This window comes from Lithobates pipiens, unplaced genomic scaffold (assembly GCF_037356315.1).
Source record: "Lithobates pipiens isolate NorthernLeopardFrog02 unplaced genomic scaffold, aLitPip1_a1.2 Scaffold_25, whole genome shotgun sequence".
Taxonomy (NCBI): domain Eukaryota; kingdom Metazoa; phylum Chordata; class Amphibia; order Anura; family Ranidae; genus Lithobates; species Lithobates pipiens.
Window position 1 is genome coordinate 97,955,115 of NW_027507787.1, and position 122,462 is coordinate 98,077,576.

Genomic DNA, 122,462 nt, shown 5'->3' on the forward strand with positions numbered 1-122,462 from the left:
CTGTATCCAAATAAAATTGATGCATTTGATCACCTTTACGGTTTTTATTTTTTGCACTATAAACAAAAAAGGCCAACAATTTTGAAAAAAAATAATAATAATAAGAATAATAATATATTTCTCATTTCTGCAATAAAACATATCCAATAAAAAAAATTTAATAAAAAAAAAATGTCTTCATCAATTTAGGCCAATATGTATACTACATGTTTTTGGTATAAAAACACCCACAGCATATGCAGTATTGATTGGTTGCACAAAAGTTATAGCGTCTACAAACTATGGGATATTTTTATGGATTTGTATTCATTTTTTACTAGCAATGGCAGTAATCATATAGTGGGACTGCTACACTGCGACGGACAAATCAGATGCTAAGTGACTCTTTTTTGGGGACCAGAGACACTAAGGCCGCGTACACACGCGGGGACTGTTCGCCCAACTTTGTCCGCTGAACAGTGTTTCGGCAAACAGTCCGCTCGTGTGTGGGCTTTCAGCGGACAGTTTCAGCGAACAGTCCGCTGAACAAGGTTTTTCGGAAATTCCGAAAAACTGTCCGCTGAAACCTTGTTTCAGCGAACAGTCCCCTCGTGTGTAGGCTTGTTCGTCAAACTAAGTTCCGCGCATGCTCAGAAAGGATTTACACGCCGAAAGTTATAATGCAGTGTATAGGACGTCGTATTTTTCGTCCCGTCGTACGTGCCGTTCACGTCATCGCGCACGGTTTCAGCAAACTGTTCGTCCGTCGTGTGTGGCCATGTCCGTCCATGCTAATTTTGAGCGGACTGTTTGCCGAAACTGTTTGACGGACAAAGTTGGGCGAACAGTCCCCGCGTGTGTACGCGGCCTAATACAGTGATTAGTACTAAAAAATATGCACTGTCATGGAAGGGGTTAACATTAGGGGTGATCAAGGGTTAAATGTGTCCCTAGGGAGTACTTCCTAATGGTGTGGGGAGTGCTTTAACTGTGGGAAGACAGAGATCCGTGAAACACAGGATCTCTATCTTCCCTATTAACAGAACGGTGACCTGCCTTGTTTACTCAGGAACAATCGGCAGGTCCCGATAGAACTTCGGGTCTGCCTGACGCATGCGTGCCCCAGAAGTGTAGAATCACATACTTGTACATTAATCTGTGCACAGGACCTGCAGTTTATGTACATGGGGAGGTTGGCAAGAAGTTAGAGAGGAACTGTAGTCTTTTTATTAAGGTCCACTTTATTAAAACCCTATCCTGAGAGCACATATAACATATATAAAACCTGTGTCTTGCATGAAACACTTTATGCCTCACGTCAAATCTTGACCAAACTGGACACATCGTAGGCCATGAAGCAAGAGATAATTTCCTCAGAGCTGTTAATCTTATCCACTGGGCCTGCACTTGCTTGGAGCCTAGGCCATACCTCATTTTATCTAGACAGAAAAAGTAATTGCGTGGACTGGTTTTGCCTTAGGGTGGTTTTGGAGGCTCTGACATATGTTAGCTTGGATCATGGCTTTGTACTTGGCCCAAGTGCCCAAGTCAAGGTTAACGGTATATTCTCTCCTAGGTTCCCGATCAGGAATGGCATGAGACAGGGATATCCTTTTTCACTCCTTTTTGCACTGATCTTAGAACCATTGCTATGCTCTGTACTGGGGAATCCAGATATCAGAGGGCTGAGGGGGTAATCAATAAAATACCCAAAAATGAATAAAAAAAACGATTTAAAAAGGCAATGTAAATAAGGGGATTAGCGATGAAATCCAGTGTCCTAAACAGATCCAGCAGGTGAAGGGTGGAAATGGAAAATGTAGATGCACATAGGAAAAACCAGCTTCCCCAAGTCCTCCATGTGAGACACCACCAAAGGTAATAAGATGGCACCTATTCAAGCAGTGTTGGTCTCTAAACTAATTGAAAGGGCAGCAGCGCAATAGGTAAAACGGTTTCCCAGGTATATCTATGAACGTGCTGTAGGTCCTGGTAGATTCCGCAACACAGCCTCACACAGGTACTTTAACATATAAATAAAGACCATAGCGTGATACTGTCTAAACAATTTATTAAGTAGAAAAAACAGAGTACACTCACATGGTCATTTAAAAATGAGCATGTAGTCATATAATACTGCAGCAATTGCCAGAAACTAGTATAACGAGCGGGCGTAGGAACATGGTAGTGCCACATCTGGTCCCACCCAATACTGAACACAAGCTGTCAGCTTATGCAGATGTTGTGATGTTTCATGTCACAGACCCCCTGATCTCGTTGCCTAACTTGGTGCGGGAACTTCTGCATTTTGGGGCACTTTCAAAATTTATCTGAAATTTTACCTATTGCGCTTCCCTCCCTTTGGCAGCTTTTCCCTTTACCTGGGCCACATCCTCTGAAATATTTTGGCAGTCATCTCATTGGTCACTTTGAAACTTTGTATAATAGTAATTTCCCTACATTATTAGCCACATTTAGGAGGGACTTCTCAATGTGGACTAAACCTGCCTTTACCTGGCTAGGGCGGGTAAGCATCACAAAGATGAATGTCCTCCCCGGGTTCTCTTCTACCAACAGATGGTGCCTGTGCTCCTGCCCAGGGAACTCTACTAAGATGTCCCCGCAAGACCCAAAATACCCCTAAAACAACTCCCATAGCACGGCTGTCTCCTGCCAATCGGTCAATATGGTGTCCCAGATGGAGGACATCTGGGGCTGAGGGAGCAGAACAACTTTGATGCCCTAATGCAGGTTATCACCACCTGCCAGACTACTCTGATGGGGAAAATTGAAAACATGCAACTGGATAGCAATCTAATCCAAAGGGATACATAGTTAGTCAGGTTGAAAAAAGACAAGTCCACCCAGTTCAACCACAAAAAAAAAAAATATATATATATATATACATACACACACATATATACACACACACATATAATATACCAGCCCATATACCCAATTCTATACCCACAGTTGATCCAGAGGAAGGCAAAAAACCCCAGCAGAGCATGATCCAATTTGCTAAAGCAGGGGAAAAAATTCCTTCCTGATCCCCCGAGAGGCAATCGGATTTTCCTCGGATCAACTTTACCTATAAATGTTAGTACCCAGTTATATTATGTACACTTAGGAAATAATCCAGGCCTTTCTTAACCACTTGAGACCCGCGCTATAGCCGAATGACGGCTACAGCGCGGATCTCCTTTTCCGGGACTACGTCTATTGACGTAGTCCCGTGCACAAGCGGCCCCCCTCAGGGGGCGCGCGCAGCGCGCTCTGTGATCGGCGAGTCTACGAGACTCGCCTGATCACCGATCCGTGCAAGGGGTCGATCCCGACCCCTTATCACGTGATCAGCTGTCAGCCAATGACAGCTGATCATGTGATATAACGGAGCCGGTAATCGGCTATTATAAAAAAAAAAGCCGATCACCGGCGGCCGTGATCGGGACATCAGTCCCGATCACGGCCAGCCCTGCTAGTGCCCACCTGCCCCCTGCCAGTGCCCACCTGCCCCCTGCTTTGCCTGCCTGAATAAAAAATGTGTCCCCCCCCTGTCAGTGCCACCCAGCAGTGCCCACAGTGCCACCCCGCAGTGCCCACAGTGGCACCCAGCAGTGCCACCCAGCAGTGCCCACAGTGCCACCCAGCAGTGCCCACAGTCTGCCTCAACAAAGGTGCTGCACCCCAGTGCCACATATCCGTGCCCAGCAGTGCCACCTATCAGAGCCACCTATCAGTGCCCATCAGTCCCATCTATCAGTGGTACCTATCAGTGCCCCTTAGTGCCACCCATCCGTGCCACCCATCTGTGCCACCCATCCGTGCCATCTTATCTGTGCCCGTCTTTGCCCATCAGTGCCGCCTTATCTGTGCCCATCGGTGCCGCCTTATCTGTGCCTATTAGTGCCGCCTTAACTATGCCTATCAGTGCCCACCAGTGCAGCCTATCAGTGCCCACCAGTGCAGCCTATCAGTGCCCACCAGTGCAGCCTATCAGTGCCGCCTCATCAGCGCACTTCAATGAAGGAGAAAAATGACCTGTTTGCAAAATTTTATAACAAACTATTAAACATGATTTTTTTTTTTTTTTGCATCTTTTTTTGTTTGTTTAGCAAAAAGTAAAACTCCCAGCTGTGATTAAATACCACCAAAAGAAAGCTCTATTTGTGGGAAAAAAATGATAAAAATTTCATTTGGGTACAGTGTTGTATGCCCGCGCAATTGTCATTCAAAGTGCATCAGCGCTGAAAGCTGAAAATTGGTCTGGGACTGAGGGGGGTTTAAGTGCCCAGTAAGCAAGTGGTTAAAGCAATCCACTGAGCTGGCCATAACCACCTCTGCGGGGAGTCTATTCCACATTTTCACAGCTCTTACTGTGAAGAAACCTTTCCGTATTTGGAGATGAAATCTCTTTTCCTCTAGACGTAAAGAGTGCCCCCTTGTCCTCTTTGTTGACTGTAAAGTGAATAACTCGACACCAAGTTCCCTATATGGACCCCTTATATATTTGTACATGTTGATCATATCCCCCCTTAATCTCCTCTTATCAAGAGTGAATAAATTCAGTTCCGCTAATATTTCCTCATAGCTGAGTTCCTCCATGCCTCTTATCAGTTTGGTTGCCCTTCTCTGCACTTTCTCCAGTTCACCGATATCCTTTTTGAGAACTGGTGCCCAAAACTGAACTGCATATTCCAGATGAGGTCTTACTAATGATTTGAACAGGGGCAAAATGATATCTCTCTCTCTGGAGTACATACCTCTCTTAATACAGGAAAGGACTTTGCTCGCTTTGGAAACCGCAGCTTGGCATTGCATACTATTATTGAGCTTATGATCTACCAAAACCCCCAGATCCTTCTCCACTATGGATTCCCCCAGTTTTACTCCCCCTAGCATGTATGATGCATGCATATTCTTAGCCCCCAAGTGCATAACTTTAAATTTCTCAACATTAAACCTCATCTGCCACATAGTCGCCCAATTAGACAGAGCATTGAGGTCGGCTTGTAAATTGGAGACATCCTGTAAGGACGTTATTCCACTGCATAGCTTAGTGTCATCTGCAAACGCGGAAATGTTACTTTTGATCCCTGACCCAATATCATTTATAAAGATATTAAAAAGTAAGGGTCCCAACACTGAACCTTGGGGTACACCACTGATAACCTTAGACCATTCAGAGTAAGAATCATTAACCACTACTCTCTGAATTCTGTCTTTTTGCCAGTTTTTTATCCATTTACAAACTGATATTTGCAAACCTGTAGACTCTACCTTACACATGAGCCATGTGTGCTGAACTGTATCGAACGCTTTTGCAAAATCCAAATATATCACGTCCACCGCCACCCCTCTGTCCAAGGTTTTACTTACCACCTCATAAAAAGAAAATCAGGTTAGTCTGACAACTTCTGTCTTTCATGAATCCATGCTGTCTGTTGCTCAAAATATTTTTTTCCTGCAAGAACTCGTCTATGTGGTCTTTTATTAATCCCCCCAGTATCTTCCCAACTATAGAAGTTAAACTAACAGGTCTATAGTTACTTGGTAAAGACTTTGTTCCCTTTTTAAATATAGGCACCACATTGGCCCTGCGCCAATCCAGTGGTACTATTCCTGTCGTTAATGAGTCCCTAAAAATTAGATACAATGGATTTGAAGTTACAGAGCTCAATTCTTTTAGGATCCGTGGGTGGATACCATCAGGTCCAGGTGCTTTATCCACCTTTATTCTGTCCAAATATTTCTGGACCATATCACTTTTGAGCCATTGTAGATTTGGGGCTGCTTCAGTACCACCCCCATTATGGACATGAGCTCTCCCATGCTCCTTTGTATACACAGAGCTGAAGAAAGTATTTAATAAGTTGTCCTTCTCTTTGTTCCCAGTCACCCACTCCAGATTATTTTGCAAAGGGCCTACATGCTCAGACTTAACCTTTTTACTATTAATATATTTGAATAATTTTTTGGGGTTTGTCCTACTATCTTTTGCAATCTGTCTTTCATTTTGAATTTTTGCATCCTTGATTTCCTTTTTACATATTCTGTTATATTCCTTGTAACATTTAAATGACACTAGCGTTCCTTCATTTTTATATTTTTTAAACGCTCTTTTTTTATAGTTTATAGCTTTTTTAACTTTGGCCATGAGCCACATCGGTTTTATTTTTAACCTTTTAAACTTATTGCCCATGGGAATATACTTTGCCGTGAGATCACAAACAGTCTTTTTGAAGAATTCCCATTTCTGTTCTGTGCCCATTGGGGCCAATATTCTCTCCCAGTCTAAGTCCTGGAGAGCAGCCCTCATCCTTGGAAAATTTGCTCTCTTGAAATTAAGTGTTTTTATCTTTCCCGTATGCGATTTTTGCTTACAGCTAACATCAAATGAAATCATGTTATGGTCACTGCTACCCAGATGTTCCTTTATCTGAACATTAGTAATACGTTCTGCATGGTTTGAGATTACCAGGTCCAACAGAGCATCATTCCTAGTTGGGGCCTCAATAAACTGGACCATAAAATTGTCCTGTAATAGGTTTACAAATTTTTTGCCCTTTAACTGTCCCAGCAGTGCCATTACCCCAGTCAATTTCTGGGTAGTTAAAATCCCCCATTATTATCACTGTCCCAGCCCTTGCAGCCCTTTCTATCTGTGCAAGGAGCTGAGTCTCCACCTCCTCATTAACATTGGGTGGTCTATAACAAACTCCAATGATTAACTTTGAACTACGCACATCTGTATGCAGTTCCACCCATAATGCCTCAGACTCATCACACTCTTCGTCCACCAGGTCCTCTTTCTCACTCGCTTTGAGATCACTTCTCACATACAGACAGACCCCTCCACTTTTCCTTTTTACTCTGTCTTTCCGAAAGAGTGCATAGCCAGGAATATTAATAGCCCGGTCATGTGAGGAATGAAGCCAAGTTTCAGCAATACCAATTACATCATAGCTCTCCTGATGCACCAGAGCTTCCAACTCGCCTATTTTGCTTGGCAGACTTCTGGCATTGGTGAACAAACATTTGAATGTATTAATATATTTTGACCGGTCACATACTATCCTCTTGGGTGTTCCAAGAGTACAACTAGGACTTGCTACTATATTTACCTTGGGTTTATATGCTTTGGTTACCCACCCACTAATGCCCCTAATATTACCCTCTGGAATATGTTCCACGCTGACTGACTATCTCTATCTCTTTTTTTGCACTAATTCTTCTTTATTAAAAAATTTTTAAACACAGATTAACAATAGTTTTCACAGTTCACAAGAATATTCATTTCATACATAAGAAATACAAAGGCGAAACTGTACACAACCCACAAGTTGCCACAGGCTCGCCTTACAGTTTTTCCCCTACCCCCCACCCAACCCACCCCCCCCCTTCGAACACACACTGCCGCTACCAGCTGCCCCAATCATGGTTGGCTGGTTGGAGGTTGAAGGACGCCGGTCGATACAGAGAGGAAAAAAAAAGAGAGAAGAGAGAGAGAGAGAAAAAATAAAAAAAAAATAAAAAAAAGAAAAGAAGAAAGGAACAAGAGGCGGACAAGAGGCACCCCCTTAAGGAGGTCCACCAGGGGGGCAAGAAAGGCCCCCCGCCCTAAGCCAGCCAGGCCGATACTAGGGCCACCCCTCAGCAGGCTCGCCCAGGGGGTAGCCCATGTCGATCAGCCAAGGTTTCCATAGTGCCCCGAATTTTTTTAGATTGTTTTGTTTTATAAACATTGCTCTTTCACACCAAATTGTGGAGTTAATTGCATTAACCCAATGTTCAAATACAGGGGGATTTTTAGCTTGCCAATTTATTGCTATCAGCCGTCTAGCCTGGTACAAGCACCTTAATACGGACATCTTAGTTGGAGGGGAGATTCTGCCCTCCTCCAAAATCCCCAGTAAGCAAGTCCTGGTCCTGGCCTATACAGTTTTGGGCATTTCCATACCATATGATAGAGATCCCCCGATGCCCCACATCTGGGGCTGTCGTCTCTAGGTTTTCTACCCATTTTCCACATCTTGTGGGGGGTGTAGTATGCCCTATATATAAGGAGCAAATGGGACACTCGCTGTGATGGAGATATAGATACCAAACTCCCCTGTTCGAGGATCTTATCCCATTGCTCCTGGGTTATCGGCCCCACATCCCCTATCCACCCCCTCCTACTCTTGTCAGGGCCCTCTCCCTTCAGGATCCTTTCCCTAATCTTTATGTATAGCCTAGAAATCTGGCCTTTTGCTTGCCTTCGATCCATAAGTCCCTGGAGCAAGGGGATTTCAGTCCTCTCAATAGTGAGTGACCCATATTGAGCTTGATTTCCATGTCTCAGCTGTAAATATTTATAAAATGACTTGTTGGAGATACCAAATTCCTGTCTAAGGTCTTCAAAGGATTTCATAACATTCCCTTCATATAGTTGCACCAGCTTGTTAATCCCTTGCCTTTCCCATTCTAAAGATCTATCTATATTGTTAAATTCACCCAGGTTTCCATTGTGCCATAGAGGAGTATAAACGGTCACTCCCACATATCCCATGGATTGCTTTACTATCTGCCACACCTTCCTCATTAATGCGTTGGTAGGGCATCTATAAGCAAATGAATTGGCCTCCAAGACCTCAGCCAGTGACTTATGGGGTGCCCCAACTATCATCAATTTATGATTTGGGGACCCTCCCTCCTGGAGCCCTGCCCCAGCTAAATGCTGGAGTTGGGCAGCCAGGAAATATGATCTCAAATGGGGTATGGCCATTCCTCCCCCCGCGACGGGGAGCTGCATCGTCTGCAGCCCAATCCGAGCATGCCTCTTCTTCCAGATTAGATCCCGGAAGAGCGATTCAATTTTTTTGAACCACTTCTGGTTGATTCAAGTTGGAGAGTTGTGTAAAATGTATAATATTTGTGGCTGCCAGATCATTTTAATTAAATTGCAGCGCCCCGCCACGGAGAGAGGAAGGCCACACCAACTATTGACTTTCTGTTTTAATTTCATCAATAATGGTGCTAGATTTTCATTGACATACTGATTTACTTCCCCAGAGATCCAAACACCCAAATACTTCAACCTGGGCACCACCTCTAAGCCTGCAATTATGGGTGGCAGTTGGTCACCGGGTCTAGTCAATGGCAGGAGAGCTGATTTGCTCCAGTTAATCACCAGGCCAGATTGTTGCCCAAACTCCCCCATCATCTGCACAACCCTATTTAGAGTAGAGTTCATGTCCCCAATAAAAAACAAAACATCATCTGCGAATAAGGCGATTTTGTCTTCCCCTACTCCGCGTCGGAATCCCTGGATGTCCGGGCATGATCTTGCCAGGACAACCATGGGGTTCCATGGCCAATACGAACAAAAGGGGAGACAACGGGCACCCCTGTCTTGTTCCCCTCTCCAGCTGGAACACTTCAGAGAATTCAGTTCCCAGCTTAATTTTTGCCCTGGGGTTATTATAAAGTAGTTTTATCCATTGGGTAAATAGAGGGCCGAAGCCAAACCTCTCCAACACTCCCCATAGGTAGCCCCATTCCAGGCTATCAAAAGCCTTAGTAGCGTCTAGGGCTAGAATAGCTCCCGGCCCATCGTTATCCCTGGGTGTTTGAATATTAAGAAAAACTCTTCTGATGTTAGTACTGGTTGCCCTACCCAAAATAAAACCCGACTGGTCTGGATGTATTAATTTATGGATGTATTTATTTAGGTGGGTCGCTAGGGCCTTGGCTAGTATTTTAATGTCAGTACACAACAAGGATATTGGCCGATATGATGAGACTTCCTGTTGGTCCTTCCCCTCCTTGAGTATTAGGGTGATGTTGGCCTCCAGCATCGAGGCGGGAAGTTCACCCACCTCCAATGCGTGGTTCAACGTCTCCAAGAGTTCCGGCAATAGCACTTCACCATAGCGCTTGTAGATTTCTAATGGTAACCCATCTGGGCCTGGAGATTTATAGTTGGGTATTTCAGCCACTGCATTTTTTAGTTCCTCCAGCGTGAGTGGTAGTTCGAGGCTCATTTTATCCTGTTCTGATAGTGATGGAATTGTTGTTTGATGTAAGAAATCAGTAGCTAGGCTGCCATGGCCTCGTGTAACTGATTTATATAAATTGTTATAATAATCATGAAGTACCTTCATGATCGCAGGGGGGCTGGAAACGAGATCGCCATTTGGCGTCTTAATCACCTGGGCTATTGTAGGGAAGCTGTTAGTTTGGACCAAAAGGGAGAGGGTTCGACCCACCCTCTCCCCTTCGCCAAAATAATGCTGGCGTTGAAATATATGCCTATTCTCTGCTTTTTTTAAAAGTGCCATTTTATAAACTTGTTGACTATCCAGCCATACCTTCTGCCTACTGGGTGATGGGGCTTCTATATATGCTCTCTCTGCCTGAGTAACATTATTTGTTATTACCATCTCCTGTTCTCGAGTTTTCTTCTTGATTATTGCAATTTGCTGTATTAGTATGCCTCTAATATAGGCTTTTAGGGAGTCCCAGACTATTCCGGGTGTAGCTGTACCCTTATTGATTTGGAGAAATTCCCTGATCTTGTCCAGAGGAGGGCTTGGGCTACCAATTAACTCCAGCCAACCGGGGTTTATCCTCCACTCCCCTGGGCCAGTTCTATCTCCCGTACTCACAGTAATGGACAAGGGGGAATGATCTGAGATCCCCCTTGCGCCGTATTCTACATCCTGCACCAACCCTGACGCCTCCTTATTCCCGAGAACCATATCAATTCTTGATAAAGTATAGTAAGTACTAGAGAAGCAGGAATACTGTCTCTCATAGGGGTATCGCATTCGCCATAGATCGCTCAGTCCTATTTCTGATAAGAATCCCTGCAGTCGCCCTGTTCTGGCCCCATCAGGGTTAGGGAATCTATCTAGGCTCCTATCTAGTGTTTCGTTGAAGTCGCCTAGTACTATCCACGGGACTCCTGGTTTGTCCAAGCTAAACGCCAGCAATTTATACATAACCTCCAGTTTAAAAGGAGGGGGTATATAAATGTTGGCTAGAATATAGTATTGCCTGCCAATCAAACCATATAGGAAAACAAATCTACCCTCCTCATCAATAGAGGACTCCTTGCATAGGAAGTCCGTACCCCTCCTAACAAAAACACTCACTCCCCTTGAATATGATGTATGGAAGGAGTGGTAGTATGCCTGGAATTTCCGGTTGTTTAACTGCGGGGCTGTACTAGGGGTTAAGTGCGTCTCCTGAAAAAAGAGCAAGCCAGGGCCTCCCCTCTCGGTTTCCAACATAACTGCAGCTCTCTTTTTTAAGTCTCCCAAACCGCTCACATTCCATGAGATGATACTCACTCTGCTCATAGACATTGATGGTTGCTAAATCGGCTGAGGATAGGAGGAGGGGGAGAAGGGAAACCCATCCTCCCTCGATAGGCCTCCCCGCCCCGCCTCCCCCACGCACCCCCGCGTCCACCATTCCTCCCATACCCACAGTGTGTGTTCGAAGTCGAAGCTCCCCCCATCCCCTCTGCGCACCCACCCAGCGCTGCCCATCTGGGCATCCCCTAGGGGTCTCTATTGTGGCCCACATACTCCAAAATACCCAAGCTCTCTACTCCCCCCTCCCCCCGTTAGCCCAGCCTCCCAAGGTCTGGGATCAATATCTAAATGTCGTAGCCTTTTATGGCTTCAATTAATTCCCCCCTCGATCACAAGGAGGAGAAAATAGGAACAACAACAAAAAAAAATAAAAAAGAGAAGAAAAAAAAAAAAAGGGAGGGGAGGGGGAAGGTAGGAAGAAGGGAGAAAAAATAAAATGGGGGGGGGGGCGCTGTCAATCAGAAGCCCATCCTTAACAACTTATATTTAGGTCATGCAATGTAGCCTCTTATTTCATGTCTATCATTCTGGGCCAGGTATTCACACCTGCCTAGCCTGTCTATTTAACCCCCACCTACCTGGCCTGTCTATTTATCCCCCACCTCATACGTGAGTTTATAACAACAAAAATAAATAAATAAATAAATTTATGACTTTTATACCGTGGTCATGTCATGCTAAAGTCCCCATCTCCCCCTATCCCATAATAAGTGCTCGTGCCTGACGTAACATACATTGTCAGTTGACTTCGCTATTTGTGGATTCAGGCTATCTAGTAGTTCATTTTTTTTTTCAAAAAAAAGAAAAGCGTATATACCGTTATTGTGTCATGCTATAATCTCCCTGTCTCATAGTAAGTGCTCATACGTGGCATAGCATACATTGTCAATTGACTTGCAACTATTTGTGAGATCAAACTTTCTAAAAAGTGTAAAAAAAAAATAAATAAATAAAAAAGGAGGGGGAAGGGGAAAGGCCCCCCAGGGCACCCAATCATTGTGTCCCTAGGAAGCATAGACAGTCATAGTGACGTCTACATACCCTTCCCCCTCCCTCCCCGCACTAAGTAACTATCAATAGCACAGCACACCCCAGCCTAGATTCAAATGCTCAATATTTCTGGTCATGGTTCCCAAAAAAGAAAAAAAAAAAAAAAGAAAAAAAAAAAAAGAAAAAAAAAAAAAAGGGAAACCCCCTCCACAACCCCCCCTCTTCGCCCTCCCCAAGGGCAGAGCACTACTAGATAATTCTACAGTCCCTTTCTGCTCCTCCAGCCAATTTGCGGTTTCCATTGGAGAATTAAAAAACAGGGTTGAGCCCAGGGCAGACACTCGCAGACGAGCGGGGTACAGCAATGCATAGGTTATCTTATGTTTTTGCAAGGTACGTTTTATGGGGATAAACTCAGCTCTCTGTTTCTGCAAGTTAAATGAAAAATCTGGATAGAATGATACTCTGGTCCCTTTATAGAAAATGTCCCCTAGTTCTCGAATTCTTCGCATTAAAGTCATTCGATCGTTGTAGTTAACAAATTTCAAGATCAGTGGCCTACAGCGTTCCCCTGTTGGCCGAGATCCAGGGGGGACTCTGTGGGCCCTTTCGATGGAAAAAAGGGGTGAGGAAGGGGTGTCTTCCAATAGCTTCTTAAACCAGTTCTCCAAAAAAAGTAATAGGATTGGGGCCCTCGCTTCCCTCTGGCAGGCCGATTAAACGCACATTGTTCCTGCGATTTTCTATTGTCCATATCGTCTAATTTTGATGCCTGTATAGTAATTTGTTTCTCAAGTCCTATTATTTTTCGTTGTAGGGGAAGGAGCTCATCCTCCACCGTACTTAGTCTTCCCTCGAGTGCGGTCGTTCTACCGACAGTATTGCTCAACAGTTGGCTCATAGAGTGTAGTTCATTTTTGATATTGCTTAGTTGATTTTCAATACCTGTAATGAAGTCCTTACATTCGTTAACTGCCTGCAGTATCTCTCGCAGCGTGGGTTCACTAGTCCCCATCTCAGGGGGTACCGGCAGATCCGCAACGCTATGTGAGATCTTGCCCTCACCAGGAGGTAGGTTGTTCGCTCTGCTTTCTAAAGCTGGAGTAACAGGGTTAGAAGCCGAGTAACTAGTACTTCTCCTATCTCCAGTCGAACCCTGCGATTTTGTTTGCCCTGCTAGAAGGTGGTGGCCTTTCCTGCCGGGGGAGGTGGCATGGGCAAATCTTTCAAGTTTTGCTGCCGCGGAGGCTTGATTTAATTTCTCCTTGGCTGCTCTTGTTTTATGATTCCCCTCCCCATATGGTACATCCTCCGTGGCTCTTTTGCTAAGCATAATAATATCGATGTAATATCGGCAGGATCGCCAGTGCAAGAATGTAATAATATATAGCATTAAACCGGGGTATGCAACAACAGCTCTGTAGTCAGTGCGGCAGCCTGGTCAATGTAGTAAAGCGTCTTTAACTTGAGGCTCCAATATATCGGCCCCTGGGGGGGTGAAAAAAAAAAAACGTTTCACCAAAGCAGGGGGTACAGAATCGTTTTCCTGCACTTGAGTATTTAGCAATGTCTGTGCTCCCCCACCTCCACCTCACCCCCCTGGGTTACCGTTCGCCTGGGCTGATGCACCAGGCTATTCTGTGTCCAGACGCTCCGCTGGTCCTGTCCAAGGCTATCGTAATTTTATACAGGTAGAAGGTTCATCACTCGAGCCATATCATACTGTAGGGGCTTGCACAAACATTTTCCCTGTCCAGCGTTGTTAAGAGCAGCCACGCTCGTCGGAATCTCCTGTCGGCTCGAGCCAGCCCTCTTTCGGCTTGTCCTCGGGCAGTTTCGGAGTCTCGCGACAGCCCGAGGCAGCAGCGGGGACTCCTTCGGGTACCTTCGGCTGTCTCCGGAACCGTAGGCAATAGCTGCCGCTATCTCCCCAGATTCTATGAGACTCGAAGAAAAGCTGGGGCAGCGGCGTTTGGGTAGCGAAAAGGCTGGTTACACAAGCGGCATACTTTTCCCAATCAAGGGAGGCGGGAGGCGGTACGGGTAGAGAGCCCAGGCATTCTCGTCCTACTCTCGTTCACACTCACACACCTCCATTCCGGCCACACCCCCTATCCTCGTCCACCATCTTTACTCTCGACTATCTCTATCTCTAAACCCTCCCCCCCATCGCCTAGTTTAAAAACCCCTCTAACTTTTTGGCCATCCTTAATCCCAGCTGATCTGCACCCTCCTCATTTAGGTGCAGTCCGTCCCTTCTATAGTACCGGTTATCGACTGAGAAGTCGTCCCAGTCCTCCAGGAACCAAAAACCCTCCTTACTACACCAGCTTTTGAGTCACTTGTTTACTTCCCTAATCTCCCTCTTCCTTTCTGGTGTGGCTCGATGTACTGGTAGTATTCCTGAGAATACTACCTTGGAGGTCCTTTTCCTCAATTTAGCTCCCAAGTCCCTAAAAAGCGCCCGGCAAACATACAGTTCGGCACTTCAGGTTGTTGTTACAGATTGGCCTCTCTGTCCTCCTAAGAATTGAGTCCCCTACCACCAGAATGTGTCTTCCCTTTCCCTTCCCTCCCCTCTTCCCTTCCCTTCCCTTTCCTCTTCCTCCCTCAGCTCCAGCAGTGCTGGTCCCTGACTGGGATCACCAATGTCACTCAATGGAGCGTACTTATTGGGATGCTCCAGCCCTGGATCGGCCTCCCTGGCACTTGCCCCTCTACCCTTCCTGACTGTCACCCATCTACTCTCTGCTAGTGCCTGCACCTCTTTGTCTCCACCCACCTCTGTGCTGGCCCCTGCCATGTACGTTCCCTGCTCTCATTTAGGGTGGAGGGTCCTCTCAGTGCTGACAGTTGCTTCCCCAGATTCAGAACCTGGGCTTCCAGGGAAACAATGTGCTTACATTTTTCACAGCAGTATTCACCCTCGATCAGATGATCAAGGAACGCATACATGCCGCAAGATGTACACCGAGTCGCCTCTCCACACCCGCCAGTCATCGTACCTATTAATTTAATGAGGATTAGAGATTATACCCAGTCCAAATTACCTAACAACTAGCTTCCTGACACTAATACTCAACAAGACAGTACACAGGTACTCACAGACCAGCATGCACCCACAATACACAAGTACTAACGATACACACACACACTAAATCATTCACTTATGACCTTGGCCTCTCCGATAACACACATAGGTCCTGCAGGTATCGACAAGGAGTCTATGTCGCAGCCATCGACAGAACAAAATCCACTTACCGCAGCTCCTTCGGGAGAATCACGAACGGCACCTATTTTTCATGCCAATACATTCCCAATGTGCATCAACGATTGCACCTACTCCCATGCGGGCCACTAACCAGCCTTTAAAATGATCTGCCCCGGTCCTACTGAGGATGTGGATCGGGACAGATTTGACATTATAAACCTTTGCTCATATGCACTAACTGAGCAGGAACATAGGGTCCTAGAATTGGGCTTCACATTCTGCCCAGATGAAAATGCAGATCATTTTGAACTCATTAAAGACCTGCATTTATTCGCCAGGAGGCTTATGTATAAGGTCCTGTATGACAAAGATTCAATCAGTACTCCCAGCAGTGGACCGCAAAAAAACAGTCATGGAGGAGGTTACTTTTGAGGATCTACGAGCATTGCAAGATCTGATGGATTTATGGGATGAGAGTAACCCTGAGGAGGAGGGTTAGGTGCATCAACCGTCTGGATCCGGTACCGCATGTACCCTTTCTGATGGTCTGGTTCCCTGCTGCACCCCCCCCCCCCCCATGGACTCTCCCCCCAGCCGTCATTTCAGACCAACCCAAAACCTACAAACCCAAGTCGAGGTCCTTCCCGGTGTCACAGGGGAATTCCAATATATGGGCCTTTGTAATTAAGGTAGCTAAAGAGATAGAAAAAACAAATTGGTCCCCTGGACCTCAATCGAATCTCCCCAACGACCTAAAGAAAGCCCTAAGTACCCTCAATTCCAATAAAAACACATAGTTAAACCATCAGACAAAGGTGGAAACCTGGTTATAATGGATGTAGATCAGTATGAACAGATGTGTTTAAAGATCATACGTAATGCTAACTGGTACAGATCTGTTCCACAGTCACATGTGAATTATTACATGCAACTGTATTTCATTTCATTCATTCCAGCTCCTAGAGGCGATTCAGTTCGCATTGTGCGCTATACAAGTATTTCATTTCATTTACAAGAACATCATTTATCAAGCATACAATTGTGGTATTATAAACCAGGATACCTTTAAATTTCTGAATATAACGGATTTCAAAACTCCAACTTTCTACGCACTGCTGAAGGTGCATAAAAGCCTGCTAAATCCCCCGGACGCCCAATTATTTCAGGGTGTGGTTCCCTGACGGAGAAGGCAAGTCAATAGATGAATATCTCTATCCACATGTGAAGGGATTATTTTCTTATGTCAAGGATACAATTGAGCTTCTGAAAACACTAGACAGTTTGACGTTACTACAGAATTGCTGGCTGGTAGCCATAGAGGCTTTGTACAACTCTATACCACATACCCATGGTGTGGAGGTTGTGCGGGGCTTCTTAAATGAACATGAATTGTATTCAAGAAAATATAACAACTTTATTGCGGAATTACTCAAATTCATATTGACACATAATATCTTTAGGTTTAAAGGTTCCCACTACCTCCAGGTGCAGGGTGTTGCAATGGGGGCCAAATGTGCGCCCTCATATGCAAACCTGCACCTGGGGGGGTGGGAACGAGATTTATTCTCAGATGAAGCCAGGTCAATGGACATCAGCCAGATTGTATCCTGGCATCGATACATAGATGATGTTTTCATGATTTGGGCAGGATCAAAAGAGGGTCTGATCTTATTTTTGGAGAGTTTACAAACAAACAAATATAATTAAAAATTTACCTACACCTTTGACCAGAAGAGAATCACTTTTTTGGATGTTGAGATTTATGCCAATGAAATGGGAACATTAAGCTCCACTCTATACAGGAAACCCTCAGTGGGGAACAGTTTACTACATGCTAGGAGCTCACACCCACAAAAATTGATTGACAGTATTCCTTACAGCCAGTTTTTAAGATTGAAACAAAACTGTACCGAATATAGTGACTTTCAAAAAAAGGCCAACTCCCTGAGAGATCGTTTATTAATTAGGGGCTACAGTAAAAATTGCCTCAAAAAGGCATATAACCACGTGAAAGATCAGGATAGATCAACGGTGTTATATAAACCCAGACAGATTAACTCATCAGCAACAACTAGGATTATTACAAAATATAATCGACAACATGCAAAAGTGAGGAATATATATAACAAATTTTGGCACCTGTTAACAGCGGATGATAGAATTTTAAAATTCATTAAACCCTACCCTGAGGGGGCGTGGCTTGGCTATGGCGCGGTAGGGACGTGCTTCCAGGGAGCTCCGTGCTGGGACCGGGCTGACCACCGCATACAGCCGGCAAATCCACGGACCAGCGTATGTCAGCAGCAGACCCCGCTCCTGGGAGACCGACCGCCCGCAGACAGATAGACATCGCGGCATATTTCCTCCGCACTCCGCCCGCTTCGCTACAGGCCGCAGCCGCCAACATGGCGCCGCCGCGCTCTTCCGTGGCGTCCGCAACTCAAGCTAAAAAGAAGGGGACACAGCAGACGCAGCTGGGACAGCGCTCCCCGGAGCTGAGCGCGGACTCGCCGATCCCCTCCCCGGACATCCCGAGCTCCGACGGACTGTGTGTGGTGCCCGGCTCCTCTTCACAGGGGCAACCCCCAGCGGAGGCCTGGAAAGAGCTTATGGCCCTTCTCCCCACAAAGCAGGACATCGCTGAATCTACAGCCACAATAGTGAGTACCCTGTCTAGAGAGATCAATGACCTGAAGCAACACATAGACTCTGTTGATACCAGAGTGACTGCGGTGGAGAATGTCACAGGCTCCCTTTAGGCTAGGGTGCTTGCACTGGAGAACACTCAGCTGTCCCACACGCGGCGACTGGTCTCCCTGCAGCTATCCATGGACGACGGGGAGAACCGAAGCCGACGGAACAATGTGAAAATCCGTGGTCTCACAGAGGCTACCATGGGCAGGGACTTAAAAGCGACGGTGACAGCCATTTTGAATGCGTTTCGCGACAAACCCCCGACGGAGGAGCTGGAGTTGGACCGGGTCCATCGCGTGCAGGGCCCCAGGGGCGGAGACCCTGCAGCCCCGAGGGATGTGCTAGCCAGAGTACATTTTTACTCCATAAAAGAGGATATCCTGCGGCAGGCCTGGACGAAAGGTCAGATAGACTTTGATGGTGCCACAGTGCAAGTGTTTCCGGACCTGTCCCGTACCACACTGCGGATGCGAGGTGCATTGCGTCCGCTTTTGGACGCCATCAGGAGTGCAGGGGCCACATACAAATGGGGCCATCCCTTCCATCTGATTATGCTTAAGGACAATGCCTCTTACATCTTGCGATGGCCAGAGCAACTCCCGGACTTGTTTGCTTTCCTGGGGGTGCCCGAGACTCCCGTTCCGAACTGGCTGGACTGTCTACCCCTGTCAGATAACCCCCTGATGTTGCCATCCAGACCCCAGAGGATCAGTAGAAGACGCCGTCGTTCCGGATCTCGGCAGGAACCCCGGGCCGACTTTGCCTCCCCCGAACCTTGACCCACCCCGGCTGGAGGAAGCTACTCGGGATAGGTGAACTTTACATGCCTCCCATCTAGGGCAGGTGTTCTGTTTCCATGTATGAGACTTGTTCCGGTTCTTGGGGGGGAAATGGGGACTCTTTTGAATAATGTGTGTTCGGGCTATTTCTGGGGTTTGGGCTAATGGCTGGTGGCCTAGGGTACTCTGTCGGGCCTTTGCCTGACGAGGTTGAGAGGAGACCTCTCGGTGTACTATGCGGGAATGGTGCTCCCCGTCCTGTCCCCACTGGTGACATTTTGTGTGTTCAACTTGAACTGATGCGTGCGACAGGTTGCTTGGTCGCCAGGGGGGAAGCAGGACCGGGGACCGCCCACTTGCCCGGGGACAAGCTGAGGACAGGATTAATAGCGGGCTGCTTTGTCTTTTCTTTTTGAACTGACCCCCGTTCTCCTGGGAGCAGGGTATGGCAGACAGGAGTGGTAACGTGGAGAGACAGCGGGGTAGGGGGTGGTCACGCGGGTAGGTGAAGGTGGTGGTTCCCCATGAGCGGAATTGTTTTGGTTAATGTTGGTTTATGGTTTTATTTAATGTGTATTTGTTTAACTTGGTGGTTCGGCCTGGCCCGCACATCTCCCAACTTCTTGACTGAGCCAGCCTTTCACGTTCCACTACTAGGTTGCGCTAACTTGCGCATGCACGATAGAGGTTTAGTAAGGCGCCGGTGCTGTGGCGCTTGCCTCTGCACTTCTTTGGTGCCAACCTCTCTCACTATTTTCTTTTTCCTTCTTTACTTGCACTTCGTCTCCTCTCTTTCCCCTCTCTTACCCCCCCCCCTTTTTTTTTTTCTCTCCTTCCCTGTCTTCTACCTAACTCCGCCCCCATCCTTGACACAATACCATGTCCGCAGCGGCACATTCCACAGCGGGTGGACCTCCACAGGGGGTCAAATTCATCCTCCTTAAATGTCCGGGGTCTCTCCACCCCCGAGAAGAGGTCCAGGCTCCTCTCCGATCTTAAAAAATCCAACACCCAGATTGCGTTTCTACAGGAGACATACTTTAGGCAGCAGGCGGTCCCCAGGCTTGGTAACCGCGGCTTTCCCACAGTGTATCATGCTCCCTCCCCCATTGCTAAATCTAAAGGGGTCAGTATTTTAATAGCGAAATCAGTCCCGTGGACCTTATTGGAGACGAGAGCAGATCCGCAGGGTCGTTACTTACTGGTCAAGGGTAGGCTCAGGAACACTATTATCACTATGTTGAATGTATACTTCCCAAACACGGGCCACTTAGATTTCATGAGAACCTTGACCCCAATACTCTTGGAAGTGGGCGAGGGGGTTCTTCTGATGGGAGGTGACTTTAATTATGCGCAGGAACCACTCCTGGACGTGTCGAGAGGAGCATCCCACCTCACATACCCCTGCCTTAAAAATCTCAAGGCGGAGTTGCATGGCCTGAACTTGGTCGATCCCTGGAGGGTCCTGAATCCGGAGGGGAAGGACTTTACATACTTTTCCCCAGTTCACCATACTTACTCCAGGATCGACTTCTTTCAACTCCAACACAGGGACCTCCCCAGGGTGACTTCGGCTCAAACTGACCACATCTCTTTTTCTGACCATGCCCCAATCCACCTGACGCTGACGTGGGACTTGGACGCCCGCTCTCCACCCATGTGGAGGCTAAATGAATCCCTCCTACAGGACGCCGAGGTCCGGAAGGAGGTGCTCAGACTTTACTTTAGGGACAATGTAGATCCAGCCCTCAGCCCCTCGTGTGTCTGGGAGGCCCATAAGTGCGTGGTGAGGGGGACGTTGATCCGAATCAGGTCGCGGCGGAAGCGAGAGAGGGACGGACAGATAGAATCGCTGGTGCGGGAGGTGCGCTCGCTCGAACTCCTTCATAAAAGGTCCCTTGCGGCATCTCACCTGGAGGCACTAGTTGGCGTCAGGGGGAGGCTGCGGGACCTGCTATATCAGAAGACTGTCCATCGCTTTGCCTGGGCGAAGCGCTCGTTCTTAATTCTCAAATAAGCCTGGAGCGATGCTAGCGAGGGCCTTGCGGGGTCCGAGACAGCGCACCTTCATTCCATTTATCACCACTAGACAGGGCACCAAAGCCAACACATCAATAGAAATAGCACAGGAATTCCTTCGTTACTACCATCAACTCTTCAACCTCCAACCGGGGGCTAGCGCGGAGATCATAGCGTCTAAGAAAGCGGTGGCGGGGGAATACATCAGGGCTTCCGCTATGCCTACTCTGCCCGTGGAGGTCCGCGACGCTCTGGAAACGGACATTACAGCTGAGGAGTTCCAGGTGGCTCTTGCCCAAATGGAACCACGGAAGGCACCGGGGCCTGATGGCTTCACCTTGACATACTACCGTACTTACACAGAACTACTGATAAGGCACTTCCTTAAAGCATTTAATATGGTGAAGGCAGGGGGTGACCTACAAGCTGACTCACTGCAGGCATTCATATCCCTAATACCCAAGGAGGGGAAAGACCTATCACAGTGCGGGAATTTCCACCCCATTGCACTTTTAAATGTGGACCTGAAACTTTTGCTAAGATCCTCTCGAACAGATTAGTGCCGCACATCCCTAGCTTGATACACCTTGATTAAGTGGGGTTTGTCCCCATGCGGGAGGCACGGGATAATACGACCCGAGTTCTTAATCTGATTTATGCTGCCCGTGGAGAGGGGAGGCCCTTCCTCCTTCTCTCCACGGATGCAGAAAAGGCATTTGACAGGGTGGCCTGGCCTTTTTTACAGGCCACCCTGGCACATGTGGGCCTAGGCCCCAACATGCGGAGTTGGATCTCGGCGTTGTATTCTAAGCCTACGGCAGCGGTACGGGTGAATGACTGGCGCTCTGACTACTTTGCGATCTCTAACGGGACACGGCAGGGTGCCCCGTCCCCTTTAATTTTTATCCTGACACTGGAACCTTTTATGTGTCATGTGCGCAAAGACCTGAACATAAGGGGCCTCCGGAAGTCTTCAGGTATTCTAAAGTTAATTATGTTCTCCGGATGGAGGAACTGACCGCCACCCTTTACAATACTGAGGAAAAGTTCTGTGAGAAGTGGAGACCCTGGAGGTACTTCATTGGCACTCAGACATACCTGCGCGAGGTTGCAACTGCGACCGACCTGGCGCCCGCCTGATGCCTATGTTGGCGCGTTAATCTGGGAAGTTGGAAGCGGGCCCTTGGCCATCTTCCATGGATGGAACTAGAGTCCCCCTGTGGGGTCCCTTCTGATGCCTACACCTACCCCTCTCCCTCCCCCCTCTTTTTTTTCTCTTCTCCTCTCTCTCTTTCCCTTTCCTCCTCTGCTACTCTGTATCTATCTCTTCTTTCTTGGCCCGCCGAGCCACGGCCATGTGGGCCCACGGTGCTGGTACGGACCTGCATGGACCGACTAGCTATGGAACAGCCGATCTATAATGTTACTCTCTGGAGGGGGGCGTCACTAGGATGCTGGAGACCCCCTGGTAGCTAGCTCTTTTGCCAAAGATAGCACGGTACGTCCATGCAGATCAGCATATGTGTACATTGTATAGGCGACTAAACATTTTCAACATACGATTTCATATCTTTTACTGCTTGTACGTTGAACTGAAGTGTATGACCGAGCCAAATTGTTGTGTTTTTCAGAATGTATTGTTTACTCTGTACAACTGGCTCTAAAACTCAAACGAATTAAAAAAAAAAAAAAAAAAACCCTACCCTGAAATTACGTTCAAACGGTCGCGATACATTAGGGACACCTTGGTGAGTAGCCATTACAAGAAATTCGATACATCCAAAAAAGTGATACCAGGCACATATCCATGTGGTAAGTGCAACTTTTGTCCCTATATTATGGAAGGGAGGGATATTTTACTTCCCAATCAGAACACTTGGACACCGAAATACAGAACCAATTGTCAAACAATTGGCTCTGTATATTTGATGAAACGTGTATGTGGAGCATTTTACGTGGGGAAGACTAAGCGTCCTCTGTTTTGTAGGATAAGGGATCATGTATCCCTAAACGCAGGATGGAAACACCTATAAAAGTCGACACGTAGGGCTATACCACAATTTCCATCTTAAATCCATTGGATTTTTTAGCCTTGAACACATACCTCAACATGAGGGAGGGATATTGATATCAGACTTTTACAGTTAGAAACCCGATGGTTATATTTGTTGGAAGCTCTGGGAGTTTCCTGTTGTGCCCTGATCTTGGGCATCCGGTGTTGTCACGGGACAGTTTGGTCATGCCTGCTCCTGATTTCCTGTTATGGGCCCACATAATCAACACGTGTGTATGGTGGGGGAGCGTGGGTGGACCATGTGGGTTATCTGGTGACCCCCCCGAGCGGAGAAGAGGATGTGGATTTACCCACATGATGAAAAATTATGTTTGATTGTTTTCTTTTATGTATAATATTTGCCGAATAATTTTGGATATTGTTTTTCAGATATTTCTATATGGCAATCAAGAAATGCATTAGTGACATCCGAGTTGGCCACGGGAACTAGTATTGGACTCCTCGTTGGCGTAATCTCCTACTGTTTTTATAAAAAGGTTTTGGGGGTTTTTTTCTTTGGTTTTTTTTGCACTCCTTGGGGGGTGCAAGGCTGTATGGGGGTCCCCGTATGGACACCCAAGGGTGCACAGCTGTTTGGACTTATGAGTCCTTCTCGCCTTGTGCCGACCTTGAGGCCCCCTTTGGTCACGGCTTCCAGGTTTGCCTGTCGATGCATCACCCTGTTTATTTTACACCATGACATTTGACTGTCAGCAGGGTATGTTATTGTAGCTGTGCTGACAGGAAGTGACTACTTTCTGTTTCCTGGTTTCAGTCCGTGCCCTGGGGGCCTCCCCAGAGTGTCTGCTTTGAGGCCATTGGAGGCATGTTGTCACATGCCCCTTTTTGGCTTCAATGGGGAGAGATATAAAAGCTGCACAGTTTGTGTGCAGCTGGAGCTCAGGTTCAGCATGGAGGACAGCACATTGTAAGACACAGCTTTATGGTCAGAACGGGTGATATATTGTCCAGCTTGGTCTGGACATTGCACAAATAGCAAGCAGTAATGATTAAATGGTTTCCCTTTTTTTTTTTTTTTTTGTAGTGGAACCATCTATTGAGAACATACCTCAGTTTGTATCATGGAGAAACAATGGTTTAGCTTTTTTCCCTCTTTCATGTGAGAACACACACCAACTGATTTTTCAGGTGTGCGTGTCAAGACGTTATACCTTATTAAGAGGCGAGATATGCTCTCTCTGATTTTAATTCCTCTGTTTCCAGATAAGATTATGAAAATTATACAGAGGTATTTTTGTGAATATACTTTGTAATTTCTCTTTTTTATCTCCCTTTCTTTTTAATTTTTAGGTGTGCTGTGTGTTATTTGCCTGGCCTCCATGTGCTTGAGCTCCCAATAGTGATACTAGATATATTTAGCGTAAATTTAGGAATTAAAAGGGGTGAGTCTGGGGTCCGTTTATATTTAGTCCACTGACTTGTTCTCCCGTTTTATATACATAAATAATTTGTCAAACTCCAAGTGGTAGAATTTGACTATTAAGGACTATAACTACATATGTTGTATCTTAGGTACTATTATTCAATATCCGCTATGATTAAAATTTACATCAAGTCATCCCCCCTACGGGTGACCCAACACTGCCGCGTTTGACCACGGAGTGCAAAATATGTTTGTCGGATGACATTTTTGGTTGACTACCTGTAAGTGCTCACCCCTGGGTGGGTTGTGTGTTTTTTGGGGGGGGGGGTTAAGGGGAGGGATTTTGGATAGGGATGGGATAGACGTCCCCATGGGGTTTCATGTGGCCACCTCAGATTGATCTAATGCTGTTTATTAGCATGTGTATTTTATTGATTTGTATTTTTTTTCCTTTTCTATACACCAAAGGTTGAGAATCTATATCAGAATTTATCTAAAAGTGACTTCTGAACAACTTCGGCCATTTTCCTGATGAAGCCATTTTTGGCGAAACATGTAGAAGTTTTTAGACGCAGTATTTTAAGTATGGAATTGCAGCATTTAACGGTGTCGCTAATAGGGATTCTATGTATATACCTATGACTCTGAATATATGTCTGTATCCATTTTATTGGAGTGTTGTGTATAAAGAGAAGTTTTTTGTACTTTTATAATAACACGTTGCAGTGTATATCTGAAATATGTACCTTTAAAATCCCCTATCCAGTACTCTACTTTTTTGTATAGGTCACATTAAAAAGGTGGAAAAAGTCCTGAACACACATACACTGCCAAATAAAGATGATGGGGAGAGGTAAACGAGGGATAGGACAGAACACAGCTTTTGGGGGGAGGCACAGGGGACACCCAACACTGGGAGGGCACTGTTGTGGGAGGAAGACACTGCTATGGAGGGAGGGACAGACAGAGTACACTACAGTGTGGGGGGGGATGTGAAGGAGGGGACAAAGGACATTGCTTTAGGGAAGGCACAGCACACTGCTATTGTGGCGGCCAAAGGTTATGTTAAGGGGGGGCAAGAAAACTTGTATGCGGGAGGGGGAAGACACTAACGAATGGGGAGGGCAGAGGACACTAGTATGGGTAGAGGGGGCACAATGCTGTGCGTTTAAATGCAGGCTTGATGGTTAGGATTTTCCCCCTCCCCTTTACCAAGGGATCTTTGTTTTCTTCCCTGTTGTCCAGATACATTTCAACCTCTGAAAGTTTGCCTAGCCCTGATGTGTGGGCAGGCTGATTGTACTCAAATCGAACGACTTGGTTACAACCAGCATGTTGGATTTTTTTTCACATATAGTTACAGCCAGCTAAATCTGCTAGCAGTAATCATTGTATTCTGCCAGTCGGGAATGCTCCCGGCACCCCCCCGCTGGCACAATAAAATACTTATAATTCAGTAGAATATTAAAAAATAAATTAAAAAATAAAAGGGGAAACAGTATGTGTAGCGCACTACTCCCTTGGGAGCTGCAAAGTTATTAGTTACCTATATGTTAACGGGCTCCATTCTTCCTTCCCATGCAAAGTTCCACAAACACCAGTCTTTATATTCTCTGCATATACTCTGCACCCACTACACCCATGAATTGGGTGTAGTGGATGCAGAAATAAAAAAAAAACTATATGATGAAAATCAGTCCATTACCGTTGAGGCACTTTTTGCTGATCGCGAGAGTGCACTAAAAACCAATCTAGAACAATACATCACTGACCTCTTAAAAACGAAAGAAAACAAGTTTATGAGGGACAAATTAGCCTACGACAATCACCAAGCTTACAATTGGACACCTCGCACTAAGCTGAAGAAAAATTCTTTCTCCAAAAGATCCTCCGACCTAAGAACTGCGGTATCCGAATTTTCGGATTCAGATCTTCTCATTCATCTGTCTCTATTTCTGTCTCTATTAATCCACAGGTAATGGATTAATCAGGCACTTTTCGGCAACACGCGTCTCACAATCGCACTAACGGCACTGGCAAAGAACCGAGTGGTAAGCAAAAGCTCTCCCCGAATCACAATCGTACACCTATGAATACCCGAGCCGCACACGCAAAATCAACTGGCAATGCCAAAACACACGTTCAAACGGACACCTTTTCACATGGCGGCACACCCGACTCGGCGCTGCCTGCGAACCCCGCCCGAGGGGAACTTGGGCCGGGCCGGGCCGCGGCCAACGCCAAGTCGAGTTTTCGCACAGCTCCAATTTTCACACAAACTGTACACGATTCCAAAAAAGACACGATAGGCACCATCCCCAAACAATTCAAAACCAATTTGAAATAATTAACTTCTCTTCAATTTTACTCACGGAAGCCCACATTTCGGTTTTACAACTTGGCTCAACTTTCTGCCCTACTCAGATCATTGACAAATTCGAATTGGTTAAAGATCTTAACCTTTTTGCCCGAAAATTAACCTTCCATGTCCTATATGATCAGTCTCGACCATCGATTCAGTCTCCACAACAGCAAGATATGCCCCCACCCACGTCAGGGCTAAGTCTTAAAGATATTAAGGCTATGGAGGAGTTGATGGAATTGTGGGTTGAGGGTCATATCGATGAAACAGACTTAGAGGAGGCCGACCGTCTGTCTCAAGACGTATCTGGACCCTACCGATCTGCCCACCCATCTCTATTCCCAAGGAGTATAGGCCAAAATCAACCAAATTTCCAGCCTTACAAGGCAATCCCAACATATGGGCCTTCACCCAGCAAGTGACCAATGAAATTTGTCAAACAGACTGGCTGAGTTCAAATAAATCCAACTTATCTGCCCAACAAAAGGCAGCTTTGGCTGCATTACAAAATGAAACTCGTATTATCATTAAGCCTTCAGACAAAGGGGGTAATTTGGTTGTAATGGACACGGCCCAGTATGAACTGATGGTCAATAGGATATTACAAAATAAAGAATGGTATAAAAAAATTCCGGAAAGCCATGTGAATTACACCACTACCCAGTATAGGAAACTTATTGGATCAACCTATCACCAGGGACTTATAAGTAAAAGAAAAACCTGGGAATATCTTAAGTTCCGCCGTTTTTTTTTTTTTTGTTTTTTTTTAAAAGCCAGCAGCTACAAATACTGCAGCTGCTGACTTTTAAAATAAGGACACTTACCCGCCCAGCGCGCCCGCGATGTCGGCACCCGAAGCCGATCTCTCGATCGTCTCTCGGGTGCTGCCGCCCCCATCTTGGGTATGGGAATCAGGAAGTGGAGCCTTTCGGCTTCATTTCCCGGTTCCCTACTGCGCATGCGCGAGTCGCGCTGCGCAATAAGGATGGTCCCGCTGCCTCTGGGATCCGTGTGTTTCCCAGCAGGCAGCGGGGGACTTTCGGAAAGGGGCGTAATCTACGCCCCTTTCCGCAGATAGCTATGCCGGAAGTGGGTGCAGATACCTGTACTGTACAGGTACCTGCCCCCCCCCTCCCCCCTGAAAGGTGCCAATTGTGGCGCCGGAGGGGGGGGGGGGGTTGGATTCCAATGAGCGGAAGGTCCACTTTAGGGTGGACCTCCGCTTTAATGTAGCTGACCCTAAAACGCCTACCCTATATGCCTTACCTAAAATTCACAAACATGCATTAGACCCTCCTTGTCGCCCATATTATCTGGCAACGGCTGTCTCACTGAACCAGCCAGTGCCCTAATAGATGACTTTCTTCATCCTTTTGTAGAAGGTCTCACCTCTTACCTGCAAGATACCAGGGATCTATTGAGAGTGTTGGATGGAATGTGCATTCCTGAAAATTCTTGGCTCATCACCCTCGATGTGGAGGCCCTCTACAACTCCATACCCCACGATTTGGGGTTGGGAGTTGTGGAGGGTTTCCTTTCCGAGGCTGGCGAAGCACAAACCAATTATAATCAATTCATTTTGAAATTACTCTCTTTCATCTTAAACAACAATATCTTCATTTTTGGGCGCTCCCCCCACCTCCAGGTACAAGGTGTAGCTATGGGGACCAAATGTGCCCCCTCTTATGCTAACCTCTACCTGGGGGGGTGGGAGCGTCACATTTTTCACTGTGAAGATCTAGCTGGATATCTCTGCCTCATCCCGGTCTGGAGGAGATATATAGACGACATCTTTCTCATCTGGACTGGGACTGAGGCAGAGCTATCCACATTTATGGAACTGCGTAAACTAAAATTTACGATGGAAAAGAGTCGGTCTAGTTTAACCTTTCTAGACATTCAAATTTATGTAAACCCTAAGGGTGAGATCGGATCTACCCTCTTTAGAAAACCATTGGCAGCCAACACTGTTTTGCATGCCTCCAGTTCGCATCCCGAACCACTAGTGGCCAGCATTCCATATGGCCAATATCTCCGCCTTAAGAGAAACTGCAGCAGTGAAGCCGATTTCGAATGTGAGAAGTTACAAATACGCCTACGACATTGCGGCTACAGTAACAAATGCTTAAAAAGATCCTACCTAAGGGCCAAAAAACAGACTAGATTTTCTCTTTTGCACGGTCAAAAACCCCCCAAATCAAATGAAGGGGTTAAATTACTCGTTATTGTGCCCAACACTCTCAGATACGAAGCATCTTGAGTAAATATTGGTACCTTTTGACAGGTGACCCCAAAGTCTTCAAATTTTGAAAAAATTACCCAGAGATAACCATTCAAGAAGTCTCGATCGATTAAAGATACCTTGGTTAAAAGCCACTATGTCCCTCCAACCCCTACAACTTTCAAATCAAAACGTGGGTCCAGACCATGTCATAAATGTAATTTCTGTAGACATATCTTTGCGTCGGATTCAATCTTATTGCCAAACAAGCGACTTTACAAACCAAAGTTTTTAGTTACCTGCTTATCTGTGGGAATTGTATATATCATGACCTGTGAATGTGGCGCCTACTATGTGGGAAAGACTAAGCGGCCATTCTTTCACCGCATCAGGGACCATGTCTCCCTGGTGCGAGGAAAGAAGATGGAAACTCCGATTAGTCGCCACATGGGATTATTTCATAACTTTGATGACAGCAAAATGCACTTTTTTGCGTTAGAACACGTTGCGCCAGGAGACAGAGGGGGCAATTATAATCAAGTTCTATTGCAGCGTGAGGCTCGCTGGATCTTTGACCTCAAGGCCACTGACCCACCTGGCCTGAATGAGGCTTTTAGTTTCAAACCTTTTCTCTGAGATTTATAACTTTCTATTATATTACACATCTGGGTTAAATCTACTGATTTATTTATATATATATATATATATATATATATATATATATATATATATATATATATATATATATTTTTGTGCGTGTTGTAAATCTCCCCTAACTCGTCAGCACTCCAGTGACTATACTAAATATTGGAACTAAATATTTAAATTTTGAACATTTTTAACCTTATTCCTTGTATATTTCATACAGAGCAAACATGTCGCCTTTAAATTGGATCTGTACGGGCGCCCGGGGGACACCAGTGTTCTGCTGGCTCTGTTAATCAGATCTTTGACCCGTGTGCCCCCTAATTTTTGGGTATATGGCTCCCATGGATGACTCGTTTGAGTTTTCATTACGGCCCCATTTTTGTTTAATTTCGTTTAATTTCATTATGTTCGCTGAGCCTTTGAATTACAAGCCTTTATTGATCTCCTAGCTAAAGTGTAGCTGTTTGTGATCGTCAGGCCAATTTCCCTTATGTCAGTCAAAATATATACAATATCATCTAATTTGACCCATATACGCTGACGCTAAAGTCCTAGTTGCGGGGATCCCCTCGCATGGCATGATTGCTGTCATGTACAATGTGTTTACTCACTGCCAGACAAGCCTGTCAGACATAGACTAATGTCAGGATTTTCTAAAATGGCCGCGACGGCGCTCTCACGCGACTTGCGTCATGCCAATATGTCTATTCACTGCCAGACAAGCCTGTCAGATATAGCCTACTGTCAGGATTTTCCAAAATGGACGCGATGGCGTTCTCATGCGACCTACGTCATGCACAACGCGGTGACGCGGCTCACGCATGCGCACTAACAAACTCTGCTCCGAGGCAAGATGGGCAGCCCTCCCCCTTTTTTCCGCCGGACGTCAGAAGCCGCCGAGCTGTAGAGGCTTATAATTCCCCTTCTCAATCAGTTGCCTCTTGGCAATTGACAAGACCAGACGTCTATAACACCTCCTGTACCTATATCCAGGAACTCTTCTTACCGTAAAAGGTAGGCTAATCTATATACAAACCTTTATTTACTCTCATCTAGAACAAAAATTCGGTTTTCTCTTTTCTCCACAATTGCCTAAGCCAAACCCTTTGGGGATCCCTGCATGGCATTTCTCTTTTTCAGTCATTATATGAACCCCTAACAACTTTTCGTTCTTGGATGATCCTGACACACAATTTAATGCTAACCTTCTCAGGTAACTCATACTGATTCCGTTGCCTATTCCATTTTCCCATTTATTTATTTATTCTACCTATAAAATTTCAGTTGAATTTATCTGGCTTTCATTTCTGGTCAGATACTATCTATTTAACTATTATTCTTCTCTGCAGACCCAAATGGCGATACGCTCTCTGTTTCTTGGTCATGAGCCACTATAGGCTTATACCCAAATCCAATTGATTTTCCAATGATATCACATGAATTTAGCATCGATACAGGGAGTCCTGGCGATTTTGGTGAGATCTCATCATGTACTTTGTACTATATCCAATCTATAACCGCAACTGAACCTAAATATGCATTTACTGAACACTGACATTATCTTATCTATAGACCAATTTATGCCTTAATTTGTACTTTTGAAACGTTTATCTTATCTAATTGTAGTAATTAACTAAACATTTATTGTATACCTTTATCATTTTAGTGTTAATTATTGGCTGCTTAAATTTCCTGAAGCAGCTCAAATTGAGCGAAACATGTTGAAAATCGCAGCTTTTTTCTTTCCCTGCATGGACAAAGTTGGGTAATCCTGGAGTGCTTTTCCACGCTGTAATGTGCAAAACTACTTTTAGGAATGTAACAAAGTTATGTTATTGTTTCTGTATAATATGAATAAAATTATACCCTTTTATCCATTTTGTTAATTCTGTGATTTGATACCCTAAAAGTCCCTGGGGTTGGTGATTCCCCTGCCCCTCTTTTGGCCCCCCCTCCCTTTTCTCTCTACATAATTACTGGGACGTGGTATCCTCAATAATTTGATTCCTTTTCTCTCAAAATTTTCTCTACCACCAGTCTTTATATTCTGTAAAGCTTTATTCTTGAACTTGAGTGGACGTTACAATTGTGTAGAGGATACGAGTTGACTTGATTCTGGTTCCCGACTCTGATCCTGCGTACTTCCCTTTTGTGAACTGACCAGCATTACTCTGAATAATGCTGTGGGTTGTAAATTCCAAAGTCCCAAGGCCTCACCGCCTAATTCTTTGACTCTTGCAATCAGCTCAATGTCAGTTCTGGAAAGTGTCTCTCACTAGGTCCTTGGACACATAGCAAGTTTCACTCCCATCGACAGTGATGTTTCCCACAGAAGGTCGATACCAGTTTCCTCCATCCGCTTTACATCTACTTCCTCCTCCGCATGGGCTGGTGCATCCCCGGCTGGGACACCCGGTTTCTCCTTCGGAGTACATAGCAACTTCTGTTTGGGTTATCCAGCACTGGGGTCTCTGAACCCCCAGGCCTTCAAGCCTGCTCCTGCCGCACTCTACATCTTGGGTTCTCTCCTCCTTCTCTTCCTGGTAAGCATGTGGCCCCCAGCTTACATGCAAGTCCTGCCCCTGACAACATTAATCAACGATTGGTCCACAGCTCTCCACATAAACTGCCTGCCACTCCCAAATCCTGCTTCCCTTCCAGAACATTTCCACTGCAAGGCTGAGAGGACTTCCTTGAGCCAGAGTGTAGGTGGCCACACCCCCTCTATTCTAGCACTCCCTCTCCCAAATAAACAAGCAGGCCTAAAAAGTGCAAGGCCCTGGCCAAATTTACCCATCACTATTTACAAAAAAACGATTAACTTCTTGCCGCCCGCCCACTGTCATGATGGCAGAGCGGTGCAGCTCTGGTTCTGGGCTGCCGTCATATGATGTTGCTAGGACACGGTGCGACCCCGATCTGTGGAGTCCTCAGCTCTTTAAACGTGATCGGCTGTGTCCAATTCGGTCACATGTAAAAAAAAAAAAAAAAAAAAGGAAGTGCCGGTAATCGGCGCTCCTCGCCTCACACTGTCAGTATGTGGCGAGGAGAGCCGATCAGCGGCATCTCCTCACGGCGGAACATTTAGGAATGTAATCAGGGCACTGATCATCAGTGCCGTGATTACAAGAGTAAAAAAAAAAAAAAAAGTGCCCACCAATGCCAATGATCAGTGCCCACCTGTGGCAGGAATCAGTGCCCACCACTGCCCAAAAGTGCCAATCAGTGCCCATTAGCGATGCCAGTCAATGCTGGCAATCAATGCCGCCCATCAATATCCATCAGCGCCACCTCAGTGAAGGCGAAAAATGACTTGTTACAAAATTTGCCAACAGGAAAAGAAAGTGAAAAATGTTTTTCAAAATTTTTGGTCTTTTTTTGTAAAAAATAAAAAACCCAGCAGTGATTAAAAACCACCAAAAGAAAGCTCTATTTGTGTGAAGACAATGATAAAAAAAAAAATTTTGGTATAGTGTAGCATGACCGCGCAATTGTCATTCAAAGTGCGACAGCACTGAAAGCTGAAAAATGAAAAATGAACTGGGCAGGAAGGGGCTGAAAGTGCACTGTAGGCAAGTGGTTAAGCACCCACCTAAATGGGGTGGGCGCTACATATGTAAACCTAAAATCAAAAATTGCCAATATACATTCCTCTGTCCAACAATTATATTGCTGGCTTTTATTTATTTTTTTAGAAGCTTAAAGCAGACTAAATACCTACCAGTCCCCTCTGTTATGTCCCAACTACACTAACAATAGAAACAAATGCATGATAGTGTTATGGAGTTAGATGACTTGGTGATCACATAACTTGGAGACACACTGATAAATTGTAAATAAAGTAAATCAGTACTAAGAGTAAAAACCCCAGAAATTTTGGAAGGGTCAGTGTGAAAGAAGTGATAACAAGAGACAACAGACAGCAAAAAGAACATAACGGGGGCGAACCCTTCCTTATTCTATGCAAAACAAAAAAGGCAGTCTTAGGCAGGTTGTCCTCTGCAATGTTAAAATAAGTGCTCACTAGTAAAAATACTTTACTTCAGTTACTCAATGCCACATGGAATAACAAAGCATTACAAAGTCTGGCTGATGCAGAAGTAACAATATATTTCTTTATTGCGACAGTGGCAAGATATCACAGAAATGATTACTGAAAGATAATAATGCTTACATAGGAAAAAAAGAAAACCTAAATTACACATGAGTTTGTGAACATTACATTCTATAAAATCATATTAAGTCATAAAGATATTTTGTGAAACTGAAAAAGGATGAGAGCATAAACTGTCAAAGCGGACACAAGGCTAATGTCTCCGCTACTGAGTCACAAACAAACCACAAGAGATAAAAGGGAATTATTGCCCAATACAAGCCGCAGGCTATTAAGGAGAATCTGTCAGTTCCCATTCAGGACCAGGTCCCCAATTATGTGAAACCTGTCCCGGGCCAATGATTGGCCACTCAGGCTCAAACTCTGCATCCTAGGAGGAATGAAAGGTCAAATGCTGCCCCATACCTAGAAGCAAAGACTTCCAATGAAGGGACATAGAAAGAAGGGAATGTGCTAAGATGAGTGTCAGGGGTGGAAGGTCTGGCTAGAAAAAATAGAATGGGAAAGGTGACAGGTTCTATTTAAGACACTTTAAAAAGGAAAACATACTGAGATCTACTTGTTCCCTGGCTGTCATGCTAATCCAGTGGCTTCTATATTTTCACTGAGCCAGGACAAGGATGCTGATTAGGGGTCTTGAATTCACTCTGACTTTTCTGACTTGATTGTTCCAGGTCAGCAACTTAAAGCTGTAAAAGCCAAAAACAGCCAGGCAACTAGCATTACTGAAAGGTGGCCAGCAATGACAGCTTGCCCATTTCTCTCAGCACAGGATTTAGATTATCTTTGCATTTTGTAGCTTTAGGAAGCTGAAATAAGCCTGTGTAAAATATAGATCACACCATCGTCCTCAAGCAATAATAATGTCTTGGGTAGGGTTTGGTGACAGCAGAGGATCATCATTCTCTTCAACTTTCTGTGAGACAAAAAAAAAAAAATAATACACATGATGTCTGTTAAATATTATCATTATAAAAATACAGAATTATATTTTGTATCAACAGTCCCTGCTCTGCCACAAACCTTTCAAAAGTCACTGCAGACGTTTCCACTGACAGCCTGGTTTTAGCATTTTTAATTACACAATTGAGTAGCTAGGCTAGTGGCCCTATAAGATGGTACACTGCTTCCCTATTGGCTAAATCAGTATACAGACATTACCAACTATCAAAAGTGTAACTGCAACTTTGCTGCATCTTCATTGTGGCTTTCCCTGCCTCTCAACATGATTGCAGAGTCGTTTGTCAAATCTCCAGAGCTGGACCCACATGTGCACTCCTATGGAATACAAACTCTTCATAAAACCGAGGGGAGTGTGCTCAATGCACGTGTGGGCCTGGCTCAGAAGGTATTGATAAGTGGCAGTTTGTTCTCAGTGAAATCTAACTGAATATGGGACATGGGACATGAAAGAACAAGATTGAAAAGGGATGCAAGGTGTTGTAGAATCTCATATTAGCGAATGTATTTCATATTATACATATTGATTTGCATAATTATATAGTAGTGGTTTTATCATTATTCAATAAGTAAAGCAACAATTATTAATCTTTAATAATGTATATAGGTGTTTTCCATAGATTTAGAAAGATTTAATTTTTAAATGTTGAACTTTAGATGACCTCTCTGCTTCTGATGTTTTTTATAAGATATTTTACTGGGTGAAAGTTCATTAGGATAGTTTATAAATTCACTAATTAGAAGAAGAGAGAACTTTTGACAGAAGTGAAATATAGCTGACAAGTTTAGCACAGTCAAAAGATAAGAAAAACAGGTGGAATACAGGGAAAGTGATGTACAGAACATTAAATTAAGTTGGACAGGGTCAAACAAAGGTCTGCTTGAACCCTCATTAAGGCTGGGTTCACACTGCTGCGGTGACGAGATCGGATGTGATTCGCACCGCACTGCAGTGCAAATCACATCCGATGTCTTGTGCGATGCAAGTTCAGCCATACAGATAGTATGGCTGAATTCGCATCACATCCGGCCCAAACTCGCACAGGACCCTTTTTTTGGTCCGCAGCAGAATCGGATTGCATGGGTGTTCACACCATGCGATCCGATTCCTATCAGAGTTTGCAGATCGCATTGCGATATGCGAACTGATCTGGGGGTGTCATTAACGTTTCACTGACACTCCCAGCAGTTCGCATAGGGCAGTGTGAACTGCCGCCGGGAGGCATGCGATGAGGGAACCCACAGCGGATTTGCAGCGTTCCCGCATCGCAGCAGTGTGAACCCAGCCTAAAAATTGTACTTCAAAAGCCAGGGCAAGCTACACTTCAATAATACCTGAGAAGGCTGGGGACCTACATACTAGCTCAAGTACTTTTTTATGTCTATGGAGGTTTATTTTTTTACTTTAAAAGTAGTGTTGGTCTGTAAATGGCCATCTCAAATCTGGACCTGCCATTTTAATATCTGCTTGACTCTAGCAGTAACCCATTAGTATGTCACTACTTACCTCACATTTGCAGGCTTTGAAAAACACCTTCAGTCTGTAGATCAGAGTTATAGCGGAAACACAGATGCCCCAGATCATCATCAGCAAGGACATAATGACCAAGCCTAACAGCAAGTTCTGTGCAAAAGAAGAAAGCCATCAAACCAACTGTTAAGACATTCAGTCATTCCTCAATTACAGGAACTGTATTCAATTACTGCCTGAGAAAAAAAAAAACTGTTTAAAACACTAGTAAACTAGTATTACTTCAAATTTTTTTCAGATAAAATGGAAAGTGACCACTTCTGTTCATATTCCAGATTCACAAAAAGAGGAGAGATCTCCCCAGCTGGGACACAGACAGCTTAAAGACCAAACATAGGCTCTCACCCTTCCATAATTTATCAAAAACCTAAAAAAGTTTTTTTGATTTACTAAAACTAGAGTGCAAAATCTGGTGCAGCTCAACATAAAAACCAATCAGCTTCCAGGTGTTTTTTTTTGGTCAAAGTTTAAGGGCCGGTTCACACAGCGAGGCGATGCGAGGCGACACGGCTCGCTCCCGCAAGTCGCCCCCGTTCTGTACAATGGAACCGTTCTGAGAGGAGCGACTCGAGTCGCTCCGACTCAGAAAAAAAGGTTCCTGTACTACTTCGGGGGCGACTTGCATTGACTTCTATACAGAAGTCCTCTGCAAGTCGCCGCTGAGGTCCCCGCAGGTCGCGGCGAGGCAAGGCAAGTCGGAGACGCCTCGCCTCGCTGTGTGAACCGGCCCTAAGTGAACAACCTGGAGTTAGACGCAGATGATTGGCTGCCATGCACAGCTGCAGCAAATTTTAGCAAATCAACCCCTTTGTGTTCAAAGAAATCCTAGGCAGACACTATTGTGGCAGTTGCACAGAGCTCTTGTGCTTTCAACCCCTACTACTAAGGTCAGGTTCACACTGGTACGACAAATGCTCCGACATTGGGAGCTCATGTCGCATGAAGTGTGGGAAAAAAATAAAAAATAAAAATCAAAGTTTCCCTATGAGAGCCATCTTAACTGGTCCGACACAAGTCAGTCCAACTTTGAAAAGGCTCCCTGCACCACTTTGGTCCGACTTTGATACTACTGCAGCCCATTGCGTATCACCTGATCTGACTTTGGCATGCAACTTGTGCTCTGATGATCTTGAAGGGGAACTTCCCACCAAATTTATATATATAAAAAAAATATATATAAAACCACACCCCATGTGTTCCTCCTCCAAGAACATACCAGGTCCTTCAGTCTGGTAGGGATTTTAAGGGGAGCTTCCCCCCCCCCCCCGATCCATACCAGACCCTTATCCGAGCACACAGCTCGGCAGGTCAGGAAAAGTGTAAAAAAAAAAAAAAGGGTCAAAAATGAAAAAAAAAAAACAGGTTTTTAAAGTAATTTATTAAGACAGCTCTGGCGTCTTCAGATTTCTTCTCCACTCTGCTGACATCTTATCAGTAGTGGCACATGGTGCACCTAACAGAGGGAGAGAGCATTGAGTCAACATCGGAAGAAGAACAGAAGAGGGAGAAGAAGCAGAGAGGGCTAGAAGACATCAGCGGAGAAGACCTGGCAGAGGCAGTAGCTGTCAGCAGAGGAGGCAGGAAAGGGGAGAAGAAATCGTAAGAGCCGACCGGAGCTGTCTTAATAAAGGACTTTAAAAACCTGTGTACTGTGTTTTATTTTTGACACTTTTTCATTCACATAAGACGGGGACCTCCTTGTTAAAGGGGGCTTATAGATTCAGATAAGCCCCTCTGCAAACCCAGACAACAAATGGCCAGGGTTGTCAGGAAGAGGTACTTGTCCCCATCACCATGGGGGCAAGGTGCCTTGGGGAGAGGGGGGGGGTGCGCAAGTTTGTCCCCACCCCCTTTCCTGACCTGCCGGGCTGTGTGCTCGGATAAGGGTCTGGTATGGATTTCGGGGGGGGGGGGGGGCAGCGTGGGTGTTCCCCTTAAAATCCATACCAGACCGAAGGGCCTGGTATGTAGTTGGAGGGGGAACCCATGCCAGTTTTTTTTTTTTTTTTTTTTTTATAAACATGTGGAGTGGAGTGGAGTCCCCCCTCCCAAAATCCATACCAGACCAGACCCTTATCCGATCACACAGCCCGGCAGGAAAGGGGGTGGGGACGAGCAAGCAATCTGGAGTTCCACCACAAATTGCCTGCATTGTCCGGATCAACGTCGGATCCCCGTTCATTGAAGTTGGACGGATGTCAAGTCGCAGGGCAAAGTCGGAGCCAATTGTATGGCTGTAGTGTGCGACCCGGCCTAAGGCATATGCCTTCTAACAGCAATAAGGTTCACCGCCATTAGGAGACTCATTGGGAGATAAAACATCTTTCATCCCATGCACAGTTCAAGCAGAAGCAGACAGGGTTGCACCTTGTATTCTTGAAATCCATTCTTGCATCTCTGCAAATTCCAGTCAGTGTCGTAGTCATAGCTGTTGTCTCTGTAGTATGGAGCTGTAGTTCCGTAGTAATAGCGGTTTGGTTTTCGGCGAAGGTTATCACACAGATCAGCCATGTTGTTCCTCCAGGAGAAGCTACTGAGGTCATTGGCAGCAAAGACTAAGCCAGTGATAGACACTGCCAAGCAGCCCAACAGAGAAATGAAGGAAAGGGCCATCTAGGTGACAAAAAAAAAAAAAAAAAAAAAAAAAAAAAAAAAAGATTTATATAAATACATACACAGCTGTGCTCATAAGTTTATATACCCTGGCAGAATTTATGATTTTTTTGGCCAGAATATGAAAACTCACTCTTGTTTGGCTGAAGGCATTTATTATCATTCATGTTTACACTTTTAAAATCATAATGACAATGCAACCTACCCAAATGACCCTGATCAAAAAAAGTTTAGATACCTGATGATTATGGCCTGAAAACATGCACAAAAGTTGACACAAAGGGATTTAAATGGCTATTAAAAAGGCAACCATCCTCTGTGATCTGTTTGCTTGTAAATAGTGCGTATTAACCACTTCAGCCCGGACCATTTTGCTGGTCAGACCAGACCACTTTTTGCGATTTGGCACTGCGTCGCTTTAACTGACAATTGCGTGGTCGTGCGACGTGGCTCCCAAACAAAATTAACGTATTTTTTCCCACAAATAAAGCTTTTTTGGTGGTATTTGATCACCCCTGCGGTTTTTATTTTTTGCGCTATAAACAAAACTAGAGAGACAATTTTGAAAAAAAAAACAAAAACAAAACAAACGCATTATTGTTATAAATATCCCCCAAAAATATAAAACATTTTTTCCCCTCAGTTTAGGCCAATACGTATTCTACATATTTTTGGTTAAAAGAAAAAAAAAAAATAATAAAAAAAAACACGTAATAAGCGATTGATTGGTTTGCGCAAAAGTTATAGCGTTTACAAAATAGGGTTAGTTTTATGGCATTTTTATTAATAACCCAAATTGGTGGATATTTGGTCTTTGTGAAAGTTAGAGTCTACAAGCTGTGGTGCAAATCATACAAAATTGATCACACCTGATGTACTGGTGGCCCATCTCATTTCATGCGATCCGAACAAGCGAGGAAAGTACAAATACCCCCCAAATGACCCCTTTTTTGAAAGTAGACATTCCAAGGTATTTAGTAAGAGGAATGGTGAGCTTTTTGATGTTGTAATTTTTTTCCCACAATTCTTTGCAAAAAAGAAGATTTTTTATTTTATTTTTTTTCCACAAAATTGTCATAGGTTATTTCTCTCACTTGGCATGTGTATACCACAAATACCCCAAAATAAATTCTGCTACTCCTCCCGAGTATTACGATACCACCTGTGTGGGATTTTTCCACAGCCTGGCCACGTAGAGAGGCCCAACAATGCAGGGAGCGCCATCACGTGTTCTAGGAGCATAAATTACACATCTAACTTGTTGACTACATATTACACTTTTGAAGGCCCTGGAGCACCAGGACAATGGCAGATGGCACTGACGTGACACTGGGGGCAGATGGCACGTTATTTTCTTTTTTTATATTTTTTTTTCCACTAACCGCTGCATCTCAGCGGTTCATCTCTCCCTCCTCACACGCTGTCTGAGTGAGGAGGGAGAGTCGGCAATGAGAGGATCTCATATGTTTACATATGAGATCATCTCTCATTGGACACCGATCGTAAATGGCTGCTGTGATTGGCCATTTACAGCGATGTGTGACTGGCTGTGTCCAAGGGGCACGGCCAGCACAGAACTTCCCCGATGCGCGCCCGTGGTGGCGCGCAGAGGGGAAGTAAACAGGACGTTCAGGGACGCCCTCCCAGCAGTTAGCGTCTGCGCTGTAGCCGTCCTTTGGCTATAGTGCAGGCGCAAAGTGGTTAAATAAAAAAACTCCTGTTGCCCTGCACACATATGCAAACGCACACCCAGGGTGCACACGCATATGTAGACTGTGGTCACAACACCCGTGTGACATCTGAGCGTGAGATTGCAATAATTCTAGCACAAGATCTCCTGGTTAACTCTAAACCAGGGATATGCAATTAGCGGACCTCCAGCTGTTGCAGAACTTCAAATCCCATGAGGCATTGCAAGACTGACTGCCACAAGCAGGACACCCAGAGGCAGAGGCATGATGGAACTTTTAGTTTTGTAACATCTGCAGGTCCGCTAATTGATGATCCCTGCTCTAAACTGATGAACTGTAAAACGTTTAAGCGTCACCTATGGCAATTTTTTTGGCACCATTTTTGGCACTATCACAGGTGAATGCAGTTTTAAAACTTGGCATGTTGGGTATTTACTTGACGCAACCTAATCTTTTATATTTTACCAAAATATACCGTAAAATTATTTTCTCTGAAGTTCATTGATGGACGCAGCTCCAGTAATCTTGACCGTAGGGTTATTACGCCACCTTCAGGAGAGGACTAGGCAGAACATGTTAAACATGTGAAACAACAGAATTGTACAGTTTCGCCCAGGGGTCCCTCTGGTAACCCCCTCGACCTGCTTCCTGCCGCTCAGTATGTCAACAAGCAGGAGGGTGCTGCGTCAGTCAATGAACTTCAGAGCAAAGGATTTTATGGCGAGTACAAAAATCCTATTTTCGCTTTCGTTCATTGACTGACACAGCTCCAGTAATCTTGACCGTAGGGACGTCCCCAAACAGTGTCATAATGAGGGGTGGGAAGAGCAACGTAACTTCACCCACAACCAGAGGTGCTCCCTATCCCTAGGGGAGTCACCAACCGCATCAGAACTTGCGGTCAACATATGCAGCAGAGTGCATTAACAGGAAAAAAACTAAAAAACTTAGAAGAAAGTGCAAAATTGCAACATTACACAGCGGCCTGCAAAACTTTGTGGCCAAAGCAGGCAAGATAAGATGTGCTTACATCAACTTTGTAAAAGTGTGAGCGGACGGCCAAGTCACCGCCTTACACACTTGAGCGACTGACGCTTCATGTCGAAAAGCCCAAGAGGTCCCAATTGCCCTGGTGGAATGGGCTGTGACAGGAAAGGGAGGGGGGCACCTGCCCCTTCAAAGCGTAAGCCTGGACCACGATACCGCCAGTCCTTTTTCATACCAGCTACAGAAAACAGATTCAGACTTCCGAAAGGGAGCTGTGGCAGACAGATATACCTTTAGAGCTCGGACCACGTCCAGGGAATGGAGGGCCACCTCCTTAGGATGTGTCAGTTTAGGACACAGATGTTAATGATTTCATTGAGGTGAAAAGCCGAAACCACCTTTGTGGTTAGCTAGATAGAGTGACTTGCAAGACAATGCCACCAGTTAAAAAACCCTCCTGGCCAATGTAATGGCCACTAGAAAGACCACTTTCTGAGAGTGTGTCAACAAACGGATTTCCCTGATGTTGGGTGGGCCACATCCTCTCCCTTTTGATCAAAACCAACAGCTCCCCCGCTGCGATCCAGGTGATCAAGGCTCCAAATGGGGGATCTCATTTCAAGTCCGCCAGAAATTAAGTACTTGGTAACTACTATCAAACTTTACATAAATTGTCTACAATGGAGGGCAAGTTAACAGAGGCTGATTTTCTACATAAAAATGACAATTCCAACTGTATCCGAACATGATCAAATAGATCTTGAGGCACCATTGACATTAGAAGAGTTAAAAAGTGCAGTAGCCGGAATGCCCATTTAAAAAGCCCCAGGCCCGGATGGGTTGCCAATAGAAGTCTATAAGCGTTATGGTGAAGTGCTACTGCCGGAGCTTTTGGAAACATTGAAGTGGGCATTGGATGCAGGTAAACTCCCTACTTCGACGCTTGAAGCTAACATTTTGATCCACAAAGAGGGGAAAGACCAGCAGGAGGTTTCCTCGTATCATCCAATCTCCTTGTTATGTTCTGACGTTAAAATTCTAGCTAAAGTCTTGGCGACCCGCTTAAATATATACATAAATTAATACATCCAGACAAGTCAGGCTTTATCCGGGCAGATCAACCAGCACCAATATTAGAAGAGTTTTTCTAAATATCCAAATTCCAACTGACAACGATCGCTCCAGGGCTATATTAGCCTTGGATGCCACTAAAGCCTTTGATAGTTTGGACTGGGATTATTTATGGGGAGTGCTGGAGTGATTTGGCTTTGGCCCTGTATTTGTTAGATGGGTAAAATTACTCTATACTCTAACGAGCCCAGGGCAAAAGTCAAAGTGGGTACGGTATTCTCTGAAATATTTCAGAACCCCTGGCTATCGTGACGAGGTCACGCCCGGACATCCAGGGGTTTCCGGTGCAGGTCAGGGGGGGGGGGAAGACAAATCGTGCTGTTCGCGGATGATGTCTTGTTCTTTATTGGGGATATAAACTCCACCCTAAATAAGGTGATACATGTGATTGGGGAGTTTGGACAACAATCCGGGCTAGTAATCAATTGGAAGTCAGCCCTACTACCATTGACTAGAATTGGGGGCCCAACCATTCCCTATAATTGCAGGCCTGGATGTGTTAAACAAGTTGAAATATCTAGGCGTCTGGATCTCCGGTGAAGTAAATCACTATGTTAGTGAGAACTTAATACCATTACTTGTGAAATTGAAACAAAAAGTGGATATCTGGTGTTGCCTCCCCCTTTCCGTGGCAGGACGCTGCAATTAAAATGATCTGGCTCCCACAAATATTATATATCCTTCATAACTTTCCAACTTGGATTAACCAGAAATGGTTTAAGAAGCTCGAATCGTTATTTCGGGACTAATGTGGAAGAAGAGCCCAGCTCGGATCGGCTTGCAAACTTTGCAGCTTCATGTTAGGAGAGGAGGAGTGGCAATTCCACACCCGAGTTCATACTTTTTGTCAGCTTAACTCCAGCACCTGGTTGGGGGGGGGGGGTCCATGGGAGTGAGACCCAGTAATAAAATGGTGATTGAGAATGCACCCTATAATTTACTAGTTGAGGTATTGGAGGCAAACTCATTTGCCCATAAGTTCCACTAGTAACTTAATGAGCAAAGTGTAGCCCATGAGCGATTTTGTTACCTGCCACACAGGAGTGACCGATTATACCCCCCTATGGTACAATAAGAATTTAGCTGAAATAAGTAGCATAGAAAGACCTCTGGAATGGGAAATCCAGGTAATTAGCAGGCTGATGCAACTATATGAAGTAAAGCTCATGAAATTTGAAGATCTTAGGCAGGAATTCAATATCTCAAGTAGGGCGTTTTACAAATATTTACAGATCAGGCATGGAATTCAAGCACAATTTAGGTCCCTAATTATTGAAAGGGTTAAAACTCCCTTCCTCCAAGGAATTGTTGTTGAACGTGTTCAGGTGAAAGGCTTGATCTCCAAATTAAAATGCCAAGCTAGAGGATAAATTCCTAAGTGGTAAAGGACCGGAGAAGAGCAGAGAGGGATGGGTCAGAGATGTAAGGCTGCACCCAGGAACAATGGGGGAAGATTTTAGAACAAGGGAGTCTGGTTTCAATATCCCCCTCACAGAGGGTGTCCCACCTGTTCCTCATCTATAGAGCATATTACACCCCCCAAAAAATGTGGCAGTTTGGCAGGGTACCTAGGGATGAACCCCAGATGCAAAGCCCCTGGGGACCTTCTCCATATCCTATGGAAATGTCCAAAGATTTATAGATCTTGGATTGAAATAGTCCAGAGGATAAATAGAACTTTCAAGATTACATTGAAGCCGGAGGTCAAGACCTGTCTTTTAGGTATTCTGGAGGAGGGTAGATTGCCTTCCTTGACAAGGATTGCAGTATTAAGATGTTTGTACCAGGCTAGGCGTATGATAGCACTGAACTGGCAGGCCAAGAACCCTCCTTCCTCGGAGGCATGGGCTGAAGTCATCAACTCTACAATTTGGTGCGAGAGGGTAACATATTAAACAAAACAATTTAAAGAAGTTTCGGGACCTATGGAGCCCTTGGTTGAATGAGATGGGCGGTCCATTGTGGGTGGTGAGGGGCGAGCGTCTCCCCCCCCCCCCCTTCTCGGTCGGGCCCCCCAGGTATACCACCCAGCAGGGTCGGCGACTCCTTCCCCCTCCCCCCCCTCCCATTGCCGTTGTCTCCTCACTCCCAACCAATCGAGGAACATCTAGTTTGGAGCCAATTGGTACAAGCGGTGTGCATTTGGACGGGTGGGATAGGATGGGATTTGGGGTAAGATAAGGGTAGTTTATAAAAAACTTGAATTTTGTATGAAGCTTTGTTTTTTGTATTTTGTTTGCAATGGTGGGTTTTAAGAGCTGTGCGATGATACGTTAACCTGTTTGAAAAAAAAAAAAAAAAAGATTTCCATGAGGTTCTCAAACTGTGGTTTCTGAAGCGTCAACACCAGGTTCAGATCCCATGGAGGTAAGGGTGGACACACCGGGGGTACATGCAGGACCCCTTGTACAAAGGTGCTCACCAGAGAGTGAGACGCCAGCAGGGGTCATTGGAAAAAGACAGCCAAGGCCGATATCTATCCCTTGATGGTGCTTAAGGCCAGTCTTTGGTCCACTCCTCGCTGTAGGAACAGCAGGATCCTGGAAACTGAATAGGTGCACGGACCCACCCAATCGCCACACACATGGAGAAATACCATTGTACGTGGAAGGCTTATATCTTCAGAGAAGATTTTCATGCCCTCAACATAGTGAAAAATCATGGAGTCAGACAGACCTTGGTTCCTTAGCACCTGGCTTTCAACAGCCATGCCGTTAAAGCCAGCGACGGTAAAGCAGGATGGAGAATCTGACCTTGTGACAGGAGGTCTTCTCGCATCGGTAACCGCCAAGGAGCACCCGCCACCAGGCGTACTAGGTCGGGGTACCAAGGACGCCAAGGCCAATCTGGGGCAATCAGTATCACTGGAATCCCCTGGTCCCCACTCTGCGGAGCAGGCATGGTAAGTTTTAGCGGAGGAAAAGCGTAAATCAGCCGGTACTTCTCCCATGGAGTCACAAACGCGTCTGACGTGTCCGCCCAGGGATCTCTTGTCCTGGACATGAACCCCCGCACCTTTTGATTGAGCCAAGAGGCCAGGAGATCCACATCTGGTGTGCCCCACCACAGGCAAAGAAGCCTGAACACCTGATGCAGTGACCACTCTCCTGGGTCCAGCATCGGGCGACTTAGACCGCTTTCCATTTTTGTACTCCCGGGATGTATATGGCCGACAGGGCCGGTAGGTGCCGCTCTGCCCACCAAAGGATGTGAGCAACCTCCCATGCTGCAGCCGAGCTTCTTATTCCTCCTTGATGGTTGGCATATGCCACCTCTGTGGCATTGTCTGACTGGATCCTGATCGGACGCCCTTGTAGACTCATTGACCATGGAGAGGCATAGCCTGATCGCTCGAAGTTCAAGCACATTGATTGGCAACTGGAATTCCTCCCTCGACCAGAGGACCTGGGTCTATTGTACTCTTATCACTCCACCCCAGCCAGTCAGGCTGGCGTCCGTTGTGATCACTGTCCAATGCAGAGGTAGGAACGATTTCCCGGACCGAAGGGGCGGAGATCTCAGTCACCAGATAAGAGAATCTCTAACTGGCTCACCTGAATCCTACAATCCAGGGATAACAGTGATTTGTCACATTTTGCCAATATCTCCTTCTGCAAGACTGGTATGAAATTGGGTGTACGGTACCACCTCGAAGGAGGCCACCATGAGGCCCAGGACTCACATGCAGAAGCTCAGTGATGACCATCTGTGGTTCATCAACAGCTTCACCATGGCTCTGAGAGTCTGCAGTTTGTCTGAAGGGAGAAACACTCACTTCCACGGAGTCCAGCAGTAAGCCTAGGTACTCCAGGTGTTGAGGCAGCACAAATTTCTGCAGGGTTTGCATGGTGATAGCCACATCTTCCCTTAATTCTGAGGCGGAAGCTGCTCTCAGAAGGAGATTGTCTAGGTAACCCACGATTGCGATCCCACGTTGTCGCAACAATGCCAAAATTGGAGCCAACACCTTGGTAAAGACTCGGGGTGCTGAAGCCAAGCCAAAGGGGAGAGCTACAAACTGATAGTGGTCTTCCCCCACTGAAAAATCATAGAAAAATCTGATGCCTGAGGCATATGGAAGTGCATGTCCTGGATGTTCAAAGACGCCAGGGAGTCCCCCTGATGAAGTGCAGTGACTACGGAGTGAACAGATTCCATTCTGAACTTCTGTACTTTCACAAAGCAATTGAGGGCTTTTAGGTCCAAGATTGGACGTACCCCTTCCTTTTTGGGGACTACCGATTGGAATAGAATCTCTGAAACCTTTCCATTTCTGGAACAGGCACTATCACCCTGCAGCTTAGCAGGTCCCTTACTGCCCCAAACAGGGCCTCCCAGCAAGTAAGGAGAAAGGGTATGCTGGAGGGGAAAAATCAGTTTGGTAGCCAAGAGAGAAACTCAATCTTGTAGCCTGATGAAATCAGATCGCAGACCCATTGGTCAGACAGCCGAGAGGCCCACCGGGCTGCAAACTCCCGAAGGCGACCCCCCCCACCCGAGTGATGGGCGGGGGCAAACCTTCATGCGGTAGCACTTTTGCTCACTGGCTTGCGAGTCCAGGGATGCTTCTGTCCCTCAGTAGTGGCCCTATCGGACTGGGAGCATTTTGCTGAAGTCCCGGGCGGTCAAAAAAAAAAAGCCTCTTGAGCGGAAAATGAGGGCCCTTGCCTGCGGCGTGGCTCCTTACTCTTCCTGGACTGTGGGAGCAAAGTGCTCTTCCCACCTGTGACATTCTTAATGTCATCCAGCGAGGCTCCAAATAACTGCTCACCAAGGAAGGTTAAATCCATCAAGGCTTTTTTAGATGCCTGGTCCGCAGACCAGCATTTCAACCAAATCAGGTGCCGCAGCACCACTGCTGAAACTGACGCTCTGGAGAGAAAGGGAAGTGTATCCAGGGCTGTGTCACAGACGTACTTAAGGCAGTGCACTAACTTGTCTGCTAGTTCCACACAGACAGGAGAGGCCGGCTGCTTCTCCAATTCACAGTGCAATAGTTTTGCCCACTCAGTAAATGTCTGACACCAATGCTGTGGCCAGTACTGGTCGTATTGCTGACCCCACTACCGTAAACATTGACCGGCCACTGCCTCGTCCTTCCTGTCGGAAGGGTCCTTAAAATGCAGGAGTCCCTTCTACCGGGATTGTGGTTGCTTTATTTAACTTGGATACTGGGGGGTCCACGACCGCGGGAGCCAACCATTTTTTAAAGAAGGCTCTCCCCAAAAGGGGTAATGCACCGCCATTCTTTTTGGGACTGAAAAAGTCTGTTGTGGGCTTCCCCATTCCTTTTATATGAACTTATCGAAATAAGTCAGATACAGAAACACCTTAGGTGTACAGGCTGACTTACGGGACCCAAAAGGGACCGCTACCTCAGCAGAGGGGGAGTCATCCTCACTGTCCAATTGGTCCTGCGCAGCGTCCTCTGACACATCAGAGCAGGTGCCGCCAGTCACTGAGTCAGACCTCCTCGGGGCCCTTTTTTTACCACCTTTGCGCACACCACCTCCACCCTGGCAACAAACTTTTCAAAGCATCCAAAGGCACTGCACTGTTTGCAGATGAGTCGGTTTCAATTGCAGGGAGGTCTGGGGAAGAAACACCAGTTTCTGATGCCATGCTGACCCACCCTGTCTGTCACCCTTGGGTACATAGCACAAAGCACTCAGTCCCACCCTTCTCCTAGCTGCTGCAGACTGAGGGGCCCCCACCGCAGGACTCGCCACCCTGACCGAGCGCTGCTACAGGTGCCTGTGTCCAGAGCAAAAAAAAAAAAAAAAGTGCTGTTCTGAGGTACAGGAACCAGTGCCGAGGAGAAAAAAACACGCTGAGGCTACAAAAAAAATAAAAAATAAAATAAAAATGGGCACCAGCCACCCTGTATAGAAGAAAATCAAAGTGAAAATGGCCACCGACTGACCATGCTTCTCACAGACTCACAGAAGATGGCCGACAAAACTGTACACAGTGAATGTACACAGATAATGGTGGCAGACAGCGCTATGGCAGCAGCATATGCAGAGCCCACAGACACCAGCAGAGAGATCACAGACAGCCCAGGGACACAAACACCTGGAAATGGTGGCAGACAAGACCGACATGCCTTTCTTTGGACCAGCCACCGAAACGAACAGGGAGTCTGACTTCCAGAAGGGAGCCGTGGCAGACAAATGCACCCTCAGAGCCCAAACCACATCCAGGGAATGACATGTGGATAACCAGATAGGGCAACTTGCAGCACAAGGCCACCAGTTCTGAAACCCTCCTGGCCGATGCGATGGTCACTAGAAAGACCACTTTCTGGGAAAAGAGTCAGAGGGATATTTTCAAATGGTGGTTTTTACAGCGCCAACACCACCAGATTCAGATCCCACGGGGGCAACGGTGGACGCACCGGAGGAACTACATGCCGGACCCCTTGGACAAAAGTGCTCACTAGAGAGAGACGCCAGGGGGTCTCTGAAAAAAATACAGCCAAAGCTGAGATTTGTCCCTTAATGGTCCTCAAGGCCAATTTCTGGTCTACTCCTTGCTGAAGAAACAGCAGGATCCTGGATATAGAAAAGGAGGCACCTTTTGATTGAGCCGAGAGGCCAGAAGATCCACGTCTGGTGTGCCCCACCTTAGGTACAATAGCCTGAACACCTCCGGATGCAATGCCCATTCTCCTGGGTCCAGCATCTGGTGATTTAAATAGTCAGCCTGCCAGTTCACTCTCGGGATGTAAATGGCCGACAAGGCCGGTACATGTCGCTCTGCCCACCAAAGTATGTGAGCGATAAAGACTCGGGGGGCTGATGCCAAACCAAAAAAGGGAGAGCCACAAACTGGTAGTGAGCTTCCCCGACTGCAAATCGCAGAAACTTCTGACGCCGGAGGCATATGGGTAGGTGCAGGTACGCATCCTGGATGTCAGGGAGTCCTTGATGGAGTGCAGCTACTACTGAACAAACTGATTCCATTCTAAACCTCTGTACGTTTACAAAGTAATTGAGGGCTTTTAGATCCAAGATTGTAGTCCCCAAGAAGGAAGGGGTACATCCAAACAGATTGGAGTAGAACCCCTGGAAACGTTCCGATTCCGGAACAGGTACTATCACCCCGCGATTCAGCAGGTCCCTTACTGCCCCCAAGAGGGCCTCCCGGCAAGTCGGGAGTACTGGTATGCTGGGAGAGGAAGAATCTCTTTTGCGGCCAAGAGAGGAACACTATCTTGTAGCCAGAGGAAATCAGATCGCAGACCCACTAGTCAGACAGCAGAGAGGCCCATCGGGCTGCAAGCTCCCAAAGGCGACCCCCCCCCCACCCGTGCTGCGGGTGGGGGCAAACCTTCATGCGGTGGCACTCTTGCTTCCAGTTCCAGGGACGCTTTGGTCCTTCAGAGGTCGTCCTGTCGGGCTGGGGATGTTTGGTGGAAGCTTAGGGCGGACGAAAAAACGTTTGAGCAGAAAATGAGGGCATTGCCTACGGCGTGGCTCCTTAGCCTTCCTGGCCTGTGGGAGTAGAGTACTCTTACCACCTGTGGCATTTTTAATGTCATTCAAAAAGGCTCCAAGGAAGTGAAGATCCGTCAGGGCTTTTTTGGATGCCTGGTCAGCAGACCAGCATTTTAACCAAATCAGGCACCTCAGCACCACTGTTGACACTGAAGCCCTGGATAACAGAGGGAGGGTATCCAGGGCCATGTCAAAAACGTACTTAAGGCCTTGAACTAGTTGGTCTGCTAGTTCCACGCAGACAGGAGAAGCCTGTTGCTCTCCCAATTTGCGGTGCAACAGTTTCACACTGCGTGTCTGCGACACAAGTGCGGATGCCAGTACTGGTCGCATGGTTGACCCCACAACCATAAAAAAAAAAAAAAAAAAAAAAAAAAAAAAGATAAAAAAGGAACGAGCCACTGCCTCAGCCTTCCTGTCCATTGGATCCTTAAATGCAGGAGTCCCCTCTACCGGGATCGCGGTTACTTTGTTTAACATGGATACTGCGGACGACCCCATTCCTTGTAAATTAACTTGTCAAAATAAGTCAGATGCGGGAACACCTTAGGTGAATGGGCTGGCTTACGGGACCCAAAAGGGACCGCTACATTATCTGCTGGCTCCTCAATCTTCAGGGTACCATGCACAGCTGTGATAAGTGCACCGACAAGTGATTTGTCACGCACGGACCCGGACGGGACTCATCCTCACTGTGCGAACAGTCCTGGTCAGCGTCAGCTGACACGTCAGAACAGGGGTCACCAGCCTCAGCAGGCCCCCCCCCAGTCTGCTTTAGAGCTCTCCCCAGAGGACTGGGGGGGGGTGCAGGGGCCACTTTTTAGCACCTTTGCGCCCATGCACCGCCTCCATCTTGGCAACGAACAAATTGAGGACTGCTGAGAAAGCGTCCAGGGGCACTGCACATTCTGCAGGCGAACCGGTTGCAATTGTCTGGATTTCAGGGGAAGAAACACCAGTTTCCGAAGCCATGCTGATCCTACCCTGTCTGCCACCTGATGGGGACTTAGGACAGTGATGGTCCCACCCTCCTAACTGTTGCTGGCTGAGGGGCTCTTTCCCTCAGGACTCACCACCCTGACTGGTTCTGCGCTGTCCAGCAAGTCGTGCCCGTGTTCCTTGTCAGCTCCCAGGTGCAAAGGAAAACCCACGGTCACCCAGAGCTGCTGCTTATGGCGCTGAAACCAATCTGCAATTTGCTCAGGCTCAAATAAAATGGCCGCCAAGCATCCAGTATAAGGACATAAAACACAGAGAAAACGGCCGCCGGACTACAGGAAAGCATTCTGCTCCTAGAGCCTGCCCAAAAAACATGCTCAGGCTTCAAGAAAATGTCTGCCGGGCATCCAGTATAAAGGACAAAACCACAGGAAAAATGGCCGCCAAGCTACAGGCGAGCATGCTGCTCCTTGCCCTCACCTAAGATGGGCGCTGAACACTGAATACCGTGATGGACAGTGACAGAAAATGGCGGTGAACAGCGCTGCAGGGATCACAGACACAGCCTCAGACACTTCCAGGGAGAGAAAAAAAAAAAAAAAAAACACACCAGGGCACAGCCAGCCAGCTGCTAGTGCTGCATGGCAGGCTGGGGGGTTGTTACCTAAGGGACCGCGTCCCTTGGGCGGAACTAAAAGTTCTGTGTTTTTCATAACATGTTATGCCTAGTCTTCTCCTAAAGGTGGCACAACAACCCAATGGCTAAGAGAGGAGCTGTGTCAGTCGGTGAATACAAGAGAAACCCCCCTACCCCCTCAAATTACCCCATTTTGTAAAGTAGACACCCCAAGCTATTTGCTGAGAGGCATGGCGAGTATTTTGCAGCTCTCATTTGTTTTTGAAAATGAATTTTTCTTTTTTTGAAAAAAAAAAAAAAAAAAAAAAAAAAAAAAAAAAAAAAAACTTTGCGACAAAAAGAGGTCTGCAAAATACTCACCATAGCTCTCGTTATACTTCTACTTTCCAAAATTGGTTCATTTGGGGGGTTTGTGCCATCTGGACATCGAGGCCTCCAAAACTGATAGGCAGTTAGGAGTGAAATCAAAAATTTACACCCTTCAAAAGACTGAAGGTGGTGCTTGGTTTTAAAGGTCCTATACGCAGCTAGGCTCCCACGTGGTATCTCCGTACTCAGAAGCAACAGATTGTATTTTGGGGTGTAATTTCACATATGCCCATGGCATGTTTGAGCAATATATCATTTAGTGACAACTTTGTGCAAAAAAACAAAAACGCATTATTCCCACAACTTGTGTCACAATATAAAATACGCGACATGTCTCTCAGCAAATAGCTTGGGGTGTCTACTTTCCAAAATGGGGTCATAACGGTCCTGGCATTTTATGCACAACATTTAGAAGCTTATGTCACACATTACCCACTCTAACCACTTGTTCACATGAGAAAAAAAAATGTTTGCAAGAAAATTACTTTGAACCCCCAAACATACATATATATTTTTTTTTTTAAAGCAGAGGCCCTACAGATTAAAATGGTGGGCGTTTCATTTTTCCCACACAGGATTTGCGCAGTGATTTTCAAATGTTTTCTTCATCTTATTTTTGAATTGTTCCTTTTTTTAATAATTTTTATTATCTCAGGGAATATAAATATCCCACATGATAGCAATAGGTAGTGACAGGTACTCGTTTTGAAAAAATTGGGGTCTATTAGACCCTAGATCTCTCCTCTGCCCTCAAAGCATCTGACTACACCAAGATCAGTCTGATAAAATGGTTTCCCGATGGCAGTTTACATCTGGCGAAACTTAAGTCATGAAATGCTCGTAGCTTCCGGTTTCTTACGCCATAGAGATGATTGGAGTCGTTCTGGTCTTTCATCAGCTCTATGGTCAGCTGGCCAAACCACCGGCTGCATTCTCCTCAGGTTCCCTGTTGAGACCGGAGAGCCAGAGAAAACCATGGAAGATAGTTTGGGGGGGGGGCCCAACTAGGATTGCTTTTACATGAAAGCAAACCGCTGGCTGAAAAGGAATGATACCAAGATGATACCCATCATTCTGGTATAACCAAAGTCCAGCAACATACTTGTTGGGCATATATTGTAGTTTTTTTTCATGCAGCCTGTGGGCTGAACGAAAAAAAAAAAAAAAAAAAAAAAAAAAAAAAACCTCCCTTCAGCCACCCATTTTTAATGATGGGCATACATGCACCATTTTGTTTTTAACTGTGGTGGTGAAATCACCTCCTACAGCGCTGGGAGCAAACGCTGTTGCTGTCAAGATAAATAAATCCACGCTGCAGCTGAATGGCGTACCTGAAAACAAAAAAATGGTTAACAATAAAACACAGTAAACAGTAAAGTATATAAAAAAAAAATTACATACGTTAAAAAGAAACATGATAAAACATTGCAGAATCGAATACAGTTAAAAAAAAGCAGAATAGAGAATAAAGCTAGTTTTTTTTTTTTTTTTAACTGTTGTAACTGTAACTTCCAGGTTTGGGTCTCTCAAAATGCGAGGGCATCTGTAACCTGAGCGAATACTCAACTAGTGTATAGTAGTGTTCAAAACATTTACCAATCCAAAGACCAGGATTGTCAGGACAGGAGTAACAATAGAGGGTGTCACACCCATGTCCGCGCTTGCTGCAGACACAACAACTTTGGGGGGCTCGTTGGGTAGGGGTACTTGGAGGACATACGGAAAACACCAGTCGCTGTAAAAATTTGGACTGTCGTGTCTGCATGAAGGGAGGCAAGAACGAAAACATTCTTATTATCCCTGCACTTCACAGCAAGCAAATTACTACACTTGAAGCAGGCTCACTTCCCCAGCCTAAGATGGGAATCTACAAGCCTCTGGGGTAAGCCCCAGCGATTAGGTCGCACAGTGCCTTATGCGCCAATCTGATGAGGAAACAAGTGACTAAAAAAAAAAGTGTCACGCTCGTTTCATAATAGTCCACATACAAATGGTACCCCTTTCCGAATAAGGGTGACGCCAAGTCTCACAATCTTGCCAGCACCCCCCATGTAATCTGGGCAGTTTGGCGGCTCTACGCGACTCTTTTCCCTCGTAAACCATAAAACTACATGTATAGACTGTGGCCCTGTCACAGAACTTATACATCTTGACCTCGTATCTGGCACGCTTGCTGGGAAGATACGGTTTGAAAGACAAGCGGCCAGAAAACTTGATCAGGGACTCAACGCAGACAACTTGATGGGGAATAAATAAGTCTGCAAACTTTGGTTGAAGTGGTTTAGGAGGGGCCGAATTTTTTTAGAGCCGATCGTATCCAGGGTCTCCATGAGGACAACAGTTCATTGTTCAAATGCATCACACCGTAAGATCTGCTCGTATCGTGCCCTGGTTATGGAGGCAGAGAACACAGGCATATGGTGAATTGGGTCAGTGGACCAATATGACTGCAACTTACTTTGTAGTTATGCCCATAAGGAGGGATAGGCCTAGAAAGGTCTTAAATGCAGAAACCGTAATTGCAAACCAATCTCTGGCAAGGGAGGACTGGGGGTTAGCAGCGATGTATTGACCAGCATACAAATTCGTTTGGTCCACAATAGATCTATAGAGATCTTAGGTGTAAAACAGCAAATAAAAATCAAGTGACGTAAAATCAACTGTTTCCATTGGGATTGGGAAATGCAGCTAGAAGGGCACTATGGGCTCGACGGCCTGTCTTTGGCGGCAGCGGGACACTACTTGTGCTAGCCACCTCACCAGCTTGAACTACACTTATGGGATGCGCCACGTCCCCACATGTTACTGCAGTGCTGGTTTGACTACAACCAGGGTGTACTAGGCCGCTGGCACTTGCCAGTTCACAAGGATGAGTGGCACTAGTACTTCTCAGCTCCATACAAGAGCTCTGCGGTTCTTGCGCCTCAACAGAAGATCGGGGTCTGGTACGCCCAACCTTGGCAGGGACCACAACTCCGTTGTCAGACCTATCTGTCATGGAGCCGATGTAGTCTACAGGATCGTATTCTGAGTCTGAATCTGACAGATAAGCGACTCTCCTCACAATCTGTTATACTCAGAAACATGTAGGCGTCTTCACTGGTGTACCTTCGATTTGCCATTTTGGGCTCTAAATTTACTGGACTCAAAAAGGTAAAAAGCTTCTAACTGTTATCGACTGATTCGTACGTTACCAAAACAAACTTAGCGATTGCAGGGATCAGGCCTGACTCTGCAGTTATGAGTGTCGTGTTTTGTAAGCGACAGTGATCGATACCGCACTTGGGCGGGCTGGGCGGAGGGGCAAAACGCAGGTGCTAGCAGGTATCTGGGCTGATCTTGCCAACACCTACGATTTTGGGAACCCTAAACTGCTGGAGACGCTAGTATAGATCTGATCAGATCTTGATCCTTTCAGATACTATACCACTAAGCGAGGTGTATGCTGCGTGCGTGGGTGTTAGCGGTACTGGCACTAACCTGACGCTGCGGGTGAATAACGTACCCATACACCTTACTCAGCCTGCCCGTACCATTCTGCCGCAGTATATCTGTGTGAGGCGGTCGGCAAGTGGCTAAAAGAGGCACATCTAAGTATGCAGGCATCTGGGGTTAAGCTGTCTGCATGGACCATCCTCCGCACCACCGGCTCTCACCGCTGTCAATCTGCAATCCTGACCGGGAAGACTACCCTGTAGTAGAGTGATTTGAAGGGGAAGCTTGAAATGCTCATGGAGCGCAGCGTGGAAGGAATGACATTAATGGCGGGAGCTTTACCCCGGATGCCTGCATACTTAGATGTGCCCATTTTAATCAACCATGCAAGGTGCTAAATGTTGCACCTTAAATGTAACAATATTGCTACGCTTCTTTTATACTCTTATTTGTGATGTGACACTACTTGTATATCAAGACATCACTTGTTTATTAAGTAAATTTATAAAAAAAATTTTTTTTTTTGCTTCTCTTGCAAAACACTCAGACCAAGTTACTCTCAATCCAAGGTTTTACTGTACAATGTTCTGGGGGGGTTCAAGTGATTTTTACATGTGTGCCAAAATGAAAAATTTGCTCTAGTGCTGAATTGGTTAAATTGCACACAGACATCCGTGTCGGAATATTGTTTACATTTGGAGCATGATTTTAATATGGACTAGGGCTGCAACCAATGATTAGTTTCATAAATGATTAGTTGGCTGATTGTTTTGATCAGTTAATAACCTTCAAAAAATAAATTGTGGTGTAAAATTTAGTTAATATGTAAAGTTTTAAAAAAAAAAGGCAATTTATTCTTAAAGATCTCTATGCAGTGGTAAATATAAATAACCAACTATATGGTTAGGGAACAAAATACCTAATCCACTGAGAATAACAGACAGAAGAGATACTTGTATATACTACTATTAAAAAAGGTTGAATCTGGTAAATATCAGACTCAAATTTTTTTGTTTGATAAAGTCTTCCTTCAGGGAAAAAAAATAAAAAAAAATAAATAAAAGTAATTTTAAGAACGACAATAAAAAAAAATTGTAAGGGAGAAGGGAAAAGGGAAAGGGGAAAAGGAGAAACCTTCACACAAAAGACCTCAAGGAAAAGCGTTGGTTCTATTGGACTTTTTAGGCAAAAATAAAAAAATATATTCAAAAAGGTTATTTAATTAAAAAAAAAAAAAAAAAACTAAAATTTAGAACAAAGACAAAAAGGGGATTTGTAAAGACATATCAAGTACTACTTAATATCCTGTCAAGATTAGTACAGTCTACACATAATTCATATATATCCAAAAGTTAACAGCTTATACATTAATACAGGAAGTGAGACAGGATATCAGGTATAGAACTAAAACTTAGATCTGTTCTGGCGCTCTACATGTTTTGCGTTTTTGAGTAACGCTTCCTCAGGAGCTTTAACAATTTAGTTTCTTCATGGGTACACCCCAAGAGAAATGTGCCGGAAGGGAGGGAGAGGGAAGATAAAAAAGGAAGTGTTTTTCCGAATAGATAAAGCGACCAATTTTCACTTCAGGGAACCACTTTGATCTATACAAGAGGCTGCGATTTAGCATAGAGGCTTCAGGTACTGTGTAGTGTGAAGTGGCCAAGAAAACACAGGAAGGGGTTCTGGTGCCCCGTATTCTTTAGATTTAAGTGGTAACTTCTAGCGGTATCTTAAGGCAAATAAAGTAAAGACAGGCTCTCCCAAAATGGTCCAAGGTAAAAAGGGGATCCTTGTAACCCCTATAGTGTTTCGCCTGGTGCAGGAGTGGGACCGCCGTTTGTTTGACTCTTTAGTGTATCCGCAGATACCACCCTGTGATAGATACACACCCCTATTTAATTTTAAGAACGATCGCTCGATTTTTAAACCGTTAGTGGGGTCAATTTGACATTCATTTTAAACCACAGTGATGGGAAAATTTGGAAATTGAAAATTCCTTTGACCAAGAAGTTTTCTGACAGCGTATGTACTAATTGATCAGCCAGTAGCATAATGGGGTTAAAAAAATAAAAATGAGCCCTTTATAGTACAAAAATATAATCACTACTGTAATTACTACTTTCACTGTTCTACAGTAAAAAAAATTAACCCCTTCCAGTAGTGATTATCTTTTTTGTACTATAAAGGGCTAATTTTATTATTTTTAACCCCTTTAGGTTACTAAACATCTTAGGCCTGGTTCACATCTATGTGTTTATTGGTGCTTTTTGCAGAAACGCACTACAGTTCATTTACATGGTTTCCTATGGAACACGTTCATATCTCTGCTTTTGTCAGCCGCTGCAATTTGTAAAGGGTCAGGGACTTTTAACGCAAAACGGTGCTTTTTTGGTTCAATATACTTCAATGGAGAAGCTGCCATCCCGCCAATACCGCCACCGGTTAGTGCCACCTATAGGTGCCATTTGTCATCAGTGCCCCCTGTCAGTGTCACGTGTCATCAGTGCCACGTATAAGTGCAATCTGTCATCAGTGCCACGTGTCATTGTCCTGATGCTCCAGGGCCTTCAAAAGTGTAATAGGTAGTCAACAAGTTAGATGTGCAATTTATGCTCCTAGAACACCTGATGGCGCTCCCTGCATGTTGGGTCTCTCTATGTGGCCAGGCTGTGAAAAAGTCCCACACATGTGGTATTGTAATACTCAGGAGGAGTAGCAGAATTTTTTGGGGGTGTCATTTGTGGTATACACATGCCATGTGAGAGAAATAACCTATTACAATGACAATTTTGTGGAAAAAAAATAAATAAAAAAAATGAAAAATCTTAATTTTGCAAAGAATTGTGGGGGAAAAAAAATGACAACATCAAAAAGCTCACCATGCCTCTTACTAAATACCTTGGAATGTCTACTTTCCAAAAAGGGGTCATTTGGGGGGTATTTGTACTTTCCTGACTTGTTCGGGTCACAAGAAGTGAGATAGGCCACTAGTACATCAGATGTGATCAATTTTGTGCAATTCGCACCACAGCTTGTAGACTCTCTAACTTTCACAAATACCAAATAATATCCACTAATTTGGGTTATTTTTACCAAAGATATGTAGCAGTATAAATTGTGGCCAAGATTTATGAAGAAAAATTCATAATTTGCATAATTCTGTCACAGAAATATGCGTTTTTTTTCAAAAATTTTCGGTCTTTTTTCATTAATAGCGCAAAAAATAAAAACCCCAGAGGTGATCAAATACCACCAAAAGAAAGCTCTATTTGTGGGAAAAAAAAAAAAATGACCAAAAAATTCATTTGGGTAGTGTTGCATGACTGAGTAATTGTCATTCAAAGTGTGAGAGCACCGAAAGCTGAAAATTGGTCTGGGCAGGAAGGGTGTTTAAGTGCCCAGTAAGTGGTTAACCGATTTAATTAAACAATAAATCGGCCAACTAATCGATTATGAAAATAGTTGCAGCCCTACTCTGTACACACCTATGTTAGCTTTTGATCAGTTTCTGCAGTGCGTTTTGAATTTGCACACGTGATTTCTGCGATTTGCATTTTTACATTTTATTTGGCCAATTTGTTGTTGGGCAGATTAAAAAACACAAATTTCTGCAAAACCGCATTACATGCTTTTCTGCAGCTTCTCCATTGAAGTATACTGAACCGAAAAAAAGCACCGTTCTGCGTAAGGTCCTTGACCCTTTCCAAATATACAGCCGCTAAAACAGATCTGTACGTGTCCCATAGGAAACCATGTAAATTAACTGTAGTGAGTTTCTGCAAAAGGCACAAAAAAAAAAAAAAACAAACAAACAACCCATAGCTGTGAACCAGGTCTAAGACATTTAGTAACATAATGGGGTTAAAAACAAACACCAACCACCCCCCCCCCCTCCCCCCCAAAAAAAAAAAAAAAAAAAAAAACACCAACAAAAACCAAAACACTTAAATTAGCCCTTTATAGTACACAAAAAAATAAATGAAAATCACTACTATAAGGGGGTTTCTTTTTTTACTGTAGAACTGAAATATTTACAGTAGCGATTTGTTCTTTATACTATAAAGGGCTCATTTTAGTTATTTTTAACCCCATTGTGTTACTGGCCGATTCATAGACTATGAAAATAGTAATCTATTAATTTCATAATAGATACATTGATGAATACTTATTTCAACCCTAATATGGACATATATGTGGTTTATAACAGCACTGATCAACATGGTAACCAGGGAAAACCCAACGATTGCACTTACCCATAATGCATTGGGATATTTGTAAGCCAAAACATTCAGTGCGCCAGCAACAAGGAACTGTTAGGAGACAAATATGGCGTTTTAATAATAGTAATAGACCTACAACCATCTACAGGTATATTTAAGAATACAGACAAGCCAAGACCAGAAAAACCATGAGCACCCCAAATAGGTCTCCCCTGTGTGTACCAAACACAACCCAAACACCTGAGTGCTTCAGTGTTTTTGCCAAATGTAGAGCAAAATCTTTACGTGTCCGCGTAAGGGGTTTTCTGCTGCATTGGTAAAACAGCCACACGACAAAAAAAAAAGGTTACCTATAACACCAGCCCCAGAACTGCACACACTTGCCCTCCTTCCACTCTTCCTCTGGTGATGTGGAAAGGAAGCCCAATGTAAGCTCCTTGTCACTCTAGTTGGAGCTTACACAAAGCCTATGATTTTCTCCCCTAATGTGTATGATGGCACTAGGCAAAAAAAAAAAAAAAAACAAAAAAAAAAAAAAAAAAAAAAAAAAAAACCATCGCCAAGCACCGGTGTTTTCACCACGTACAAGGAAAGTGAGAGTACCATCTTGCAGCTTACTAGACATTAGCTGCATTTGTCTTTTCAGGCTTTCCCTCCTTTCACCTGGAAATTCTGTGAACATCCTGTCCCTTTGTGGCTATACTAATTTCTCCACTGTATCTATGGAGGGAGTCATGTACTGTATGACTTCAAACAGGTCTCCCTTTGTTCAACTATGTTACATGCAGGTCGATAGGACTAGTAATTTACACAAGAAATTAGGATTGTTTGTGCATTTTCAGCTTATTGGTAGTGACAAGGATACAGCAATTTTGGCAATATTTGTACACTTGCTGAAAAATGTTCTTAGCGAGAAAAATGAAAAGGAATGTAACCACCACACCTAAGGACTGGTAAGCTGCAATAATTTGCCTTTTTTGGTTAAGAAATGTTGCAAAAGACCTTAAAAGAGTAAAATACTGGTTACTGGCAGCACCTTGGTGAATTAGACTGCTGCACTCTCACACCAACCACAGTTAGCGTCTGAAAAACCATATTCCATGTCCTCCTGCACACTGCTCCAATTATCCTCTAGACCAGGGGTCTCCAAAGTACAGCTTGCTAGGACATTTTTAGTGGCTCGCAGCTAGAGTCAGACTCGCTGCAGGGACGGTCTCTCTGCCAAAGCTTTGTCAAGTTTGCGAAACCTGTGATAGGATTGTAGGGGAAAAAGACTTCTGGAAAAGGATGAATAAAGCAGAAACTGTCCCTTAAAGGGGAACTTGTGACCAGAGGCTGGTCAAGGCCAGACTGAATAACGACCACAAGTGACCCCAGGGTTCAGTCATTTACATAGCGCCGACAATTTACCCAACACTTTACATATGTATATACTGTACATTCATATTAGTCCCTGCCCTCAAGAAGCATACATACAATCTAAGGTTCCTCATGCATTTATACACACGCCATTTTAGACAGGAATCAATTAACCTACCAGCAGGTCTTTGAAGTGTGGGAGGAAAGTACTTGGAGGCGTTAACTTTCACTGCCAGTGGCCAGCAATGTGTAGGAGGGTTAGAGATCATTGCCACTGACCCACAATGTGGGGGGGATTAAAAGTGCTGATATCATTGCTGGGGGTTATTACTGCACTCACTGACACCGATGCTTGTGGTTATTTTATTCAAACTTCAGTGTGCATTGCATACACTGCAAGAAATTCCACAGGACCAACAATTTTGGGTGTTTAGGTACAAAAATGCACTGCTATTGTGTGGCCCTGAAGAGGTCCTCTAAATTTCAAGTTGACCACTACTGGTCTACAAACTTCAAATTAAATTTTCTAGCACATTAACACAAAACAAAGCTGAAATTGTTTTGAGAGAGCAGGGGTCATCAAAAAGACAGGTTCCTGGTTTGTGTTCATTTGTAGCAGTAGTCTGGCAAATAAACCATGTCAGCAATAGTTGGCTGCAGGGCTAGACCCACAAAAGCAAATGAGGCCTTAAAAAAAAAAAAAAAAAAAAAAAAAATAATATATAAATATATATATATATATATATATATATATATATATATATATATATATATATATATATATATATATATATATATATATATATATATATATATATATACACACACACACTTCCTGTCGCATCATGGCAGCATACACTCTGGGTTGTGACTCCGCCCCCACAACCTGATAGGACCACATAGCTATAAGATGAAGATACGCCCCCCGCCCCGGTATTCTCTTATTTTTCCTCACCTGTTGGGACCGCACGGATCATCACCCTCTTACCGCTTTGCCCCAGCCAGGTTCTAGCCTCTCCTGGGTGGAAGTCCTTACCGGTACAGCCTCTAAAGGAAGCTAAATGGAAGGAACCCCACTCTGGTGATCTCAGGGGTATGAATACTTTTTCTCTGCAAACAGAGCATTGCCTCTATAGCCGTTGAAAGTAAGCCTTAAACAGGCTGAAGGCATATAATAAAAAGATTGGTCTTTAAGCCTTAAACAGGCTTAGTACCTGCGGTGGTCTCCGGTTTCCTCTTCCTCCCCCTCCCTGGTGTCACTCTGTCTGCAACCTGACAGCATACTCTCTGCCTTCAGTATCTGTCACCTTAGGTTGTCTGGTGCCTTTACCCCAGTGTTGCCTTTCTGCCATATTTTACTTTTCCTTAGCTCTCTAGTCCCACAGCAACATCACCACTCTTCCTGGTCACACTGCCGCTTTGCACATGCTCACTGTGCACTTTGGGCAGCCTGTGTATGTCTATCTATGTCTTTTCCCGTTTCCAAGATGGCGCCGGCGGCCGCATGGCACTACTGAGCATGTGCGGGCAGGACATGACCCCAGCTCCAATTTTAAAAGGGGAAGATGCCTTTTTAACGCAGATGTCTTTTTTTGCCTGTTTTTTGTGCTCAGCTGAATTTCATGACTGCTGCATTTCTGTTTTTTTCTACCCCAGTGTTGCCTCTCTGGCAAGTATCTCCCCTGTATTTTTCTTCTCTCTCTCTCTCTATTCCCCTCTTGTTTCTGTTATGGCTTTATCTTCCTTACCCTTTTTGCGTTACCTGTGTCTTCAGGCTTCCTCTGTTTCCCTATCCATGGAGACCACTGCTCCAGCAGATCACCACCAGAATAGGTAAGAGGGGAGGAGTTTGGTAAGTAGAGAAGATCGAAAAAGAGAGCAGGATGCACTAGCGCTACCTAAATGGTTAGCCCCATCAGGTCCACAAGATCATCTCACAGAGATTCCTCGCATAGAAGAAGCCGCTCTGGCCATAGGCGGAGCCATTCGGGTGGAGGAAGTCGCTCAGGGAAAGGGAGTCGCAGAAGGAGTCGCTCCAGGTCTTGTTCAAGGCGCAGCCATTCCCGCCGAAGAAGATCCCCTGACCGGAGACGCCATTCACCAGCACGTCACTCCCATCCTTATGAAAATACCTGCTGGGTATGCGGGGCCATAGCCCTTCCAGATATTTTGGCATGCCGCCGGTGCTTTTAAGAAGCCACCAGAGAGAAAGGGCAAGAACACAGAGAGCTCACAGAGTCTTCTGCCCCACGTGTCGCTCCCGACACGGAGTTATCTCCACGGGGTGCTTCGCTGGCTCCCCCAAGTACTTCCAGAGAGCATGATTCTCCTTCAGATGAGGAAGAACTAGAGGCTTCAGCGGGCTTTGACTTCTCCCTAATAGAGCCTTTTGTGAGTTCAGTGAAGGGGGCCATTAGCTGGGAGGAACCCCAGGAGGCCCAACCCAAAAAGGAGAGAATATTTCCTGAACCTGATGAGAGAACCCGAAGCCTTCCCCTTCATTGATGAGTTGGAGGAACTTATCAGAGACGAGTGGCAGAGACCCGAGAAGAAAGCAAGTCTTAATCGGCTTGCCAAACTATATCCTCTAAAGGAGGCTAAAATTAAATCTCGTGTCCCCGCCAGTGGTGGATGCATCCCTCATGCGTGTGGCCAGACACGTTACGCTCCCTATCGAGGACGCTGTGTCATTCAAGGATGTCCTGGATAGGAAGATCGATACTGATCTCAAAAGAGCTTACTTAGCAGCAGGAGGCGTATGCAGGCCAGCAGTGGTTCTTGCAGCTGTGGGTAAGGCTATTGCCAGTTGGTCAGCAAGCACAGAAAAGCTTGTATCCAAGGCGCTGATCAGGACCAGATAGTTAGGGCCCTGCAAGAACTAAGCCTTGCAGGGTATTTTGTGGCAGAGGCATCTGTGGATGCTATTAAGTCCGCATCCAGGGCTATATTGTCCTCGGTAATGGCCAGACGGGCTCTCTGGCTCAAACCCTGGGCGGCAGATCCTGCTTCCAAGTCCAATTGGTGCTGCATCCCGTATGATGGTGAGAACCTTTTCGGCGCAAAATTGGACTCTGCTATTTCTAAGGTCACTGCCGGAAAATCAGGGCTTATCCCCTCGGATAGAAAGCCAAAGCTTCAGGAGGCCTCCTCCCTTTAAGCGTAACCTCCCGGACAGGTACAGGGATGCCAAGTCCTACAGGCCTGGTAGGGAGTACAGAAGGAACTGGAAGGCCCCTCAAACGTCCTTCCTGACGTCCCAGAAGCCCAGGACCCCAGCATCTGACCAGAAGTCCTGTTGAAGGTGCGTCCGCCCAGCCAGCAGTGGTGGGGGCCAGACTCTCAAAGTTCACGCTGGTCTGGGGGGAAACAATAAGCATTAACCACCGTTCGCGTCGGGCACAGATGGTCATTCAGGTGACTTCCCCCGGGGGACCATTTTTGCCCAACAAACCTCCCGTCATCCCGGCAAAAGAGGTTAGCCTTGACCCGATACGTTCAGGATCTGCTCCAAAAGGAAGCAATTACCGAGGTGCCCCTATCCCAAAGAGGTCGGGGGTTCTATTCCCCTCTATTTCTAGTAAAAAAGAAATCAGGGGACCTACGTCCGGTCCTGGATCTAAACGTAAACCGCTCTATCCAGGTAGAAGCATTCAAAATGGAGAGCCTACAGTCTATCCTCCAGGCCATAAATCTGGGGGACTGGATGCTCTCCATAGATCTACAGGGCGCCTACCTCCATATCCCTATCCATTCAGAACTCCAAAAGTACCTCAGTTTTTCACTAAACCACAGACACTTTCAGTTCTGAAGTATTCCGTTTGGAATTTCTGCGGCTCCCAGGACCTTTACAAAGGTCCTTCTTCCCGTTATCGCGCATCTGAGGGAGAGGGGGCTGCGAGTCCACCATTATCTGGACGATATTCTCCTCCTCTCAGACAGCCGGGAGTCACTGTTACAGCATCGAAAGATCCTCGTCTCCACTCTGCAGAATCTGGGATGGCTCAAACTGGGGGAAGAGCCAGACTTGGCCCACCCAGAGAATGATCTTCTTAGGAGCCCAGTTGAATACAGTGCAGCTGCCTCTGGAGAAGTCTTCCCTGTTGGTCCGGAAGGTGAAGAAGGCCATTCTAGCAAGATCCCTGTCGGCCAGAGTATGCCTCAGCCTTCTAGGCTCCCTATCAGCGACAATTCCTATGGTCCGTTGGGCTCAGTGGCACACCAGACCTCTGCAGAACTCCTTCCTACATCAGTGGGATGGTTCATCCATGACGCAGACGATCCGGATCTCGGAGACAGTCAGGCGCTCATTGCGTTGTGGTCCCCACAACTTAAACAATTGCAAACACATAGTCATCCCTCCTCAGGAGGTAGTGACCACAGATGCCAGTCTAGAAGGTTTGGGAGCCCACTACCAGTCCCATGCAGCGCAGGGCCGTTGGCCTTTCGAAGTACGGGACTCGGTATCGAACGTGCTGCAGATGAGGGCGGCCCTCCAGGCTTTCCTGGCCTTCAGCTCCCTTTTAAGGGGGAAGCAGGTCCTCTTAAGGATGGACAACAAGGTTGCTGTTGCCTACATAAACAGACAGGGGGGGACCAGGAGTCCCTCCATGATGCGGGAAGTTCTCCCTGTGATTGAATGGGCACAGTTGAACCTGTCAGACCTGAGGGCGACTTACATCCAGGGGTTCGAGAACATCTTAGCCGACACGCTCAGCAGGGAGTTCGCCTTCAACAAAGAGTGGTCCCTGAGCTCTCAGGCCTTCTCCCTCATCTGCCAGACCTGGGGTCAACCAGACATAGACCTTGCTGCGACTCCGGCAAACTCCAAATGCCGAAGGTTCCTGTCGAGGTTTCGCTTTCACTTAGCGGAGGGGACAGATTGCCTCCAGCATCCCTGGAACTTCCATCTCGGGTATATCTGCCCTCCGACTCCCCTGATGCGAGATTTCTCTTAAGGCTCAAGAGATCAACGGCATTGGTGATAGCGGTGATTCCTTTTTGGCCCAGGAGGCCATGGTTCACCACCCTCCTACAACTGAGCACGGCAGACCCTCTTGCTCTTCCCTGTCAGCCGACTTGCTCTCCCAGGGCCAGCTACTACATCCAGATTCGGGGAAGCTGTACTTGATGGCTTGGGGGCTGAGAGGGCTAGGTATCTATGTCAGGGCTGCTCCCAGAAGGTAGCCGATACCCTGCTCCAGGCCAGAAAACCTACCACCAACTGCACCTACCGCAGGGTCTGGGAGAAGTTTGTTGCCTTCTCTCAGGACCTTGGCCGGGATCTGTACTCACTTTCGGTTCCTCTGATCCTAGAGTTCCTGCAATCAGGCTTAGACAAAGGTCTTAGCTCTGGTACTCTGAAAGTTCAGGTGTCAGCTCTATCCGCCCTGACAGGGGTTAAATGGGCTCACGATCCCCTTGTTATGCAATTTCAGAAGACCCGTCTTAAACTAAGACCACCTAGGAAGCCTTCCTTTCCAACATGGGACCCATCAGTCATCTTAGAGGTACTATCCAAAGAACCCTGTTTTCCGCTGGAAAACATCTCCCTCTGGCACCTGACACTAAAAGTCACCTTTCCTGGTCACAATCACATCAGCGAAGAGAGTTTCAGAGATGCAAGCATTACTGATTAAGGAGCCGTATCTGATCATTCATCCGGACAGGGTAGTTCTAAGGCCCTTGGATAACTTTATCCCAAAGGTGGCATCCTCTTCACTTCAACCAGGAAATCAACTTGCCAGCTCTTAACACAGACCAGGGTGACCCTCATCCTCTGGATGTAAGGGGCAAAATCATAAAATATCTTTCCCTGTCCAAATCCTTTAAAAGATCGGAGAACCTCTTCATCGTTCCCTATGGCCTTAGGAGAGGTCAAGCAGCTTCGGCCCGAACCATTGCCTCCTGGTTGGTGAAGGCCTACTTTCTGAGTGAGTCGCAAATTCCTGAAGACCTTAGGGCTCATTCCACCAGAGCAGTGGCCACCTCCTGGGCAGCGTATTGTAGGGTCTCAGTGGAAACCATCTGCAGAGCGGCCACTTGGTCCTCCAGGAACACCTTTATCTCTCACTATAAGGTGGACTCAGCTCAGCTATCAACAGTAGAATTGGGAAAGTCCAATATTCAAGCCAACTCTTCTATTCCTTGCTAATAAACGTTTACCTTTGCATCTCCCACCCAGTCTGTGAGTTAATCTCCAGAGTGTATGCTGCCATGATGCGACAGGAAAATGGAAAATTGTATACTTACCTTTCCGTAATTTTCCTTTCCTGTCGCATCTTCATGGCAGCATACAATATCCCACCCACAAAGGTGATTCATATATACAGAGAATACCGGGGCGGGGGGGCGTATCTTCATCTTATAGCTATGTGGTCCTATCAGATTGTGGGGGGGGGGAGTCACAACCCAGAGTGTATGCTGCCATGAAGATGCGACAGGAAAGGAAAATTACAGAAAGGGGTAAGTGTGTATATATATATATATATATATATATATATATATATATATATATATATATATATATATATATATATATATTCCACCTTTAACAGAATAATAAAATGCAGTTTGCAAGAACCCACAAAGCATTTCACCCTCTAAGTGGATAGCGTGTGAAATGCCAGGCTCCAGCAGACTCTTCCTCCAGCTTCCTGTTCACACACAGGCATGTTCTTTCAGTTGAACTGGGCACAGTGTAGCGATCACCGCACTTGTATTCCACTGAGACCTACGTCTGTCTTGCATTATAGCAGGTGGGACTTGTAATTGATTCATTCACAGATGTCTGAATGATGACTTGGCCTTCATAGAGGACATAACCCAAAGGGATCTGCAAAGTACCAAAAAGGGCCACAGGTAGGAAATTAGGTTTACAGACTGGGTTCACATGTGGCATGCAACAGCTTTTTAGCCATTTCCGTTAAACACCATTTTTTTTTTTTCTCCCCAGTATTGTTTCTTGATATCTATTGTGCACATTACACTTACCGGAAATCCTACCCAGAAGTGTGTCCCAGCAAAGGTGAGATCAAGTTCTGGACGAATCACAGCCAAAATGATAGCCAGCATGACACTGATGAAACCAAAGGTCATAAAAGAGACCTGCAACAAGTGACAAAATAAAATTAGATTTGTTAACAAAAGTTGCAGACAAATGCATCAATAATATCAGGCATTAGATTACTTCATATGGTCGTGCCGGTTCACAAACGTCTCTTTCTGAAAGAATTAGAATTTTCCAGTGGAGGCCTAATACATGAAGGTGAAATAACGGGATTTTTTTCACTTGCATGTAAAAACTGGAGTTAGTACTTACCGGTAACTCCTTTTCCGGTGGTCTTCCAGGACAGCCCTTGAGAGATGGAGCTCCTCCCATCGACACAGGAAACACATTGCCACAGTTCAAAAGGCGGTCCCTGGTCAGTCAGTCAGTCAGTCACCAAGAACCGAAGGATGGAACTGAAAAACAAACCATAACAGGTAACAACATTAGTACATCACTATAATCAAATAAAGGGTGGGATCGTGCTGTCCTGGAAGACCACCGGAAAAGGAGTTACCGGTAAGTACTAACTCCAGTTTTCCCAAGTGTTCTTCCAGGACAGCCCTTGAGAGGATCCCCAAGTACTTACCAGATTAGGGGGGGGGGGGGGGACCACGGCCTGGAGGACTTTCCTCCCAAAGGCCTGATCCTGACTAGACATTAAGTCTAGCCGGTAATGCCTTGTAAAGGTGGAAAAGTATGACCATGTGGCTGCTTTACATACCTGCTCCGGGGTGGCACCAGCTCTTTATGCCCAGGATGCAGACAACACTCTTGTTGAATGAGCTTTAACACCCTCAGGAGGATCTCTATTCAAGGCCTTATACCCCTCTGCTATAGCTAGCCTAATCCATCTAGCTATGGTTACCTTTGAAGCTTTTTGCCCCCTACGCTGCCCAGAAAAAAGGGAGTCAGATTCTGAAAGGATTTGTCACTTTAAGATATTCTAGAATACACCTCCTCACATCCAATAAATGAAAACGTTCTTTCTCATTTGCTGCATTTTGACAAAATGAGGGGAGAACAATATCTTGGGACCTATGAAAGCTAGAAGCTACTTTTGGTAAGAACCCAGGGTCTGTTTTTAGTATGACTCTGTCTTCTAGGATCTGTAGAAAAGGTTCCCTGATGGAAAGGGCTTGGATTTCACTGACCCTACAGGCTGAAGTGATTGCCACCAGGAGTACTGTCTTAAATGTAATAAGCCTTAGGGAGGCCTCTGAGATAGGCTCAAAGGGTGACCCCAAGAAAGCTTTTAGTACAACTGCTAAATCCCAGGATGGGACTTTGCTGACTCTAACCGGCTTACGTCTAGCGATTGCCTTACAGAATCTAGCGACAAAAGGATTTTCCTGTAAGCGTTCATCTAGGTACACACTTAAGGCAGCTATCTGAACCTTAATAGTACTTAGGGTTAATCCTTTGTTCACACCTTCCTGTAAAAACTGTAGAATATTAGCCGTATTTATGTCACGGCTATTCAATTTTTTTCCAGACTTTTTTGTAAATAGCCCTTGTGACTGGTTTGCGACTCTGTAGTAAGGTCGCAATTACCTCATCTGTCAGGCCCTTACTCCTTAAGATTTCCTCCTCAGTAACCACGCTGAAAGCTTCAGTGTGGCCACCTGTGGATGATAAAGAGGTTCCTGCGACAGGAGGTCCTGTCTGCAGGGAAGCCTTAGAGGCGGACAGTCTGTTAATTGTAGCAACGTTGTGAACCATGGTCTCCTGGGCCAGAATGGTGCTACTAGAATCAAACAGGTTTTTTCCGTGAAGGAATCTTGCTAGGACCCTCGGAATGAGATGAAGAGGGGGAAATGCATAAGCCAGACTGAAAGTCCATGGAGTTTGCAAGGCATCTACAGCCAGGGGCTGATCTCCTGGGTTTAGCGAGCAAAAATTGGGAACCTTTGCATTCTCTTTGCTCGCAAAAAGGTCTACTTCTGGTTTTCCCCAGTGAGTTATGAGATTGAATGTCTCTGGGTGTAAGGACCACTCTTGGTTCGAAACTTTTTGTCGACTCAAGAAGTCCGCCGTGCTGTTCAGCTCCCCTTTCAGGTGAACTGCAGAAATGGATTCCAGATTGGCTTCTGCCCACTGAAAAATGCGTCTGGCTACCAACATCAAACGAGGACTTCTGGTACCTCCTTGTTTGTTTATGTATGCTACAGCAGTCATATTGTCTGAACAGACTTGTAGATGGTGACCCTGTATTGTGGGGTGAAAGGCTAAAACAGCTCTTAGGATCGCTGTTAGCTCCTTCCAATTGGAAGAGAAACATTTCTCTTCCGGGGTCCACTTGTCCTGGACCCAGCTTGAGCCGAGGTGGGCTCCCCAGCTGCTCGCATCCGTTGTCAGTGTTGAAGTGATAGGAAGGACCCAATGAACCCCTTTAGGTTCTCCCTGTCCTTCCACCACCAGAGGGAGCGTTTTATCTTTGAGGGGATCGATACCTCCTCCAGATCTCTGCCCTTTAAATTGTTCCAACAGAAATCCCTGAAGGTCTCTTTGGTGGAACCTGGCCCATTGTACGGCTGGAATGGCTGCCGTCATAAGACCCAAGACCGACATTACTTCCCTCACCGTACATTTGGGGCTGCATTGAAGAAAAGATGTTCTCTGCCACAGATTCAAAATCTTTTCTTCCGGCAGTATAATTTTCTGATCTACAGACTTGATCCAGTAACCCAAATACAGGATCTCCTGTGTTGGGGTTGTCTTGGATTTCTCCTGATTGACAATCCACCCTAATCGACTCCGGCTGAGTTGAGTCAACTCCAGATCCTGAGAAAGTCAACTCTGAGTGTGCTGTTAGGAGCAGGTCGTCTAGATAGGGAATAATTGAGACTGATTGAAGCCTCAGTGGAACTAAAGCCTCTCCGAGAACCTTGGAAAAGATTCTCGGGGAGGATGACAGACCGAAGGGGAGCGCTCTGCACTGAAAGTGGTAAACTTTTGTGTCTATCTGCACTGCCATCCGAAGGAATTTCTGGCATTCCTCCCTTATTGGAATATGCAGATAAGCATCCCTTAGATCCAGGGTGGCCATAAATATCTCTTTCTGGAGAAGGTTCTTTATGGAATAAATGGACTCCATCCGAAATCTCTTTAACGGATGGAGCGATTCAGTGGTCGGAGGTTCATAAATTAGTCTGAACCTCCCTGACGGCTTTTTTACCACGAAAATGTGCGAGTAAAAACCTTCTCCTTGTTCCTGAATAGGGACTGGTGTCAAAACCTCTTGATCCACCATTTCCCCCATCAGTAAAGGTAAGGCCCTGGCCTTTTCTGAGTGACTTGGGAGCTTTGTCACCAAAAACTGAGGGAGGGCTGCTGTGGAATTCCAGCGCATGACCCCTTTTTATTATATTTAAGGCAAACTCGTTCGAGGTTGTCTCTTCCCATTGTGGAAGAAATTTGCTTAATCTTCCTCCCACAGGAACCCTGACGTCACTGGGGTTTGGGATCCTGATTGGGGTGGCTAAACAGTATGCCCCTTTCCCTTTATGTCCCGACCAATGTTTTTTGGGGGTTGAACTCTGATTTAGAGGGTTCTTTAAAGGGACGAAAAAATTCTTTGGAAATTTTTCTTTTTTGCGGGAAAGGTTTTCTTTTTATCCGCCGTCCTTTCTAAGGCAGAATCGAATTCAGGCCCGAAGACTAAGTCTCCTGTAAAAGGGACGCTGCACAGGCAGGTTTTAGACGCCGTGTCTCCCCCCCCCCCCCCAAGTTTTCATCCATACTGACCTCCTTGCTGCCACTGAAAGTGCTGCTGACTTAGCCGTACATTTTACGGAGTCCGTGGAGGCGTCAGAGATGAAACTGGTGGCCTTAAAAAGCATAGGGAAGGATTTCATAAGCTCCCCCCTAGGAGTGCCTGCTTTTAAATGTTCCTGTAGTTGCAACAACCAGAACTCCAGGTTTCTAGCTACACAAGTGGCTAGAGCTGGTTTTAAGCCTGCCATAGAGGCATCCCAGGCCCTCTTTAAGACAATGTCTGTTCTCCTGTCCATGGGATCTTTCAGGTGACCCATATCCTCAAAGGCCAGATCAGCCTGCTTTGAGACTTTGGACAGAGGGGCGTCTAGTTTAGGATTTTTATTCCAGACCGCCTCTGGGGTCTCATCAAAAGGGAACCTTCTCTTAAGGGATTTAGGAAAGAACCTTTTTATCTGGTTCAGACCACTCCTTAAGGACAAGGTCAGAAAGCACCTTATGTATAGGGAAAACCCTTGCTTTCTTTTTCCCCAGAGCCTCATAAATTTGATCATGTCTGGATAACCGAGTTTCTTCCTCCTCAATTTCCAGTGTATCATAGATAGCACCCATTAGCTCATCAACTTCCTCAAGAGACAATCTATACTTTGAGGCTTTAGATGTTGCTTGCTCCTCTTCCTGATCAGAGTCTGTGTCAGAGGAATCGGGGCTAATCAACGTGGGGCTAGGCTCCCTGACCATACGGGGCTCCCCTGAGCTGGGTGTTGTAAGGCATGGTGAGGAGGAGATTGCAGTTGTTTTACTCGTGGAGGCAGCTGACCCTACGTCAGTGATTAACTCCCGGAGGGATTTAAAGGTTGACGCCATTTCCTCTTTAAAAGGAGCCCAAAAATGTTGCTAAGGGGGAATCTGCCTCAGATTTAAGCAAGCTTGCAATGCATTGCTTGCATAGGGCTTTGTTAGAGCCAGAGGACAACCTATTCCCACAATTAGGGCACTTTTTGTGGCCTGCCTTGTCTTTCTTTGGTAGCCCTTTAGCCTGAAAATAAGAAGACAAAGAATTTTTTAGCGTCAGCTCCATGTCCCTCCTTAGAATCACCCAACTGCATACATCCTTAACTGAGTTAACCACCACCGTGGGGCACTACAGAACCCAGCCTACAAACACCACCACTCCACCAGAGTAATAGCATGCCCAGCAGCCTACCTGGGATTGGCTGGTGCCTGTCTCTGCCGGAGAGTCCTGGGGAATAGCCTCCATGGTCCCCTCTGCCGCTCCGGATCCTGCCGCTAGTCCGGTATTGCTGGACGCTGGTCGGGACTGTACAGGCACAGCGCTGGCTCTCCCTCTCCTCCTTGTACCCTAGAGACCCGGAACCGGAAGTCTCGGCACACAGTGATGACGCGGTTCCGCCGGAAATGACGCTCGGCGTCTCCGACCCCACCGCAACAAGGAGCAGAGATGGAAGGTTCCACTCACCGCTCCTGGGGGAAACCGGCGTCATTCTGCCCCTGGCCACCTCGGCACTGGAAGGAGGAGGGTAACGGGTCTGCTCCGGTTCAGCTGGACGGTACCCGAGCCACAAAAAAAGGGTATGGACCCAACTGCAGCCAAAAAACAGGACCCGGTCCCTTATGGCTTACAGGTTCTCAGGCAGCCCCTGAGAGGGGCCTCCAGGTTCCTGGCAACATGTTCAGACGGAGGAAACACAAATGACTGACCAGGGACCGCCTTTTGAACTATGGCAATGTGTTTCCTGTGTCGATGGGAGGAGCTCCATCTCTCAAGGGCTGTCCTGGAAGAACACTTGGGAAATCTCCTTCTTGGAGTACATCACAGGGCACAGGAGAGTTACAATAAAAGGGGAGTGGGAATAGGACTCAAGTGTCCTTGCCTTCAATGAAGCAAAAGGAACAAATTGATTCAACATGATTAACTTTATTAGAAAAAACAGGATTTTTAAAACAGCTTACCTGTAAAATCCTTTTCTTTGATGTACATCAGGGGACACAGCCATAGTAGTTACTATGTGGGTTATAGGTCAACTAATAGGTGATGGACACTGGCACGCCCCAAAGACAAGAAGTGCACTCCCTATATAACCTCTCCCATTACCGGGAGTACCTCAGTTTTGTAGCCAAGCAATACAAGTGTATACCAAGAAGGGAGGGACCTCTGTGTCCCCTGATGTACATCAAAGGAAAGGATTTTACAGGCAAGCTGTTACCAGGTAAATCCCGTTTTATCTTCATACACCAGGGGACACAAAGCCATAGTAGTTACTATGTGGGATGTCCCATAGCAATGGCAACTGAAGGGAGGGAGACAACAAAAAAAGTAGGACAAAAAAGGAGGCTAGAGGACTCATACTGCAGCTTGCAGTACACTGCGCCCAAAGACAATATCCTTATTACCTTTAACATCGATTTGATAAAATCTGGTAAATGAACTGAAAACAAAGTTGCGGCCTTACAGATCTGAGCCATAGAGGCCTGATGATGCACCGCCCAAGAGGCACGATCGCCCTGGTTGAGTGTGCTTTAACATGAAAAAGGAGGAGGATTTTTCTTCTTTAAGCCGTAAGCTTGAACAATCACTTGACAAATCCATTTGGAAATAGTAGATTTTTATGCTGCCTGTCCCCTTTTTGGACCTTCTGGCTGCACAAAATATCTGTTTTGCAAACCTGAGCGGTCGCCTTTAAAAATAGACTGATCGCTCTTACTACATCAAGGGAATGTAGTGCCTTCTCTTCCCTAGATTGAGGCTCTGGAAGGAGAAGGTGGGAGAAGGTGGGAGAAGGTGGGAGAAGGAGGGAGAAGGAGGGAGAAGGAGGGAGAAGGAGGTCCTGTCACCACTTTTGGTAGGAACTCAGGATGAGGACCCAAACCACCTTATCCATGATCAAATATGGCTCTTTACAGGATAGAGCCTCTAGTTCCGATACTCTTCTAGCAGAAACAAAAAAAAGATTCTCTCTTGTTAAAAGAACCAAGGGAATTTCCTGTAAAGGCTCAAAAGGCTGACTCTGCAAAGCCGATAAAATCAAATTTAGATGGATTTAGAGATGCCTTCATAGGGGGATTAATCCGTGTTACCCCCTGTATAAAACTACGCACCTGAGAGTAGGAAGAAAGAGGCCATTGAAAAAAAAAGAAAAGAGAAAAAAAAAAAAAAAAAAAAAAAAACACTGACAAGGCTGAGATCTGGCCTTGAGTATTAATCCCATTTGCAGGAAATCAAGGATCCTACCCATGATATACTTCCTGGGGTGCCAACTCCTGGATCCACACCAAGAAACGTATGCCTTCCAGACTCTATAGTAAATGATTCTGGAAGCCGGCTTCCTGGCATTAACCAAAGTAGACACTACTGAAGGCGATAACCCACGATCCTTTAGAATGTGGGTTTCAATAGCCAAACCGTTAAATGTAGCGTCCGTAAGGTAGGATGGAATACCAGACCTTGTGTGAGAAGTCCAAGGGACTCCTACCACCATCTTTATGATCTTGGCAAACTAAGATCTACTGGGTCACCAGAATCACCTCCTTTCGTTCCTGCTTGATCCTGCAGAGAAGACACGGAAGTAGCAGAACTGGAGGGAATGCATAGATCAGTGGAAACGGGTCCCATGGGAAGACTAATGCATGCTAGCGGAACCCTCGTTCGACACAAAGTTGTCAACTTTGTTGTTGAATCTGCACGCAAACAGGTCCACGTCCGGAATACCCCATCTTTGGCATATTGCTAGGAAGATGTCGGGGTGAAGAGACCATTCCCCGAGAAATAATTGTTGGCGACTCAAGTAGTCTGCCTGCCAATTTTCTATTCCTGGAATAGATTCCCGGCAAGGAATGTTTTCTGCCCAAGCTAGAACATGATTCACTTTTTGGGCTGCACGACTTCTCATGCCCCCCTGGCAATCGATGTAAGCCACAGCCATGGCATTGTCAGATTGAATCCTGACAGGACAATCCCGTAGCCTGACCGTCCAAGATTCTAGGGCCAGACGTACTGCCCGAATCTCCAAAATGTTGATAGGCAAGGTCCTCTCTGACTCAGACCATCTCTCCTGGACAAAATCTTCCAGGACTGCTCCCCAGTCTTGAAGGCTGGCATCTGTTGTCACCACTTTCCAGGATACTGGTAGAAAAGATATCCCCTTTTGGAGGTTGCTGGATATCAACCACCAATTTAGGCTCTGGACGTACTTCAGGAGCCAAGCGTATTGGAAAATCCAAAGCCTGAATCTTTTTGTTCCAGACCGACGGGATGGCGTTTTGTAGCAGTCTTGAGTGAAATAGCGCATAAGGGGCGGCCTCGAAGGAGGCCACCATTTTCCCTAACAATCTCATGCACAGCCGAATGGAAGGATTTTTCTTTGTTTTGACAAGTTGAATTAGTCCTATAATGGAACCGATTTTTGTCTGGGGGAAGAATACCTTCTTCTGTACGGTATCTATGACCAGCCCCAAGTAATGTAATCTCCTTGATGGTTTTAAGGAGGATTTTTCTAGGTTGAGTATCCAACCTAGAGGACCGTTATGCCTTGAGCCCTTAATCTGGCTAAAGGAGGTGCCAGAATTTTTGAGAACACTCGCGGTGCTGTGGCTAGACCGAATGGCAGGGCCACAAACTGAAAATGATGATTTTCTATTTTGAAGCATAGAAATGTCTGGTGAGCGGGAAATATTGGCACATGGAGATATGCATCAATCGAAGCCAAAAACTCCCATCTTTGCAGGATAGAAACAACCGATCGAATTGTCTCCATGCGAAAGGATCGCATATTTAAGTGCCAATTCAGATCTTTGAGATCTAGAATGGGTCTTACCTCTCCGTTTCGTTTTGGAACCGTGAAAAGGTTTGAATAAAAGCCTGTGCCCTGTTCCTCTAGGGGAACCTCTGATATCACCAGCTGGGATAATCAATGATCCAGAGCTAGAAAGACTTTCTCTGGATCCCTGGGAACATTTGGTCTTAGAAAAACGAGGAGACAATTTCTTGGAACTCTAGTTTGTAACCTAGAGAAACTAAAGAAGCCATCCATCTGTCCGGACATTGTTCCTGCCAGATCTTTGAAAATTTCAGGAGCCTTCCCCCCACCCGAGTGGGGGTGCCCTGTCATAAAGAAGGCTTTATTCTGCTTTGTGGGCTTTCTGCCCCAAGATCTCTTGACCGTGGTGCTGCCCTTGGGGTCTTCCCCTTGAACCAGGCGGTTGAGACTGCCTAGAGGTTGATTCCCCTGGCACAGGTGAGGACGCACTTTAAAAAAGGGGAAATGTTTAAAACTTCTTTACTGGTGAAAGAGCTTTTCCCATTACAGATCCTTTGCATGTATTTATCCACATCATCTCCAAATAGCTGTTCAACATGAAAGGGGAAAACTTGCCAAGAGTTTTTTTTACACTGTGCTTTGGCTGACCAATTTTTCAGCCATAGAACTCTGCGAGAATCTTTCATAGCATCTACTGTGAAACATAGTGCGTCTGATATGCCAGCCCCTTGCTGGGCCTGTTGATCAGGTAGACTCTTAAGTATCTCCACAAACTGTTCCTTAATGGACTAAGATACACCAATTGCCGCAAGAACCTGCTGCACTACTGAACTTGCTAAAGACCTATTGCTTTTGGAAAGAAGTTTCAACTTTCTATCTGTTGGATCCTTTAACATTAGCGCATTATCCACTGGACACGAGACTCTTGTTCACTGAGGCAATTGCTGGAACCCCCCCCCCCATTTCTTCTAAAAATACTCTTCCATAGGATAAAGCGTGGAGAATTTCGTGGGAGGATGATTTTGTTTATCCGGTGTTCCTATTCAGAATACATAAGAAGCCATTTTTAGCCATAAACGAATAGGAAAATCTCCAGATGGGGAGGCTTTAAATGATCCCAAACCAGAGATCCGTTCATCAAGAGGCAGCAAAAATGTTAAACGAACCAATTTATTAAGGCCTCTTTCACACTACCAATCCGTTCAGGTCCACCTGCCAGTTTTTCAGGCAGACCTGAACAAATGCTCCATAGAGGTCTATGGTGCATCTGATGCCAGTGGTGACATGTCTGCTGACATCCGACCCGCTCCAAAAAAATTTGACGGAGGAAAAAACCTACTTTTTCCATCAGTCGTCGGATCAGATGACAACAGACCCTGCGGTCCATCGTCATCCGATCTCCCATAGGAGAGAGCGGCGCTCTGACAGGTCCGTTCCTGCGCAGTGTGCAGAGATGGACCTGTCATCTTCCTGCTCAGCGGGGATGAACGGATCACTGATCTGCAATAAGAGAGTCCTGAGCACTAGATGGGGGGGGATCTGCTACATTTAGACCCACTATCGAGAGATATAGCATCAATCTTATTTTCCAAATTACAACTGGTAGAAGAGAAAACCTCCCATGTGATATATACAGGGACTGAAGTGTCCAGCGCAGCTGCAACAACAGTCTCCCCTAATGGCTCAATCTGACTGACCGCATCACTCGGAGGAGGACATTGTTTTGGAAATGGATTTAGTTTGTTGTGAAACCATAGACCCATTAGAACCCTTAGTGGTGTTCCTGGTCCCTCTTCCACTCATAGCCTGAAGCACAAAAGCAGAGGCACTACCAAAAAGAATGTACACTGCTAGGTTATAGTCCAGCGCTATAAGCTGCTATTACTATCTAGCCTATTAAAATAATACACAGCGCTTTAAAAACTTCCTCCACGTGCGGCCAGCGTCTGGCGGCCACGCAGTTACATAGTTTCATAGTTAGTAAGGTTGAATAAAGACACCTGTCCATCCAGTTCAACCTGAGTGTCTACAATTGTCCCTGTACATTGCACACGAACGTTGGTCCCTGCCCTCAAGGAGCCCACAATCCAAGGTCCCCATTCATATACTAGGGCCAATTTTGGACAGAAGCCAATTAACCTACCTGCATGTCTTTGGAGTGTGGGAGGAAACCCACGCAGGCACAGGGAGAACATGCAAACTCCAGGCAGGTAGTGTCGCGGTTGGGATTCGAACCAGCGACCCTTCTTACTGCTAGGTGAGAGTGCTAACCACTATGTGTATGTGTATGTGTATGTGTATGTGTATGTGTATGTGTATGTGTATGTGTATGTGTATGTGTATGTGTATGTGTATGTGTATGTGTATGTGTATGTGTATGTGTATGTGTATGTGTATGTGTATGTGTATGTGTATGTGTATGTGTATGTGTATATATAACACACGAAACGCTTTCGGCATACAGTTCCCCCTAAGGGGTTAACTTCAACATTGGGGGGGCAGGAGGAGAAACCAGTCCACCCTTTTCTTACCGGAAAAGGAGGAAATGATGGCTTCTGACAGCGCTGCTTCCAACATCAGGCGCCGAGTGCTCAATACAGCCCCCAGTGGTCACATAGGCATGACAACATTATAAAAAAAACTTAAAGGAGAAATTCCTATGAAAATCTCCACTTACCTTCCCACTTATCTGAGATAGACCCAATATTCACCCTTCACGGTGGGCTCTGAAACGGACATGGGTTTCCCCAAGTAATTCCCTGAGTGTCACTCTGAATGCCCATAAAAAGGATTCTGTTCAGGCAAACACTTCACCCTGAATAAACACACGTCACAAATGGGTGAAATATGCCGATATGTGTGCCTACACGTGCCCTCTGCCGACAGCCAACCTGGGCTTTTCATCACTCTTTAGCCCTCATCCCTTCTCAACAAACAACCGAAAACTGGAAGCAGATGTCCAAATTATATCAGGTTAAACCGCAGTTTGTTCCTTTATCGAAGGCAAGGACACCTTGGATACTATTCCCACGCTTTTTATTTTGATAAGGAACTCCACCCTATTAGGCGAGTCGGTAACCTACCACTAGAATTGACCAACGATATTTGTCATCAGGACCCTGGCAATTGCGTTTGTGATTCACAGGAGAGTTACTTCTTAGACCACTGGATTATGCTTAACCGCCAGGCGATTGAACATTGGCAAAGCTTGACCCAGCCCTGCATATTCTCTTCCACTCCCAGCGTTGTCTAAGTTTTGGTGGCAAGCAATATTGGAGTAAAACCTAAGAGAAAACTCTTGTGGAGGTCATTTCATTACAAGATACATACATACACCAGTAAGGCATTTACTAGGTTATCCAGCACAGGCAAATTTAGGCAGAATTATGTTGCATGCTAGGCCTGTCTGCTGTGGTCAGAGTAGCAGTGGGTGTGACCACCTGCACTTCAGTTCTGGAGGTGCCTACCCTGTTTGAGGAGAATGTTCTAGAAAAGGGTCTGGGCCAGGAACTGGAGTGGCAGGCAGCTTGTGTGTGAGCCCTGACCTTCCTTAAATATGATGGCAAAGTCTTATCCTATGGGCATCCCATATTCCTATCCAAGTTGTAACCCAACAAAAAACTTGCAAAAGACTGTTCATCTCTGGGAAGAATGTATGAAGTCTGGCAGTGGGGTGATTTGGGGGATTGTAATCAGCTGCAACACCATGGAGAGATATAAAAATGGTGTATTACATGCGGTTTATGCTCAGACACTACGAGACATTTTCTGTATTCTGCAAAAAACCTGGTTCATCCAGCTGTTCTCCATCTCCCCCTTCAGTCCAAGTCCCCATTTCAGCTGGGGATTTGTAGAGCAGTGTTGGCAGCTCTGCACATGCTCAGTGTTCAGTGAGTTTCTACACTGAGCATTTCCTCTCAATTACATCTGAGCAGCACATGTGACTAAAGAGTCACACGTGGCTGTATACACAGTGATAAACGACAGCCAGCTCCCTCCCCACTAATCAGCTAAAAACAATAGGGGTGGGATATTACATGTAGATTGATGGAGGCTTCCCTTTTTTCTTAGACACAGGCTGGAGGGTGTGACACAGCCTGTGGACTGACAGAAATCTGCCAACACCATGTTACTATGTCTACTTTAAAAAAAAAAAAAAAAAAAAAAAAGATTTGATCTCAAATATATTTAATTTGTATGACAGTTTAAAAAACAGTTTGATATTAAAGTATTTTTACTCTGTATTCCATAGGCTGTTTATCTTATTTTGAATATGTGGCCAGCAGCAGAGGACTAGTAGCTCCTCCTGCAGACAGACTGGGCAAGATCTGGGTCATGTGGCAGCTGTATATCGATCATGAGAAAGGTAGATTTTTTGTTTATTAAAATAATTACATTGCAATCGTCCATATACTGAAAGAAGGGATAATGTTTTAGTATCACTTTAAGTGTACATCACACCTTAGACCAAAAAGAAGTAAACAGGGATTGACAAATCAATACTGTGGCTATGAGAGAGACTCGCACAGCCCTGTCCACAGTTAAATTCTATAGAGCACTAGTCGCATCAAAAAAAAAAAAAAAAAAAAAAAAAAAAAAAGTGCAGAGAATTAGCCTTGATGTTTTGGAGCCAGAGAAAAAGGAAGGCAACACTACTAAAAACAAAAAGGAAACGCTGAGAACACCTAGGGCAGGAAGGAGCTTTGAGGTTTCAAAAACAACCTTATTCTTCTATAATACTAGAATGCTGCAAGTTCAGACATCCTCCTATTTGAAGAAATTGCCACAAGAAAAGTAACCTTGCATGAAAAAAGCTGGAGAGAAAAATCCTGAATAAGTTTAACCAATGACTTACATAGGGGTGATGTAGGTAGCAGCTAGGACCAGCTTTGGAGACTCTAAGCACTGAAGTGGAAATCCTTATAGTTGTGAATTCCACCCATCCATGAATACATATTGTTCTTCATACCTTTGGATTTCAGAGTTCATTGGTCACCATCTTTTTTGTAGTAAAGCTTTGCCTCAGTGAGCTCCTCTTAAGCTGCATTGATTATATTTTTTTTTTATATACAATTTAATCACTTTTCTTATTTGGGGCTATAGTTGGCAACTGTTAAAGTCCTATGTTCTATATATTTTGATTTGAATGAAACTGAGCATATGGGACAGCTTTGAAGGTGGTTACCATCAACCCCAGCGCCATCATGCAAAAGCCGTAAAGGGGTGTTTTAGCGGATGCAACTCCAATACCATGGATCGGAAATGCCTGAAGCTTATCCTGGGATAGGATAATGCATGCCAGGGTCTTGTCCAGGTCAAAGCCCAGATACTCCAGGCAACCCAATGGCTCCAGGGTTGACTGTTGCAACAATTTGCCCATGGGACTTTAAATGGGATGCAACACTCCTATTGATGAAATAAAATACTAAATTTATTGATACATACAAGATCAACAGTAGTCACAGACAGATGTCAGATTTGTGATGTTGTACATAACATTACAGTCAGGTACAATTTTCCATAGAATAATCCATAGTAGGTACAATAATGCATCCCAGTGGCCCAATTTTGTGAACTGTTCACTTCCTCAGGGGTTAATGCAAAACAAAAACAAAACCAACAAAACAAAAAAACAAAAATAAATAAAATAAAAACACAAAAAAGACTTGCCACTGTGCCTGCCACCATATGGGGGGATGTCACTTGCCACTGTGCCTGCTAGCATCATGGGGATTGCCCCAGTTACCTGGCTGCCACCCAAAAAAAAATAGCAATTTGTCATGAATTAATTTACATGTAAAGTCAATCTCCCCCCCAGCATTGCAGAGTACTTGCAGCCAGGTACAACGCTGTCAGCCTCTCCTCAGTGCGGGTACATTAGCTGCAGGTGAAAACAGGCACATGCAAGTGAAAGATGAGAGTGAGGGCAGGCAGTGAGATTACATTATTCTCTCTTCTGGGTCGAAGCTGCACCTCTGGGTTGAGCAGCCTTCCGTCCTGTAAGTAAGGACGGAGCAGCAGTGCAGGCAATGAGAGATGTCCTATCTTTCCTGTTGCCGCACCACTGACATTACTTGTCTCCTCCACGGCCCAGCAGCAGAGGCCCCACCAGCCCGGTGTTGGAGACCTCTGGTCTAAAGGATTTGTCTAACCACGCTACCTCTAATGCCACCTGAGAGCCTGAAAAAGCACTAACTGGCTTCTCTACCTCCCCTTGAAAATAAGGATTTCCTCACCGGGTCTTGCCATCCATCCATGATGGATTCCAGGACCAGGAACACCCTTTTAAATCATATTGATGTGGCATTGGTAACTGAGCCCTTACCCATTTTCAGGATACTCTGCTGTTTAATATTCAAGCCCAAAGCAGGCGATACCCTGTCTAAGACCGAACCTATGGTTTGAGTGCTGCAAGTCTGGAGTGCCAGCCACTGTTGATACGATGTTTATGATTTTTCAGGGAGGGTAGTAAGGCTGACGCTTTTCCCGTGCAGCTTGGCAAACTAGCCTTGGACACACTGTCCTACTGCCAAGCCTTAACCAAGATGACTAGGGCTGAGGATGTGGCAACCATACGCAGTGAATCAGTCGAGGCATCCGTATTATAAGCCTCCCCTGCAAGAGTAAGGACAACAAGATAGTCTCTGTCCCGTCCCTGCCCCTATGTGCTCTCCAAGGTCCCACAGTCCTTCAAGAGCGGATCCATCCTCTTGTCCATGGGAACTCCCAGGTAAGGTCTGTATGCCTGGAAACCTGAAAGAAGGCTGCATCCAGTCTGGGCACCCTACCGACTGACGGACCGTCCTCTTAAAAAAAAAAAAAAAAAAAAAGCCTAGGCTTCAGGACCCTTGAAGGAAGGATTTCCTCCCCAGATCTTGCCAATCTTTGATGGCTTCCACCAGACCTTCCTGGGCTGGGAACAACTTCTGTTCCCCCAGACCCTGATACATCTGGTCGTGGAGCAATAGTGGTGCTGACATTACCAGGAGTAGTCTGGGGCAGAGACAGCCCAGACATCTCCCGCTGAGGATCGTGGTGGTCCCACCTGCCTGAGCCGCTCTGACATCTAAAATCGTTTACAGGCTCGCATCAGCCAGAGCCTAGCCCTCTCTCAAACCGCGGCTGGAACTGAAACCCGCAGCCCTGGCAGAAGTGCACGCCCCCACCAGACGCGACATCACTGCATCCTCCAGTCCAACCTCGAGCTCCCTCACTGGCCACACAAAAGGCGGGGAAGAATGGTGCACCTTAACGCCCCTCTGGACAGAACGAGAGCGGGGCTCCCGAAGCTTCTTCACCACTCTCAGGAGAAGCTGGGGTGGTTAGTGGTGGACCCAACGGTACCTTCCCCAATGCTCTGCCAAACCCAAAAATAGAGATAGGGAGAGCTTCTCCCCAAAGTAAAAAATGGCTTCAACCTTCCCAATTGATCAGCCCTGGTTCTCAGTGATGTCTCCTGCCAGAGGAAACACCAAAACAGATTCCAGTGGGGCAAGAGGGGCTTAAATCTTGAAACAAATTCTGCATTTCCTGTAAAGGGAGGAGCCGAGGTCTCAAAGGTGGCTGTCCTGAAAGACGTTTAGGGAAATCAGTGGGGGGAGTGTGTGTGAATATATAAGGGTACTACTGAGAAGCCGCCGGATCCACAGCTGGAACCATCCATTTTTTCTAAAAGCAGTTTTCAATTGGTTTTTACTGCACCACTGACCTGGACACTGCAGCTCACATGTGAGGGAAAATTTCAGATTCCCCCCATTCCCTCGCTCTGGATCTGTACAGCATCCTACCAGCTAACCCAAGCAAAGCATTAACCTGCCAAGATGAGTCCCACATGCAAGATTTGATGCCATTTACAGGCCTTCCCCATTCTTACCACCGGGATAGGGGTACAGGCCTCATGAAATTGTAAGGACCAATCCAGAAAACTGCTGCTATAAGAGCACTGAGAATCAGCAAAGGTAGTTGAGGATTTCTTAGTAAAAAGACTGTACCAGCAGAGAGCAACAGGTCCATCACCTACGGCCAACAGAAAAAAAAAAAAAATAAAAAAAAAAAAACCCCACACAGGCATTGCTGGGAGCTGGGTCAAGCTTTGCTTTTTTGTGTCCAATCATCTTGAGGTGGAACAACCCAATAATCTAAGAAATAATTTTCCTGTAACCTGTGATGTACAATTAAGGTGAAGGACCACAAAAAACAGGAATTGTTAAGCGCATACCTCTTTGGCATGCTTATCTCCTTACAGTCTCTTCAATGTAAGGAAGGGGTGTGGCTTGGGTAGAAGTCCTTGCCTCATATACAATCTGGGGTTAGGATCCAAGAGTGCTGCACGGAGATCATTTTGAAAATTAAGCCCACTATGTGCTTGCTCTTCAGAGCTGCTGTTACCTTAGAAATATTTTAGACCAGCTTAGGTTCCTTTTTTACTACCATTATAATTTACCATACGAAAACAGAAACAAAATAAAGTAAGAACGATCCAATGAAGTACTCTTACCCCAACCCCTAGATATACTCCGGAAGCAGGCTCTCTAGCTGGCTGGTTGTATTGTCCATCTTTTTTCACCAGTCTGACACTCTTGATGGCATCTAGCAGGCCGTCCATGCAGGACCGCTGGTTAATGTTTATATTTATGACTGTTCCCTCGGGGGTCTCACAGGAGACTTTCTCATCCCCCATCTTCACAGTACTGACTGCTACCATTCTGTGTCAATGCAAAATAACGAAAAAAATTGCCAGTTAAATAAATCTTGGACAGTGTAACATAATGAGTGTAATACAAATAAATGTATTTGTAAAATTAGCTATGTATTCTGATTTTGGCAGAGAAGCAGCTAGAAGAGGAGAAGGAGAAGGAGGAGAAGGAGAAGGAGAAGGAGGAGAAGGAGAAGAAGGAGGAGGAGAAGGAGAAGAAGGAGGAGGAGAAGGAGGAGAAGGAGGAGAAGGAGGAGAAGGAGGAGGAGAAGGAGGAGAAGGAGGAGGAGAAGGAGGAGAAGGAGGAGAAGGAGGAGAAGGAGGAGAAGGAGGAGGAGAAGGAGGAGAAGGAGAAGAAGGAGAAGAAGGAGGAGAAGGAGAAGAAGGAGGAGAAGGAGGAGAAGAAGAAGGAGGAGAAGGAGGAGGAGAAGGAGGAGGAGAAGAAGGAGAAGGAGAAGAAGGAGAAGGAGAAGAAGGAGGAGAAGGCATACATATACACACACACACACACACACACTTATGCAGGAATTGTGCGTTATAAAAACCCTTGTGTTTTTATTGTATGTGTAACCTAACTCAGGATCTGTCTGCCAGCAAGATCCTGCGTATAACCTGCAGTAAATTGCATCCATGCACAAGTTCTGCTATAAGTGGACCTATAAAGTCTGCTTTATTGAAACCCCATCCCAAGAACACAGAACATAAAAATGGAAGTAAATGGGGGAAAGAGTCAAGCAACACATGGAGCATATGAACCAAAGCATCTCCACAATTCCGAGTAGACACTTGGTTGCTGTCCAGCTAAAAATGTAGGACATTAGCAATCCTGTTACATGCCACCACATACCAGTGGTGATCAACTTTCCAGATATGGGGTGTGTCTCTCATCTGTGGACCCATCACCCAAAGGGCCGTACATAAAATTCAGTGAATATTCATCAGAGACAACAGGATATAGCCAAAGACTATGGGCATGATACAAGAGATCGTCAGAGACACACAAATATACAAGCTTTTTTGATCCTTCGAATGTATATTTCGTTTGGATCCAACCCATCTGGTAAGCGTATACTTTGTCTGGTGAAGGGAATACCACGTGGTGTTTTGCATGACCTTTATATGTAAAGAAGGTGGATGGTGATTTCCTGCACACCTGCGGATCAGACACCGATATCGCATATAAGAGATTTTGCATTTCCTTTTTTTTGGGACTCTTTTTTTGGATTTTTTCACCTGTTATTTATTGAACTTACCTGTAATTAGTTACTATATATTTGTGATTTATAGGAAAATTTCTTTGGTCACCCTTTTTCTCATTTCAAACTGTTAATGTTTAAAACACATATGCACATGTCTCATATATGAGTGTTTAGTTTATATGAGAATGGTATAATATGTTTGGTTTTTAGCGCTACACTTCTGTGTAGAATTTACAACATTACACTTCTAGATATCCTTGTGGTGCGTTAGCAGCTTTTTTTGTTTTTGTTTTTGTTTTTAAGGATAGCGCAGTGTTTGTTTGATAGTCTAGTGACTTCAGGGGGCCTAAAGTATGCAAAACCGTGCCAAAGGGCCGCATGCGCCCCGCAGGACATACACTGTCACTCATGTGAAGTGAGGAGCAAGCCTGGCTGTCCAGAGGTGCTTCATTGTGGAATGGGGGTACTTTCACAAACACAGAATGGAAATGAGGGAGGCAATAGCTGCACACCCAAGGCAAATCAAGAGGTAAAAACAATTTCCATGGTATACCAAGGCATATTTTACCGTTCTTCAACTTTTATTTAGCCCTATGTGTAGTTACTTTAATTCTATAGCTAAGGGAAGTCAGATTCCCCCAGAAGCTTTGCTGGCTCATATCACGGTACACGTGAAGGAAAGCTAAGACTCTACGTTAGCATAGAATTCTCTCCCAATATCGTTGTTGAATGAAGACATTGAAATGCTGGTTAAGATACTGGCGAATCGTCTAAAACATCTTATGCCTCACGTCATACATCCCCATCAAACATGATTCATTCTAGGCCATGAAGCGAGAGAATTCCCTCAGAGCCATTCATCTTATCCACTGGTCCTGGCACTTGCTCTGAACCTAGGCCAATACCTCATTTTATCTACAGACACAGAAAAAAAACATTTGACCATGTGGACTGGTCTTACCTTAGGGCAGTTTTGGAGACTCTGGGGCTGGGACCGCATATGTTAGCCTGGATCATGGCTTTGTACCCAGGCCCCCAGTGCCCAGATCAAGGTTAAAGTGGATGTAAACCCTCACATATACCCTGTGAAGTGAACAGCCACAGATGAAACAAATCTCCCTACATAAGTTTTACATCTATATCTACTCTTTCCCTTTCTACACTCTTTAGAAAGTGCACATGGTCCAGTTTCAGCAGTGGGAGGAGAGTCGGGGAATATATTGTGTGTGAGCTGATTGGAAAGGCACACACCATCGCCACATAGGCAGAGGAATGAAGAAACCTGCAGAACTATGCTGGGAATAGACAATTTCTCTGCTAATCTATCCCTGACACAAAATGTATCTATATGCTTTCATTTCCTGTGTTGGAGAGCTTGTAAGGCTTCATTCACGCTAATGTGTTTTTTGATGCATTTTGCAGAAATGCAGGGACATTTTTTTTAACATTTCTTTAACATATGTTCACATCAATGCATTTTTGGAAAGGGTCAGAAACTTTTTTTTCATGCTGCATTTTGCATGTAATAGATTTCAATGGACCTGCATCCAAAACGCAAGTACTGCGTTTTTACCGTGATTTGCGTCTTCAAAAAAAAAAAAAAGCACTGCAGAAACGTTCATAAGCAACATACATAGATGTGAATCAAGCCTTAGAAGTTATCATGCTGATAAGAGGAACGGAGCAGCAGAAAGACACAGGACTTAGGGCATTGGAGAGAGACAAGTAAACACTACAGATATATGTGCCCAGGTCAGATTTCATGAATGGGGTTTAGATCCACTTTAATGGTCTACTCTCCTAGGTTCCCGATCAGGAATGGCGTGAGATAGGGATATCCTCTTTCATTTTTGCGCTGGTCTTCGAACCATTGCTGCGTTCTGTGCGGGTGAATCTAGATATCAGGGGGCTGAAGGTGGGGAATACGGAACACTAGCTGTCAGTTTATACTGATGCGCCGTTTCACCTAGAGGCGATTCAGTTCGCATTGTGCGCTATATAAGTATTTCATTCATTCATTCACCTCACAGACCCCTGGTCTCTTTGCCTAACTTGGTGCAGGAATTTCAGTGTTTTTCGGGCACTTTAAAAAATGATGTAAAACCTGAAATTTTACCCATTGTGCTTCCCTCCCTTTGGCAGCTTTTCCCTTTACCTGGGCCACATCCTTTGAAATATTTGGGCAACTCACTGATCGCATTGAAACTGTATAATAGTAAATTACCCTACATTATTAGCCACATTTTAGCAAGGACTTAACATGGACTAAAGCCTCATACACACGATAGGACTCTGTACAAACTTTCCCTTGGATTTCTGTACAAACTTTCCCTTGGATTTCTGTACAAAGGGCGTCGGCCCTGAACTTGTATTGCATATACACGGCAGGACTTTTTCAGCCAACTTTCACCAAATCACGTGGTTTTTCTGCTCTTTACCTCCACCTTTGGTCAACTTCTGTATTGTTGTCTGATCTTTTGCATTGGTTCTGAGCATGAGTGTTTGTACTTTGTACAAAAGTCCTATGGTTTTTCTGCACACACGATCAGACTTTGCTCCATCTGACTTTTGTTGCCAGAAAGTTTGTCCGTTCGCACAGCCAACAAAAGTCCGATGAAAACCAAAAAAGGTTTGTCCGATGGAGCGTACACGGTCAGATGTTGCTCCAAAACAGCCAATTTGCATGTTTGTTGTCAAAAAGTCTGATCGTGTGTATGGGCCTTTAGACTACCTTTACCTGCCCCAGCCAGGTAATCAAAGATGGATGTCCTCCCCGGGTGCTCTTCTACCTACAGATGGTGCCTGTGCTCCTGTCCAGAACCATTTTTTTTCCCCACAACTTGCAAGCATGCTTTCCAGATTTATGTGGAATGCACAGAGGTCTGTATTCTAATTTCAGGGTTCCCCGTTTGTAGGTTTTAGTAGATCATTCCGCACTATCACAGGTAGGATTCGTTAATACCTTTTTTTTCTGCACCCCAACGAACCATTATTTGTCATGTTCCCCATTCATAAAACGTATTTGCCTTATCCCTACTGCTTCATAAACATACCGTATCATTCACATGCATTTCGTACCTAGTGGGAATCCGTTGAGGACGTCTATTTGGTGCTTTTTGTGGCTTCCGGTCCTGGTCTTTCCGGTTTCAGACTTACACAGTGTACATTGGCACATTTCTATCATGATAAAAACCTTTATGCTGTGAACTAGTATAAATGGGGGTATCCATAAATACAAGAATAAGAATCTTGCTTCCAAAAAAATAAAAAATCCATAAATTAATGTCATTTATTCAGCAACCATGAACATTGTCATATGTTAAAATCAGACATTTTGACCATGTTCATTCTTCCATGGTTTCTAAATAAGCAACATTAATTTAGGATTTATGTGGAAGCAAGTTTATTAGTCATTCTTGTATTTATGGACACCCCCCCTTTCATACTAGGGCGCGGCATACAGGTTTTGTTTATACATTACAATTTCGCCGCAGTGATGTGGGGACCTGAATTGCTGTTATATTATTCAACTTAGTATCTCTGGTTCTGTGGATTTATTTGGTCCATTTCAATCATGACAGCTGATGTACTTCTACTTGGGCCCTGGATATGGTGTCACGGGGCAGAAAGACATCACTTCCAGAACAGAGAGTGTCCCACTTGTTTGCGCATGTCTTTTCGGCACAATGCTTTGGCGGGGCATGGGGGACAAGAAGCCTGGGCAGCGCATTCCCGCTACTGGCGGTATACAAACGTTTAGGCATGTCCATGGATGGGATTATTTGATAGGTGCTCATTTTGCTGGGGAGTGGGGGGGGGGGGGGTAGGTTTGCTGATGTATACTTGTATCTGATGTTTTTCTAGACATCTGTGTTAGTGGCTGTGGAACTTTTGTTCTCTCACTTCTAACGTGCCTGGATCAGCGCCATATGTTGTTGGAGGAAAGCCGTTTGTATTGTGCCCCCCAGTTGGCAGGTTGCTGCATTAGCCCAGGTCTGTTATATTGTCCCCCCATGATCCTCCCATCATTGGTCCTCTGCCTATACCTCTTTGGGGAGTTTTGAGGCAAGGCTTTGCGTTTTCTGGGAGGAAAGGAGTGATGGGGGGGGGGGGGTGGGAATTTGTTAGTGAGAGACACACACACTTTTCAACCCAATCCCCCCCCCCCCCCCCCATATCTCTATGCTCTCTCACTCCTTTTCTGATTGTAATGCATTAGTATGTAATGTATATGAATTTCTTATGTTTTGGATTATTTTTTATACAGCCATATCTTTTTTGTATATGGGTTTGGATCCCAAAGCACGAAGAGTGAAATGCGTTAATCTAGCACGCCTTCACTATACAGTTTATGCAATAGCTGCTGATATGGCTTGCAATGATCATTACACATTTTATCATCGTTTTTTTGACTGCCTCACGCCGATATACGTCGGCAAAAGGGCACGTACAGGCAAAATCACGTACCTGTACATTGCCCTTTAAGAGACGGCAGGGGCATGCCCGCAGGTCCCGTGGACTTGATCGCCGCAGGGATACCTGTGATCGCCTCACAGAGAGGAAGAACGGGGAGATGCTAAAGTAAACAAGCATCTCCCTGTTCTGCCTAGCAACAGTGACACTGATCTCTGCTCCCTGTGATTGAAGCAGAGATCAGTGATCTGTAAAACACCCAACACTCCTACACTGCCACCTAGTGGTTAACCCCTTCACTGCCAGTGTCATTTACACAGGAATCCGTGCATTTATACGTGTCAAAAATGTCCGACGTGTCGCAGTCACGATAAAAAAAAAAAAAATTTTCATAAAAATGCCATAAAACTATCAACTATTTTGTAAACGCTATAACTTTTGCGCAAACCAAATAAATCGCTTATTGCAATTTTTTTTTACCAAAAATAAGAATATGTATCGGCCTAAACTGAGGAAAAAAATTTTTTTTTTATATTGGGGGATATTATAGCAAAAAGTAAAAAGTGTTTTTTTCAAAATTGGTGCCTTTTGTTTGTAGCGCAAAAAATAAAAACCGCAGGGATGATCAAATACCACCAAAAGAAAGCTCTATTTGTGGGAAAAAAAAAAATGTAAATTTTGTTTGGGGAGCCACGTCGTACAATTGCGCAATTGTCAGTTAAAACGACGCAGTACCAAAATCGCAAAAAGTGCTCTGGTCAGGAAGGGGGTAAATTCTTCTGAGGCTGAAGTGGTTAAATCTTTGTAATAAAAAGGAGCCTGGATCTTATTGGTATTGTGTTTTTACCCCTATTTTGGCACAATGTCCCATTATATGCTGTTCCTCCCCCTTTAAGGGGCTTGAAAGGAAGCTTTTTTTATTTTTTATGTCAATAGTGATGTTGCCTCTATTAGGTGAATATTTATTAACTTTATGTACATAATGCATCTAAATTAAGGCATAATCACTTTCAAACTGAAGATTCACTTCAAGCGTTCCTAAACCCACAACAGTAAAATCAGTCTGTCTATGCAGTAAAGTGCGCTTATTATACTCACTGTGGAACCTAAGGGGTTAATCCTCTGCATTGTGTAAGGCTATGTGATCCTCCTCTTCAACTGACTCCAACCCATCTCCTGATGGAACAGAGCATTGGGGGACAAGCTGCACTAGCTCAGTTTGGTGTGTATTGCTAGAGAGGAAGACTGAATGAACTACAAGCCAACATCTTTTGCAGATGTCAGCGTGTAGTGCACTACCATGGGGCTGTGGAGCACTGTGGTAGTTCATTCAGTCTTCCTGTCAGCGAGTATCGGCTTGCCCGTATGGGAGCTCAAGAACGGGGAGATGCCAATGTAAACAGTATCTCCCCGTTCTGCCTAATGACAGGATACATTTTGGGCAGCGATTTACGCCTCATGTGCGCAAATGTCCATTTATATAACCACAGAACAATGCGAGATTAAATTTGCATGAAAATGCACGCCCAAATACATATACAAAATAAATGGAAAAAAGTAGGAGCATCTTGTGCAAGAGGCCTTACAGTATGAGAAAATCTTTATAGTGTAGGTGTAGCCCTTCCAGAACTTTACCCATTTGCAAATAAGGTGATAATTTCCTTACATTTCTCAGAAGTATGACAGCTTTAAAATGACAGCTGTACTACGGGACAATTCTGAGGAATGAAGGTCTAGGTTTTGTTTTGTATTTTTTATTTAATTTTTTTTAAATAAATCCCCCCCCCTTTACAATCACTTAAAAGATATTATAGCATTTTTGCCAACAGAACTCACAGGCACCGGATGTTTGTCTTTTTTGCCCCGGGCACTATATGCCACGTTTCCCCTATACCTGGAAGATTTTATTGATTCATTTTTATTGTGGCTGCACCCTAATTGACCAAAGTTAATTTTCACTTAAACCACTTCCCACCCATATGACGTCCTGGGCTTTGAGTGGGGATATCTCATAGTTTCATAGTTAGTAAGGTTGAATAAAGACACCAGTCCATCCAGTTCAACCTGAGTGTCTACAATTGCCCCTGTACATTGCACACTCACATCGGTCCCTACCCTCAAGGAGCCCACAATCCAAGGTCCCCATTCATATACTAGGGTCAATTTTGGACAGAAGACAATTAACCTACCTGCATGTCTTTGGATTGTGGGAGGAAACCGGAGTACCCGGAGGAAACCCACGCAGGCACAGGGAGAACATACAAGCTCCAGGCAGGTAGTGTCATGGTTGGGATTTGAACCAGCGACCCTTCTTACTGCTAGGTGAGAGTGCTAACCACTACACCACTGTGCCGCCCATATCTGAATGACACTTGCAGCTACAGGCATCATTGAGAAATCCTTTCCCCCCCCACCACCAGCGATTCCCTGCACAGCAAGGCCCCTTTCACACGAACGCGGATACGGATGCAAGATTTACATCAATTCTCTAATTCGATGACATCGGTTAAAAAATAAAAAAACGGAGCTTAGCGGAGACGGATGTCAGCAGATGATCGCCTGCTATCCCATAGAGCTTGTATGTTTTTCCTCCAACGGATGAAAAACGGACATACAGAACGGGCGTGTGAAAGGGGCCTTAGGCTTCATGTACACTGCTGCTGGTAAACTGACATTTAAGAGCAGTTGGGCGTTTTTTTCAGCTGCCCCTGAACTCTCCTCTGGGTTATTTTATCAGTACATGTACACAGGGTCGTTACTAGTCGTTTCTAGGCAGTTGAGTTTAGAAGCAATAAAAAAAGCTTTCAGGACGGATGTTCAGAGGCATTTGAAATGCCCAATTCCCGTAACAGTAAACATGGTAACTCGCATTTCGTTTACAGGCATTTTTAATGTAGATCAATGTTTGACTATTTGCAGTTATGTCATGTCCGGCCTGGCAGATAACACTGCTGTGTACTCAGCTGGAAAGCCGAGATAGTTTTTTTTTTTTTTTTTTTTAACCTCAGGCTTTCCAGCCTGGAGCAGAGATGTGGGGTCTTATTGACCTGTCATGCACTATTCCTATTACAAGGTATGTTTACTTGTAATAGGAAGTAGTGATCAAAAATAAAAAAAAGTTACCCCCCCCCCCCCTTGTAAATGTAAAAGGCTTTCAATCCACACAAGTGAGGCATTTCCACGAACGTTAGAGCAACAATTCCATCCCAAGAGCTCTTCTAACTATAAAATAGAAAAGATAGACCGAAAATTGTGGGAGAGCATGCAAAGGGGGAAAAAAAAAAAAAAAAGAAACAAAAAAATAAATAAATAAAGGAAAGAAAGGGGAAGAAAACCGTAGGATAGGGTGGAAAAGAATGTGAGTGGAACTGCCAAAGAAAGCCATGTTTGCTTTTGGTATTTAACCACTTGCTTACTGGGCACTTAAACACTTTTTTTCCCACAAATAGAGCTTTCTTTTGGTGGTATTTAATTACAGCTGGGAGTTTTATTTTTTGCCAAACAAAAAAAGATGCAAAAAAAAAATAAAAATAAAAGGTCCAGTTTAATAGTTTGTTATAAAGTTTTGCAAAAAATGAGGCGGTGCTGGCGGGCACTGATTGGCACAGATAAGGCGGCACGGATTGGCGGCACGGATGGGTACCGCTGATAGATGGGACTGATGGGCACCGATGTGCAGCACCGTTTTTGCGGCAGATTGTGGGCACTAATGGGTGGCACTGTGGGCACTAATGGGTGGCACTGTCAGGGGCAGGTGGGCACTGATACGCTGGCCATGATCTGATTTTTTTTTTCCTCTCCTCGCGCTGACAGCGCGAGGAGGAAAAATAGCCGATTATTGGCTCTGTTTTGTCACATGATCAGCTGTCATTTCCTTCCTCCTTTTTCAGCAGACCAGAAGGTAGGGGGGTACTTGGACACAAGTCTTTTTACACCCGCCTGTCCATATGGATGAATAGATCTTCTGATTGGATCCTCCAGAAAACCTGAAAGGCACACCTGATCGCAATGCCTGTCTAAAAGGGGCCTAAAGCTCCTTTGGCAAAACCAGATGGATGCACATATTTAAGCCACTTTCACAAAACAGTTCCAATCAGGTCTGACGATCAGTTTTTCGGGCGGACCGGATCAGAAGGTCCATTCATCCCTTTGGACAGGTGGCTGTAGGGCTGCAACCAACAATTTTCATAAACGATTAGTTGGCCGATTGTTTTGTTTATTCGGTTAAGATCCTTTAAAAAAAAAAAAAAAAAAAAAAAAAAAAACGCGGTGTATAATTTAGTTAATATGTAAAGTTTAAAAAAAAAAAAAAAAAAAAAAGAGGCAATTTATTCTTAAATATCTCTATGTAGTGGTAAATATAAATAACCAACTATATGGTTAGGGAGCAAAATATCTAATCCACTCTGAGAATAATAATAATAATAATAATAATAATAATCTTCCTTCAAAAAAATAAAAATAAAAAAATACATACATTTTAAGAACGTTAATATGATTTTCTAATTGTTAGTGGGGATTAAATCGATGTTCATTTTAAGCCACAGTGACAGGAACATTTAGAAATATAAAACTTCTTGGTCAAAGGAATTTTCAGACAGTGTATGTGGTTCTCGTTCAGAAATTCCATTTTTTTTTTTTTTTTTTTTTTTAAACAGAATGTTAAAAACAAGTGAAAATTTCAAACATTCTTTCATTCAGCAAATGTACAAAGATTTCGTCTGAATATTCTTGTCTGCAAAATTGATCCGTGTGACCAGCATAAGGCTCGGTGCACACCTATGCAGTTTGCTTTTGATCGGTTTCTGCAGTGCGTTTTGATTTTTGCGCATGTGACTTTGCTGCGATTTGCATTTCTGAATTTTTTTTTTGGTCAGTTTGTTGTTGGGCAGATAAAAAAAAAAAAAAAAAAAAAAAAAAACACAAAAGACTTGTTTCCATTTACACACACCTACTTCTGGGTTCGATAGTCTGCAAAAATAAAACTAAGGGAAGGGAATCCATCCTCTTCTGTTTAGGTGGAGCGGATCAGAGGGTAGTCCGGTGTATAACGAGCAGCAGAATCGGTTTACTCCCAGCCACCCATAGAGCAGAGCGGGTTGTGTCTAGGCCAGGGGTTATAAACTGGCGGACCTCCAGCTGTTGCAAAACTACAAGTCCCATGAGGCATCGCAAGGCTGACAGTTACAAGCACGACTCCCAAGGCAGAGGTATGATGGCACTTGTAGTTTTGCAACAGCTGGAGGGCCGCCAATTTTGAGACCCCTAGTCTAGGCTGTGGGTACTGAGCAGGACATGGACCCATCACCCCCCGCTCTGATCAGCGGGGGATCTGTGAGGCGATTCCCTGCTGAATCTGCCCCATATGAAACCCCCTCCGCTACCCAAAACAAAAACAAAAAATAAAAATAAAAAGGGAAGAAACAAAAAAAAAAAAAAAAAAAAGGGAGGAGGCCGAGTGAAAATCATGCAACCTTTTCTTCTGAGAGCTTAACATTTCAAACCTCAGGACTTCTCAGCACCAGACATACAGATCACAGCTCCCATCCTCCTTTATGACAAGTCTGATAGGATTGAATGTTATATGAGCCAAAACAAACTTCTCATTTTAGATTCTTCTACAAAGACCAACACCATAAAGTTCCCAGCTCCTGATTTAGTAACAATTCTCTTTCTATAAGAAGGTATGCAGAGCAGAGTCGTGTGTAATAAGAAAGGAGATGTGGCTGTGCACTTACTTGCTGCGTATTTCTCCCACACTCTGCTCTGTGTCTCTGGCTGTAATGAGAGCAGCACACAGAGGGAGGGGGAGGGGCCTTGTATAGGGAGAGATGGGGGGGAGGGGCCTTGTATAGGGAGGGATGGGGGGGAAAGTGAAGTTCCTGTTATGATATCTTGATCTTCAGGTGCTCATAACATTTCTATTATGCTATGAAGCCATGTTACCATTACAGGTTATCCATTTACTAACATTGAATGACTTGCCATTTCCTGTGTTATTGTGAGGAAAACACATCTCTTCCAGCATTGCGCAGAGCCTGCTCTGCCTGTTTGTTACTATGCCAGATCTGATCACTGCGCCTGTACCAGGGCATGACTCGGATCACGTTTGCGTGGAGTGCATTATCACACGCATTCCTAACCCACACAGAAACGAGCGGCTGTTTATTAGCGGCATTGCAGCGCCATTAACCACTTCAATACCGGGCACGTTCACCCCCTTCCTGCCCAGCCCAAAATTCAGCTTTCAGCGTTGTCGCACTTTGAATGACAATTGCGCAGTCATGTAACGCTGTACCCAAACAACTTTTTTACAATTTTTTTGAGACACAAGTGCAGGTGCCAATGTACCAATGTTTTTGAGAGCACAGGTGCCAATGGAAAGGGGGTGCTATTAGAAATTAACACCTTCCCGCGGCTCTCCCATTCTGACTGAACGTCATATAACGTCATTCAGATAAAGCCACTAGTGCGCGCCCCTGGGGGCATGCAGTGCAACGATCAGTAGTGAGGTTAGTCGCTCTGACACACCACATCTCTGATCACAGTGAAGAGCCTATGACATAGGCTTTTTACCATGTGATCAGATGTGCTCAATCACAGCATAACTAGGAAGTGCTGGTTATCGGCATTCCTCTATTCACGCTTACAGGGAGGGTCTGCACTGAAAATTAAAGGGATTGTAAATATAATTATAATTATATATTAAAAATAACAAACATGTTATACTTACCTCCACTGTGCAGCTCGTTTTGCACAGAGTGGCCCCGAACCTGCTTTTCTGGGGTCCCTCAGCGGCGGTCTCTGCTTCCTCCCGCAGGTACTTCTCACGTTCATGCGAGCTCCCTGGCATGGTGAGAAGCACCTGCGGGCGCGCTCCTGTGATACAGTCAGCGGCTATAGCCACTCGCTGTATCACACAGCCCTGCCCCCGGCGCATAGAATGCATTAAGGTGAAAAAACATTTACCTTTACAACCCCTTTAAGGATGAGCTCTGGCATGTTCGCACAGCCCATGTGCAGAGCCCGCCAGGAAGTCGACACTGCGTTGCCCTAATCACAGGCAGTGAGACATTGTCCCGATGCGCGGCTGCAGAGATCGGGAAATGTCTCACTGCCTGTGATTAGTGCAGCACAGTGCCGACATCTTGCAGTAATTATCAGTGCGACCCCAGCAGAAATGCCCACCAGTGATGTCAATCAGTGCCCATCTGTGATGTCTTTCATTGCCCATCAGTGATGCCTGTCAGTGCCTCTTCATCAATGCCACCTGTCAGTGCTGTCAGTGCAGCACATCAGTCCTTCGCCCATCATTGCCGCCTATAAAGTCTGCCTCCTCATCAATGGCGCCTATCAGTGCCCATTAGTTCTGCTTATCAGTGCTGTGCCCATCATTGCCGCCCATAAAGGCTGCCCATCAGTACCACCTATCAGTGCTGCATATCAGTGCCCATGTGCCGATGCATTGGGGTTAGAAATTAACATCTTCCTTAAAGTGGTTGTAAACCCTTACAAACCACTTTGACCTACAGGTAAGCCTAGATTAAGTCTTACCTGTAGGTCCAAGAAATACCTCCTAAACCTACACGGTTTAGGAGATATTTACAAAAAGACAGGCACCGCTGTCTACGGCGCGCAGGCGCACTGAGCATGCCGCTGCTAATGGCGATATGCCGTTAGTGTCGGCTCCCGTACGCATGCGCGGGAGTGGCGCCATCGCTGCACCGGCGCTGTGAGTGGCTGGAGCAGCGATACCCGGAAGATGTACGCTTCATGCTACAGGGGACATCGGTGACATCGCTGGTTCCTGTGTCAGGTAAGTGACACATAATGGGCTACTATGCGATGCATAGTAGCCCATTATGCTTTACCTTTGCAGGGAGACAAAGAGGAGGTAAACCCATCAGGGTTTACTTCCTCTTTAACATTTTCCTGTCTGGTCTACAGTATAGCAGAATGATGGCCAGGAACCAGAGGGTTAAGCCCCATACACACTATCATATTTTCTGCTGATTTTTGTCTTCGGATTTACCAAAACCATATAATATGAGGTCAAACCTTAGGAGTTTCAATGTGTATGCAATCAGGCAGGCCCTTGCACTACATGGTAGTGTGTATGGGGCTTAAGGAACTTCTTTCACTGGATTTCTTGCAGGTACGGGAGCTCATTCAACATATACCTGATATACCTGTTCAGCCGTTCACCCAACATTTGAATTTGCAACCTGTCCACTCATGCGCTGCGCAGTGAATTCTGCGCCTTGATTGGGCACAGTGTAAGCTGGTTGTTAAGGATCGGGGCGGGGAAGCCAGCCGCGGAATCCTTAAAAACTGATGAGTGATCAGCTGTCAGTGATTTTCCCCACTGACAGCTGAATAAAAACAAAATTGCCGGTTAAAAAAAAATGTCGGGGGAGATCCTTTGGATCTGATATGGATTTTAAGGGGAACCCCACACCAAATTTTTTAAAGAAAACGGTGTGGGGTCCTCCCCCATAATCCATACCAGACCCTTATCTGGGGATGCAGTCTGGCAGGTGAGGAAAGGGAGGGGAGCAAGCACCCCCCCCCGAACCTTACCAGGCCACATGCCCTCAAAGCACCTTGTCCCCGTGTTGATGAGGACAAGTGTCTCGTCCCAACAACCCAGGGCTGTGGTCGTTGGGGTCTGCTGGCGGCGGCTTATTGGAATCTGGAAGCTCTCTTTAACAGGGGGGCCCTCATATCCCACCCCCCTATGTGAATGGGATTAGAGTACATAGTACCCCTTCCCTTTCACCAAAAAAGTGTACAAAAGAATAAATAAAAACAGAGACAGAAGTTTTTGACAAAGCCTTTATTAAAAAATAAAAAAACAGTGTCCTCCGATGTAAGTCCATCGTCAATCACGCCACACACCACACCACTGACCGAAAAATAAAAAAATAAAAAATGCTACGCCTTCTAGGACAGCTGCCCATTGCATGCCTCCTCATCACCTTGACAGTTCTTATATAGGTAACGTTGGGGCCACCTGGCAACATCACCTGGTGATCCCGCCCTCCTTGTAACGTCACGGATGCTGGGCTGGTGACGGCACAGGGAGACGGGGCGATCAGGTGACGGATGGCACCACCCTTACCTATATAAACACTGTCAAAGAGCGGAGGAAGTATTTGGAGGACGGCCATCCTAGAAGCGTTGGAAATACAAAGTATTTTGAAAAAGAACTGGGGTATATTTAAACTCGACCCTGTGTTGAGTGGACACCTTCTGGATAGACCAAATATCATGTACAGGAAACCTCACGATCTAAGAAGCCTGATAGCACCGAGTATGGTAAAGAAATCTTCTAGTGAACTCACAAGCACGTGGTCCACTATCTTTGACCAGAAAGGTAGCTACAGATGTAGCATCAAGAACTGTGGCATATTCTCCTGAGTACGGGGATACGACATATGTGGGACTTTTTGGGAGTCTAGCCGCGTACGGAACCCCGAAATCCAATCACTGCCTTCAGGATTTCTAAGGGTGCAAATTTTTGATTTCACTCCTCACTACCCATCACAGTTTCAAAGGCCATAAAATGCCAAAATAGCACAAAACCCCCCCAAATGACCCCATTTTGGAAAGTAGACACCCCAAGATATTTACTGAGAGGCATGTTGAGTCCATGAAATATTTTATATTTGTCCACAAGTTGCAGGAATATTACATTTTTTTTTTTTGCACTAAAAATATATCATTTAGTTGTCACTAAATGATATATTGCTCACACATGCTATGGGCATAAGTGAAATTACACCCCAAAATAAATTCTGCTGCTTCTCCCGAGTACGGGGATACCACATGTGGGGGACTATTTGGGAGCCTAGCCACGTACCGGACCCCGAAAACCAAGCACTGCCTTCAGGATTTAAATATAAAACGCTACCAAAAAAATTGTTAGCGAACGCAGGGATCAGGCCTGACTCTGCGAACGCTGCAGTTATGTGTTTAGTGTTTTGTAAGTGACAGTGATCGATCGATACTGCACTTGGGTGGGCTGGGCGGAGAGGCAAAACGCAGGTGCCAGCAGTTATCTGGGCTGATCCCGCTAACAATGCGTTTTTTTGGAACCCTAAACTGCTGGGCACGCTAGTATAGATCTGATCAGATCAGATATTGATCTGTTCAGATTCTATACCACTATGGGAGGTTTATGCTTTGCGCGTGGGTGTCAGCGGTACTGGCACTAACCTAGCGCTGCCTGGGGCGATGCAGACCCTGACCCTAAAACCTAATTGATATCACCCGCCGGGTGATCAGGGGGTTAAACCTTTATTGGGTAATAAATGGTGGATGCCCTGATGCTATAAAAAGCAAACTAACTAACCAGAGTGACACGTAACACTGATACGGTGATCACTGGTGAAAGGGTTAACTAGGGGCAATCAGGGGGTTCAGATCTTTATTAGGTAGTATATGGGGGTCCCTGGCGCTATATAAAAACCTGACGGGGAACCTAAATAACTAACTGGCTAACCAGCGTCACCAGTGGCACTTATATGGGGATCGCTGGTGAAAGGGTTAACTAGGGGCAATCAGGGGGTTAAAACCATTATTGGATAGTATATGGGGGTACCTAGCGCTATAAAAACCTGGCAGTGAACCTAAAAAAATAACTAGCTACCTAGCGGCACCAGTAACACTAATGCAGCGATCAGAAAAACGATCGCTTAGTGACACTGGCAAAAGGGGGTGAAATGGTTAACTAGGGGCAATCAGGGGGTTAAAACCATTATTGGGTAGTATATGGGGGTACCTAGCGCTATAAAAACCTGGCAGTGAACCTAAAAAAATAACTAGCTACCTAGCGGCACCAGTGACACTAATGCAGCGATCAGAAAAATGATCGCTTAGTTACACTGGCAAAAGGGGGTGAAAGGGTTAACTAGGGGCAATCAGGGGGTTAAGGTAATAGTAGGGGCGCTAAAAAAATATATATAGACATCAATTACAAATGTGAAACTTATTAATCATAGAACACCTCAAGTAATAGACAACCTATCACCATAAATTGGAAAACATAAGACAATTGCAAAAAAATAAATATATACTGATAATGTAATAAACGATAAAGTCCCACTTAGATGCTAGGAAAACAAATATATCCACAGTCCAAACAGTGATTCATTTAGTGAAAAACTCTATATCCATATCAGTGGCGGCTGGTGAAGTTTTTGGATGGGGGGGCGCCAGACCCCGCCCACCATTTTGGCCCCTCCCACTTCTCATAAAACACGCCCCTTATGTAATCGGAAAAAAAAATTGACGTGGGTTCCCCCTCCGAGAGCATACCAGGCCCTTAGGTCTGGTATGGATTCCAAGGGGAACCCCCTACGCCGAAAAAACGGCGTGGGGGTCCCCCCCAGATCCACACCAGACCCTTATCCGAGCACGCTACCCGGCCGGCCAGGAAAGGGGGTGGGGACGAGCGGGCGCCCCCCCCCCTCCTGAGCCGTACCAGGCCGCGTGCCCTCAACATGGGGGGGTGCCTTGGGGGAGGGGGGGCGGGCACCTTGTCGTTGGTTGTCGGGGTCTGCGGGCAGGGGGCTTATCGGAATTTAATAAGGGGGCCCCGGATACCGGCCCCCCACCCTATGTGAATGAGTATGGGGTACAATGTACCCCTACCCATTCACCTGTGAAAAAAAGTACAAAAAAAAAACACAACACAGGGTTAAAATATTTTATTGCACAGCTCCGGGGGTCTTCCGTCTTCGGGGGTCTTCTCGCCGGACTCCTCCGCTATCTTCTTGTAGCTCTTTTGCTAGCGGAGGAGTCCGGCTTTCTTCCTTGCCGCCGGCCTCTTCTCCCGACTTCGGGGGTCTTGTCCCCCTCTTCGGTTCTTCTGCCGGGCCACCGCGCCTTCTTATAGCTCTTTTAGAGGCGGTGGCCCGGTCTTCTGCTGCCGCCGCCGCCGCCCGTTCTTCTTCTTCTTCTTCTTCCTCTCCTTCTTCTCCAGGAGATGTTGCCTCGACGATCTCCCTGGCCGGAATGCCAGGGACGCGCTGCCCTGCTACTTATATAGGGACAATGGGGCAGTGTCACATGGGTTGATGTCACATGGGTTGATGTCACATGGACTGTCGCCATGTGACATCAACCCATGTGACCAACCCATGTGACATCAACCCATGTGACACCGCCCATTGTCACTATATAAGTGGCAGCACAGCGCGGCTCTGGCATTGCGGCCGGAGAGCTCGTCGAGTCAACATCTCCTGGAGGAGAAGAAGAAGAAGAAGAAGAACAAGAAGAAGAACGGAAGGCGGCGGCAGCGGCGACAGAAGACCGGGCCACCGTCTGTAAAAGAGCTACAAGAAGGCGCGGTGGCCCGGCAGAAGAACCGAAGAGGGGGACAAGACCCCCGAAGTCGGAAGAAGAGGCCGGCGGGGAGGAAGAAAGCCGGACTCCTCCGCTAGCAAAAGAGCTACAAGAAGATAGCGGAGGAGTCCGGCGAGAAGACCCCCGAAGACGGAAGACCCCCGGAGCTGTGCAATAAAATATTTTAACCCTGTGTTGTGTTTTTTTTTTTTTGTACTTTTTTTCACAGGTGAATGGGTAGGGGTACATTGTACCCCATACTCATTCACATAGGGTGGGGGGCCGGTATCCGGGGGCCCCCTTATTAAAGGGGGCTCCCGGATTCCGATAAGCCCCCCGCCCGCAGACCCCGACAACCAACGGCCAGGGTTGTCGGGAAGAGGCCCTTGTCCTCATCGACATGGGGACAAGGTGCTTTGGGGTGGGGGGGCCGCACGCCCCCCCTCCCCCAAGGCACCCCCCATGTTGAGGGCACGCGGCCTGGTACGGCTCAGGAGGGGGGGGCGCCCGCTCGTCCCCACCCCCCTTCCTGGCCGGCCGGGTAGCGTGCTCGGATAAGGGTCTGGTGTGGATCTGGGGGGGACCCCCACGCCGTTTTTTCGGCATAGGGGGTTCCCCTTGGAATCCATACCAGACCTAAGGGCCTGGTATGCTCTCGGAGGGGGAACCCACGCCAATTTTTTTTCAGAAATTTGGCGAGGAGTTTCCCTTTCAGAGCTCATTCTCTGATTGGCCACGGCAAAAGTCGCCTGGCCTGGGGAAACCTTTCTGGCTGAAGTGTGAAAGCTTTTTTTCCATTCATTCAGCTAAATGCATGAACATTTAACAAAGTAGAAACTAAGGTCTTTATGCGGTGACTTGACTCACCTCCTGCCTGTCTTGCAGCTCCGCTCAGGCTGAGGAACGGAGCTGCCGACGTCACTTCCGGGTTTCGTAAAGCAGCCGAAAGCCGGAAGTGACGTGCCTGTCTAAGAATGACAATGCTCCCGCCCGTAGAATCACAGTGATTTTACGAGCGGAAGCCAGTCGGCGTTCTGCAGTGCGCCGCAAGGCGGGTTTTTAACCCGCAAATGAAGCGCCATGGATGCAATCTTGTGATTGCATTGACGTGGCGCTTCTCATAGTGCACTGTGACCGGCGCCACAGTACACTATGTCAAATTGTTAAATGACATTTATTTTTTTTAAATGTCTTAAAGGGCCCGTTTTTTTTTTTTTTTTTTTTTAAACTCTTTTTTTTTTTTTACTTTTTTTTTTTTACACCTGGGGGAGGGGGGGCGGCGCCCGGGCGCCCCCTATGGGCGGGCCGCCACTGATCCATATGCCAGAAGGCGGCTGAAATCTTCTACAAGATTGTGACACGTCCCTTCACCAAATTTTGGACACAGACAACACCCCAACTGTGAAGATAAAGTTGTCTTCTTACCAGATGATGTTGACTACTTTACCTAAAAAGATAGTCAAATAAGCTTATGCAGGTGAATTCCCTGCTCACATGGAATAAGATGGACCTCTTATGGAAAAAACCTTCTCCTCATAGATTCAGACAGGTCATAAAAAAAGGAGAGCAAACAGAATCCATAGTGTGACACCGTTTAATAATACAAATTTAAAAAAACATAAAGCCAAATGGCTGCTTACATCTGCCGGTGCCCGACCTGGCACTGGGGCTGCTTGCTTAAAACAATCGTTTCGTAGTAGATGTGTAGTTCCTCGTTGTATAAGGCGTGCGTTCCACCAAGAAACAGCCGACAACCAAAAACGTCCGGAACTGTACGTGTACGAACGTGACTAGGTACCGCCTTGACGTACGTTTCGTTTGACACGTCATCAGGAAGGAGAATTACATCACTTCCTCCCTGCCTGTGTTTACAATACATAGCGGGGGAAGCTTCTCATTCGCCAGGAGCGATCGAGAGGGGATGGCCAGAAACCAACGGCCATCCCCTCATCCCGGATCGTTCCTGAAGTGAAACGGACAACCGCATCCAGCGGGAGGGGGTCCGATCGGACCCCCCACCCACTGGAAGGCAAGCACGTACATGTACGTGCTTGTGCCTGTCGGTGCCATTGTGCCGACGTACATTGCCAAGGCGGTCCTTAAGTGGTTAAATGTTTATTGGTATTTCTATTTCTGTTGTACAAAAAAATGTATCTTCATTTCTATTTCTGTTGCTGTTGCTATTGTGATACCATGTATGAGATATATGTTCGACTCTATGAGTAGTGTTTTAGTCATTTTTTATCTGACATTGTGTCAGATTTTATAGCCATATGCTGCACGTACTGCATGTACATGTATATGCTTTTATATTTTTTATTTATTTGTGTTTATTTTTGATATATATGTACATCTTTTAAGCACATTACCCGTGAGGGATTGTTTATATTGTTTTTATTTATAATAATAATTATTATTGCTTAATGCAGCATGTGCTTAACCCCTTCAGCATTCCCTCTAATGCAGAGATCAATTGGTATCTTTGGTTTTAATGCTCCTATTTTGGTCAGCGTTTATTGGTGACTAGGGATGAGCGGAACTCCCCCCGGTTCGGTTCGCACCAGAACTTTCGAACGGACCCCAAATTCATACGAACATTAGAACCCCATTGAAGTCTATGGGACTCGAACGTTCGAAATTAAAAGTGCTAATTTTAACTGCTAATATGCAAGATACTGTCCTAAAAAGGGTTTGGGGACCTGGCTCCTGCCCCAAGGGACATGGGTCAATGCCTAAAATGTTTTTAAAAATGTCCGTTTTGGCGGGAGCACTGATTTTAATGACGATTAAAGTGAAAAAAAAAGAGAAATATTCCTTTAAATATCGTGCCTGGGGGGTGTCTATAGTATGGCTGTGAAGTGCCACGTGTTTCCTGTGTTTACAACAGTCCCTGCACAAAATGACATTTAATGGAAATAACATCATTTAAAACTGCTTGCGGTTTTAATGTTATATCTGGTTCCTGCAATATGGTTGAAAATCATTGAGAAAAATGGCATGGGTAGCCCTCCCTGCCCATTACCAGCCCCTTTGGGTCTTGTATTAATATTAAGGGGAACCCCGTACCCATATTAAAAAAAGGAAATACGTGTGGCCCCCAGGCCCTATATACTCAGAACAGCAATATACCGGCGGTGCAAACAAGACAGGGACTGTGTAGGTTTGTTGTGTTAAGTAGAATCTGTTTGTAATTTTCAACTGGTACATTTTTAAAGTGTAGCTCCAGTCAAAAAATCTATTTTTAAGCTTTTTGGAAAACATAGGGAAGGGTTATCACCCCTGTATAATTTGTTTTGCCGTCCGTCTTTTTTCATCTCACTTGCTGTTGTCTCCTTCCGTTTGCAAGTAGGAGATGTTTGTAATTTGGATGTTTGAAAGTAGGGGCCTGCCCTATATGCTCTGCAGAAATGGCGGAACAAGGTGTTGGTTTTGCCACAACATTGTAAGCTCTCAAAGTGACTCTTGGTGGGCGCTGGAGTGCCCTGCTGTGAACGATTATATCAAGAATTGTAATTACATGCCATTGTTGAACAGTGATAGAAAAATTTACCTTTGGTGGTTGTGGTGCTGGTGCACAACACTATAAGTCCTCACAGTTACTCTGGGTGGGCACAGGAAGGGGCCCTCCTGTGAAATATTATATCAAGAATTGTAATTACATGTCCCTGTTAAACAGGGGCAGACAAATTGGGCCTTAGGCACTGGTGCTGGTGCCACCACACTGCAACCTCTGCCATATACTCTAGTTGTAGTGCAGGAATGAGTCCTGCTGCAAAGCATTGCATCAAAAATTGTAATTAAACGCCCCTGTTAAACAGGGGCAGAAAAATTGGGCCTTAGGCACTGGTGCTGGTGCCACGACACTGCAACCTCTCCCATATACTCTAGTTGTAGTGCAGGAATGAGCCCTGCTGCAAAGCATTGCATCAAAAATTGTAATTAAACTCCCCTGTTAAACAGGGGCAGAAAAATTGGGCTGGTGGCATCACCCATAACCAAAAATGTTCTTCCAACATATCAGCGGAGGAGGAAGAGGATAGACAATCAACATAACAGGACAGTCACTCAGCATCAGCATAGGCAGTCTTGAAGGGATGTGATATTTCTAAAAAAAATATTCGGTTACATCAGCTTCAGGTGCTTGGTAGCTGTGGGTGATCCAAGACTGATTCATCTTGATGAAGGTCAGTCGATCAACTGAGTCGGTGGACAGGCGCACCCTGTGATCGGTAACAAAGCCACCAGCAGCACTGAAGGTGCGTTCCGAAAGAACACTGGATGCAGGACAGGCCAGTAGCTCAATTGCATACTGTGTAAGCTCTGGCCAGTGATCCATCCTCAAGATCCAGTAAGCCAGAGGATTTTCGGTGGCAAAGGTGTCCAAGTCTGACCTTGCCCCTAGGTATTCCTGCACCATGTAAATCAGACGCTGGCGATGGTTGCTGGAACCGATCATACCTTGGGGCTGCGGACTAAAAAATTGTCTGAAAGCATCGGTCAGACGGCCACCTTCTTCACCGCTCCTTCTGACCGATGCCTCAGCAACATGTTGTCCAGGACCAGGAGTTTGTACCCTCCCAGTCTCTGGGAACGCGTTGCACAGACCTTTCTGCAAGGCCTCCCGGAGATGTCTCATCCTCTGCTCCCTCTGCGATGGCAAGATAAGGTCGGCAACCTTACCCTTGTACCGTGGATCAAGGAGAGTGGTCAGCCAGTAATGGTCCCTCTCCTTGATCCGAAGAATACGAGGATCCTTCCGCAGGCTTTGCAGGATCAGGGAGGCCATGCAGCGTAGGTTAGCTGAGGCATTCGGTCCGGAGTCCTCTGGGTCACCAAGGTCAACATGATCCGCAGCTACCTCCTCCCAGCCACGTACAAGTCCACGGGTTTCTTGGGACTGTAAATCATCCCTACAAGACTGCTGCTGCTGCTGATGCTGAGTGCCAGCCTCCACCTCCATGCTGACACAATCATCCTCCTCCTTCTCCTCTTCCTCCTCATCCTCTTCCTGTGTGATGGGTGGCACAGCAGGAACACTGTCTGGATAAAGGGGGCCTTGAGAGGCAAGCAAGTTCTCCTCTTCCTGCCTCTGTTCTGCCTCAAGTGCCCTGTCCATTATTCCACAAAGCGTATGCTCCAAGAGGTGGACAAGAGGTACAGTGTCACTGATGCATACACTGTCACTGCTCACCATCCTCGTGGCCTCCTCAAATGGTGACAGGACAGTGCATGCATCCCTGATCATGCCCCACGGGCGTGGTGATAAAAAACCGAGCTCCCCTGACCCTGTCCTGGTGCCGTAGTCGCACAGGTACTCATTGATGGCCCTCTGCTGCGTGTGCAGCCGCTGCAGCATGGCCAACGTTGAGTTCCACCTGGTGGGCATGTCACATATAAGGCAGTTCTTGGGCAGGTTCAACTCCTTTTGGAGCTCAGCCAGCCGAGCACAGGCATTAAATGATCGGCAGAAATGCACACAGACTTTCCTGGCCTGCTTCAGGACATCCTGTAAGCCCGGGTACCTTCCCAAGAACCGCTGCACCACCAGGTTAAGGACTTGAGCCACACAGGGCAAATGGGTCAGTTGTCCCTGTCGGAGGGCGGAGAGGAGGTTGGTGCCATTGTCGCAAACCACCATTCCTGGCTTAAGCTGGCGTGGCGTCAACCACTTCTCGGCCTGCCCCTGCAGAGCTGACAAAACATCCACCCCAGTGTGGCTCCTGTCCCCCAACAAACCAGCGCAAGCACGGCATGGCATCGTTTTGCCTGCAAACTTGCGTAGCCCCTGGAACGCCTACGGAGCACCGCTGGTTCTGAGGACAGAGCACTGGAAGAGGCCATGGAGCAAGAAGAAGAGGAGGGGTGGAGGAGAGAGGTGTGTCACAACCAATAGTAGCATTTTGGAGGCGTGGTGGCGGAACAACCTCCAACACTACTGCACCTTAATCAAGTAATGGGGAAAGGGGAGAATTTGGGACTTTAAATGAGGTCATAGCCTCCATCCCTATCAAATGTAAAGCAGGAATTAAAAACAAGAGCTGAGCGGGACTTTATATGAAGTACGGGGTTAAAAAAAAAGACAAAATGGCTATTGAAAAGATTTATTCGTTTTTATATCTAGCTAGGCATGATTACATGTATATGGAGAGGTGCGCAGACAAACACATCATTGACATAAACATTTTGCTTTATACAATCATAATGACCAATACAGAATAAGTTATAAAAGCGCACCTCAATTATATACATAAAATAACCAATAATAATGATAGAATGGTCAATTGATAAAGTATGGCAACTACATGAATCTATGACTTCATGGTTGTTGCAACGAATTAATAAAAAAACATGATTAGTACAGTATTGCAAAAATCACTGCTGTTGAAATTGGGGTACCAGAATACACGGCAACTAGTAGCTCTATGCGTTTCGCGGCTTACTGCCGCTCATCAGGAGCAAGCTCGTGATTGGTCTGAAAATACAGAGTAGTAGTAAATTAATATTTGCAATGATGGAACAAGGGGAGGTTAGAAGAAACCCACCTAATGGTCACTTACACATAGCCATGCAGTCGTAGGCGCGGTATCGGAAGCCACCAGGCACCCAAAGCGAGGGTACGGGAGCTGAGGAGGCCCATCCGGCGGCAATGGGGCCCACAGAGTGCACACACAGGCAACCACCGGGACAACAAGGGCATTTGTCAAATGGGAACAAAATCAGCTTATAAGTGTAGGCCTAATGGGTGAAAAAAATACATAATAAGAACTACATGTGTGGTAAAAAATATATGAGTGCAAGTGAAGGAGGAAAACGAAAAGAGGGTGTGCAGTAAGGAAAAAGAAAGGAAAGTGTGCAATAAGGGAAGTGTTAGGTGTGTGTAGAAGTGAGTAAAATTTGCACAGGGGGGGGAGAAATGGATGGCCAATATATACCATCCCCCAATCTAACTCCCAAGTGGCAAAGTGACAATAAAAGGGAAGTGAAAAGAAAAAGGGGAGCTAGGACAATAAGTGCAAGGATACCTTGTGTATGGAGTGAACACGGAATCATAAGATCGCAATGTATGATAAGTGGTTAGCCCCGGTTGTTCCGGTCCCGCCTGCCGCCGCCAAACATGGACACCACTACGCCGCCGTCAGAAGGCCCCCAACGTCACACGCACGAAACACCATGTGGAGGCGGGGAGAACGCATAGCCATTTTGTCTTTTTTTTAACCCCGTACTTCATATAAAGTCCCGCCCAGCTCTTGTTTTTAATTCCTGCTTTACTACTGCACCTTGTCCTGCATCCTTCCCAGCTGCCAGAAGAGTGACCCAATGGGCCGTGAAAGACAGGTAACGTCCCTGTCCATGCCTGCTGGACCATGAGTCAGCGGTAATATGCACCTTACTGCTGACCGCCCTGTCCAGCGAGGCAAGGACATTGCCTTCCACATGCCGGTAGAGAGCCGGAATCGCCTTCCGTGAGAAAAAGTGGCGTTTGGGGACCTGCCACTGAGGAACCGCACATTGTACAAACTCACGGAAGGGGGCCGAGTCTACCAACTGAAAAGGCAGCAGTTGAAGTGCTAGCAATTTAGCCAAGCTAGCATTCAACCGCTGGGCATGTGGATGGCTGGGAGTGAACTTCTCACGGCGTTCCAGCAGCTGGGGCAGGGACATTTGCCTGCTATAATCGGACGTGGGTGTACTGCTAGCAGAGTGCCCGGAAGCACTTGGCTGTGACACACCTAATTCTACACCTTCATTCCTCTCAGAGCAGGTTTCAGAGAGGACGGAAGGTCTAGTGGGGTTGGAGATCCCAGCTGATGAGGAGCAAGGAGAGGTCCGCTTTGTTCTTTGGTGTGGGTCTTTGAGGTACACTTGCCAATGAACGAGCTGCATGGCAGGTCAACATATGTCTGGTCAAGCATGTGGTGCCCAAGCGGCTGATGTTTTGGCCACGCGAGATACGCTTGAGACATATGTTGCAAATAGCAGCGGTGCCATCTGATGCACTCGTCTCAAAAAAGGCCCACACCAAAGAACTTTTAGAATAACGCGCAGAGGCAGCGCCCTGCACAGGCGGAGCTCTGCGGTGTGATTCAGTCGGTGTGCTGCCCCTAAGCTGGCCCCCGGAGGGCATCCTGCCTCGTTGGACATGTGCCTCCTCCTCCTCCTCTCTCCTACCAGGCACCCACGTGGAGTCAGTGCCCTCACCATCCCCTCCCTCTTCATCGCTGGAGCAAACCTGGCAGTATGCTGCAGCTTGTGGAACATGACTGCCAGATTGCTGTCCTTCTTGAGCATCCCCTCTCTCTGCATTCACGCTACTGCCTTCCTCTAGCTGAGTATCATCATCAGAGCCTACAAAACACTGGCCATCCTCCTGGAGCATGTACCCAACACTGTGCTCAAAGAGTTCAGGGGACTCCTCAGGAGGACGGGGTGGGTCTAGGAAGGAGTCACTGATGATGACATTGAGTGGAGGGAAGACGATGCATTGGCAGCTGCTTTGCTAGTACCCTGAGCCTGGGTGAGAGAGGATGAGGAGGATGAAGAGGGCTTGGTCATCCACTCTACCAAGTCGTTGGCATATTGCGGCTCAACATGACCAGCTGCCGAAATGAAGGACAAGCGTGTCCCATGGCCACATGCTGATGATGACGATGCACCGCGTCCACGACCAGCACTGTTGTCTCTAGACACAGAACCTGCTTGCCCTCTTTTATCGGCTCACGCCTGTCTGCCTCTCCTTGCTGGCCTTCCAGACATGGTAATGGCCTGAAGGGAGATGGGAAAACCAGCAATTGGGTAGTGTATATTGTGCTGGAGGCACACACAACATCCACTAACTCCTGCAGATGGCAGATGGCTCAATTAGAGAAGAGCTATGTAGGTGGATATAACGGTGTATACTGGGTTCAGGGCACGCAGACAGCACGCACAATCTCCTACAACTGACTGCAAGCTCTATTTGAAAAGAGCAAGATAGTTAGCTATATAGGTGTATATAGCGGTGTATACTGGGTTCAGAGCACGCAGACAGTACGCACAATCTCCTACAACTGACTGCAAGCTCTATTTAAAACGAGCAAGATAGCTAGCTATATAGGTGGATATAGCGGTGTATACTGGGTTCAGAGCACGCAGACAGCATGCACAATCTCCTACAACTGACTGCAAGCTCTATTTATAAAGAGCAAGATAGTTAGCTATATAGGTGGATATAGCGGTGTATACTGGGCTCAGAGCATGCAGACAGCACGCACAATCTCCTACAACTGACTGCAAGCTCTATTTAAAACGAGCAAGATAGTTAGCTATATAGGTGGATATAGCGGTGTATACTGGGTTCAGAGCACGCAGACAGCACGCATAATCTCCTACAACTGACTGCAAGCTCTATTTAAAACGAGCAAGATAGCTAGCTATATAGGTGGATATAGCGGTGTATACTGGGTTCAGGGGACGCAGACAGCACGCACAATCTCCTACAACTGACTGCAAGCTCTATTTAAAAAGTGCAAGATAGTTAGCTATATAGGTGGATATAGTGGTGTATACTGGGTTCAGAGCACGCAGACAGCACGCACAATCTCCTACAACTGACTGCAGGCTCTATTTAAAAAGAGCAAGATAGTTAGCTATATAGGTGGATGTTTTTATTTTAATAAACTGCTACCATACATTACCAAACATAACTTATAACAAGTAAACTTTACATAATCACATAACAAAACAACTTTGCAAACTTAACATACGGGACAAAATAAAAACCCGAACTTAATCATCAGACATACTGTCAAAGAATTTGTTCCAATCACTACACCCCTTCTTTTTCTTCTTTTTCTTTTTTCCAATAACCCTACTACTGCTTCCAGGTACAGAATTTCTTTCCCCATCAGAACCTTCCCTTACCACTTCCTCACCCTGAATTTTACCAGCCTCCTTTTCTATCACCTTACTACTCCCCCGTTCATCCTCGGACATTGATGAGCCGGAGGACTCAACTCCCGCGTCAGGAAGACCACGACACGGGGAAGGAGAAGCCGGACCAGAAGATCTAAGAGGGCTCCTGCTCCGAGAGGAGCTCATCCTCTGCCTTACTGACCCTTTCCTCAAGACTCTTCCTCGCCTCCCCTCCGCTGGGCTCAGCCCCCGTCGGGGCACCACCTTCCCACAGGGGGCGCCCCCAGCAAGAGGAGGGGCAAGAGAGGGGCCCTTCCCCCCAGAACGCTCTGTAGGAGCTTTATCCCCAGGACAAACCACACCTTCCATTGGTATACTTTCAGCAGACGGACCTTCACCTCTAGACGTACCTTCAGTGCAAGAGGTCTCCACAGCATGGGAGGATTTAGCAACCCCAGAAGGCTCCCCCCCTGCTTTGTGGGCTGTACTCTGTTTATCCCCTACATTCCCCCGTCTGGGCCCAGGGTGGGCACCATCACCTCTGGATTGACCACCAGATGTGGCTTCTCCCCTATAAGCCCTAGGACACCTGCTAAAAGGGTGACCCATTTGGCCACACAGGTTGCAGCAAATTAGACCACATGCTTAACTTGAGTGACCGAACTTTTTGCACTTAATGCATCTCACCATAGTGCAATCCGCACTCAAGTGAGTCGGACACCCACATTTAAAACAACGTCGAGGTTGTCCTGGATAGAACACCAGGATTCGGTCCCGTCCTATAAATGCACTACCGGGAACATGTGCCACCGTACTACCGGCTCTCCGCAACCGAATCCTGGTGTTCCACGCCCCAGTCCAAACTCCATGCTCGTCTAAGCTTTTGCTCAGAGGACATTGCAGCTGACCATGTCTACTCAGCCAAGTCGCAATATCCTCCGGCGGCAGGCTTTCATTCTTTACGAGGATTGTGAGGTTCTTTACATCCTCCTGTCTACTCAACGGGATGATCCGGAAACCCTTCCAAGGATCTGTCCCTTTAATCAAACTAAAGGAGGTGATAAAAATTTCCATTATTACCACATTGGTAAAGCTTAAATCAAAGTCAGGAGATCCCGAGGGGTGAATGACCGCAAAGATCTCACTGACCTTGATTCCCAGCGATAAAACCATATCTACTACCTGACCTCTACTGGGGCACTGACCCTCTCCCTCCCATCTTAGCTGCACCACGTTGCGGCGTTTGCGCTCTGGACCACCCGTACCCCGAGACCATGAATTGCCCCCAGAGAACTGGTCAGCCGGGGGAACCCGGAAATTACCGGCCCCAAACTGGTTATATAGGTGATCCAAAGGCACATTCGACCCAGCCACATTAGCATAAGAGCGCTTCTCTCCCAGCGCATTCAAGAGCCTAACCTCTGGTGAACCCCTCAAAACAGGCCTGGGGGAAGAAACCCCCTCTTTAGGACCTGGATGAGCAGCACCAACTTCCTCAACCTGCCTACCTCCTTCCACTTCCATACTCTCATGCTGGACCACCGGGAGACCCTCTCCTAGGCCACTTAGTGGCAGGTCACAAAAAAGAGCATCCAGGCTATCCGACCCTCCCATCTCTGCATGTGCTCCACAAGAGTCCACCACAACTTGTCCTTGTGTTTGATGGGAACCTTCTAAATACTTAATATAGTCCATTGCTGGACTATCCTCTCCCAGATTGCCCATGGGACAATCACCCCATGCTGACACTTGTTCAGGCTGTAAACATTCAGACATTTCCACACATGTATTATTATTACCTTCACCCACTTCCTCCCGCTGGGTCATTGCACCAAAAACCGTCGACCGGAAGTGCTCCACGAGGTCAACTTCCGTTTCCGGACGGGGCGTCACTTCCGGCGCGACCACAGCCTCCCCGCCAATGACTCCGCCCTCAGAAACCGCGCCATTTCTTCCCGCCAAACATTTACTGGCTTCCTGTTTGGAAGCACCTCCTCCCTTACCGCGGGAAGACGGCATTTCACCACGCTCTGCCGCCATTACCTTAACACCACCCATAGCTTTACTGCTGCCCGCCACTGCATTCCCTACAGTAGCAGCCACGCTGGCTTGACCTTTTCTCCCACCCTCACCCTTAAGTCCTTTCCCCTTGCCCTGGGACCGGCTTGCAGCAGCGGCAGCCGACAATACTGCTGACGGCATGCCCTGCTCGCAAACACCGGCCGGGTTCACTGGGGATTGACATGGTAAGTCCATAGCCTTCTTCTCTTCTTTTACTCCTAGTCTTTTGAGCTGTACCACCGGGATTTGTTTCACCCTCTGACCCTGGCTCACAACCGCATCACCGGAGTTCACCGCTACCACCGGGATCACAGCCCTGCTTGCAGGCTGAGTACCCCCAGGTTTGCTGGGACCCTCCACGGTGTTACCTGAACCAGTGGTCGTGGGTTTAAAGTTCATACCATTACTCTCCACAACTGTCTCTTTTGAAGTCAAAACATTCGGTTCCTTTTCCTCTTCTGCTGACACCTCATCTTCTGAAAGGTCCGCCGCCTCTATCATGGGCTCTACTGTCTGCGATAGACGTTGTTTACGGCGCCTTACCGCCTTGGACCCTCCATCTACATCTGTCTCTCCATGGGTGTCCTCCATAGAGGACCCTCCATCTCTCCTTCAGGCGTTGCGGCTGTGGTTAAACGCTGCTTGCGGCGTCTTACTGCTTGAGAGCCTTCCTCACACGCCACTCTCATGACCTTATCTATGCCCAATAAAAAGTCTTTCTCGCTTGAAGCACTTTCAATTAGGTTTGACAGAAGCCCACCAAGCATGTTACACTGCTTTTTCAGTCCGTCTATGGCAGCTTTAAATTCTGGTCTCTTTCCGATACCTGATCTGTCGCGTCTATTCCTCAGCTCGGCCAAAACTTTCATTTTTTCGCAGTAACAGCGAGAAGCCTTTACTATTAAGCTCTTGGCCTTCCTTTTCCTCTCCGCAGATTTCTCCACGTCTTCTCGTGGCTGTCTCAGAGACCAGTCAACCAAGTCAAGCTGGTTTTCTAAGTACAGCCTCTCCTCCTTAACGAACTCCTGGAGCTTTAGGGCTCCACGCTTTTCCTCAGGCCGAGAAACAGGCCCCTGGCCTGGGCTGACTGATGCAATCAGCTCCCTCTCCTCCTCCACCACTCTGGAAGTTCTCACAGATCAGAGCACACAGCCAGCACGCACAAGCTTCTAACACTGACTGAAAGCTCTATTTAAAACGAGCAAGATAGCTAGCTATATAGATGGATATAGCGGTGTATACTGGGCTCAGAGCACGCAGACAGCACGCACAATCTCCTACAACTGACTGCAAGCTCTATTTAAAACGAGCAAGATAGCTAGCTATATAGATGGATATAGCGGTGTATACTGGGTTCAGAGCACGCAGACAGCACGCACAATCTCCTACAACTGACTGCAAGCTCTATTTAAAAAGAGCAAGATAGTTAGCTATATAGGTGGTTATAGCAGTGTATACTGGGTTCAGAGCACGCAGACAGCACGCACAATCTCCTACAACTGACTGCAAGCTCTATTTAAAAAGTGCAAGATAGTTAGCTATATAGGTGGATATAGTGGTGTATACTGGGTTCAGAGCACGCAGACAGCACGCACAATCTCCTACAACTGACTGCAAGCTCTATTTAAAAAGAGCAAGATAGTTAGCTATATAGGTGGATATAGCAGTGTATACTGGGTTCAGAGCACACAGACAGCACGCACAATCTCCTACAACTGACTGCAAGCTCTATTTAAAAAGAGCAAGATAGTTAGCTATATAGGTGGATATAGCGGTGTATACTGGGTTCAGGACACGCACAATCTCCTACAACTGACTGCAAGCTCTATTTAAAAAGAGCAAGATAGTTAGCTATATAGGTGGATATAGCGGTGTATACTGGGTTCAGAGCACGCAGACAGCATGCACAATCTCCTACAACTGACTGCAAGCTCTATTTAAAACGAGCAAGATAGCTAGCTATATAGGCAGATATAGCGGTGTATACTGGGTTCAGAACACGCAGACAGCATGCACAATCTCCTACAACTGACTGCAAGCTCTATTTAAAAAGAGCAAGATAGCTAGCTATATAGGTGGATATAGCGGTGTATACTGAGTTCAGGGCACGCAGACAGCACGCATAATCTCCTACAACTGACTGCAAGCTCTATTTAAAACGAGCAAGATAGCTAGCTATATAGGTGTATATAGCGGTGTATACTGGGTTCAGAGCACACAGACAGCACACACAATCTCCTACAACTGACTGCAAGCTCTATTTAAAATGAGCAAGATAGCATCCTGCCTGTGGCCAATCATTGCTCTCCTCGCTGCCGGTGCTGTGATTGGCCAAGCATGCGGGGTCACAGTGCATGCTTGGCCAATCATGAGCCAGCAATGCACTGCCATGGCGCAGTGCATTGTGGGCCGTGAGCGCCACACGAATTTGGCGTGAACGGCCCATAACGTTCAGAATTCGCCAAACGGGCGAACAGCCGATGTTCGAGTCGAACGTATGTTCAATTCGAACACGAAGCTCATCCCTATTGGTGACATGTGTATGCACATATGTTTTGTATGCATTTTTATATTCTCATGTTTTTATGGTGCCATGCATCTATAGACATGTTTTCCACTAGTCCCCTTTGGTGATAGTTTTATTTATTTATATCTTTTTATGCAATTGCTTACTGCAAGTGAGTAGGATATTTTGCTGTAATATCCTTTATTCAAATATGCCTATTCATTATTTTGTTATTTATTTCCCTCGGGTGATCACCTACTGAGTTTGTCCTGGGTGTGGCCTCTGTCATCTGGTTTTGCAATAATATGGCAGCGTAATGGATGTGTAATGGATGAGCGCCGAATGATGCAAGGGAAGTGACGTTAGACCCGCCTTTTCCTCAAGCCCGGAGCGCAAATATGGTGGCGTGCGTTCCACGCACTGTAATTGATTGGGAACTCTGCAGTGTGGTATGGTGCTTGCGTTTTGATGAGCGCCGAACGGCGCAAAGGAAGTGACTTCATGCGTGCCCTTTCCTTGTACCTGGAACGCAAATATGGTGGCGTACGTTCCAGGCATTAAAACGAACTAGGAACACTGTACTTTATCATGTGGGCATGTAGACAATCGCGGTGGTGCGGCCCGATGTGCGGTAAGTCTGTCTACAGGTCTCCCTAAAGAGTGTTTAGAGCCCGAGTGTTCCTGCCAGATTGAGCACTGTAATGCCGCGTACACACGATCAAACAAGCGGGTGGAAAAGTCCGGCAAACTGAAGTCCGCCAGACAATCCCCCCGTGTGTAGCCTCCGGCATACTTTTTTGACCCGAAATTACGGCGGACTTAGAAAGTAGTTTTGCACTCCAATCTTCCCGCCGGACTCGCATTTCGGCGGACAATCCGGCCGTGTGTGTGCCAGAACGCCGTACTTTTGAAATGAACGGACTTTTCCCGCCCGGAGAAAAGTCCGCTCATTTCGAGCGGGTCTCCAGGTAGGCGGGCCCGCGAAGGAGACGTCGCTGGCCCCGCCAACCGGTGTGGACTTAAAGGGGAACCCCAACGCCGAAAAAAATCGGCGTGGGGGTCCCCCCAAGTCCACAACAGACCCTTGTCCGAGCACGCTACCCGGCCGGCCAGGAAAGGAGGGGCGAGCGAGTGCCCTCCCTTCTGAGCCGTACCAGGCCGCGTGCCCTCAACATGGGGGGTGCATTGGGGAAGGGGGGGGCCGCGCGGCCCCCCCACCCCAAAGCACCTTGTCCCCATGTTGATGAGGACAAGGGCCTCTTCCCGACAACCCTGACCGTTGGTTGTCAGGGTCTGCGGGCGAGGGGCTTATCGGAATCCGGGAGCCCCCTTTAATAAGGGGGCCCCCGGATACCGGCCCCCCACCCTATGTGAATGAGTATGGGGTACAATGTACCCCTACCCATTCACCTGTAAAATAAAGTACAAAAAAAAAAAACACAACACACAAGATAAAATAATTTATTGCACAGCTCCGGGGGTCTTCCGTCTTCGGGGGTCTTCTCGCTGGACTCCTCCGCTATCTTCTTGTAGCTCTTTTGCTAGCGGAGGAGCCCGGCATTCTTCTTCGTTGCCGCGGCCTCTTCTTCCGACTTCGGGGGTCTTGTCCCCCTCTTCGGTTCTTCTGCCGGGCCACCGCGCCTTCTTATAGCTCTTTTACAGGCGGTGGCCCGGTCTTCTGTCGCCGTCGCCGCCTTCCGTTCTTCTATTCTTCTCCTGGAGATGTTGACTCAAAGCTCTCTCCGGTCGCAATGCCAGGGACGCGCTGCGCGGCGACTTATATAGGGACAAGGGGCGGGGTCATCGGTTGATGTCACATGGGTTGATGTCCCCTTACGATGGGAGTTGTTTTTTTTTTGGGAGTTGGGGTTCCCCTTTAAGTCCATACCAGGTGGCGGGGCCAGCGGCGTCTCCTTCGCGGGTCCCGCCTATCTGGAGACGCACTCGAAATGAGCGGACTTTCCTCCGCGCGTGTGGGCGAGTCCGTTCATTTCAAAAGTAGGGCGGATAGTACGGCGGACTTAGTACGCCATATTAGTCCGCTGAAAGAGTGCCTTGTGTGGGCAAGTAGCCCGTTCGGAAAGTCCGACGGACAGTCTGGCGGGAAGTCCGCCAGTCTAAGTCCGTCGGATAGTCGGCTACGTGTGTACGCGGCATTACAGTAGCACAAATGTTTTGGCAGCAGGTAGCCTACTATTTCTGCTTGTTAGCAGTTTTTGTATTTTGTGATGCCCAACAGCGCATATAGGTTTTGTGATGTCCCTATTAGTGGGAGTCTCTTGGGCCGCCTACTGGGTTTAGTGGGAGTGGCTTAGGCCTTCGCTCAAATGAGTAAAGGTGCATATGTGCATATACATGTGACTATATAAATGGGTGTGTGAGTGGGTTTGGGTATTAATACAGGGACTGCTGAGGGAGTACCCACTGCTGAGCTCTGAGGAAGAAGGGATGGTCCCTTCAAAACGCATCAGCTGGTAGTGAGTTGTGTGAGCTCCTCTGTGACCTCTGGAGAGTGCCGCTCCTCTGTTACTAGAGGCTGCTACTTGATGACTACTCTTACTGCAAGAATTTATACACTTGTTTGTGTGTAGTTTTCTTTTTATGTTTCCAATAAATACATATCCAAAGGATAATGCACAAGGCTGGTGCACCCTCTTTTTTCTCATCTCTCTCTTAAACAGTGGATGGACCTGCCCCTGGATCTCATGGGGAAGACAAATACCCTCAAAACAATCTATTTACCAAGACTGCTATACATCCTGAGCAACTCCCCATGCAAAAAACCTAAATCTATTTTCAAACGTATAGACACAATCTGTACAACATTCTTGTGGAATGGCAGATCCCACAGAGTGGCACTTGAGACACTAGGGTTACCGACACACCTGGCAGGATTGGCATTCCCAAAATTCTTTCTATATTACTTAGCATCTCAACTGGTGCATACCCATGACTGGCTTCAGCCGATAACAGCAAATGCATGCACTACCACTGAGGGGGAAATTGCATCCTCCATGGAAACCCTTCACAATATTGTTTATAGGGGCAAAGTCTCGCCCTACCCCGGCACTTCTATGCTGGCCACATCCCTTTCATTGTTCAAATACATCACCACCAAAATAACACGGCACACATGGTCGGTATCCCAAAATAACCCTCTATGGTTTACCCGCACCTTGCAGGAACTTTACTCTTTACCTGACCCTAAACGTTGGTACTCCAAAGGGATTAAATGCCTTTGTCACCTATACACTACACAAGGCTTTAAATCCTTCCATCAGCTCAGACTTGACTTTGACTTGCCACATACACCCACCTGTTCTACTTCTATCAGCTCAGTCATGCTATCAGAGCACCACCACTAGAGAAACTGCTGAGACAACCTGACCCTACTAAACTTATATCTACTTATTACGCTGCCCTAATGACTGACTTTAACCCCAGATTTAGTAGGGCTCAGGAAAAATGGATCTCTATGGACATCTCCCTTGCAGAGGAGGACTGGACGGAGTTTAGTGACACATACAAAACATCAGTTATTTCATCAAGAGACCACATTATACAGGTAAAAATGTTCCATCAATCTCATCTCATCCCAACCAGGTTGAAAGAGAAAGAGATGGGTTTGTCGCCCATGGCTGAATGTTTCCAAGAAGCCGACTTCCTACACTGTTTTTGGGCATGCTCAATGGTTCAGTACCTCTTGGGAGAGGTGGGCTCCTTTATCTCCACAGCCCTAGGCCTCCCTAACATTATTCACCCCAAGAATTGTCTGCTGGGCATCTTTGGCATCATTCTACTTTTACGTTAGAAAAGTTATATTGTTGTCATGGAAGGGAACACAGACCTCTTTAAAAACTTCATGGCTGAAACTAATCAACGATGCTATCCCAATATACAAACTTACCTTTGAACTTTGGAAAAACAACCTGGAAGGCACACCCGATGGTGACAAATAGAAAGGCCTGTGACAATCTGGTCACTGAGTTAGACATGCTCTCCTCTGCCCAGGCTGAAAAGGCTTTGCGCTGGACCAAATATAAATTTTAAAGTAGCGCAAACAAACCCGGTCCTATGTTGGTCAGGAAACTTAACTCGGTGGGGCGCCCATGTAAGCCAGTTTGGCTGCAGGTAAGGGGAGGTGGATTCACTTCGGACCTGTCCAAAATAGTCTCTGATTTTTCTTCCTTTCTGTCATGTCTATACAGCAGACCCGCTGCTTTTGATCTGGACAAGGCTGAGAGCTTTTTTCAAACGTTTAGTCTTCCTTCGCTGTCGTCGACAGCCCAAGACGCACCTATCTGTGAGCATGAGGTCCCTCAAGCTCTCAAATCTCTTAAGCCATTCAAGGCCCCGGGCCCAGATGGCTTCACCGGTCTGTATTACAAAACATTTGTACCCTTACTCACGCCCTACCTGACTTCTTATTTCAACTCTTGGTGTGATGGCGCTCGACCCTCACCAGACTCACTTAAGGCTCACATATCTATGATCCCCAAGTCATCTGAGGAGGCCCTGATCCACAATCTTTTCATCCTATTTCTCTGTTGAATGTTGACCTGAAGGTTTTGGGGAAAATTCGAAGCACACAGGTCAACAAATACCTTCAGGTCTTCAT

At 46.0% G+C, this 122,462-nt stretch overlaps 1 protein-coding gene across 2 annotated transcripts; it reads right to left on the minus strand.

Moving 5' to 3' along the window:
• Nucleotides 1-33,793: 33,793 nt before the first annotated feature.
• On the minus strand, nucleotides 33,794-96,874 carry LOC143930441 (transmembrane protein 176B-like). 2 transcript variants are annotated; one of them, XM_077454761.1, is made up of 7 exons: nucleotides 96,777-96,874; nucleotides 85,229-85,436; nucleotides 68,182-68,295; nucleotides 59,866-59,922; nucleotides 38,676-38,921; nucleotides 36,285-36,401; nucleotides 33,794-34,733 (listed from the first exon to the last, which is right to left on the minus strand). In XM_077454761.1, the coding sequence occupies exons 2-7, from the start codon at nucleotides 85,433-85,435 to the stop codon at nucleotides 34,668-34,670; spliced, it is 807 nt and encodes a 268-aa protein (XP_077310887.1). In that variant the 5' UTR covers nucleotide 85,436; nucleotides 96,777-96,874; the 3' UTR covers nucleotides 33,794-34,667. The 2 variants fall into 2 exon arrangements, with proteins under 2 accessions (XP_077310887.1, XP_077310886.1); XM_077454760.1 differs by lacking the exon at nucleotides 96,777-96,874 and adding an exon at nucleotides 87,587-87,657.
• Between the last annotated feature and the right edge of the window lie 25,588 nt (nucleotides 96,875-122,462).

Excerpts from the sequence above, each read along its gene's own strand:
- LOC143930441 (XM_077454760.1), bottom strand. The coding sequence starts at position 87,642 with ATGATCCAGGCTAACATATGCGGTCCCAGCCCCAGAGTCTCCAAAACT. Across the intron at positions 36,402-38,675 it reads ATGGATTTCAAGAATACAAG|AACTTGCTGTTAGGCTTGGT; the intron begins GTGCAACCCTGT and ends TCTTTTGCACAG. Across the intron at positions 34,734-36,284 it reads TCAAAGCCTGCAAATGTGAG|AAAGTTGAAGAGAATGATGA; the intron begins GTAAGTAGTGAC and ends TTTGTCTCACAG.